Source organism: Myxine glutinosa, chromosome 3 (genome assembly GCF_964187855.1).
Source record: "Myxine glutinosa chromosome 3, kmMyxGlut1.1, whole genome shotgun sequence".
Classification (NCBI taxonomy): Eukaryota; Metazoa; Chordata; class Myxini; order Myxiniformes; family Myxinidae; genus Myxine; species Myxine glutinosa.
Genome location: NC_136263.1, coordinates 178159898 through 178304076, shown reverse-complemented (window position 1 = coordinate 178304076; position 144179 = coordinate 178159898). Strand labels below are relative to the sequence as shown.

Sequence of the window (144179 nt, the reverse complement as noted above, 5' to 3'; positions counted from 1 at the left end):
ACTCCCCCCAGTCCTCTAAACTATGACCCCCCATCTATGGAGGTACAGGGTCCTGCCTCGGCCTCGAAGGCCAAGGCGATCCATGAGGGCGCCTGCTCGCCCGTGTAGGGTCTCAATCGGTCGGCATGGACGATCCGAGGGAGAGCTCGTGGTCCCATCTTGATCTTAATGACCATGTCACAAATTTGTGCCAGCATGACCCCCGGGCCTTGCCAAGGCGACGTGAGCTTGAGGCATCTGCCCTTCCGTCTCCGGGGATTGAAGAACCAAATATTCAACCCCGGAGAATACTGGCTCCCCTGGCTCCAGTGGTCGTACCTGCGCTTCATCTTGGCACCCGCCAGCTGAAGCTGGCGACGTGCGAAGGCATGGACCCTTTCCATTCCTTCCTCTAGGTGACGTGCATAGCCCTCCCTCGGTGGTGTATCAGGGATTTTGGGCACGGGTCCGCATAGCAGCTCGGCGGGAGCCCGCAACTCCTGCCCGTACATGAGCAGCGCTGGACTGCATGCGGTGGCCCCATGCTGACCAGTGCGGTAGGCCATTAACAAATACGGGAGATGTTCGTCCCAGTCGTCCTGACGGGTGGTGGTGAATAAAGCCAATTGCTGGACCAGGGTTCGATTGAACCTTTCCACCATCCCATCAGATTGAGGTCTCAAGGGCGTTGTCCTTGTTTTCCGAATTGCCAGGAGCCTGCACACATCTTTCAACAATTGACTCTCAAAATTTTGCCCCTGGTCGGTGTGCAGCTCCTCCAGAATCCCATGCCGATATACAAATCCTTCCACGAAGGCCTGTGCTACCACCCCGGCTTCTTGGTTGGGGAGGGCATAGGCCTCCGGCCACTTGGTGAAGTAGTCCATAACCACGAGGATGTACTTATTACCTTGGCGGGTGCGGGGTAGTGGTCCTAATATGTCCATGGCCACCGGCGCAAGGGGGGCCCCCACCTGGTGTAATTGAAGGGGGGCTCTCATCCTCCGTGCTGGTCCCTTTTTCGCAGTACAGGCGTCGCATCTCCGACACCAATCCTGTAAAGCGCGCCCCATATTCACCCAATAGAACCTCCGGCGGACCCAAGATGTTGTCTTTGTTCTGCCCAAATGGCCGCCGGGGCGGGTACCATGCACCTGCTGCAAAATGGTGGTCTTAAATTGCTCTGGGACTATCACCAGCCAGTAAGTTCTCTCAGAGGGAATATCTCCCCACTTGCAGTACAAGATGTTGTCTTTCAATTCCAGGGTTTGCCATTGAGCCCAATATGCCTTTGTTGGTGCCCCGAGGGGGGTGACCTCTTCCCCACTAGGACTTCTCCCCAATCTAACCCATTCATGCACCGGTCCCAGTACGGGATCCTCCCGCTGGGCCGTGCTCCAAGCCAAAGTTCCAAATTCCTCATCAGCGGTTAGTGGCAAAATTGGCCCTCTCACCCGGGTTGCACGGACTACGAGGGTAGGGGTTGAGTCTGCCAATTGTTCCCTGTCCTCGTGTCTCACACAAAATTTACAGTTTTCCCCCAAACAGGAACATCGAGAGAGTGCGTCGGCATTCCCATGGGCCTTTCCGGCCTTATGGGTCACACTGAAATCGTACTGCTGCAACTTTTCCAACCACCTTGCAATTTGGCCCTCCGGCTCCTTGAACCGGAGGAGCCATTGCAGGGAGGAATGGTCAGTTCGAACCAGAAATTTCCGCCCGTACAAGTACGGGTGGAAATGGCTCATGGCAGCCAGCATAGCCAATAACTCTTTACGAGTGACGCAATAATTTCGCTCGGGCCTACTTATGGCCCGACTATAATACACGATCACTCTCTCCACGCCCCCCTGTGTCTGGGACAAGACCGCGCCCAATCCCTCCTGGCTTGCATCTGTGTCCAGGGTAAACATCCCATCACTGGTGGGGTAAGCTAGAATGGGTGCGTATGTCAAACACCCCTTCAATGCTAGGAAGGCCTTATTGCACTCCCTTGTCCAATTAAACCTCGTCCCCTTCTCTGTAAGCCGGTGAAGGGGCCTGGCTATCTCTGCAAATTTTGCCACAAAACGCCTGTAATAGGAGCAGAGTCCCAAAAACCCCCGCACCTCTTTGACGTTACGAGGTGCGGGCCACTCCTCTACCGCTGTAATTTTTACCCCCTCACGACCGATGACATGGCCTAGATAGGCCACTTCTTTAGCAAACAAAGTGCACTTACTTGGACTCAACTTCAACCCTGCCTGTCTGAGGCACCCAAACACCTGGTCCAAATTAGTTATGGCTTGGGGAAATGTTTTAGCATGCACCAGGACGTCATCCAGGTACACCAGGCATGACTGCCATGGCATGCCGCCCAGCACATGCTCCATCAATCGCTCAAAGGTGGCGGGGGCGTTACACAAACAAAACGGCATCACAGTGAACTGATACAGCCCCATACCTGTGGAAAATGCCGTTTTCTCCTTCCCTGCCTTATCCATCTCCACCTGCCAATACCCACTCTTGAGGTCCAAGGTTGAGAACCAATTTGAGCCCATAACGGCATCGAGGGTATCATCAATTGTAGGCAGGGGATACGAGTCCTTGAGTGTCACGTTGTTCAGTTGGCGATAGTCCACGCAAAAACGCGTGGTTTCATCTTTCTTTTTAACAAACACAACTGGTGACATCCAAGGACTTCCTGAGGACTCAATGATACCTGCATTGAGCATCTTTTCTACCTGCTAATCAGCTTCTTCCCTCTTGCTCCAAGGGAGCCGTCGGGCGGGCTGACGATAGGCCGGGCCTCACCGGTGTGGATCTGATGTTTCACCAGGCCCGTACGTCCAATATGGCTGAGGCCACGCCCACCTCGTGAAGGATTGGTCGAAGGGTTTGAAGGGGAGATCACACCATTGGGCAAGACACCAATAGGGAGACGAAGCAGGATGAAGCTCATGATTGGTCAAGGCAGGAGCAGGAAGCTGGCCACTGATTGGTGGAAGGAAGGCACAAGGCAGGACGAAGGCTGCCAATTGGCAGAGTAAGGAAGGAGTGGTGATTGGCTAAGGGAGGGGCAAGAAGAAGAAGCTTCCCTCAGATTGGAGGACCTGAGAGGCGAGCAAGAAGCGACGCGCTGATTGCAGAAGCGCTGGTGACGTCAAGAGCTGACGTTAAAGGTTCGAGGAGACCGACATTCTCTTGGCCTCTCGTGTTGGACCCCTTCTCGTGCTGGACCCCTTCTCGCTCTTCTTCCCTTCTTGTGTTGGATCCCTTCTTGTTTTGGATCGTCTCTTGGTTGGACTGCCTTCCCTTGCGTTCTTGATTCTGGAGAGACGGTGGAGCGCTGACGATTCTCCTCCGATTTTCACGTGTGAGCGACGGGTGTACGGGCGAGCCTTGCCGCTCTGCAGCGTACGCTGGCCTAGCGGCACGCGAGCAAGGGCGTGTCGAGGCCTGGTTCGTGCCAAAGACCGGTCGGCCTTCCTCCCGCTAACACCAGAGCTGCGTCCAGACTGCGCTCGGCGTCTGATGATCCCTGACACACCTCAGCCGAGTGAAGATAAGCCCGCATAGTCCAATCAAAATATGAAAAAAAAGGGGTCAACCCAAAACAAAGTGCAACAGAATCCATTTTACCTGCATTTAATTTGGAATAGCTCACAAAACAACATATTAAAAGTATAGGAAAATCGAAGTTGTGGAACAGTGCCTAATTTGCAGAAATTCAAAATGGCCACCATTCAAACTACTTTTGCCTATATCTCGGGAGCTGAGACTCATGGAGACTTAATTCTGGTGTCTATACCCATGTTTTCAGGGTCAAGGAACATGTTTATAACAGTATTTATAACATTGGGTCATTTGTTCGCACCTAATTTGCATAAATCCAAAATGGCCACTGTGACAAATTAGCTTAACCCATATCCTGTAACTAATAATGGTTTAATTCTGGGTTTGCACTTGCTTTTGGGTCAAGGAACACAATGAGAACAATGTCAATAATCAAAATTTGTTGTCATTAAGCATCAGCACAGGCCCAATTAGCATAATATCAAAATAGCCTCCATTCATAACAATCAATCAACTATATTTCAGGTCAATGAACACATTATGAATAACTTAAGATGCTGCCAATATCATTGTCGTGATTGGTGGTGGATTTTTTCTTGTCTCTTGATTTCAGATTAAACAACGATGGATGAACCCCAATGTACCCTCTGCCATCAACCCATATCCAAAGACCAAGAAAGTTCTACTCTCACTCAAAAAGGGTGTGACGGGATCAAAAGAGCAAGTGAAGAGAGAGGCGTGGACACGAGTACCATACCTGGACAGAAGGTTCACAAGAAATGCCGACGAATACACTGCAACGCAAACTGTATAGGTCTATCATAATCGAGAGTTTGCAGGACTCACAGGTCCTCCAAGACATAAATCAAAAACTGAAAGTACAGAATCATAATTAATGTAATTTCATACCTGTGTACAGAATCGTCGGTTAGTTCGTGTCGCGTATTCTGAGGCCTAGTGTAGTAGGCTACCGTGTCCGACCTTGGCTTGAGGCATTGTTTTTGTCTCAGCGGTTCTTCGATTGCGCTGCAATTACTTTCGGTCTCTGTTTTTCCCGGTCTTTTCACCCCATACTTCCTTGTTTTAAAACCTCAACTCAAAAAAAAAAAAAAAAATCAAAAAAAATATTTCCTTCTCTGTTCTTATCCGTTTGTTCGTTCTTATTTGTTCGTTCGTTCTTCGACCACGTTGTTCGTGATCACGTGATCACGTTGTTAAAAAATGTTTCAACTGTCCCCTGAAGAACTGTATTCTGTAGTATACTATAACACGTTTTTCTTCTTCTTCTTCTATAAAAGGATGCTTTCGACTTGCTCACCAAATCTATTCATTCCAAAAAAAATTCCATCTCTTACAGTGCCTCTTTCATACATTCCCTAAACTCTCCAGCACTCCACCCATCCTTCAGCGTCCTCAAACGTATTTTTGACTCGAAGGTCTCAAGAAACTCATTTTGCAATAAATGTTCGTTTCCCATTAATCGTACACTTTTCAAAATCCAATCTCACCCCTCCCCTCCAAAACGTCCCCATCACCCCTTCCCTCCAAAACTTCCCCATCACCCCTTCCCTCCAAAACTTCCCCATCACCCCTTCCCTCCAAATCTACCCCCTTGCCCCTCCCCTCCAAATCTTCCCCATCACCCATCTCTTTCAAATATTCCCCCTTGCCCCTCCTCTCCAAATCTTCCCCATCACCCATCCCTTTCAAATCTTCCCCCTCCCCTCCAAATCTTCCCCATCACCCCATCCCTCCAAAACTTCCCCATCACCCCTTCCCTCCAAAACTTCCCCATCACCCCTTCCCTCCAAAACTTCCCCATCACTCCTCCCCTTCAAAACTTCCCCATCACCCCTCCCCTCCAAATATACCCCCTTGCCCTTCCCCTCCAAATCTTCCCAATCACACATCACTTTCAAATATTCCCCCTTGCCCCTCCCCTCCAAATCTTCCCCATCACCCATCCCTTTCAAATCTTCCCCCTTGCCCCTCCCCTCCAAATCTTCCCCATCACCCCTTCCCTCCAAAACTTCCCCATCACCCCTCCCCTCCAAAACTTCCCCATCACCCCTCCCCTCTAAATCTACCCCGTTGCCCCTCCCCTCCAAATCATCCCCATCACCCATCTCTTTCAAATCTTCCCCCTTGCCCCTCCCCTCCAAATCTTCCCCATTAACCATCCCTTTCAAATCTCCGCCCTTGCCCCTCCCCTCCGAAACTCCCCCCACACCCCTCCCCTCCGAGACTCTACATCGCTCCTCCCCTCCTAGACTCCCCTCTCACCCCTCCTCCTCAAAGTGTCCTCCCCGCTTCTTCCCCCTTCCAACTTTCACCTTCATCTCCCTCAACCTTCTGCCTCACTCTTCCCCCTCCTCAAATAACACCTCACTGCGCCTCACCCAATCACCATCAAACCTTTTGTCCGCCCCATTCTTCCCTTTATCCAAGCTATTTTGAAATCTCCGACACACCTTCAACAGCTCTCCCTACCTCTTCCTCCTCTTCCACATCTTACCCCACCGCTCCCCACCGTGTTCTGTATCCGATGCTCCCCCTTCCTCTTCTTTAACAGTATGGACCTCAAACATCCAGGGCCTTCGCTCAAACTTGACTGATCTCTCCATACAGGTTGCTTCTGACAAACCAGACGTGATCTGCTTAACAGAAACTTTCCTCCTTCTTGATGTCTCTGATTCCTTGGTATCTCTCCCAGGTTACTCCCTCCTCCGGTATGATAGACCTGAGCCTCGCCCTGGAGGTGGGGTTGCTATCTTTATAAAAAAAACTCTCTTCCTCACTCGTCCTGCACCGCCCTCTCTCCACCTCACCCCCAGGAATACCTTTGGCTACGGCTTCCCCTTCGCTCCCACCTTTTGTTCATATGTGTGTTGTACCGTCCACCAAACAGTGATGACTCCATCTACATCTCGCTGTCTGAGAATATGGACCAACTTCTATCGACCCATCCCAACTCTCTCTTCCTCATATGTCGTGATTTCAATTGTCACCATGCCAGTTGGCTGGGTGTGGGTACCTCTCTCACCAGCCATGGCTCTTCAGCAAAGGACTTCTGTGACTCACTGGGACTGACACAATCTGTCAATTTCCTGACCCGGATCTCAGTCAACGGAGCATCTTCTCTTCTGGACTTTGTTACATATTTATGTGAATGTATGTGGATTACCATTCAGGTCTTTGCTTATCCATGTGTAGTATATTAAGGGTTGTTGTGATTGGAGGGTCAGGAGCCCTTCTGAACAAGTGGCCGGAAACGGAAGTGACCGGAAACGGAAGAGGAAAAGACACGAGGAAAAAAAGGACGAGTATTCTTCTTCCTCGCCCGATCCGACGAAAGTGGGGATTGATTGAGCCGTGTGGAAAAGCGGCGTTCCCGAGCCTGTCTGGCGAGAGGAGTTACCGGGACGGATACCTGCCCGGTGGACGTCAAACTGTCGTGTGGCCGTGCACCGACCCAGCGTTGGGCGCCGTTCGCGACACCGTCTAAAAAGACGCGTACGGGTCGCCCGTTGGGGCCTAACACGCCTTGCAAGCGGTGTGGGGTTTGGCTTGCTTTCCCGTACCCGCTTCGCGTGGCCACGAGGGGCTGCAGCCGGGGTGCCTGGTAGTGGTACGATACCTGCCCGGTGGAAACACGTCCACCCGGGGTTCGTTCAACCGCCCGAGTGCGGCGACGCCGACCATCATCTTGGTCAGGAGGGGCCCAGAGACATTGTGCGGGACCGAGACCAAAAGGGGGTCGTGAGTACTCACCGGGACACACATATATAAGATGGCCATCTTAATCATAGGGAATTGATTGTGGATAGGGAATTGTTGATGGTTGTGTATTGTTGATTGCTCGGGGAAAATCTCCGTGGTTGTGTCATTGAAATTGTATGGTATCCTTCGCATTGAAATATATCCTTGAACATCAGTTGTCTCTTGGGTGAAATTCATATGGATTGCGTGGCGAAAGCGCATATATAATACAGCTTTCTGGCGAAGTTCCGCTCACGGTCCGGGGGTCACCGAGACCAGGTATTCACCGAGGGGACCACGTAACAGAATTGGGGGCTCGTCCAAATTACGATTTGCGGTTTCGCAATTGGGTCTACGTCCGGGATTTAAAATTGTATAACATAATAAAATAATAGTTTTTTATTAATTAAAATTAATTAATTAATTATTAATTGGTAAAAAATTTTTGAGAAATTGGGGTAAAGTCTTGGGTGAAGGTTAACAGGTGTTAACGATAGGCACCATGGCGTTTGTGGCACAGAACTTTGAGGTAACCCCGAGTGAGGCACAGTTCCGAGCGTTGCTAAAGTCGGACCTCTTGAAATTGGCCAAACATTTTAACTTGGAGTTCCGAACTAATTTGAGGAAGGCAGAGTTGCAGGCCACGGTGATACAATCTATGGTGGGATTAGGAACATGGGACGAGTTAGCCTGGGAGTGGCTACCCGAAGAACCAGAAGATGTTGAGCTCCGGAAACTGGAGTTGCAATTACGGAGCCAGGAACGGATTAAAGAAGAAGAAAGGAAAGCAGAAAAGGAAAGAGCAGAAGAAGAAAGGAAAGCAGAAAAGGAAAGATCAGAAGAGGAAAGGAAAGCAGAAGAGAGGAGAGAAGAGAAGCAAGCAGAGGAAAGGAGAGTGGAACGAGAACTCCAGGAAAGGTTAAAAGAAGAAGAAAGGAAAGCAGAAGCGAGGAGAGAAGAGAAACAAGCAGAGGAAAGGAGAGTGGAACGAGAACTCCAGGAAAGGTTAAAAGAAGAAGAAAGGAAAGCAGAAGCGAGGAGAGAAGAGAAACAAGCAGAGGAAAGGAGAGTGGTACGAGAACTCCAGGAAAGGTTAGAAGGGAGAAAAGCAGAGGAGAGGAGAGCTGCAAGGGACCTCGAAGCAGAGGAGAGAAAAGCGGAAAGGGAATTAAAGGAACGTGACATGGAGCTTCAGCAAGAAATCAAATTCAAGGAGCTGGAGTTAATGAGAGAACGGGGAGAGGCACCACCCTTGCTGACGGGGTCGACACCTAACCAGAAAACCTGGGATGTGGGCAGACATGTGAGGCTGGTTCCACCGTTCAGTGAAAAGGAAGTCGCGAAATTTTTCCCACACTTTGAGAAAGTGGCTCGACAATTAAACTGGCCGGAGGAGGCCTGGACCATACTCGTGCAAAGTGTGCTGGTGGGGAAAGCTCAGGAAATTTATTCGGCGCTACCAATGGACCAATGTGCAGATTATGAGGTACTGAAGACGCACATCCTCAAAGCCTATGAGTCGGAAGCTTACAGGCAAAAATTCAGGAATGCCAGGAAGAGGGAGAGTGAGACCCATGTGGAGTTTGCCAGAGTGAAAGAAAACATGTTTGATCGGTGGTGTGAGTCAAAAGGAGTCGGGAAAGACTTCGAAACATTGCGGGACTTGATCCTGGTGGAGGAATTCCAGCAGTGTGTCCACGAGGACATCAAAGTGTACCTGCAGGAAAAGAAAGTACCAAAGTTGTGGGACGCAGCCACCATGGCAGATGATTATGCCTTAACCCACCGAATAGGGGTCCACAAACCTAACTCCTCGCCTAGACTTCAGCAGGGGAGTTATGGAACACCCGGTGCGGAGAACGACCTTACATGGCGGCGGCCTCGAGATGATTATGGGGACAACTATGATACCCCAACGGTTAGAAATCCGAGGGCTACGGGCCCAAGACAAACTTATTTTTCGGGGGGCTCAAGGCCGACCCCGAGGTTCTCCCCCGGGCCTACTTGTGCTTTTTGCCATAAAACTGGACACTTGATGTCCCAATGTTACCTCCGGAAAAGGGAGAACCCGGAACGGAATCAGTCTAGTGCGACTCCGAATGCACTGGCAAGTGTGAGAAATCATTCTTGGAGAGCAGTGCTGGGGGAAGATTCCCCTGTCAAAGGTACGGCGTCCCGGGAGAACCTTGTTCAGGAGGGCTACAAACATTTCATTTCAGAGGGGTTCGTGTCGCTGGATGGCGACCCGAGTAACCAGAAGCCAGTTAGGGTATTGAGGGACACAGGAGCCCACCAATCGTTGATGCTGGAGGGCATTTTGCCATTGTCGGAGAAGACGGCAACTGGGGTTAGTGTGCTTTTACAGGGGGTCGGGGGCTATGTTAAAGCTCCGCTTCATGTCATCCAGTTGAGTTCTGAGTTGGTATCCGGGCCGGTCACCGTAGGCTTACAAGCCACCCTTCCTGTGGAGGGAATCTCTTTTATTATCGGGAATGATTTGGCCGGGGGGCAAGTTTCGGGTAATCCAATAATGGTGGACAAGCCCAGTAAGGAAAATAACACCACTCGGTTAGAGATGGAGATTCCGGGTATCTTTCCATCCTGTGCAGTGACTCGGGCTATGGGTAGAAAGCACGCGGAAGAGAAGGAGGAAGAAAGAGAGGGGGAGTTGGAACCCTTAGAGGTACGGGAAGACAACTCGGAAAAGGGAAATAACCAGGGGAGGGATTCCCAGGAATTTCGAGAAATGGTAGCGTCTGGAACGCAAGGGGACGTGGAGTGTCCGTCGGAGACCGCGGAGAACGAAGTGGAGCAAACCGCGCTGGTCCGAAGGAGACTAGTGGAAGAACAACACGAAGACTCGGAGATCCAGAGGTTAATTGAGAAAGCCGTTACGGAAGAAGAGGCTACGAAGATACCTGTGGGGTATTTCATGAAGGGGGAAACCCTAATGAGGAAATGGAGGCCCCCGGAGGTGCCCGCAGACGATGAGTGGAAAGTTCACTATCAGATTGTGGTGCCACCGCTGTACCGGAAGGAGATCTTGAGTTTGGCACATGAGACACCTTGGGCCGGGCACCTGGGAGTGAACAAGACCTGTGACAGGATATTGGTACATTTTTTCTGGCCGGGACTGCGACGGGATGTGGCGGAGTTCTGCAAGTCCTGCCATTCTTGTCAGCTGGTGGGAAAGCCGAATCAAAAAATCCCACCCGCCCCGTTAAAGCCAATTCCAGCTTTTGAAGAGCCATTCAGCCGAGTCATTGTGGACTGTGTGGGCCCTTTACCCAAAACCAAAGCTGGACATCAATACTTACTGACCATCATGTGCGCGTCCACCAGGTTCCCCGAGGCAGTGCCTCTGAGGAAAATAACGGCGGCAGTTATTGCAAAGGCCTTGATTAAATTTTTCACTTGGGTTGGTCTACCTAAGATCATCCAATCGGATCAGGGGTCCAATTTCATGTCCACACTGTTCCAGCAAGTGGTACACCTGTTGGGGGTGGAACAAGTAAGATCCAGCGCCTACCATCCCGAGAGCCAAGGGGCCCTGGAAAGGTTTCACCAGACTTTAAAGAATATGATCCGAACGTATTGTTTTGAATGTGCCAAGGATTGGGATGAAGGGATACCCCTATTGTTGTTTGCGGCGAGGGAGTCCGTGCAGGATTCCTTGGGATTCAGTCCGTTTGAACTGGTGTTTGGACACGCAGTGCGAGGACCGTTGAAATTGGTGAAAGAACAGTGGTTACTACAGGAGTCCCGGACACCGATGGTGGAGTATGTGTCCACAGTAAAAAACCGATTGGCAAAGGCGTGTGAGGTGGCACGACGGAACTTGAGAAGGGCCCAGGGGAAAATGAAGGAGAGACATGACAAGACCTCGCAGATAAGGAATTTCAGTCCTCAGGACCGGGTGTTAGTATTGCTGCCCGTTCCAGGTCAGCCGCTCCAGGCTAGATATTTCGGTCCTTATGCAGTGGAGGAGAGGGTGAATGAGACAGACTACGTGGTGACCACTCCCGACCGACGAAAAAAGCGACAGTTGTGTCATGTCAACCGACTGAAGAAATATCATGAGAGGGAACCGGTGGAAGACGTAGTTCCTGTCTCACCGGTCGTACCGGTGAAAATGGATGGAAACGCCGGTGTGAAGTTTGATAACTTGGATGACCAGGCCTGCCCCAAATTGACGAACACCGAAGTGTTGAGTCATTTGGATGAGAAGTTAGGTCATTTAACAAGGGAACAGCAAGGACAACTGTCCAGCCTAATGTTCGAATTTAAACATTTGTTCACAGATGTACCTGGTCGTACGGACTTAGTATATCATGATATCGAGGTGGGGGAGGCCACTCCAGTGAAACAACACCCCTATCGGATGAACCCGGTGAAGATGGAGTATCTTCGGAAGGAGATGCAATATATGTTGGACAATGACATCATCGAACCAAGCAACAGTGAATGGAGCTCCCCATGTGTGTTGGTTCCGAAACCCGATGGCAGCTTCCGGTGTTGTACAGATTTAAAACGGGTGAATGCAGTGACCAAGACCGACTCCTATCCGCTCCCGAGGATTGACGACTGTATTGATCGAATAGGCCCAGCTAAATTTGTTACCAAATTTGACTTGCTGAAAGGGTATTGGCAGATCCCTCTTACCGATAGAGCCAAAGAAATCTCAGCTTTGGTCACTCCGAATGGGTTATATCAGTACAAGGTCCTCCCTTTTGGGTTGAAGAACGGGCCGGCTACATTTCAACGACTGATTAATAGGCTCATTGCAGACCTGGAGGGGGTGGAGGCATATCTGGATGATGTAATCATCCACACCATGACCATGGAAGACCACATTAAGCAAATCCATGCATTTTTTCAGACGATGTCCGAGGCAGGTCTGACCATCAACTTAGCCAAGAGTGAATTTGTAAGAGCACAGGTAGTGTTCCTCGGCCATGTAGTAGGGCAGGGTCAAGTACAACCAGTGACCGCCAAGGTAGAAGCTATCGATCACTTCCAAGTCCCAAAGGGGAAGAAAGAGCTGATGAGATTCTTAGGTATGGCGGGGTGGTACCGGCGGTTCTGTAAGAATTTTTCGGATGTGGTAGCCCCTTTAACGAGTTTGTTGAGAAAGGAGACCCCATTCGTTTGGGATGGCAAATGTCAGGCGGCCTTTGCCCATGTCAAAGCGATACTAATGAGCTCTCCGGTCCTAACCGCTCCGGACTTTCAGGCACCTTTCAAGTTGGCCGTAGATGCAAGCGATGTGGGGGCTGGAGCGGTCTTGTTACAGGAAGATGAGGATGGGGTGGACCACCCCGTGTGCTACTACTCCAAAAAGTTCAATAAACATCAGGCAAATTATGCCACCGTGGAGAAAGAGACCCTGGCTCTCCTGCTAGGGCTTCAACATTATGAGGTGTATTTAGGAATCACGTCCTTTCCCATAAAGGTCTTTACGGATCACAACCCCTTAACCTTCATTCAAAGAATGAAAAATAAAAATCAGAGGTTGATGAGATGGAGTTTGGCTTTGCAGGGGTTCAACTTGGAAATTGAACATGTACGGGGCCGGGACAATGTCGTGGCGGACGCTTTGTCCAGATTGAGTTAATCTGGGGGGGGGGGGGGGGGTTGAGTTATCTGGTTTGTTTCTCCAAATTGGCCGGCAAAGAAAGTTTTCGCTGGGTTCAAACTTTCTTTCTTGAAGGGGGGGAGTGTTACATATTTATGTGAATGTATGTGGATTACCATTCAGGTCTTTGCTTATCCGTGTGTAGTATATTAAGGGTTGTTGTGATTGGAGGGTCAGGAGCCCTTCTGAACAAGTGGCCGGAAACGGAAGTGACCGGAAACGGAAGAAGAAAAGACACGAGGAAAAAAAGGACGAGTATTCTTCTTCCTCGCCCGATCCGACGAAAGTGGGGATTGATTGAGCCGTGTGGAAAAGCGGCGTTCCCGAGCCTGTCTGGCGAGAGGAGTTACCGGGACGGATACCTGCCCGGTGGACGTCAAACTGTCGTGTGGCCGTGCACCGACCCAGCGTTGGGCGCCGTTCGCGACACCGTCTAAAAAGACGCGTACGGGTCGCCCGTTGAGGCCTAACACGCCTTGCAAGCGGCGTGGGGTTTGGCTTGCTTTCCCGTACCCGCTTCGCGTGGCCACGAGGGGCTGCAGCCGGGGTGCCTGGTAGTGGTACGATACCTGCCCGGTGGAAACACGTCCACCCGGGGTTCGTTCAACCGCCCGAGTGCGGCGACGCCGACCATCATCTTGGTCAGGAGGGGCCCAGAGACATTGTGCGGGACCGAGACCAAAAGGGGGTCGTGAGTACTCACCGGGACACACATATATAAGATGGCCATCTTAATCATAGGGAATTGATTGTGGATAGGGAATTGTTGATGGTTGTGTATTGTTGATTGCTCGGGGAAAATCTCCGTGGTTGTGTCATTGAAATTGTATGGTATCCTTACCATTGAAATATATCCTTGAACATCAGTTGTCTCTTGCGTGAAATTCATATGGATTGCGTGGCGAAAGCGCATATATAATACAGCTTTCTGGCGAAGTTCCGCTCACGGTCCGGGGGTCACCGAGACCAGGTATTCACCGAGGGGACCACGTAACAACTTGGTTATGACTAACTTCCCTGAAAATGTCTGCTGCTCTTCTTCTGCTCCAATCGGCTCTTCTGGTCATGTGCTCGTTAAAGTGGACATCTCTCTGACCATTCTCAGAGAGCCTCCTCAGCGTCGACGAGTCTGGCATTTCACTCAGGCCAACTGGCACGGTCTTCAAGCAGCCATCAATCATCTGGACTGGTCTCCCATCTCTGCCGCCTCTGACATCAACTCATCCTGGGAATTCTTCCAAAGTAAATTGCTCTCTCTCATGCACAGATTTATCCCATCTCGTCTTCAGTTGTCATACCCTTCCTCCTGTCCATGGTACATGGAATCTTGTGGTGAGGCTATTGCCCAGAAACAACTTGCTTTTGTCTCCTGGAAAGCAAATCCAACGGAAGGAAATCTCATTTCCTTTCACAAAGCCTGAAACAAGTGTGTGTCCACCCTCAGGAGAGCCAGGAAACAATATCACTCCGTTCTCAGGACCGAACTCTCTTATCTGTCTCCCTCTTCCAAATCCTGGTGGCGTCTGGTCAAATCTGTTTCTGGTGTTTGTTCCCCCTCCATCCCCTCCCTCACCTCCCTCACCTCAAACGGCCACACGGCTGACTCCGCACGTGAAAAAGCTGAATGCCTCAACTCTGTGTTTGCCTCTAAATCTTGTGTCCCAAACCCATCCCTCTCTGTACCCACCGTACCCATTCGTACCCAGCTGCTCCTGGACTCTGTGTCCTTTCCTCCTGACAAGGTGGAAAAGTTCCTGTCAACCCTCAACTCTGATTCTGCAACTGGACCTGACGGCATCAGCCCACGGGTCCTAAAATCCTGTTCTTCCGCTCTTTCACTCCATCTCTCTGTTCTCTTCACCCTCTCTTTTGCTCAAGGTCATCTGCCATCTGCTTGGAAATCTGCCAACATCACCGCTTTGCACAAAAAGGTGCAAACACAGATCCCAACAACTACAGACCAATCAGCCTTCTCCAAATTATCAGCAAAGTCATGGATTCCATCATTGCTTCAGATATGAAATCTTTCTTCTTCTCCAATGGCTTGATCTCTGATCATCAATTTGGTTTCAGACCTGGTCACTCTACTCTGGACATGCTGCTTCTGCTTTCTCAACAATGGATGGAGGTCCTCAATGCCAAACAGGAAATCAGAGCTGTCTCCCTTGACATATCACGTGCCTTCGATACGGTCTGGCACCCGCTCTGCTCACCAAACTCTCCTCTTTTGGTATCCATGGAAATCTCCACGCATGGCTGGCGGACTTCCTCTCTAGTCGTAGTCAATGGGTGGCCCTGAATGGGTTTCTCTCATCTCCTCTTCCTGTTCAGGCTGGAGTTCCCCAAGGCAGTGTTCTGGGCCCTGTGCTTTTTCTGGTCTTCATCAATGATCTCTCTGACTCTCTTGAAAATCCCCTCTATCTCTTTGCTGATGACTCTACTCTCTGTCGCTCCATTCTTCATCCCTCAGATCGGCAGTCTGCAGCCTCCTCACTCTCTGCAGGCCTGGACAAAATCACAGACTGGGCAAATAAGTGGAACATGTCTTTCAATCCTGACAAATCTCACACTCTTACGATGTCTCTCTGAAAAGACCGACTGGACAACCCTCCCATCAATTTTCTGAATAATCCTCTCCAAGAAGTTCTGTCACTCAAGCTTTTGGGTCTCACTATCTGCTGTGATCTTTCCTGGGAAAACCCCATTTCAAATCTGGCCTCCAAAGCCAGTCGCCGACTGGGCATCCTCCGTCGTGCGAAGTCCTTCCTTGGCACACCTGAGCTCCTCACCACATACAAGGCTTTCATCCGCAGCTCAAAGGAATACTGCTCTCCCCTCTGGGCTGGTGCTCCTGCCTCACACCTAGCTCGTCTTCACGCTGTTGAAACCAAAGCATTCAGAATCATTGGAATCTCCCGCGATGAAGCTAACTCCAAGGGCCTCTCACTCACTCACTGCAGGCAGGTTGGTGGTCTTTCGTCTTCTACCGACTCCTCTCTGGCCTTGCCCCCCCAGCTCTCTCTGGGCTCTGTCCCGCAAATATTCCTACAGGTCGCACAAGATCTGCCTGCAACCCTCTTATGGTTAAACTGCCAAAATCAAGACTCTCTGCTCACCTTCACTCCTTCAATCCTCTATTCTCCCGCCTCTGGAACAAACTCCCTCACTCTCTTCAATCCCACTCTACCTTCCAGGTCTTTAAAACAGCTGTTCACCACCATGTCTTATCTTCCCCCATCCAAAACCTTGATCTTTTCTACCCCCGCTAATTTCACCCCAATTCCACTTTTTTGAAATACCAACTTCTGTCCTGGAAGTCCTTGGTGTCCTTGTGTTTTATACTTCTCCCACCCCCACCCGCCTTCCTACGCCTCCTCCCCCCAAGCCCTCTCCCTCCCACACATCTCCCTGCTCTCAAATGTTGTGTTTGTGTGCTTCCCCTTCTCTCCCCATCTTGTCTTCCGCTCCTTCTTTTTATATATTTTGTTTGTCTGGTTGATTTGTTTGTGAAGTAAATGTTAGCTCTTTCACGAGCCTCGATTTAGTATACAAAAAAAAAAAAAAAAAAAGCAGCAAAAGATACAATGCAGAACAAGCGCACTGCTGATTTGGGGTTCAGCATATGGAAATAGTAGCAATTTTGCAAGTGTTCATCAAAGCTGAACGTACTGGTAATTGAGACCTACATCTGAAGTCAATGCAAGCGATGTTACCGTATTTGGCAGCAGCAGGCCACACCAACTCCACAAAATCTCTTCACATCTACTTGAACAAGATGGAAACCCTAGAGAAAGAACATCAAGAAGTTTATCAACACTTCCAAAACGGCTTCATGTAGGTCGAAGGTCAGATCGATGCTGGGCTGGGCTCTCTGAAGACTTGCTCATCGAAAAAGTCTTGATGAGAAGTCTAAAAACTACTGGTGGACTAACACGAGGCCGCGGTATGACAGAAACACAACGACTAGTTTGGCTGTTGTCTTTTAAGGCCTGCTCAGAGGTCAACTTGGCTATGCAGGACTTAACATCAGTGAACTACATGACCAGTGAACAGCATAATGAGATGTCAGAGGAAAAACAGAAGAAGAAGGCCCAGCACAAGGATATGTCAGAGGCAAGGCAGAAGAAGGACATGGCAGACATAAGAGAGCTCCTCAACTTCCTGACCCCAAGAGATGCCTTTCATGAGAATCCAACACTGCACAATATTGTGACTGGTGTAACGGCTGATGACACTGTCAATGTGGACTCTGCAAGAGAGGTAGGAGAGAAGATCTTGAATGGTATGGTTGGGAAAGGTGTTGCAGAATACACATTCAGGAAAAAAGATGAAGCTGTTACCTTGAGTGATAGCAGTGCAGTGAAGACGAAAGAGGGAATGATCCAAATAGATCCTCAGCTGCTCTTTCAGAGACTTATAACGTTGGGAACGCGTCAAGACAACCTGTTAGAGGCATTCCAATATGAGTTATGCAGCTATCCTCCGGCGCTCTTTGAGAATAAGTACACTCCGCGACTGGCAAATAAAGCTCAACTGGCTGACGCACTTTGGTGTCTGATGCCTCCAGGAATGTCCGTACCACCAGGGGACATCCAGTATGTCCTAGATGGGGGAGCATTACTTCACAAGATCATATGGAACCGAGGTTCAACATATGACGAGATATGTCAGCAGTATGTCACATATGTGAAAAGACACTATGGTGAACCAGTCGTGGTATTTGATGGCTATCTCAATGGCCCAAGCACAAAAGATACAACACAGCAACGAAGAGCAGGATTGCGTGTTGGAGCACATGTGCAAGTCTCTGGGTCTATGGTTCTCCGGGTCTATATGGTCTCCTATGCAAGGTTTTCGCGGCACGTGCAGGGAGCTCAGGCAAGGAGATCATTGGCGTCTGTGGCCCCGGGAGAGTTCGTCCTCGCAAGCGCTATTAACAGGCAGCAGAGCGCAGGACAGGGAGAGTTCGTGCACGGAGAGCCTCGATCACAGAGAGAGTTCCAACCACACCTCTTCTCCTCTCACCTCTCGACTCTCTTGTTCAGGGGGGCCCAGGGCAGGATTTTATAGCCCCTCCCCAGAGTCTTACCAGAATGTTCCAAGCCCCTCCCTTGGCTGCCGTTGTTAGCCACTCCCCTGAGCTTCCATTGGCTGCTTGCCACTTACCGGTCACTCCCCTTCAGCTCCTCCCTCGGGCCTTCCAGACTTGTTCTGGGCGTAGCACATGGTATTCAGCCCAAAGAGCACATGGTATTCCAGCCCAAAGAACACTGAAGCCTACACTTACTGGCCTGTCTCAACGCATACTAACACAGGGAAGGAGACTATGCTTACATTTAATCGGAAATAACTGAACTAAAGCGAGGCTACATGTTGTGGTGGAACTAACTAAGAGGGGGGGTTATCTTTATTCCCGAAACTGCAACAATATGTATATATTGTTACGGTTTTGCGCGCGACCCCCTTTCCCTTACCAAGGGGAGATTAAGCCCCTTGTTCTGCTTGGGTCGTCGCAACCGCGAGACTTGAGTCGCCACTTCCGGTCAGACGCGGGACAGGGTTTCGGGACAATGTTCGCACGTACCTAAGTACCCACGCCGCCGCTGAAGCGTGGATCAAGTCTCGCACGAACCACGCATAATTTGAGTGCACCCGAGAGGATGGCGCACCACGTGGTCCGTGCTATTACTTTTGTATTGGAACCCAATTAGAGCGATATAATTCGTACCACGCTCAGTCAATAATGGAAGGGACGAGACGGTCGAATCAAAGAAATAACAGGTTTAATTATTATTTACAATGATCGGTAGAAGAACAGAGACACAGGGCAGATGTTATACAGTCTTAACTTATCGCCCAGACAATGGGCCCATTCACACTCATAGGGGGATGAAGGAAGGATTGTTCATGTGCTGAACGCGCCGGCTTTGTCATTCAGGAACAGCTCACCCGGCGTGTCCCTCTGCCGGTCACAGCACGTCCCTCGACGAAGGCAGGCAGGCAGGCGGGAGGGATCCTCACGGCGCGTATCTCGAACAAAGGCAGGCAGGAAGATATGCGCATCTCTCGCCTGGCACGGCGGTCCTTCACAGCGCGATTAATACAACAGCGCGCTTTCGCTCTCGTAATTCAACGGAGAATCTGACTCAAGCTCAACCGCAAACCCAACTTGTAACTTAATTCAACACCGCGCACTCACAGAACTCTTAACTCAAGCTCATCACTCAGTGCATGTCCTTCTCGCATGGGCTTGCCTCATAACTGAGGTGGGGGCTTCGGGCACAGGGTTATATTGCCATGCCCTGGCCCGTCTCGAATGTTCCAAACCACGCCTTTTGACGCAGTGGCAAGCCACTCCCTTCGAGCCCTGATTGGCGGCTCGTGCTTACCGGTCACTCCCCCACTCGTTCTGTCCCGCCTTCCTTCAGCCTGGATCGACTTGTCAGGCCGGCCTCGTGGTGATTTGCGCCAAAACTCAAAGTATCGAGGCAGCATAAGCATTGGAAGGAGACCTAACACTCATTATTCTACTCAACGCAAAACTAACACAGGAAAAGGACCATGCTTAGATTTACTATGAAATAACTGAACTATCGCGAGGCTACGTGTTATAGTGTGACTAAACTATGAGGGAAAATTAACCTTTATTGGTAAAAACACAAAACTGCAACAATATGTATGTTGTTATATATGAATATATATGTATAATTTTATATGTATACAGTCACGTGAAAAAGTAAGTACATACACCCCATGTAAAGTTTTGACTTTTTCAACATATTTCAACATACAGCTATTTGATCTTCATTTCAACAATATTGATAGATAAACGTGATATAATATAACAAATATCATGAAACAATTACATTTTGTAGTCCATTGTATAATTTAAATAAACATGAATGCAAATTTCACATGTGGAAAAAGTAAGTATACCCCTACATTTATCACTACTTCAAATAACTAAAATTAGAATCAGGTGCACCAGCTCAGGTGCAAATGATTAGACCATCGTTGGAGAGGTTATTGGAGGAACTTGTCTTATTTAAACCTCAGACATTTAGTTTGGTTTGCTCTTTGTTGTTGAAATGTGCGGTGTCACCACGCCTAGATCAAAAGAGCTCTCTGAGGCCTTCAGAAATAAGGTTATAGATGCCTACGAGTCTGGGAAGGGATTTAAAAAGATCTCCAAACAATTTGAAATCAATCATTCGACTGTCCGATACATCATCTACAAGTGGAGAAGATTCCAAACAACTGCCCACTTGTTCAGGCCAGGCTGCCCCAGCAAGTTCAGCCCGAGAGCAGATCACAAGATGCTGAAAGAAGTCTCTAAGAACCCCAGAATGTCATCACGGGACCTACAGGTAGCTCTTGCCACTGTTGATGTCAAAGTGCACAAGTCTACCATTAGAAAGAGGCTGCACAAATTTGATCTACATGGGAGGTGTGCCAGGAGGAAACCTTTGCTGTCCAGAAAGAACATCAGGGCAAGACTAAAGTTTGCCAATGAACACCTCGGCAAAGACCAGCACTTCTGGAACAATGTGCTCTGGACAGATGAGTCAAAGGTAGAGCTATTTGGCCACAGTACCAGAAGACATGTTTGGCGAAAACCAAAGACATCATTTGACCACAATTACCTGATACCAACTGCAGAGCATGGTGGTGGAAATATTATGGTTTGGGGCAGCTTTGCTGCATCAGGGCCTGGGCAGCTCACCATCATATAATCCACTATGAATTATTCATTGTTGCAGAGGGTGCTTGCGGATAATGTGAGGCCATCTGTTGGAAAGTTGAAGCTCAACCGAAGGTGGACCTTGCAACAAGACAATGACCCTAAACATACCAGTAAATCCACCAAGGAATGGCTGAAAAGAAAGAAATGGAGGGTTCTGGAATGGCCAAGTCAAAGCCCGGATCTAAATCCCATCGAGATGTTGTGGGGGGATTTGAAACGAGCTGTGCATGCAAGAAACCCCTCAAACATCGCACAGCTGAAAGAATTCTGCATGGAGAAGTGGGCAAAAATTTCTCCCAGTCGATGTCAGAGACTGGTAGACAGTTATAAGAAACGCCTACTTGAGGTTGTTTCTGACAAAGGGGGCAATACCACCTATTAAAGCCAAGGGTGTACTTACTTTTTCCACATGCGAAATTTGCATTTATGTTTATTTAAATTATACAATGGACTACAAAATGTAAATGTTTCATGATATTTGTTATATTATATCACCTTTATCTCTCAATATTGTTGAAATGAAGATCAAATAGCTGTATGTTGAAATATGTTGAAAAAGTCAAAACTTTACATTGAGTGTACTTACTTTTTCACGTGACTGTATACTGTAAATATGTCACACACTCTCTTCAATCCCACTCCTCCTTCCAGGTCTTCAAAACAGCTGTTCACCACCATCTCATATCTTCCCCAATTCAAAACCTCAGTATTTTGTACCCCCATTAATCCAACCTAAACCAACCTCCTTCAAATTCCCTGTTTTATTTCCCGAAAGCCCTTGCAGTGTCCATCTTGTTTATCCCGTGTACCCCACCCCAGCCCTCTCTCTTCCATAGATCTCCTGATGTCCCTGTTCTCCACTGTTTTTGTACCCCCTTCTCACTCCCCCTCTTTTCTCACACTCCCTTTATTATATGTTATATGTGTTTGTTCCGGTGTAGGAGGATAGAATCACTCCCCCTCGGATTTAACACTCCCCCTTGCAGGATCAAATGACTCCCCAGGATTATAACACTCCCCCTATATATTTTGGGATTTAAACAATATTTATTGCATGGTAATGACATACAACCATGACAAAGTTAATGAATATGAACATAAAATGATCAATGAATTGATAAACAGGGCAGAATGACGTCCTTTGTAAAGGGCTCTCCCTAAAAATAAAAATACAATGTTTTTCGCATCCCCGCATTAAACTGGGTAAATCAAATAAAGAAAAGTATAAATTTAACATTCAAATAACTATATATTTTGATATTAGAGCATTCGCAGTAATCATTACGATACATTTACGATGTTTTATACTGAAAGGATATTTTCATTTCAACATATAATATGTCATTTTAAGTTACGTTCTATAACTTTACTTTGCTATAACTTTACTAACCCTAACCCTAACCCTATACATATAGACATGAAATGAAGTACACTGCATGATATTTTTAAAACCATAACAAAGTATAATTGTTGGAACCCATCTGTGGATCGGTCCCATCGGCCGATGGGTCTGACCCGTTTGCGGATCCGCAAACGGGTCAGACCCATCGCTGAGGGCCTCATCATACAATCACATAGGGCCTCATAGAATCACACTGAGGGCCTCATAGAATCACATAATGCGTTATTGTGTTTATATAATTGACAATGCCCCGATTACGAAGCCACACCTTCATCTTTAGCTTTGGGGTGATTAAGGCATGCCAGGAATTGCTATATAAACAATGGAGAGCTGAGTCTGCCAGTGCCACCAGCGAAGTAGACCAGCGTTTTTAAATGGAGCGACATTATCTTATTTTTATCTTATCGACAAACGGTTATCGACAAACCACATGTCACGGACTGCTTTATAAACATTTATGACATCAATTGCTTATTTTTAGGTTCAAATAAACATACTCATCCACCATTGATGCATACACATTCCTTCAAGGTGAACAACACATCCGCAGATGGCGCAGACCCATCGGCCGATGGATCTGCATTGTCATTTCTCGTGCATCCACAGATGGGTCGCCCATCTGCGGATCCGCAAACGGGTCAGACCCATCGGCCGATGGGACCGATCCACAGATGGGTTCCAACATAATAACTCTTATATGTGAATATAAATGAACGGGAGTATTGATTAAATATACGGGGAAAACGGGACTCATGTCTTCTTTTGTATTAAAATAATGATGGGCTCAAATATAGTACATGTATTCAACATGGGCTCAAATATAGTACATGTATTCAACATGGGCTCAAATATAGTACATGTATTCAACATGGGCTCAAATATAGTACATGTATTCAACATGGGCTCAAATATAGTACATGTATTCAACATGGGCTCAAATATAGTACATGTATTCAACATGGGCTCAAATATAGTACATGTATTCAACATGGGCTCAAATATAGTACATGTATTCAACATGGGCTCAAATATAGTACATGTATTCAACATGGGCTCAAATATAGTACATGTATTCAACATGGGCTCAAATATAGTACATGTATTCAACGTGGGCTCAAATATAGTACATGTATTCAACATGGGCTCAAATATAGTACATGTATTCAACATGGGCTCAAATATAGTACATGTATTCAACATGGGCTCAAATATAGTACATGTATTCAACATGGGCTCAAATATAGTACATGTATTCAACATGGGCTCAAATATAGTACATGTATTCAACATGGGCTCAAATATAGTACATGTATTCAACATGGGCTCAAATATAGTACATGTATTCAACATGGGCTCAAATATAGTACATGTATTCAACATGGGCTCAAATATAGTACATGTATTCAACATGGGCTCAAATATAGTACATGTATTCAACATGGGCTCAAATATAGTACATGTATTCAACATGGGCTCAAATATAGTACATGTATTCAACATGGGCTCAAATATAGTACATGTATTCAACATGGGCTCAAATATAGTACATGTATTCAACATGGGCTCAAATATAGTACATGTATTCAACATGGGCTCAAATATAGTACATGTATTCAACATGGGCTCAAATATAGTACATGTATTCAACATGGGCTCAAATATAGTACATGTATTCAACATGGGCTCAAATATAGTACATGTATTCAACATGGGCTCAAATATAGTACATGTATTCAACATGGGCTCAAATATAGTACATGTATTCAACATGGGCTCAAATATAGTACATGTATTCAACATGGGCTCAAATATAGTACATGTATTCAACATGGGCTCAAATATAGTACATGTATTCAACATGGGCTCAAATATAGTACATGTATTCAACATGGGCTCAAATATAGTACATGTATTCAACATGGGCTCAAATATAGTACATGTATTCAACATGGGCTCAAATATAGTACATGTATTCAACATGGGCTCAAATATAGTACATGTATTCAACATGGGCTCAAATATAGTACATGTATTCAACAATTGAATATTAAGATCCGACAATATGATGCACGTGCTCACACGGTGTACACTAAAACACATAGTAAAAGCTCTGTTGATCATTGCAACGATATCTAACATCCTGTGAGTTATATTTCCAACGTAACTAAATATATCTTTCCATTCTTTCTGGGGGATTGACTTTATCCGAAAGGGGAGTGGGAGATCCAGTGATCCTGGAGGGAGTGTGTTGATCCTGACAGGGGGAGTGATTCTGTCCTCGGATAATTACACTCTAGAGTGTGCCAGTCCTAGGATTAGTTCACTCCAGAGTGATTTTATCCTAGGACAGAATCACTCTCGAGTGAGATTTTAGGGGAGTGAGAGAATCCTGCTACACCGGGTTGTAGAGCTCCCTGGGCTGTCGCCACATGTGCACACCTCAATTTGTGAAGAACATTGTGAAGGATGAATCACACCATATCACATTCCTCCGATACTCTGCAGTCCATTGCTTATGCTCCTTGCCTAACTGAACCCGCAAACAGGCGTTGCCAGGTGTCTGGTGGTTTTGTGCAAAGCACCCAGGTTATGGTATCCCTCCCTGTGAAGTTACCTTCTGACCATTTTTGATGATACAGAATGCTTACGATCCATGTTGAACTCCATACACAGTTTGCCCTTTAACCCCGTGTTCCGGATAGGTCTATATATGGGTTTGTAGGATGGCCTAGACTCTAGAAGTACGCATATTCGTCTCTAAGCTGTCTAGCTTAAAATGGCAGGTTAAATCCTTTTCTCGGATGTTTCATTTGAATGGTCTTTTATGACAAGGTAGGCTTGGTCACACGAGATTATCACGTGAAAGTATCCCTTCATCTTTCGTTGAATAAAGGTTGTTGCCTGTCCATCCCAGCAGCCATAGGCAATGATAGTGCATATTGACTTCTTCCCTTCATAAATGTGACCAGTGAAATATTAAAACATTAACACACACACCCAGGCACGCCCAGGCACACACACACACCCAGGCACACACACACACACACACACACACACACACACACACACACACACACACACACACACACACGAAGGTGGATACCTTCAAACCTGGGAGGGCTCCGTTCGACCTTCTGAAACCTGCATATGAAGATAAACAACCAACAACTCCAACACCACACACATCTCGTTTTTTCATTTCTGTTACACACACACACACACACACACACACACACACACACACACACACACACACACACACACACACACACACACACACACACACACACACACACACACACACACACACACGAAGGTGGATACCTTCAAACCTGGGAGGGCTCCGTTCGACCTTCTGAAACCTGCATATGAAGATAAACAACCAACAACTCCAACACCACACACATCTCGTTTTTTCATTTCTGTTACACACACACACACACACACACACACACACACACACACACACACACACACACACACACACACACACACACACACACACACACACACACACACACACACACACACACACACACACACACCTTGTTTTTTTATTTTTGTTTCTCACAATTCTATCTCATGATTTTCAATTCTTATTGATATTTCAACTATGTCAAATTTTCAATTCTTTCGGTTTTAGGTAAGGTTAACATTGTTTATTTTTAGGTTTTAGGTAAGGTTAAATTGTTTATTTTCTAGTTTTTTTTTTTAGGTTTGAGGTAAGGTTAACATTGTTTATTTTTAGGTTTTAGGTGAGGTTAAAATTGTTTATTTTCTAGTTTTTTTTTAGGTTTTAGGTAGGGTTAACATTATTTATGTTTAGGTTTTAGTAAGGTTAAATTGTTTATTTTCTAGTTTTTTTTTTAGGTTTTAGTTAAGGTTAACATTGTTTATTTTTAGGTTTTAGGTAAGGTTAAAATCGTTTTTTTTTTTTTTTTTTTTTTTAGGTTTTAGGTAAGGTTAACATTGTTTCTTTTTTAGGTTTTAGGTAGGGTAAAAATTATTTATTTTCTATTTTTTTTTTTTAGGTTTGAGGTAACGTTAACATTGTTTATTTTTAGGTTTTAGGTGAGGTTAAAATTGTTTATTTTCTATTTTTTTTTCTTTACGTTTTAGGTAAGGTTAACATTGTTTATTTTTTTTTAGGTTTTAGGTAAGGTTAACATTGTTTATTTTCTAGTTTTTTTTTCAGTTTTAGGTAAGGTTAACATTGTTTAATTTTATGTTTTAGGTAAGGTTAAAATTGTTTATTTTCTAGTTTTTTGGGGGTTTTAGGTAAGGTTAACATTGTTTATTTTTTAGGTTTTAGGTAGGGTTAAAAAAAATTATTTTCTCGGTTTTTTTTTAGGTTTTAGGTAAGGTTAACATTGTTTATTTTGGGGTTTTAGGTAAGGTTAACCTTGTTTATTTTTTAGGTTTTAGGTAGGGTTAAAATTGTTTATTTTCTAGTTTTTTTTTAGGTTTTAGGTAAGGTTAACATTGTTTATTTTTAGGATTTAGGTAAGGTTAAAATTGTTAATTTTTAGCTTTTTTTAGGTTTTCGGTCAGGTTGACATTGTTGTTTTCTAGTTTTTTTTTTAGGTTTTAGGTAAGGTGACTGTTTATTTTTTAGGTTTTAGGTAGGGTTAAAATTGTTTATTTTCGAGTTTTTTTTTAGGTTTTAAGTAAGGTTAAGATTGTTTACTTTATGGTGGGGCGGCTTAGCCCAAATATTCAAAAGAATTGTGCATTTTGTGATACAAGCACCAAATTTGGCACAAATGTACATTAATATGTTGCGAACATTTTCAGATATTGGGCCACTTGAAATTCCGTAATTTTTTTTTTCAAATTTCGTAATTTCAAATTTTTCGGGTGACACCGTCACAATTTCGGTCTTCGAGGCCGGCCGATAGGCAAAGTGTGACCGGAAGGGACGAGGTTCTCCTGACCACGTGGCCCTCGATCTGGGAAGCGAGAGGCGTTCCATTAGTGGACGCGCCCCTCACGCCCGACTTTTGGGCGACCCCGGCAGGCCGTTTGTTTTGACGTTCCGTGACAGGCCCCGCACCCCCACCTCCGGGCCGACCGGAAGCTTGTGCTGAGTACATCATACCTGAACAACTCAGTGAGGCAGAACACAGCAGTGCACACCAGGGTGACCCCTTCAGTGCATAAACCAATTAACCTGTCCACTGCAGGGCATATAGAAATGAAGTTATTTTCTGCATATAATTAATAATATAAGTTCAGTTCTATATAACAATTTCTGTTATCACCACTACCACTACAACTACCACTACTACAAGCTTTGTCTGGAATTTTGTGGACTAACAGACAAACAGACATACAGACAAGCTGGGATCAAAACATTACCTCCTTCCACCATTGAGTGTAGAGGTAAACATCATGGAAATTATATCATGCCCTAGATTTAATTCATGCTTACCCGTGTATTTGCTTCACTGGTTCACAAGGTCTTTTGCATACATGTAATTCAGACTCTCGTCTTCATTGCTGACCACACAATGTTCGCAACATATTAATGTACATTTGTGCCAAATTTGGTGCTTGTATCCCAAAATGCACAATTCTTTTGAATATTTGGGCTAAGCCGCCCCACTATATCGGCCGGCCTCGAAGACCGAAATTGTGACGGTGTCATCCGAAAAATTTGAAATTACGAAATTTGAAAAAATTTGAAAAAAAAAATTACGGAATTTCAAGTGGCCCAATATCTGAAAATGTTCGCAACATATTAATGTACATTTGTGCCAAATTTGGTGCTTGTATCACAAAATGCACAACAGGTTTGCTATGCTGCTACACTATTAAGGTTTTAGGTAAGGTTAAAATTGTTAATTTTTAGTTTTTTTTAGGTTTTAGGTAAGGTTAAAATTATTAATTTTTTAGGTTTTAGGTAAGGTTAAAATTGTTTATTTTCTAGTTTTTTTAGGTTTTAGGTGAGGTTAAAATTCTTAATGTTTTAGGTAAGGTTAAAATTGTTAATTTTTAGTTTTTTAAAAAGGTTTTAGGTAAGGTTAAAATTGTTAATTTTTGAGGTTTTAGGTAAGGTTAAAATTGTTAATTTTTCGGGTTTAAAAAAAAGGTTTTAGGTAAGGTTAAAATTGTTAATTTTTCGTTTTTTTTAGGTTTTAGTTAAGGTTAACATTGTTAATTTTTTAGGTTTTAGGTAAGGTTAAAATTGTTTATTTTCAATTTTTTTTTTTTTAGGTTTTAGCTTGGGTTAAAATTGTTAATTTTTTAGGTTTTATGTAAGGTTAAAATTGTTTATTTTCTAGTTTTTTTTTAGATTTTAGGTAAGGTTAACATTGTTTATTTTTAGGTTTTAGGTAAGGTTAAAATTGTCAATTTTTAGTTTTTTTTAGGTTTTAGGTCAGGTTGACATTGTTTATTTTCTAGTTTTTTTTTTAGGTTTTAGGTAAGGTGACATTTTTTTTTTTTTAGGTTTTAGGTAGGGTTAAAATTGTTTATTTTCTAGCTTTTATTAGGTTTTAGGTAAGGTTAACATTGTTTATTTTTTAGGTTTTAGGTAAGGTTAAAATTGTTTATTTTCGAGTTTTTTTTAGGTTTTAGGTAAGGTTAAAATTCTTAATGTTTTAGGTAAGGTTAAAATTGTTAATTTTTAGTTTTTTAAAGGTTTTAGGTAAGGTTAAAATTGTTAATTTTTGAGGTTTTAGGTAAGGTTAAAATTGTTAATTTTTTTTTTTTTTTTTTAGGTTTTAGGTAAGGTTAAAATTGTTAATTTTTCGTTTTTTTTAGGTTTTAGGTAAGGTTAACATTGTTAATTTTTTAGGTTTCATGTAAGGTTAAAATTGTTTATTTTCAATTTTTTTTTTTTAGGTTTTAGCTCGGGTTAAAATTGTTAATTTTTAGTTTTTTTTAGATTTTAGGTAAGGTTAACATTGTTTATTTTCTAGTTTTTTTTAGATTTTAGGTAAGGTTAACATTGTTAATTTTTTAGGTTTTATGTAAGGTTAAAATTGTTTATTTTCTAGTTTTTTAAAAAAGTTTTAGGTAAGGTTAAAATTGTTAATTTTTTAGGTTTAGGTAAAGTTAAAATTGTTTATTTTCTAGTTTTATTTAGGTTTTTAGGTGCGGTTAAAATTGTTAATTTTTTAGGTTTTAGGTGCGGTTAAAATTGTTAATTTTTCGTTTTTTTTTTTAGGTTTTAGGTGCGGTTAAAATTGTAAATTTTTCGTTTTTTTTAGGTTTTAGGTAAGGTTAACATTGTTAATTTTTTAGGTGTTATGTAAGGTTAAAATTGTTTATTTTCTAGTTTTTTTTTTAGGTTTTAGGTAAGGTTAAAATTGTTAATTTTTTAGGTTTTAGGTAAGGTTAACATTGTGTTGGATGAACATTTTACAAGAAATCCCATCTGTAATTATCAGGGGATTTCCTCACCGGGGTGAGCTGGCCGGAAAAAGACGTCAGACAGGTTGAAAGTTTACTTGATAAAGCGACTGTTCACAACCCACGTGACATGTTAACCGCACGAGGATGTATAAGTTGTTGACAGTGCACCGGTCTGACCCGTTGGCATCCCCAGACATCAGACAAAGCGGTTCATTGAGGAACCCACTCGAGCCACCTCCTCTTGGCGGAATGGAGGGAAAAGGAAGGAGGGAGGGATGGACTCCATTTAGGGTGGATAGGCCCAAGACGTTTGTAGCCAGGAAGCGGAAAAGAGTTTAACAGCCTTTTCCTAAGTCGTTACTATTCCAGCACTCCCACCTGCTAGGCCTCTTCCCACATCCTAATCCTAGCCTGGGCATCCATCGCCTCTCCGATTCACAGTCTCCTCGTGACCATCCGCCGGGTCCATCTCGTTCTCCGAAGGTCGATCGAGCCCTCCCGTCCGCCAATGGACGACACGCACCCGGGCCACTCGTCCACGGGGTCAGAGGGGTTGCCCACCGGCCGGCGCTACGCGTGCGGCGTGCGGGGCGTGCTGCGTGCGCTGCAATGCGCGAGTACGGGCGCCGCGTGGCTGTGCGTGGCCCACACCCGGTACCGAGGCGCCGCACATTGCGCGGTCCTCGTCGCGGTGCTCGCCTGGCTCTTCACGCTCGTCGTCTACGTGCTTTCGGTGCTGGGCAAGTACGAGAGGTTGCCCGTCGTCGGCGGTGGGGGCTGCGGTCACCGGAGTCGGAACGGCGGAGGCGGGGACGACCCGGAGGGGGTGACGCGCCGCTGGTTAACCGCCAACGTGCTGCTGGACGCAGTGCTGGCTCCGCTGCTCGTGCTCGGCACGGGCCTCGCCGCCAGGGAAGCGCACGCAGCCTCCTGGTGCCACGTGCCCGAGTACGGATCCTCGTGCCCGTTTGCCTTGTTCGTGGCGGCGGCCGTTCTCATGGCTCTCGGCGTCGTCCTCTCCGTCGTGTCCGCCTTGCTGCACTGGCGCCTGCGCTCGTCGGCGTGAACCCGGCCCGCGTGTGCTTGCGCCATGAGCCCACGACAGGGTTTCATGTGGTGCATTTTAGGGACCTTGTCGGGAGCTGTTAGTGGTGAACGAGGTGCAGTTATATATGTGTGCACGACCATTTTGGATCAATGATCACATCGAGAGCCGAGGAGGATTGCTGGAGACTTTGTTGTTGTTGTTGATTTTCTCTCATTGACATTACAGTAAATCACTTGTTTTGTAATACATTACTGTAGAGATTACAATCTCATTGTTTATATTACACCGTATTTGGGACTTTAGTGTTTTGGAAAAAAACAAAACAACTAAGACTTTTTAATTTATTTTATTTTTGAATAACCGTTTTTAATTCACCTCCAATGACTGACATTTGTGTCGTTGTGCAATTATATACCAAAAGGTGCTTTGTCGTGGTGACATTCCATTAGCGAGTTGGTGCTAATTACCTTCGCCACCAAAGGTGGATGGAGGTTGTCTTTTATCCCCTGTCTGTTTGTCCGTTTGTCTGTGAATAAAATATCTAAAAAAGTTGTGGACGGATTCGGACAAAATTTGGCAGAGATGTAGTCTATGTCACAAGGACGAAATGATTAGAGTTTGGTGAAGATCTGAATTTGGATTCAGATATGAGAATTATTTAATTTTTAAGTGATTCTTCACCATTGGGAAATTGGGCCAAAAACGATACATAGCGGGATATCTCAAAAAGTTATGGATGGATTTGGACGAAACTTGGTGGACAGGTTGTGTGTGTGACGAGGAAGAATCGATTAAATTTTGGTGAAGATCCGGATCCAGCTAGTATAATTTTTTAGTGATTCTTCACCATTCAGTGATATGGCCAACCAGGTGGAGGTGTGCTCTCTACTGAGTGCCGTTCTAGTTTGGAGATGCAAAAATACCTCAATCGTAATATGCACATAACTATCGATATATTACGGACGCTAAAGGAGGGGTTGGGTCGGGCAGGTGTACTGGAGGTATTGCTTGTTTATTAAAGACAGCAGGACATTTCTTCTGCCATTTTCAGAATGAAATATTTTCCCAATAACTTTAGCAGTTCCATCATAAATGCAGTGAGGATGTAAACTGAACAAAGGGAACAAGAGTGAGAGAGAGTGAGAGAGAGAGAGAGAAAGAGAAAGAGAGAAAGAGAAAGAAAAAGAAAAACCTAAAAGAAAAAGCAAGAAAACGAGAACGAGAACACACCAACAACAGGGACGAGGGACAAAATAGGGAGAGACTTGGACAAATAAGAAATGCGGGGAGGAATCGGACACATGGGCTGGACAATATGGAAAACTGGAATAAGTGGGCCTAAGTTTCCAATTCTACATGGAACTTTCAATGAAGGAGGCCGATGAAGACTGCGCAAACTTGCCGATAGCCATGTTACACTACCCCTCTATCCCCATTGTTTCTATCTCTAGCAAACCATCTAATTCCAGTTTAAAGCCATCCACCATCTCTGTTGCCACCACCTTCCGGAGGAGAGCATTCAAGATTGCCCCTTCCATCGTGAAATCTCCATTTTCATTTTTCTTACCCATCCCCAGCACGTTACTTTTCGTTATGTTAAACTGAATCTGCCATCTTTTGCACAACCACTCTCTGAGTGAAAGACCTCTGCCTTAAATGTCTTCCTAACTCTTCACTTCTTTTACTCTCAACCTGTGGCTCCTGGTTCTTTCACAATTCTCTGAGACTGAAGGCGAGTGGTGCAAAAACTGTATTTTAAAAATAAAAATGAATATCTTTTGATATAATATACATATATATATAATTATATATTTTCAATAACAGTTATATTTTATAACACTTTTGTATTAATTTTGCAACAACTGGGCTTGCTGATGTGTACTGAACAAATATTCTGTTTAGTTATCCTGCTTTTTGCCATTGTTTTCAAATAACTTGAAATAAACCTCTATGCTGTTTTACTTTGAACTGAATGCAGTAACACCATATCTTCAAGGCATGGAACATTTTACCCCGCACATGTGCGAAGCGAAAAACGGGGTTAAGCAATCGGTTCGTGTCCGTCCGTCTTTCTGCATACGTCAGTTTATGATCGAGGAAATAATAATAAAAATATTGTTGTATTTTCAACACTAGCAACGGTACCCGCCCTATGGGCGGAGCTTCAATTGGGAGGCCCAAATGAAAAGGCAAAATATCAGAAATAGAAGGCTTTTTATTTTATGTTAAACGATTTATATAAACATCCGTTAAATCATATCACATGCAAATCATCAAAATCTAAACAGTATTTGTAGAATTTCAATAAAAGTCACATCACTGTTCATATCGGTAAATATTATTAGTCCCCTACCGGTGTACACCGGTGTACACCGTTTTGCACTCCGTCCCTCCGTCTGTCAGTCTGTCGGTCCGTCACGCAAAGAACAGTTTTCCGGACTTTTTTTTCTAAACTCTTGATGCTAATGATTTCAAACTTGGTACATTGTTTCCTCATGATAAGTTACAGATCAAGTTCGAACTTCACGACGTTTCGATCATTTTTGACAAAGTTATGGCACTTTGAACTTTGGTAATTTCCCCAACAGTTTTCCGGACAACAGACTGCCGGGAGGGGACATCTATTGCAGCGTAATACTCAGAATGCTTGTTCCATTGTGTTTGGAAAAATTGGAAAAACAATAAAGCCTATTTTACTCCAGGGGGTCCCAGGATTACCCACACAAAATTTCGTTGCGATTGGTTCAGCCGTTTTTGCAGTACCTGGGAACAGACGGACAGACGGACATTCGGTGAATTATAGTAGGATAAATCGGAAAGTGAATCGGAAAACAAGTCTTCCGTTTTATGGTACTTTGTCCTGCTCGCACATGTGCAGAGGAGTGAGAATATATTTTTTACTCTGTATGCATGTCTGGAAGGCAGACAAAATTAAAAATCATTCCAAACAGGAAAATTGCTGTTTATAAAGGAGTCATAAAGGACACAGACAACAGGCACGCAGAACGAATGTAGTGTTCAATAAGGTGGTGTATAAGACACTGCGTCAACGGCAGTGAAATGGCGGTAAATTCCGCAATTAATTTATTTGTACGACTTTTACAATCCTTATTTTATTTAAATTGATTATATGCTTGAAGACTGTAGAACATGAATAGCCTTCTTATCACTTCCAACAATCTCCAGTTTAACAGTATTTGGACTTGTTGTTGTATAGTCCCGGACAGTTCTCTCGAACAAACCCGCGGCACGGAGACAGTCGATCGATCTTGCAGGAGTGACCTAGAGATCCCCCACATCCAGGATGGTGTAAGCATCGCCTTCACAAAGTTAGAGCAATGACGGAGTTAGAGAGAGTGAGAGAGAGAGACAAGAGGGAAAGGGCCTGTCCACGGCCATGGGCACCAATCGGAACTCTGACCTTGACCCCGCTGTCCTGACGAATCTGGGCAGCAGGGAAGAATGGGAAGATTTGGCTCCCGACCTACGTTGGAGGTGCAACCACCACGAAGAGGCGTCCCCGATAGTTAAAATTTGACATTTTAAATAGGGTGGTGTATAAGACTGCTTCAATAGCGCTAAACTTCTGGAATGTTTTAATCCATCCATAATATCATTATTTTATTAAAGGTGAAGTACAGTATAGACATAAACACTGTGCGAGTGTGAGGTATGGTGTTCTATGAACTCTCTAGTCGAAATGTTTATTGGTTGGTTTGATTCCCGACTCGACTATAAAACTGTCGCCGTGATGTTTCACAAACGGGGCGCTGCATGAGTGAGTACACCATCGATCGGGCGTTGAGCCGGCTGTCCCGTCTGACCAACATTTGCTGGATGTAAAATATTCTATAGTATATTCTGAAGGCCCGTGTGGCAGCACCATACAAGGGTTCTAAAGGGTAAATTCCAAAATCCTGTTCGGACTACTACTGGGAAAGCAATGGCAAACAACCTGGTGTAGTCCTTGCCACGAGACCACTTCACCTGCACCAACGCCCTGGAAAGGGCGTGTGAACTCAACAACCAATCAAGGTAATATTTCATGGATGACTATTCAGATGTGTAAATTTGAGGGTAGAACATGTTACATCTACAAACCACAAATAAAAACGAGCTGAGGCAAATAACCTGAACAAAATCACTTTGCAGAACATCATCTAAGTGCTCAGATGGGAACGCCAAAGAAAACGGGGTTGAGCGCTGGTAATGAACACATTTTATGCATGACGAGCAAAGAAACCCATCCTTAGGATGGGAGGAAGAGGAAGCGGGACTTGTATGTGTTTATTATAACACCTCTGTAAAACACACGACTCGGATAGTGTGAGGTACTTGGTTAGGGGTTAAAGGAGGCACATTAATTTATGGGATAGATAGGGCTTGATAGGGATAACAAGACACAGATTGAGAGAAAACATTGGAAACTAGACCGCCACTCAGTAGAGAGCATACCTCCACCTGGTTGGCCATATCACTCAATGGGGAAGAATCACTTAAATAATTATACTAGCCGGATCCGGATCTTCACCGAAATTGAATCGATTCTTCCTTGTCACACACCCAACATGTCCACCAAGTTTCGTCCAAATCCATCTATAACTTCCTGAGATATCCTGCTATGCCTCGTTTTTGGCTTTAGTTCTCAATGGTGAAGAATCACTTGAAAAATTAAATAATTCTCATTTCTGAATCCATATTCAGATCTTCACCAAAATCGAATCGATTCTTCCTTGTCACACACCAAACATGTCCACCAAGTTTCGTACAAATCCATCCATAAATTTTTGAGATATCCTGCTATGTATAGTTTTTGGCCCAATCTCCCAGTGGTGAAGAATCACTTGAAAAATTAAATAATTCTCATTTCTGAATCCATATTCAGATCTTCACCAAACTTTAATCGATTCTTCCTTGTCACACACACAACCTGTCCACCAAGTTTCGTCCAAATCTATCCATAACTTTTTGAGATATCCTGCTATTCATCGTTTTTGGCCCAATCTCCCAGTGGTGAAGATTCACTTAAAAAATTAAATAATTGTCATATCCCAATCCATATTCAGATCTTCACCAAAATCGAATCGTCCTAGTCAGACACCCAACCGGTCCACCAAGTTTCATCCAAATCCGTCCACAACTTTTTGAGATATCCTGCTATTTATCGTTTTTGGCCCTCTCTCCCAATGGTGAAGAATCACTTTAAAAATTAAATAATTATCATATACGAATCCATATTCAGATCTTCACCAAAATCGAATCGAATCGTCCAAGTCAGACACCCAACCGGTCCACCAAGTTTCATCCAAATCCGTTCACAACTTTTTGAGATATCCTGCTATTTATCGTTTTTGGCCCTCTCTCCCAATGGTGAAGAATCACTTTAAAAATTAAATAATTATCATATACGAATCCATATTCAGATCTTCACCAAAATCGAATCGAATCGTCCAAGTCAGACACCCAACCGGTCCACCAAGTTTCATCCAAATCCGTCCACAACTTTTTGAGATATCCTGCTATTTATCGTTTTTGGCCCTCTCTCCCAATGGTGAAGAATCACTTTAAAAAATAAATAATTATCATATACGAATCCATATTCAGATCTTCACCAAAATCGAATCGAATCGTCCAAGTCAGACACCCAACCGGTCCACCAAGTTTCATCCAAATCCGTGCACAACTTTTTGAGATATCCTGCTATTTATCGTTTTTGGCCCTCTCTCCCAATGGTGAAGAATCACTTTAAAAATTAAATAATTATCATATACGAATCCATATTCAGATTTTCACCAAAATCGAATCGAATCGTCCAAGTCAGACACCCAACCGGTCCACCAAGTTTCATCCAAATCCGTCCACAACTTTTTGAGATATCCTGCTATTTATCGTTTTTGGCCCGACCTCCCAATGGTGAAGAATCACTTTAAAAGTTATAGTTGCCGGATCCGAATCCAGATCGTCATCAAAATCTAATCATTTCGTCCTTGTCACATACGCTACCTCTCTGCCAAATTTCGTCCGAATTCGTCCACAACGTTTTGAGATATTTTGTTCACAAACAAACGGACAAATAAACGGACAGACGGGTGAAAACATAAACTCCATCCACCTTTGGTGGCGAAGGTAATTATTGCACGAACAGGAAGAAGAAGAATTACACACTTCACATCTTCAGACATATGGGGCTGCAAAGGCAGTTTTTTCATTGGCGAGGAGGTACAATCCTGGACGGGTCGCCACTCTGATGCAGGATACTAGAATTGCTCATTCTTCTCAATAAGTTGGTACTCATTTTGCCGACGTCAGAATGAAGACAGCCCGAGTCAACCCACCTGGTGTTATGTTATCATCACGATAGGGACTACAAGATCATAAGCCAGTCACGGTAACCATGAACTCAACACCAAGTGTCCACAGACATCGTCATCTGCAACCTTTTAAGTGGTGCAGCAGCTTCAACATTTGGCTATGTCCTTCTGTCCATCTGTTCGTCAAAGAACATTAAGAAACCTTTGTAGCCCACTGGGTTTAATTCTAGAGGGTTCTAAAGGGTAATTCTAATGTGTTCTAAAGGGAAATTCTAATGGGTTCTAAAGTGAAATTCTAATGTGTTCTAAAGGGTAATTCTAATGTGTTCTAAAGGGTAATTCTAATAAGTTCGAAAGGGTAGTTCTAGAGGGTTCTAAAGGGTAATTATAAACGGATTTAAAGTTCTAAAGGGTTTTATCCGTTTCTAGGCTTTGCCTATTTAATATGAAAAATGTCAACCTGAACCGCTTCCTTCGGACACGGTGAGATGTTTTGTTATTGTTCAGTAAACAATAACTATTGTCATGTTATACTCGAGATCGAATAACATTTTTCAACCTGTGCACTGAAACCGTTGAAATCAATTTGTAGTCCATGCACAGTAGGTAATGAGATGGGATGCCAGTTTTCTAATTGACAAAGATCTTTTTTAGCTGACCTGGAACGAAGTTCAGGGGAGATTATGCGATGGCGTGTCGTCCGTCAGTCCGTCAGTCCGTCAGTCCGTCAGTCCGTCAGTCCGTCAGTCCGTCAATCCGTCAATCCGTCAGTCTGTCAGTCCGTCAATCCATTAGTCCATCAGTCAGTCCACCAGTCCGTCAGTCCGTCAGTCCGTCAGTCTGTCAGTCAGTCAGTCAGTCAGTCCGTCAGTCCGTCAATCCGTCAATCCGTCAATCCGTCAATCCATTAGTCCATCAGTCAGTCCACCAGTCCGTCAGTCCGTCAGTCCGTCAGTCCGTCAATCCGTCAATCCATTAGTCCATCAGTCAGTCCACCAGTCCGTCAGTCCGTCAGTCCGTCAGTCTGTCAGTCAGTCTGTCAGTCCGTCAGTCCGTCAATCCGTCAGTCCGTCAGTCCGTCAGTTCGTCAATCAGTCAGTCCGTCAGTCCATCAGTCCGTCAGTCCGTCAGTCCGTCAATCCGTCAGTCCGTCAGTCTGTCAGTCCGTCAATCCATCAGTCAGTCCGTAAGTCCGTCAATCCGTCAGTCAGTCTGTAAGTCCATCAATCCGTCAGTCAGTCCGTCAATCCGTCCGTCCGTCAGTCCGTCAGTCCGTCAGTCCGTCCGTCAGTCTGTAAACACTTGAAACTTCTTCTCTGAAACCGCTGATGGGATTGCGACCAAATTTAGCACAAATGATATTTGTTGTGTTGTGACTAAAGTTTGTTCACGGCGTTAAAAAAATCAGGGTCTAAGGGGGTTTACCGGGGTCAAAGTGGATCTAGGTTTGACCCCCCAAAATAGGTATTTGCTTTCTTCTCAGAAACTACACACACTATTTCGATGAAACTTCACCACGACCTTCACCACCCATGATATACCAAAGTTTGTTCACGGCATTAAAAAAATCTGCCAATGTGGGGACATACGGGGGGTTGCCCCTGAAAATCGGTGTTTGCTTCCTTCTCAGAAACTACACATGCAATTCCGATGCAACTTAACTACAACCTTAATCACCCGTGGTGTACCAACATTTGTTCACGACATTAAAAAAAATCTGCTCCTTTGGGGATCTAAGGGGGGTAGTTGCCCCCCAGAATAGGTATTTGCTTTCTTCTCAGAAACTACACACACACTTTTGATGAAACTTCACCACAACCTTCATTATCCGTGATGTATCAATGTTTGTCTCTTGGCATTGGAAAAATTTGGGTTTGAGGAGGTACACGGGGTTGGAGGTGGGGGGGGGGGGGGGGGGGGGTTCCCCCAAAATAGGTATTTTTTTGTTTGTTTGTTTAACGTCTTATGATTATGTTGGTATGATTCTACATGCTGCCCTGTCTTCTAGCAACCATTGAAATTCGTTTAAAATACCTTTATTCAGTGCGTTATACTGTTTATTTTACCAGGTGAGCGCCAGGGGTATTGCCCCAATGTTTACATTTTGTTGAGAGTTAACACCGCCCACCCCCCGCCTCCCCCTCAAATTTGATAAACAGCACAATATATTTATACACAAAAAAATAAATATATAAAAGATAAACAGTAGGATTTGATATAGCATGGTTGCCCATGGTTGCCCTCCTCCCCCACCCCCCACCCCCCCCCCCCCTCACACTTCTCGGTGTCCCGGTATCACTCCAATGAGTTCGAGGTTCGACGTCATGAGCTTTCCTTCACCGAAGGCTACGTCACCACCCTTTGGGATTCCCCGCGCAATATCACCACACCATTGGATCACGTCGAATATATTAATTAATTACCCATTTTTGATTCCGCCCAACACGGGGCGTGGACGGTTACCAAGCAACTAGCTAGCGCTTGCCAAGCCGGCCGTTCCTTGTCAACGGTTTTGAATCGAGTGCTTGCTTGAGTGCTTAAGCCGCTTGGCGAGCGCTCTGTAAGTGTAAGAAACTTTTTTATTTCTGTTAAGAACTATGAGATTTATAAACCAAAAACCTGAAAGATCATATCCTTACTTGCAGGTCACTTTGCAATCGTACAGGTACACTGAACCAGTGATCTCGTGTAATTTAGTCTCTTCAGATATTACGTGTGCAGAGGCGGGGGGAGTTTAAAAGGGGAGGGCAGAAGGAAGGGGGGGGGGGGGGGGCAACGTTGTCAAAATATTGGGTGCCGTACGTAATAAATAGATGGCGTCGATTATGCATGAACTTCGTTCCCCGATTCCTCCAGACATGCCTTTTCTGTTCTCTATCTTTCAATTTTCCAACGACCATATCTCTCAACATAATCACAGTCACCATTCTGTTTGTTTAAACGAGTCAGGTTAATAAAATAAAAAATTCAGTTCTCCGAGCGGTGTAATGGCGGCGGTTTCTGTAGGCGGTGTAACACGACTGGTTGTTTACTTTTTTATTGATATTTTTCCTTCCACAACAAAATGTTTTAATTTTATTATATAACGATCCCATTGCAATACTAAGTTTAACTGCTTACAATAGATTGGTTTTGCTTCTAAACTACCCAAAAAATAACATAACCAAGTTTGCTATTCTAAAATGAAATTCCCCGAGGTGGCGAGGTGAGAGGCAAGCTATGGCGACTGGTGGAGCACTAGTCGAGCGGGCTCGTTCGGCTCATACGGCCGCACGTTTGCGTTGAATTTTGTGTGAGCTCGGCCGAAAGAGTAGGTAACGTTGTTACATGTGTGACATGATGCGTTAACGTCCTGCTAGGTAAACAGTGCGTCAGAAGCACAGACGCGGATTCTAGACCGCGCTAGGCCCGAAGTTACACTTCCCTTGTTACCCAAGATGTCCGTTACTTTTGTGTTTTATGACATGTTCATTTTTTTCGAATCCCTGCACGGCAGGAGTTTTGTATGTTAGCCGATTGTGCTTTTTATGACACTAAATTATGTCATGACCGGGACGTGGTTTTGACTATACACCGCCTGAAACGGTGTTTGCCCTATATAATAATGCCATCTCCTCCTTTGGGAAAGTAACAAGTACGCAAACGATAGCAAAAAGACAAGATAATGTTCGAAAAAGGTCTGTTTTTTTTTTTTTAAATGGAGAGACAACCACACTTTGGGTCTGTTAGTGTTATGCCGTGAAAGGTTATACAGGCCTTATTTGGGTTTGCTCAATGTCTCGGATGCATTAACGTTTAGTCATACTCATCGTGTTGTTAATTTTGTTTATTTTTGCAAATTGTAATCGTTACAACGACAATGTTAAAAAATTTGTTTCTTGATTTACAGCAAACTGTCTGATATATCATTTTCTCAGAGTCCTTGTCATTTTGATATACTATACAGAAGTATCAACAGCTGTAAACCCGACTGGGTGGTGTAGTGGTTAGAGCGTCCGCTCTGTGTATGGTTAAACTCGACTGGGTGGTGTAGTGGTGAGAGCGTCCGCTCTGTGTATGGTTAACCCGACTGGGTGGTGTAGTGGTTGGAGCGTCCGCTCTATCTGGGAGATCGATGGTTAAAACCCCATCAGTCATACCAGACTTAAACTATAATGGCACTCTTCAACGTGACATCGACCGATATGCCTCCTCCCTCATTAGAACATCATTATACATACTTGTACCAAGTTTGATTTAAATCACTTAAGCTGTTCTCAAGTTTCACGTGTTTACCTGACATGACCTCTGACCTTTGACATCTTGATGCTGAAATCTAATCGGTTCATCTTTTCATCATAATATATACTTAGGCCTATACAAAGTTTGGTCAAAATCTCTGGCCTTTGACCTCTTGATCCCAAAATTAAATCGGTTCATCTTTGCATAATAATAATAATAATAATACAGCAATACCCCGTTTTACGCCATTTCGACCAAAGTCAAATCCGACTTTACGCCACTCTTCCAGAGTAAATTTCAGTTCAGCGAACGTCATTATGTGCGACTTTGTTTCTCCTACATCATAGCCGAACTCCTACATCATCTATCTATAATTCCAGTAATCTCTGTGTGTATGTGTGTGTGTATGTATGCGACAACGATTTCTCGACAACTACCGGTCCGATATACTTGAAACTTGCCAGGTATATTGCTGGGGACCCGAGGATGTGCCTTTTCAAGGTTTGAAATTAATCGGACAAGTACTTACCGAGCTATGGCGATTTAGCCGTTCGCCGTTCGCTTTGGCGTTGCGAATGGACCAAACCATTGCATGTAAATAGAGGGGGGGGGGTTCTGTGGTCGTTGCGAATGGACCAAACCATTCATGTAAATAGAGGGGGGGGTTCTGTGGTCGTTACTGCCACGTGGTTTCAAAGTTTTTTTTTGTTGTTGTTGTTTGCACGCATGATTTTTTGCACCCACGTACGGGCACGCCCTAGGATGTTTACACACACACACCCCTACACAAATTTTTTTTTTTTGGCAAGGAACGGGCACCCACGTACGGGCACGTCCTAGCTTATATATAGTACGGGCATGCCCTAGTAATACTAATAGGAGGACGTGAAAAAAAAAAAAAATTCCTTAAAAATATATTTAAAATAAATAAAATAGTACATAAAAATTAACAATAAAAGAAGCTAAAAAACAATTACAAATACAATAAAAAGCACATTAAAAAAAAAAAATTTACGTACAGTATACGTACGCATAGCTGCTGGTTCTCATTCAAAACAAAGGCGACGCCATATGCATTTTGTCCTGTGCTGCGGTCGAGTGCTTGCTTTGCCTTTCGCTGTTATTTTTGTGATTATTCCTTTACTGTGTCTGTGTTAGCCATGGGTCCTAAGAAGGATAGTGCTAGTGTTTCCAAGCGTAATGTGGTTACAATGGAAGATAAGTTCGATCATGGCGAGGTCACGTCTTTTCGAAGCTGCTCCATGCGCTCACGCTTTCGAAGCTAAGTGATATTTCTCAATTGTGTTTTTGTCGAGACTGTATCTATCTTTCGGTGTATGTACCTATAGCATATCTTTTGGAAAATTTTCGGTGCTAATTTTTCGTACATGTATACACAATCGTCGGTTAATGGTATCGAGTATTCTGCGGCCTAGTACTCGTAGGCTTAGACTACCGTACCGTCTCCGACCTTGTGGTTTGTTTTTCTCGCAGCGATTCGTCGAATGTGCTGAAATTATTTTCGTTCTCTGTTTCGTACCAGTCGTTCACCCGGTACCTCCTTGTTTAATATCTGTACTCACAAAAAAAAAATCCCAAAAAAAAATTTCCTTCCCAGGTCTTATTAGTTTATTTGTTGTTCTTTTTGTTCGTTCGTTCTTCGTTCGCGATCACGCGGTTAGAAATGTATAATCTCTCCCCTGAACAACTATTTTCTCTCATATATTATAACACCCTTTTCTTCTTTTCCTACAAAAGGATGCTTTCGTCTTGCTCACCAAATCTATTCATTCCAAAAAATATATATAATACCATCTCTTGCAGTTCCTCCTTTCTACATTCCCTAAACTATCCAGAACTCCATCCCTCCTCCAGTTTCCTCAAACGTATTTTTGACTCGAAGGTCTCAAACTCATTTTGCAAAAAATGTTCGTTTCCCATGAATCGTACACTTTTCAAAATCCAATCTTACCCCTCCCCTCCAAATCCTCCCCATCACCCATCCCTTTCAAATCTCCCCCCTTGCCCCTTCCCTCCCCTCCCTCCTAAACTCCCCCCACACCCCTCCCCGCCGAGATTCTCCCTCGCTCCTCCCCTCCTAGACTCCCCTCTCACCCCTCCTCCTCAAAGCATCCTCCCTGCTTCTTCCTCCTTCCAACTTTCACCTTCATCTCCCCCAAACCTTCTGCCTTGCTCTTCCCCCTCCTCAAATAACACCTCACTGTGCCTCACCCAATCTCCATCAAACCTTTTGTCCACCCCATTCTTCCCTTTCTCCAAGCTATTCTGAAATCTCTGACACACCTTCAACAGCTCTCCCTACCTCTTCCTCCTCTTCCACATCTTACCCTACCCCTCCCCCCCCTGTTCTGGACCCGATGCTCCCCCTTCCTCTTCATTAACGGTATGGACCTCAAACATCCGGGGCCTTCGCTCAAACTTGACTGACCTCTCCATACAGGTTGCTTCTGACAAACCAGATGTGATCTGCTTAACAGAAACTTTCCTCCTTCATGATGTCTCTGATGCCTTGGTATCTCTCCCAGGTTACTCCCTCCGGTATGATAGACCTGAGCCTCGTCCTGGAGGTGGGGTTGCTATCTTTATAAAAAACTCTCTTCCTCACTCGCCCTCCACTGCCCTCTCTCCACCTCACCCCCAGGAATACCTTTGGCTACGGCTTCCCCTTTGCTCCCACCTTTTGTTCATATGTGTGTTGTACCGTCCACCAATCAGCGATGACTCCATCTACATCTCACTGTCTGATAATATGGACCAACTTCTATCTACCCATCCCAACTCTCTCTTCCTCATATGTGGTGATTTCAATTGTCACCATGCCAGTTGGCTGGGTGTGGGTACCTCTCTCACCAGCCATGGCTCTTCAGCAAAGGACTTCTGCGACTCACTGGGACTGACACAATCTGTCAATTTCCTGACCTGGATCTCAGTCAACGGAGCATCTTCTCTTCTGGATTTGGTTATGACAAACTTCCCTGAAAATGTCTGCTGCTCTTCTTCTGCTCCATTCGGCTCATCTGATCATGTGCTTGTCAAAGTGGACATCTCTCTGACCATTCTCAGAGAGCCTCCTCAGCGTCGACGAGTCTGGCATTTCACTCAGGCCAACTGGCACGGTCTTCAAGCAGCCATCAATCATCTGGACTGGTCTCCCATCTCTACCGCCTCTGACATCAACTCATCCTGGGAATTCTTTCAAAGTAAATTGCTCTCTCTCATGCACAGATTTATACCATCTCGTCTTCAGTTGTCATACCCTTCCTCCCGTCCATGGTACACGGAATCTTGTGGTGAGGCTGTTGCCCTGAAACAACTTGCTTTCGTCTCCTGGAAAGCAAATCCAACAGAAAGAAATCTCATTTCCTTTCACAAAGCCCGAAACAAGTGTGTGTCCACCCTCAGGAGAGCCAGGAAACAATATCTCACCATTCTCAAGACCGAACTCTCTTATCTGTCTCCCTCTTCCAAATCCTGGTGGCGTCTGGTAAAATCTGTTTCTGGTGTTTGTTCCCCCTCCATCCCCTCCCTCACCTCAAACGGCTTAACGGCTGACTCCGCACGTGAAAAAGCTGAATGCCTCAACTCTGTGTTTGCCTCTAAATCTTGTGTCCCAAACCCATCCCTCTCTGTACCCACCGTACCCAGTCGTACCCAGCTGCTCCTGGACTCTGTGTCCTTTCCTCCTGACAAGGTGGAAAAGTTTCTGTCAACCCTCGACTCTGATTCTGCAACTGGTCCTGACGGCATCAGCCCACGGGTCCTAAAATCATGTTCTTCTGCTCTTTCACTCCCTCTTTCTGTTCTCTTCACCCTCTCTTTTGCTCAAGGTCATCTGCCATCTGCTTGGAAATCAGCCAACATCACCGCTTTGCACAAAAAAGGTGCAAAAACAGATCCCAGCAACTACAGACCAATCAGCCTTCTCCCAATTATCAGCAAAGTCATGGAATCCATCATTGCTTCAGATATTAAATCTTTCCTCTTCTCCAATGGCTTGATCTCTGATCATCAATTTGGTTTCAGACCTGGTCACTCTACTCTGGACATGCTGCTTCTGCTTTCTCAACAATGGATGGAGGTCCTCAACGCCAAACAGGAAATTAGAGCTGTCTCCCTTGACATTTCACGTGCCTTCGATACGGTCTGGCACCCTGCTCTGCTCTCCAAACTCTCCTCCTTTGGTATCCATGGAAATCTCCACGCATGGCCGGCGGACTTCCTCTCTGGTCGTAGTCAACGTGTGGCCCTGAATGGGTTTCTCTCATCTCCTCTTCCTGTTCAGGCTGGAGTTCCCCAAGGCAGTGTTCTGGGCCCTGTGCTTTTTCTGGTCTTCATCAATGATCTCTCTGACTCTCTTGAAAATCCTCTCTATCTCTTTGCTGACGACTCTACTCTCTGTCGCTCCATTCCTCATCCCTCAGATCGGCAGTCTGCAGCCTCCTCACTCTCTGCAGACCTGGACAAAATCACAGACTGGTCAAACAAGTGGAACATGTCTTTCAATCCTGACAAATCTCACACTCTTACAATGTCTCTCCGAAAGGACCGACTGGACAACCCTCCCATCTACTTTCTCAACAATCCTCTCCAAGAAGTTCTGTCGGTCAAGCTTTTGGGTCTCAGTATCTGCCATGATCTTTCTTGGGAAAACCACATTTCCAAGCTGGCCTCCAAAGCCAGTCGCCGACTGGGCATCCTCCGTCGTGCGAAGTCCTTCCTTGGCACACCTGAGCTCCTCACCACATACAAGGCTTTCATCCGCAGCTCAATGGAATACTGTTCCCCCCTCTGGGCTGGTGCTCCTGCCTCACACCTTGCTCGGCTTCACGCTGTTGAGGCCAAAGCTTTCAGAATCATTGGAATCTCCTGCGATGTAGTCAACGCCGAGGGCCTTTCACTCACTCACCGCAGGCAGGTTGGTGGTCTTTCTGTCTTCTACCGACTCCTCTCCGGCCTTGCTCCCCCAGCTCTCTCTGTGCTCTGTCCCCCCAATATTCCTTCAGGTCGCACAAGATCTGCCTGCAACCCCCTTATGGTTAAACTGCCAAAGTCTAGGCTCTCTGCTCACCTTCATTCTTTCATTCCCCTTTTCTCCCGCCTCTGGAACAAACTCCCCCACTCCCTTCAATCCCACTCCTCCCTCCAGGTCTTTAAAACAGCTGTTCACCACCATCTCTTATCTTCCCCCATCGAAAACCTTGATCTTTTCTACCCCCGGTAATTCACCCCAGAGTCCTTGCAGTGTTCATATGTTTTAATCCTCTCCCACCTCCCCCCAAGTCCTCCCGATGTCCCTGCTCTCAAATGTTGTGTTTGTGTCCTTCCCCCACTTCCCCCTCTCTTTTGTGTCCTTCCCCCTCATCCCCCTCTCTTTTGTGTCCTTCCCCCTCTCTCCCCATCTTGTCTGCCGCTCCCCTTGTTTTTTGTGTTTTGTGTGTCGGTTTGTCTTTTTGTGTGATTAATGTTAGCTCTTTCACGAGCCTCGATCTTGTATCCAAAAAAACAAAAAAAAGTTAAATCTGAATAAAAGGTATGAAAAAGGTGAAAAAGTGTCGGTGATAGCGCATGCCTTAGGGCTGCCACGGTGGACGGTATCGACCATCATTCATGATAGGGAACGTATTCTCGCATACGTCACTGAAAAAGCGCCGTCGGTGAAGACGGTGTTTGTCTTCATTTTAAGGCATTTTTAAGGCATTACGCCCGGTTTACGTCAAAAACCGAGTTACGTCATGGCTTATGGAACTAATTAATGATGTAGGCCGGGGTATTGCTGTATATACTTATACCAACTTTGGTCAAAATTCCATCACTGGTTCACAAGTTATCGTGGTAACAGGATTTTTTTTTAAACTGAAAATGACCTTTGACCTCGACCCCAAAATCAAATCAGTTCATCTGTACATCATTACGCATACCTGCCCCAAGTTTGATTGATATCCCTTCAGCCGTTCTGAAGTTATCGCAGAAACGAAAACCTATCACGGACTGACGGTCGGACAGCCCACCCAAAAACATATAATGCCTCCGGCTACTTTGTCGGCGGGGGCATAACAATTGTATGAGCTGCTTCCTCGCTTGATGCCCAGCATTGAAAAGAAATGAGAATGGACGAACAACGCTGGGAAGGCAATGGCAAACCACCTCGTATAATCTTGCCAATGAACTGCTTTGGCACCACTGACGTTCTGTAGCGTATCGTCTACCAACATCACCAGTTATCTTGCTAGCTAGCAGAATGACACCATTTATTGGGATTTGGTTACAAGGTGCATCAGCGTCATGCTAATATTATTATAATCGATACAGTATTTATTAAGTAGCGGCAGTTTTCTGTCTGTCTGTTTCTCTCTCCGCCCATTGGTTGAACAGCTGGCTGACTTCACCCACAACAGCGTCATTAGTAGGAAGGTTGACTCCACCCACCGGCATTTTGATTTTCATGCAGTTCAGGTCGAACACATGGTTGAATTTTTTATTTTTTATTTTTTTTTGTATACTGAATCGACGCTCGTAAAAGAGCTAACATTTATTTCACATAACAAATCAACCAGACAAACAAAATATATAAAAAGAGGGAGCGGAAGACAAGATGGGGAGAGAAGGGGAAGCACACAAACACTACATTTGAGAGCAGGGAGATGTGTGGCAGGGAGAGGGCTTGGGGGAAGGAGGCGTGGGAAGGGGGGTGGGAGAAGTATAAAACACGAGGACACCAAGGACTTCCAGGACAGAAGTTGGTATTTCAAAAAAGTGGAATTGGGGTGAAATTAGCGGGGGTAGAAAAGATCAAGGTTTTGGATGGGGGAAGATAAGAGATGGTGGTGAACAGCTGTTTTAAAGACATGGAGGGTGGAGTGGGATAGAAGAGAGTGCGGGAGTTTGTTCCAGAGGTGGGAGAAAAGAGGAATGAAGGAGTGAAGGTGAGCAGAGAGTCTTGATTTTGGCAGTTTAACCATAAGAGGGATTCAGGCAGATCTTGTGCGACCTGTAGGAATATTTGGGGGACAGAGCCCAGAGAGAGCTGGGGGAGCAAGGCCGGAGAGGAGGCGGTAGAAGACGGAAAGACCACCAACCTGCCTGCGGTGAGTAAGTGAAAGGCCCTTGGAGATAGCTTCATCGCGGGAGATTCCAATGATTCTGAACGCTTTGGTTTCAACAGCGTGAAGACGAGCTAGGTGTGAGGCAGGAGCACCAGCCCAGAGGGGAGAGCAGTACTCCATTGAGCTGCGGATGAAAGCCTTTTATGTGGTGAGGAGCTCAGGTGTGCCAAGGTGGGACCGCACGACTGAGGATGCCCAGTCGGCGACTGGCTTTGGAGGCCAGCTTGGAAATGTGGTTTTCCCAGGAAAGATCATGGCAGACAGTGAGACCCAAAAGCTTGAGTGACCGAACTTCTTGGAGAGGATTATTCAGAAAGTGGATGGGAGGGTTGTCCAGTCGGCCTTTTCGGAGCGACATCGTAAGAGTGTGAGATTTGTCAGGATTGAAAGACATGTTCCACTTGTTTGCCCAGTCTGTGATTTTTCTTGTCTGTTTGCCCAGACTTCCTGGATATGATGTCTCCTTTGATATCAACCTCACCTCCAAGCTTTGTTGAATCTGTCATATTCACAATTGCCATGCCCTAACTTTAAATTGCTAAAACATAAACCTCTGGGAGCATGCAAGGCAGCACTTCATTGCCTATACACCACCCCAAAAAAGGGTTTTCGGTTCCGTGGGTACCCGCTAGTTATTATTTTTGTGTACAAAGTCGAGGCTCATGCAGACTTGGAAAAATATGGGATGTGGGGAAGGATGAGGGGTAGGGGAGGACACACATGGTGGACAAGATGGATACAGAAGCAATCTCTCAGGAAGGATAACTGGAAACTTGAGAAGAGCTCATCTTGGAGAGGGTTAAAGGGGATAGATAAGATCATGGTTTTGAATGGGGGATGATATGAGATGATGGTGGTCTTCTTTCTTATGCAGTGCAAGTCTGTGGGGTAGCATCATTGACTGAGGTTGTGAATATGCCGCCGGGGGCTGACGCAGTGGCCCTTGTAGGTCAGGATGCCGGCGATAGCTCGCCAAAACTTCGCGAAGGACGCCATGGGATATTTAACGTCCCCAAACGAATGCCGACAGACGGGACACCAGTTTAGAATTTACCCGAGGGACGGCACACTCATTGATGGCTCGGTCTGCATGCAAAATACCAGGGCCGTAGTTTATAGCTGGGTCGGGATTCAAACCCAGACTCGACAGGTCAGCTCGGAGACACGTGTGCACACCTTTAGGTTGTCCTACCAGTCACAGTATATTGAAGAGATTAACGTTTTTACTTGTTGATACATGAGATTTCAAACTGTGTTTGCAGCATTAGAAACATGTGCTCGAACAAGATAAACAAACGGGTAACGCGTGTGGTGCACATGAGTATAGCCAAGAAAAGAAAACTCGAATCTGCAGGAAGTGGAAAAGATGTTTATTGTGAGCCAATCCGTGAAAGATTTCCAAGAATCTCATGGCGTCTACGCAGGATGCTCCGTGATGTGTTGTTTGTTATTTCTTTGAACCTCTAATACCTGTGCATCATTGTTCTGCGTCGCCACGATGGTGAAGCAGGTTCATCACTCCTCCAACAAAAAAGTCAGTTAAACCACTTCCTTTGTCGTGTTTCCACTGTCCTCGACGGAACAAATTGTTCTCCATTCTCCTGGCAGCGTTCCTGTTCATCTGAATTTTTTTCCCATAAACGGTGTTCTGCACTTTCCAGAATAAAATGGCAGTCAGTCAAGGGTGGATTTGTTTATTCTTGAACAAAAATACGTCTATGTATTTATCTATCTATTTATTTATTTTTACTTTTATTACTTGCAAAATCGAAGATTTTTCAAGTATATTGGTCGGTTGTGTTTGTGGTTCTGTCTGTCTGTTTGTTTGTTTGTCACCAGCCTACAGGTCACACTTTTGAACCGATCTTCACGAAACGACACCAAATGGTAGAGTTGGTCAAAAGCCAGAAGCCTATTGTTTTGGGGTCAATAGGTCAAAAGGTCAACATAGGCCAAAGGTCACCAAATTTGCTAAATTTCTAAAATCCTCAATTTTCATCCGATTGACTTGAAATTTGAAGAACACTTGCATATCTGGTTACTGAATTCAACCACAAATTATATTTTAGGTGAACATGGGCCAAAAGGTCAACATAGGCCAAAAGGTCAACATAGGCCAAATTTCTAATATCCTCATTTTTCATCCAATTGACTTGAAATGTGAAGAGGACTTGCATATCTGGTCATTGAATTCAACCACCAAGTATATTTGAGGTCAACATAGGCCAAAATGTCAACATGGGCCACATTTCTAAAATCTTCAATTTTCATCTGATTGACTTGAAATTTGAAGAGGACTTGCATATCTGGTCATTGAATTCAACCACAAAGTATATTTTAGGTGAACATAGGCCAAAAGGTCAACATAGGCCAAATTTCTAAAATCCTCATTTTTCATCTGAAAAATCGTCACTTTTCATCCTGTTAACCCGAGCTTTGATGAAGATTGTACATTTTAATCTTCATGAAATGGACAATTTGCTGTATCAATGGAAAACTTTGGGGGGGGGGGGGGGGGTGGATTTTGCAAGTATCGTGCTCCGCATGACGTCTTCTTGTTTTATTTATTTATTTATTTTAAAGATCCCCCTGCTGTATTTTCAGAGAACCATTGATACTTCAACATCAATTTTTGGCTAGAAGCCCTTCAAAAACAAATGTTATAATTGACATCAAAACTCTCCTCTAAGCTGTCGTGCCTGGGTTTAAATCCTGACCCGGCTATAAAGTGTCATCCTAGTGTTTCACAGGCTATGGTGATCATCAATGTGTGTTCCGTCTCTTGGATGATTGTTAAATTGGGTGTCCTGTCTGCCGGCATTTGTTGATTTGTGAAGAGTGGGCGAGCTATCGCCGGCACCCTGAACAAAATTCCAAATTCCTGCCCTGACTTTAGCTGAACGTTAGGCTAGGCCAGCCTGTTCGTGAAAGACTTGGACCAAGTCCTCCGGCGAACCCCACAATAACGTTGGAATGATTGTGGCTGTTAAAGAAGAAGAAGGAGAAAGATTAACATCAACGGTAAACATTGCAAAAATGATTTACAAGTTGTATATTGATACCGTAGTGAATACGTGAATTATTTAATTTTGCATTCTGATTACATCACGTGACCTCACCCCTAACCCTCCAATGCACACTTGCACATGCCTGAGGGATAATGTTCTCATCGTCATTCTCTCCATATTCCAACCATTTGAATGTTTTGAGCCTGCTGTGGTCGAACTAGTCTTCACCGTGTTTACTGAATAAATAAAAGAAAAAGACGTTCCTTAATCCTGGAGATGGAGTCTGTGGTGCTTTTGTTGGAGATGGCAGGTGTGTTTCCAAACAGAGATTCCCTTCATTGTTGGCGATTTGTAAAATCGCTTTTGCTATGAGCGTGGTTCACTGATGCAGACGCTCCAAAAGGATTTAACATTGATCGGCTTCTTGTATACGTTGTTGCAAAACAACAAAACACTGATGTATCTTGTGGGGATAGGGTGCTGTTCAGATTACAAAACGATGTAAAGTTTGTGGTAATGTGAGGAATTAATAAAATTATCACATTCTGAAGTTTTATTTTATCTCAAATGAACTGATTAGATTTTGGGGTCACGAGTTCAAAGGTCAGAGGTCATGTTAGGTCAAATCCTGTTGCTGCGATAACTTGTGAACCAGTCATGGGATTTTGACCAAAGTTGGTAAAAGTATGTATTATGATACAAACATGAATGGATTAGATTTTGGGGTCACAAGGTCTAAGGTCAGAGGTCATGTTAAGTTTCAATTATTTCATTACTGTGATAACTTAAGAATGGGTGAAGGGATCAATGTCAAACTTGGTACACGTATGTATAATGATGTAAATATATATGGATTGCATTAGGGGGTCAAACGGTCAACGGTCAGAGGTCATGTTAAGTAATAAAATATTTTGTTTCTATGATCACTTAATAATGGCTGAAGGGAACTAAGTCAAACTTGGTACAAGTATTTATAATGATGAAAAGATATATGAACTAGAACAGCACTCAGTGGAGAGCATACCTCCGCCTGGTTAGCCATACATATCACTCAATGGTGAAGAATCACTTAAAAATGACACTAGCTGGATCCGGATCCGAATATTCACCAAAATTGAATTGATTCTTCCTTGTCAAAAACCCAACCGGTCCACCAAGTTTCGTCGAAATCCATCCATAACTTTTTGAGATATCCTGCTATGTATCGTTTTTGGCCCTATCTCCCAATGGTGAAGAATCACTTTAAAAATTCTACTAGCCGGATCCGAATCCGTATCTTCACCTAAATTGAATTGATCTTCACCAAAAAAAACCCAAAATCTGTTATTGTGCTAACTTGTGAAGCAGTGATGGGATTTTGACTAAACTTGGTACAGGTATATATTATGATGAAAAGATGAACTGATTAGATTTTGGCATCAAAGGTCAGAGGTCATGTCAGGTAAATATGTGATAACTGAGAACAGCTGCAGGAATTTAAATCAAACTTGCTACCAGTATGTATAATGCTGTAATAATGTGGGTGGAGGCATATCGTCCGATGTCGTGACGTCAAAAAGTGCCGTTCTAGATTCTTATAAAACTCGGCTATAACATCTGTACATAGTGATATCCGATGCCCAACAAAGCCTTCCAATAGTGTTCATACTTCATATATACAGTCATGTGAAAAAGTAAATACACCTCATGTAAAGTTTTGACTTTTTCAACATATTTCAACATACAGCTATTTGATCTTCATTTCAACAATATTGATAGACTAGCCGAAACCCATGGAACATCCACGGAAGGGAGGATGTGGTGTATGGATAGAGTGTACCATTATGGATGGCATAGGGGATTTGCTTGTCCGAGTAAGAGTTAGGAAGAAAGATGAGAATGAAGAGTGCGTATATGAACAACGATCGCCGACACCGGCACAAATGCATGCTCAGGATTGTCCACTCAGTGGACGGCTTGCTTTCGCCTTCGCCTGTTCAATCAGCGGACGGCTTGCTTCGCCTTCGCCCAGCAGACGCCAATACGATGGCGTCGTAAGATGGCGTCGTATCGGCAGTTAATCAGATGCTTTTGGGCCCCAACGTCGGCTAATTCAGATTTTTCGAGTATTTCTGTACGTCATAAACAGAGTGCGGTTCGTAGATCGTAAATCCATTTGTGCCGTGGGCATCGGGTCACTGGGTGCGGCATAAAAGGGATAACAAAGTCGAGTCCTTACGCTATTTCAACAATATTGATAGATAAAGGTGATATAATCTATCTATAATTCCAGTAATCTCTGTACGTCTGTACGTCTGTACGTTTGTCTGTGACCGCTGTTTCTCGACAACCACGGGTCCGATATACTTTTAACTTGCCAGGTATATTGCTGGGGACCCGAGGATGTGCCTTTTCAAGGTTTCATATTAATCGGACAATTACTTACCGAGCTATGTCCAAAAAACGATTCAACCAATCAGAGAGCAGCGAACGATCGCGTGTGCCGAACGTGGCGGGCACACTCTGCCTCGGATGGCACATTTGAGAGCGTATTCATTTATTTCACGTTTGCAAACTATGTTTTTTTTTTTTTTTTTTTTTTTTTTTTTTTTTTTCTGTATACAAGATCGAGGCTCGTGAAAGAGCGAAAATTAATCACACAGAAAGACAAACAGACACATAAAACAAATAACATCGGGAGCGGTAGACAAGATGGGGAGAGAGGGGGAAGGACACAAACACAACATTTGAGAGCAGGGACCGAGAGACATGGAGACATCGAGAGATCTGTGGGAGGGAGAGGGCTTTGGGGGGGAGGCATGTGAAGGGGGGAGGCATGTGAAGCGGGGGAGGCATGTGGAGGGGGGGGGGGGGGGTGGGAGAGGTATAAACATATGGACACTGCCAGGATTTCCAGGAAATAAGTTGGAATTTCAAACTATTGGCGTTAAACTATGTTTTACAACTAATAAAAACGAATTTGCGATTCATTCGCTTTCCTGCGCGTTTGTGCACGCGATGGCGATTTCTTTACCAAACTCCGGAAGCCGTTCGCTTTGGACCAAACCATTGCATGTAAATAGAGGGGGGGGGATTGTCACCACTCGCAAGCCGTTCGCTTTGGACCAAACCATTTCATGTAAATAGAGGGGGGGGGGATATAATTTTAGATATAGATATAGTACGGGCATGCCCTAGTATAACAAATATCATGAAACATTTACATTTTGTAGTCCATTGTATAATTTAAATAAACATAAATGCAAATTTCACATGTGGAAAAAGTAAGTACACCCTTGGCTCTAATAGGTGGTATTGCCCCCTTTGGCAGAAACAACCAAGTAGGCGTTTCTTATAACTGTCTACCAGTCTCTGACATCGACTGGGAGAAATTTTTGCCCACTCCTCCATGCAGAATTCTTTCAGCTGTGCAATGTTTGAGGGGTTTCTTGCATGCACAGCTCGTTTCAAATCCCCCCACAACATCTCGATGGGATTTAGATCCGGGCTTTGACTTTGCCATTCCAGAACCTTCCATTTCTTTCTTTTCAGCCATTCCTTGGTGGATTTACTGGTATGTTTAGGGTCATTGTCATGTTGCAAGGTACACCTTCGGTTGAGCTTCAACTTTCTGACAGATGGCCTCACATTATCCTCAAGCACCCTCTGGTACAATGAATAATTAATAGTGGATTCTATGATGGTGAGCTGCCCAGGCCCTGATGCAGCAAAGCTGCCCCAAACCATAATATTTCCACCACCATGCTTTACAGTTGGTATCAGGTTCTTGTGGTCAAATGCTGTCTTTGGTTTTCGCCAAACATGTCTTCTGGTACTGTGGCGAAATAGCTCCACCTTTGACTCATCTGTCCAGAGCACATTGTTCCAGAAGTGCTGGTCTTTGCCTAGGTGTTCATTGGCAAACTTTAGTCTTGCCCTGATGTTCTTTCTGGACAGTAAAGGTTTCCTCCTGGCACACCTCCCATGTAGATCAAATTGGTGCAGCCTCTTTCTAATGGTAGACTCGTGCACTTTGACATCAACAGTGGCAAGAGCTACCTGTAGGTCCCGTGATGACATTCTGGGGTTCTTAGAGACTTCTTTCAGCATCTTGCGGTCTGCTCTCGGGCTGAACTTGCTGGGGCGGCCTGGCCTGAACAAGTTGGCAGTTGTTTGGAATCTTCTCCACTTGCAGATGATCTTCCGGACAGTCGAATGATTGAATTCAAATTGTTTGGAGATCGATTTAAATCCCTTCCCAGACTTGTAGGCATCTATAACCTTCTTTCTGAAGGCCTCAGAGGGCTCTTTTGATCTAGGCATGGTGACGCCGCACACTTCAACAACAAAGAGCAAACCAAACTAAATGTCTCAGGTTTAAATAAGACAGGTTCCTCCAAGATCCTCTGTAACGATGTTCTAATCATTTGCAAACGAGCTGGTGCACCTGATTCTAATTTTAGGTATTTGAAGTAGTGATAAATGTAGGGGTGTACTTACTTTTTCCACATGCGAAATTTGCATTGATGTTTATTTAAATTATACAATGGACTACAAAATGTAAATGTTTCATGATATTTGTTATATTATATCACCTTTATCTATCAATATTGTTGAAATGAAGATCAAATAGCTGTATCTTGAAATATGTTGAAAAAGTCAAAACTTTACATGGGGTGTACTTACTTTTTCACGTGACTGTATATGCTCTCGAAGAACCCATCTCCATTGGCACAATGTCATAACGACCTCTCCTCAGGCTATTTTCACATAGCGCTCACTCCTCTGGAACACATCCTGAGCGTTTTAAGAAGTATGGTAGTAAATTAACTTTTTCTGGTGCATATAAAGCTCAGAAAGATGATGTCCTCCCTTTCAGTATTTAAGTATTTCATTATTTCAGTATTGTCATATGTGCAATCAAATATGGTCAGGTGTTCTAATCTTATCTCGTACCAATGTAATAATACATGACATCATGATTATAGCATATGTTTTGTAGATGTATCTTGAGGCTTGCGTGTTGCTCTCTGAATCGTTTATTTTCACGTTTTTACCGTCTTCTCAAATATCCTATTAACTTGGGAAGTAAGATATCTGCCTAGGTGTATACATTTGGCCAGAGTTGATATTGGTTCATTCCTGGTGGAACTTTTAAACATGGGGATTTGCGATGGCACGCCTTTAACTTCACTCTAGGTTCATTAATTTGATATGACAGGCTGAAATATTGAATCGATTTTCCACTCCAATGCACAAATTAATTTTCTACAAGAGAAATGGAGTGCAGCCTTGCATAAGGCTCGAAAGTCTCTTCGATACATTTGGCCAGTTTCCCCACTGAGCTGGTGGAGTTTAAAATGTGGGCTGAAAATTTGCGGAGGACTCAGTTCTTTTGCTAATTTATGTATTTCCATCACGTTTTGAGTTTGAGGATGTTGGCTACAAAATTGTATGCCGTACACAGTTTTTCCTGTCTGCCTGAGAGTGGCGTGTTCATTCCAAGGCCAATCCTGTTTTCTCCTCTGGAGATACAGGTGCCAGCGACAAATAATGGATGCATTCAGCATAAAATATGTGAATTACCGTTTCAGCTTTCACTATACGAAGACTCAAAGTCGAAATAAAAAAATAAATAAAAAACAGTGCTCACCTGAAAAATGCACTGCTTTGATTCCTGTAGACATGTGGCACCTGAAGGAGCTGAGATTCCAAAATTTGCACTTTGCAGCACATTTAAATTTTAAAAAATTGCTTCCCAACCCAAGTGCCACAATTTTGATGTCACGACTATTCTGCGATAATTCTATTCACACCTTTATGTGTAAGAATAATAATAATAATAAAAGCCTTTGGGGTCTTGGGCTTGCCAAGCATTTTTTTTATTTTTTTTCCAATACGAGATCAAGGCTCGTTTAAGAGCGAGCACATCAAACACATATTAGCACATAAAACACAAAAACATAAACGGACACGTAAAACAATAAAGGGAGAGGGAGACAAGATGGGGAGAGAGAGAGGGAAGCACACCAGCACAACAGTAGAGAACAGTGACATCGGGAGATCTGTTCGAAGGGAGAGGGCTGGGATGGGGGGGGGGGGGTGGGGGGAGGAGGGGGAGGGAAGTGGTACACGGAACAAAACAAATTGACACTACAAGGAATTTCAGGAATGAAGTCGGGGATTGAAAGATGTGGATATGGGGTGTATTAATGGGGGTAGAAAAGATCAAGATTTTGGATGGGGGAAGATAAGAGACGGTGGTGAACAGCTGTTCTAAAGACCTGGAGGGAGGAGTGGGATTGAAGAGAGTGTGGGAGTTTGTTCCAGAGGCGGGGAAAAAAAGGAATGAAAGAGTGAAGGTGAGCAGAGAGTCTTGATTTTGGCAGTTTCACCAGAAGAGGGTTGCTGGCAGTTCTTGTGCGTCCTGCAGGAATATTTGGGGGACACAGCACAGACAGAGCTGGGGGAGCTAGGCCAGAGAGGAGTCGGTATAAGACAGACCACCAACCTGCCTGCGGTGAGAGAGTGAAAGGCCCTCAAAATCACCTTCATCGCGGGAGATACCAATGATCCTGAAAGCTTTGGTTTCTACAGCGTGAAGCCGAGCTAGGTGTGAGGCAGGAGCACCAGCCCAGAGTGGAGAGCAGTATTCCATTGAGCTATGGATGAAATCCTTGTATGTGGTGAGGAGCTCATGTGTGCCGAGGAAGGACTTCGCACGACAGAGGATGTCCAGTCGGCGACTGGCTTTGGAGGCCAGCTTGGAAATGTGGTTTTCCCAGAAAGATAATGGCAGATAGTGAGACCCAAAAGCTTGAGTGACAGAACTTCTTGGAGAGGATTGTTGAGAAAGTAGATGGGTGGGTTTTCCAGACGGTCTTTTTGGAGAGACATTGTGAGAGTGTGAGATATGTCAGGATTGAAAGACATGTTCCACTTGTTTGACCTGTTTGTGATTTTGTCCAGGTCTGCAGAGAGTGAAGAGGCTGCTGCCTGCTGATCTGAGGGTTGCGATATGGAGCGGCAGAGAATGGAGTCATCAGCAAAGAGATAGGATTTTCCAGAGAGTCGGAGAGATCATTGATAAAAACCACCTTTAGAGGCCATTTTTCCCCGCAAGCGGGGGTAAAAGTCCTTAAAATAATTTAAATTGATAGATTAACTTCAACTTTTCCCATCACTGGGGGCGGATACTTTTACTTGCAGCATATAAACACGAGATGCTTGCTTGCTCGTGGAAAGCACCGCCCCCATTCTTCCTCAGCACAAAAGTGCGGAAAGCTCCACCTTCTCCTCAGCAAGATGTGGTGCAGGAAAAGATCATTGATGAAGAACAAAAAAAGCACAGGGCCCAGAACACGGCATTGAGGAACTCCAGCCTGCACAGAAAGGGGAGATGAGAGAAATCCATTTAGGGCCACACTTTGACTGCCACCGGAAAGGAAGTCCGCAAGCCATGCGTCGAGATTTGTATGGATACCATAGGAGGAGAGTTTGGTGAGCTGAGCGGGGTGCCAGACCGTATTGAAGGCGCGAGATATGTCAAGGGAGACTGCTCTGATTTCCTGTTTGGTGTTGAGGACCTCCATCCATTGTTGAGACAGCAGAAGCAGCATGGCCAGAGTAGAGTGACCTGGTCTGAATCCAAATTGATAGTCTGAGATCAGGCCATTGGAGAAGAGGAAGGATTCAATATCAGAAGTGATGATGGATTCCATGAACTTGCTGATGATTGGGAGCAGGCTGATTGGTCTGCAGTTGCAAGAATCTATTTTTACATCTTTTTTATGGAAAGCGGTAATGTTGGCTGATTTCCAAGCAGATGGTAGATGACCTTGAGAAAAAGAGAGGGTGACGAGAACAGATAGAGGGTGAGATAGAGTGGCAGAACAGGATTTTAGGACCCGTGGGTTGATGCCGTCTGGTCCAGTTGCAGAATCAGAGTCGAAGTTTGACAGAAACTTCTCCACCTTGTCAGGAGAGAAGGAGACAGAGTCCAGGAGCAGCTGGGTTCGACTGGGTAAGGTAGGAACAGAGAGAGATGGGACACAATATTTTGAGGCAAACACAAAGTTGAGGCATTCAGCTTTTTCACGTGCAGAGTCAGCTGTGTAGCTGTTTGAGGTAAGGGAGGGGATGGAGGGGGAAAAACACCAGAAACAGATTTGACCAGATGCCACCAGGATTTGGAGGAGTGAGACAGGTTTGAGAGTTCCGTCTTGAGAGTAGAGAGGTATTGTTCCTAGCTCTCCTGATGGTATGCGAATGGTTCGATGGATGTGCGGAGTATCGTTGAGAGAGAGGAAGACAAATGATGAATTGCGAAAGATGATGGGAATCGAGCCTGTGATTGATGCTGTGAAGAGGAACAGGTTGAGATGGTTTGGTCATGTGTTGAGGAAGGATGAAAGTGACTGGTTGAGAAGAGTGATGGAAATGAATGTAGAAGGAAGTAGAGGACTGGGAAGACCGAGAAAGACTTGGCTAAAGATGGTGGAAGAAGAAATGCGGGCAAGGGGGTTAACAAGGAGAGATGCAGAAAATAGGGCAAAATGTAGAAGATTGTCATGGGGACCGCAAGGCTAACTTCCGCTCTAGCAGGGAAAATGGCCTTTAAAATGCATGTTGTTGTTTGTTGTCTCCTGATGGTAGAGACACGTGTTCCGAGCTTTGTGAAAGGAACTGAGATTGCCTTCAGTTGGATTAGCCTTCCAAGAGGCAAAGGCAAGTTGTTTCAGGGGAACTGCCCCACCACAATATTCTATTTACCATGGATGGGAGGAAGGGTATGACAACTGAAGACGAGATGGGATAAATATGTGCATGAGAGAGAGCAGTTTACTTTGGAAGAATTCCCAGGAAGAGTTGATGTCAGAGGCAGTGGAGATGGGAGACCAGTCCAGATGATTGATGGCTGCCTGAAGACCGTGCCAGTCGGCCTGAGTGAAATGCCAGACTCGTCGACGCTGAGGAGGCTCCCTGAGAGTGGCCAGAGAGATGTCCACTTTAACAAGCACATGATCAGCCGAACCGATTGGAGCAGAAGAAGAACAGCAGACATTTGCAGGGAAGTTAGTCATAACCAAGTCTGGAAGATATAAGTGATCGTTATCAATGATTTGTATTCGTGATCAATATAAAGACACATTCTTTTTCTCATTTTCAATTTTTAAACCTATTTTGGCCTTTAATATTACGTATCCAAAGCTGGAATTTTGGTAAAGGGGTGAGTGTGGAGTGCTGCAATTTGCAAGCCGGCTTCATTTGATGCTGAGTTTCTTGATGAAACGACCATAATCGAAACATGAAAAGTGCAGAAGTTTTTTGGAGGAGGAAGAATAAGAGCTACCTGAAACAGGTTTAACCGTCGTGATCAATGATCGTGATTTTGATTGATCGTGATGTGATTGATCTTGATCAATGATCGTGATCAGTGATTTTTATCATGATCAATATAAAGACACTTATTCTTTTTCTCATTTTCAAATTTTAATCCTATTTTGGCCTTCAATATTTCGTTTCTGAAGCTGGAATTGTGGTAAAGGGGTGAGTGTGGAGTGCTACAACTTGCAAGCCGGCTTCATTTGATACAGAGTGAAAATACACATGAAAGCCCGCTTGAAGTTTGCAAAAAAGCACCTAAAGGACTCTCAGACTGTGAGAAACAAGATTCTGTGGGCTTTCATGTGTCTTTCACTGAGGAGAGGCTTCCGTCTGGCCACTCTGCCATAAAGCCCAGATCGGTGGAGTGGTGCAGTGATCGTTGTCCATCTGGAAGTTTCTCCCATCTCCACACAGGATCTCTGGAGCTCAGTCAGAATGACCATCAGGTTCTTGGTCACCTCTTACCAAGGCCCTTCTCCCCCGATTGCTCAGTTTGTCTCAGTTTGATATACTATACATACTATATATATTGTTGTGGATCTGCCGCCGGCCTTCTCCCCTTACCAAGGGGGGATTAGTCCCCTTGTCTTTGACTGACCTGGCGTGACCTGGGACCTATGACGTCCCTTCCGGACAGCGCGAAATAGGGTATCAGGACCAAATTCGCTATTACCTAAATACTCGCGCTGCCCTGAAGCGAGGAGATAAGCCCTGCACGAACCACGTGTGTTGATACGCCGAGCGATTGCGTACACGCAATCCGCGCCGTTATCACTTACTAGACCCCGATTCAAGCGGTTCTTATTCGTACCACGCTTAGTCAATGGTGAAATCACAAAGATGATCGAATTGGGAAGAAAGGAAGAACAAATGGTTTAATTACTATTGCACGTATTTACAGTACAGGATGCAGAGACACAGCGCAGCTTATACAGTCTTATTCTTAATCCCAAGGACACAGGCCCGTCTCACACACACACTCACACGGGGATTGCAGATGGCAGGACGATGTTCACCAGCGCGTCCAGGGATGGCTTCCGTGCAGCTCTCTCTCTCCGGTCCCCGGAACGTCCCTTGGAGGTGAAGGCAGGAGCTCTCCGCGTGTCGTCTGAACGGAGCGAGTTATAACGAGGCGAATTGGTACGGAGCAGACTTTGACGCAGCTGGCGGTTATTCACTTGCGGCTATGGCTGCGCTTACTCGCGTGGCTGGAAAGCGCAATATGCGTTACCGGCGCGCCTGGCTGCGCCCGCGTACTTTGTACAGTTCAACGCCTCTTCTTCTCTCTCTCTGCGCAAGTCCTCCAACAACACGCGTATCCTCCGCAAGTTCTCAAAACAACGCGCTTATCTTGCGAGTCCGAATCCTTTCGCCACCGCCGTTCAAGTCCTCGTCCTGCTGGTAAGTCCTCTATCTCTCTCTCTCCTCTGCGAGTCCTGGCGTGCGAGTCCTGGCGTGCGAGTCCTTTCGAGGGCTTTGCACAGCGACTTATATAGGCACGCCCCGCGAAACTTCTCGAACTCACCAGACACGCCTCACCACGCCCTCTCACGCCATGCCGCTAGAGCCCTGATTGGTTTGTGGCTCTTACCATCATCGCCTCCGCCGCTCCCGCTCTCAACGCCGCTCACCCCGACCCCGCACTCCTCCTTCTCAGGCCTACCTCATGTTACTCGACTAGTGGGCAGCCAATGCTTAACAAACTGGATCGAGGCTAGGGTGGCTGGGAAATCGGTGGCAAGTAGAGCCTATTTTCCTGTCTTTACACAACGCAGGCACTAAGAGGGGAAATTACCTATTCTTACACATACTAAGACATAACTATACTACAAATGGGCCTTTATGTTGCTCGTGTGACTAACTATGGGGGGGGGCAACCCTTTAACCGTTAATGACTTCAATGTGCCAATCTCAAAACCGCAGCAATATATATTGGAAGAGGCCCGTGAGGCCCATCAAAGCCTGCACAATGGTTGCGAAGCTATGGTTTTTTTTTTTTTTGTCTGTGCTCTATTCTTTTTAAAATGTGGAGCATCGAGCAAGGAAGCAGCATGTATCATTTTTTAAATCTTCGGTATGACACGGCCAGGTTTCAAACCGTTGACTTCCCAGACACGGAGCGGATGTTCTAATCATTACACCGAGTGTTGTGCAATGATGGTCTCCACAGAGTAAAATGCATCAACATTGGTCAAAGTATTATGGGCGAAAAACAAAGCTAGTTGCCATCATCTGTCCTGCAGAACGGAGGTGTCTTATCAAATTCCTTTTAATGGAGAGAACATCAAACGAGCTGACATTCATCGGAGACTGCACAATTTGGTGATGCTCGTCTCTCATGTAGTTGTGTGGTCATTGCAACAGGGCTTCTGAAAAGCTACCAGCGGGAGGATAACTTTTCTAAAAGACTGACATATGATGACACCTGGATCTATCATTTTGCACCAGATTTAAAGTGAGCCGACATCGAGTGGAGATATGTTCGGTCCCAATCGCCAACATTAAAATTCAAGTTTCGGCCATCAACCAATAGCTTATTACAGTGATATTTTTGGAAATTAACTTTTAATTTGTGTGCAATTACTTGAACGTGGGGAAACCATTAATGTATAGTATTGCAGTGACACCCAGGCATCCTGTTTCATGTCACCTTGTCATTTTCATCCCTTTAGGCCATTCAAAGAACATCTTGGTGCCATAAAGTTTCCGAATAACAGACGTTGAAGCCAGGTGTCCTGAAATGACCAAGTACCCGTCCAAAAGATTTCTCCTCGGATGGCTCTAAGGTGTGTTGTGGAACAGATGGGATAAGTGTGTGCATGTAATGGGGAAATACCTTGAGAAACCGCTGAAGTTTGCTTGCCTGTACCTTTTTGATATATACAGTGCCCTCCATAAGTATTGGAACAGTGAAGTCAAATTTGTTATTGTATTTGGATTTGAGATCACAAGATGAATACGAGGCAAGAGGTGTGTGTGTGTGTGTGTGTGTGTGTGTGTGTGTGTGTGTGTGTGTGTGTGTGTGTGTGTGTGTGTGTGTGTGTGTGTGTGTGTGTGTGTGTGTGTGTGTGTGTGTGTGTGTGTGTGTGTGTGTGTGTGTGTGTGTGTGTGGGTGTGTGTGTGGTGTGTGTGTGGTGTGTGTAAAACGCCTGATGTTGGCTTAGCGATTAGGGTGCTGGCTTTGGATCATCGGATCCTGAGTTTGAATCCAGGTCGATCGTTGAATTAACGCCAAGGGGGGGTGGGGGGAGGGGGGTGGTGGGCGGAGCTGGCAAATTGAGTACCAGCTTGTGCTTGCTGGGATGAATGAGCTGTTTGGGTATGCTGCGTCAAAGTGGCGACCCGTCCAGGATTGCGCCCAATAGCCAAGGAAACTGCTTCGGCAGCCCTATGCATCGTCACGGTGCAAAAAGGAATGGTCATTGTGTGTATGTATATAATATATCTCGATATATATTACCATTGTGGAACAATAGCATTTTTTTATGTTCAGTTCCCCCATTTCATTTAGCATAAGTATTTCAGGTAAGCATTTAAGTATAAATATGTTGGTTATCACTTGGTTATCCAATTTTTATTCACATTTTGGAAGATGGTTAAAGTTATGTTCCTGTCATTTTGCACATACGCGAGATGATTATTGATTATGTCATGAACGTGATAGGACATTTATTGTTTTGGGGGATCTCCATCGCAGCGTCAAATTTTGGTTTGGAGAGTAAGGGTAATTTTCCTTTCTTTCCTGTGCTCCAGTGATGTTGGAATGATTATTCTGTTACTTTAACCTCAGTTTAAGTGAGAACGGCACTCGGTAGAGCACATACCTCCACCAGGCTGACCATTTCATGTTTTGCATGCCACTGACAGGCTAGAATTTGAACGAAAATAGAATTTGCTTGTTCTTGTCACCTAACCAACTCATCCTCCTAGTTTTGTCATAACTCGTCCACAACATTTTGAAATGTCATTTTGAAATGAAATGGCTAATTCCATATTTGTGGGGTCCAACATGTGACATTAGGTCCGAAATTTCAAATCAATTAAATATGCATAAACATGTGATTTAGTTATAGTAAAATACTTGTATTTTCAGAAATTTGAAAAACTATTCCACACACAACGCTCCCGATTGAGGAGAAAATAATTTGAATCGTCATGGGTCAGGCTTTTAATATATTAACTATATATTAACTTAATACAATAACCATATTAACCACTGCCCTTCGTCTTTCAAGAATCAATTTCAATTTGTAACCTAGCCGCGAAGGCCGGCTTCTGGATTATCAAGACACTCGCAGCGTAAACACGGGACACGACACGACCATGAGGAGAGAGAGAGCGAGAGACCACGCCCCCTTTGAGAATGAGCAGCGACTTCGATCAGACACCGCCCACTTGATATTATTGTCAGCCAATCAGGCGTAAACTCCCTGCCTTGTTAGCAGCTTCGGAAGAGATGAATCCGCCCCTACGATGAATCCGGATGAAGATTTAATGAAGAAGATGACGATTAAATGATGAAGATGAAGATGAATCTCACAACATTCATTGGCGGTGTATCTTTTGTGAAATAGAATAAAACTTTAATTATTAAAGTGACACGCCAAGATAAGGTGACACCCAGCTTTTGGGGCCTGAGGGACTCGTTGGCCAACACGTCAAGGCATATCACACACCGCTGTGGTCGATGAACATTGTGCTTATCGATATTCAAGATGAACCCACAGTTCAGGAACACAGGCCGATACTTTCTAGCCATGGCGAGTACCTTACGCTCACAGCTCAATCTTTCGAATGAAAAGCAATGGACATTCGCGTGTCGGAAACTAAACGTATGATCTGACTGACCGGATGCACGCGTGGTACATCACGGTGCATCGGTACAGCGCGGTAGAAGAGTCCACACTATAAAGTTTGTGTCGGCGTTCGTTTGATCTCTGTTCTGTTCAGTCGGGAGAAGTAAATCGTCGATAAAGTTTTTTTTCCCGTGATTTCTGAAACGATCGTGCGACCCATTGAAAATTCTTCGCGACCCAAACATTGGATCACGACCCACAGGTTGCGGAACGTCAGTTTAAAGAGTAGCTAACAGTATTGCCATCACATAACAATCCCTACATCACTGCTTCATTTACACTTCATCAATTACTGCACTCCACTGGTTACAAACACTCCACTGGTTTCAAGTTTCTACAAACACTCCACTGGTTACAACAGTACTTGATTACTCTTGTAGTATAGCCATACTGAGACTCTACAAATTAGCAGCCCAAGTACAATGTTATAATATCAGTCCATGATCATCAACCTCTTACAAAATGCAATGGACATCTCTAATAGCAGCATTCTATAATTATCTGCATTTGTGATTGTTTACTCTAAGTTGATAAAAAAAAGTAGGAAACACAACTGAAGCTGCAAGAAGTCCCTGTAATTATATAGGAGCTTCTTATACTTATGCAGAAATGAAATATAGGAGCTTCTAATACTTTTAGGTAGGCCTATCCCTAGACAATAGTCTGGAGGCAGTGATGTAGGGGTTGTTATGTGATGACAATACTGTTGGCTACTCTGTAAACCAACATCGTCCCTATCTTGTTTAGGACCTTTTTTAGACTAGTTTGTCATCCCGAAATTGCCTTTTTAATTTAGCATACATTTTTTTCTTCACTTGTTTCTGTAATGTTTTACAATGTAGAATAACACAATGGTATATGGTACTTAGAGGATACCCAATCTTGGAGCAAAAGTGGCAAGATATCTTAGTCAGCAATGTCAAACACTGCACTTGTGTTCCTATATTGTTTTACGTAACCCTGACTGTATCTTGCAGCTCTGTCTTATTGCTCGTTTCTCAAAGAGTAATGTCTTCATCCAGCTTTATACCACACAATGACCTGCACTTAGAAACGGCCAAAATAGTTAATGTGGATTTACAGTAGAGAGAACAACATCAAAGTGATCATGCTGCAGCCTGATGTACATAGCCATCTGCGTGACATTTTCATGCAAATTTTCGTCAACATGCATAGGGGAGTACCTTACCCAATCCATACTCTTGCTGTTGTACACATACACTGGGGTAATGGGGTATTCAGCAAATGTGTGAGAGTAAGAATTTCGTTTTCTGTACCCCAAGTACCTGCACTGTCCATACGAGAAGCTCTTATGTAGGCTTCAACACTGGATACACCAGTGGAAAGTATGAATGGCTCAATATCATACATGTGTGTGACAATTGCAGAACGCACAGCTCCGTGTTGTTGTTGCGAACCTGTGATGATATGTGCAAATGAGCGAAATAAACAGTTACCGTCGCCTTTGATTTTTTTTTTTGAAATCTGTGATGGTCTGAACATGTAAGAATCACATCTGGACCACCACAACTCATACCATTGGACCTGATGAAAACGAGACCGAGCATATTGCATGCTGAGCGCTGCCATTCCTCAGTGATGGAATAGTACCTATGATCAGGCCATTCCTGTATATTGGCTGTCTGGGGGTTACTGTTATTAACAGGTTTATTTATCTTGTCTGACTTTCCATCATTGACTTTCTGCTGTGAATTGGTGCGTTTGTTTTTCCCAGGTGGGTTAGCACTTGAACTGCGAACCTCTTTAGTTGAGATGACCACATCATAATAACTGCCCATGTGTCTCAGGTAGATGGACTTAGCTGCAACAGTATTACCTTCCACATTAAACAGGTAGGCTGCCTCATAAAAGAATGGCTCATTATGAGCACAGTGCAAACCTTCACCAAAGTCTCCCCTTTCTTTTATCTCAAGGCTACATATTGACCTGATAGCCTGAAGCAAGACCCCAGCATACTGCTTACGCATCTGAAGGGCCTTGTTTACCAATCCCTAAGCTGCTAGAGATGACACGGCTTTCTTACAAGAGTAACTAGTCATTGTTTTGGATATATTTGGGTGCTTCTTTTTGAAAGCTATGACTAAAGCTTCAGCATTGCAGAGTAGTTTCTTGCTCACCTCAAGAACATACTGATGCTTTGCATAAGGCTTAGGTGCTGCACAACGCTGGGCTCTGTTCTTCGTGTGACATGTCCGAGCACACTTTAGAATAGACTTGGCCTTCTTTAGATAGTGTGCACGACGAGCAGCTAGTTCTTTATGTCTGTGAGTACTGTAGTACACATGACGAACAGCTTTTATTATATTGCTGTGAGCAATGTAGTGTCTTTTAAAAGCAGCGTTGAGCTCGTCTCTGTGAGCACTATTGTACTCGCTACAAGTAGCTTTGAGCTCGTCTCTGTGAGCACTATTGTACTCACTACAAGCAGCTTTGAGCTCGTCTCTGTGAGCACTATTGTACTCACTACAAGCAGATTTGAGCTCGTCTCTGTGAGCACTATCATACTCACTACAAGCAGCTTTGAGCTCATCTCTGTGAGCCTCTCTGGAGGAATTTATGCACGGCCGGACGTGAAAGACACTCGTGGTTTTTACTGTTTTGCTTACTTGAAGTGTCAATAAAACATATTATACAGTCGAGACAGTTGAGAGAGTCGAGAGTGCCAGCACACTCTCTGATAATAGTTTTGTAAAATTAACTTCAATGAAGAACTTTATCAAAATAAGATAAAAGTACTTATCTGTAGTATCCAAATCCTGTTTCTGAGAAATCAGAAGACCTCGGTAATAGTTGAGTAGATTTTCGCCAGACAAAAATAGTCACTATAAATCATCAGAAAGACGTTAGTCAAACACTGTACACGTGACACGCTTTCTTATCTGCGCATGCGCATAGCAAGGTTCAGGGTTGAGCGAGTAGGGAAACTAGGATCTTTATATTTAAGTATCAATTAATTGACCATTGCCCACTGCAGTCGAGGCAGTATGCCAAAACAAAGATGAAATTGTTCTCTACGAAGGCCTCAGTGATACGCTGACGTAGCGAATCTGCCGCCGAGAACCCATGACTGGAGGGTTTGTGATCACGTGTCCCATGTGTGGTGTATAGCACTGGTCCCTCGCTATTATTTTATTTTCATAAATGTAACAATGAAAAACAAGGCATTTCCCGAGACATGATATTTCTGCTGATATTATTTGATGGCACTGTAGTGTCCCTGGTGTTGGGCTAGCGGCTAGGGTGCCGGCTTAGGATCCTAGGATCCTGGGTTCGAATCCCGGTCGATCGCTGAATTAACGCCAGGGGGGTTGACTCAGCCTGTCATCCTTCCGAGGTCGGCAAATTGAGTACCAGTACACTGGTAATTCCCTGCTTGTCGTTAAAGGTGGCAAAAAGGGTTGGCGTCAGGAAGGGCATCCGGCCGTAAAACACTGCTTCAAAAAGGGGACCGAAAAACAACAACAACCACGGTCCCCGAAAAAGGCCAACCCCTGCTTTGCGGGGAAAAATGGCCTCTAAAGGTGGTTATATATATATATATTTTATATTATTTGATGGCACGTAACATTATCACGCATAACGCCGACACTGAGGCAAATGTGTCTAGCGGCCCCGCCCCCATCAAGTTGATTGACAGTCATAGCCACGCCTATCCTGGTCCTATTCTTTCACAAAGGAATGTAGTTTTCCGTAATTTTTGTGGAATCCTTTCAAGCTATGGGAATTATAATACCAAAGGATGTTGCAGGAAGTAAAACTCTATCGAATGGTAGCAGAATCATTGCCATTAATAGAGGCAGCTCAGAAATATGCCGTCTGAAGAAGATTATTATTATTATTATTATTATTATTATTATTATTATTATTATTATTATTATTATGAACAAGGAGATGAATTCCTGGGTTTGACCGATCTCGTTTTTTTTTGCTTTATTTTGCTTTTGCCTTGGTCTGGAGAACTGAAAAGGGATCCCAACCTCAACAATCAGCTGAACAGACCAGGTAGGCTCTTGTATGTAGCCTGAGCGAGGTTTTAAAGAAGATAATCCAACTTTAGTTTTGTATGTAGCAGATGGGAGCGCAAATTTTTTCCCACGCCATCCCTACATAGAGAGTACTAGCGTACTCTCTGATACAATTATACAAAAATTGTTGTTAATTATTAATATTTTTATTCGCAATGAAAAATACATGAATTCAAGAACAGTAGTGAAGTTGCATTTCAAAATAATATATTTATACTGTAAGTCAAAAAAAAAATGAAAAAAAAAAAATACGGGGACACCAACACTTCTTTTAAGATTATGGTAAAATCTTAGTATTAATAATGCTTTTCCATTTACACATTGGAACACCCAATTGCTGCTCTACTAGAATAATGATATGAAACTCATGTGAGATTATATGGGATATTAGGAAAATCATGCAAATTTCAGTCACTTCCTCATTCACTGTTGGACTACACAAATATGGAATTAGCCATATATAGTTTTTGGCCCCATCTCTCAATGGTGAAGAATCACTTTATAAATTAACGTATCTGGATCCGGATTCGGATCTTCACCAAAATCGAATCAATTCGTCCTCGTCATACACCCAACCTGTCCACCAAGCTTTGTCTGAATCCGTCCACAACTTCTTGATGTACCCTCCTCACAAACAAGCAGAGATGAATACATTAAACCTCCATACACCTTAGGTGGTGGTGGTAACAAGTTTCAATATTAAAAGGCAAGATTTGAAATAACAGTGCACAGTGTGTTTTTGTAATTGTATGTAATGTTTTAAATGACCTTGGAACCCTGCATTCTGCTGTCGACTGTCATTTTCGGTACTTGTATTCTGTTGTTTTGTTCTACACTGCAGTGCTGTGAAGAAATGAGGTTCAAGGTAAGGTTTCTTTTCATGTACTGCTGCAGAAGGATGAGTCAACCCAAGTCAAGTTGACAAAAAGGTCTAGTTTGAATAACAACCAACGAACTTTGTTTCTGGTTGCGAAAGATGCGTCCACATTGTGATGAGCTGTTGTTGTACTCTGAAGTCAACATGCTGGGTGCGTGCATTTTATTTATAGTTTAGACTTTAGATTGTAGAGGAAGGCTTGTTTGAATTTGGGTGGGGGGGTGTGAGGGTGGCAGGGGGAGGGGAGGGGGTATTTGTGTTGTAAAATCTCACCCGTTTATTGGTTGTTCTTGGAAGTCGAGAAAAAGCAGCTCTGTTTGATTAGCATGAACTCTGTGAACCCCCAGTGGAGAGATAATGATCGTGTTTGAGTAATGCAATTACTTCGGAAGCACGACGAGGAACTTCAATGCGGGAGGATGCCATTAGGCCCATCAAACTTGTGCAATAATGCCAACATATTGGTACTCCCCCATCCCCACAACTTCCAGATACCTATCCAACTCGATTTTAAAACAGTCCATTGATTTTACTGTCACTACCATTGCAGGGAAACCATTCCTTGCATTCACCACTGTGAGTGAAAACCTTGCCTTAGCACCGTGCTAAACCTCCTCTTTACTTTTAAACTGTGACACCTTGTCTTGTCAGTGTCCATTCTGCTGAAAACTCTTTCTACACATATTACAACAAGAAAGAGCAATCGGAGATTGCCGACCCTCGCCAGGACGTGTTTTTAGTGGTTTATAAGGCACTTGTGTTGAAACAAATATGGTGGCCAAACCACATGACAGATGACGTCATCATTTTAAATTTTTTCTCCCCCAATTTAGACCGAGATGACGCTCAAGAAATTTCATCCTGATCGGATGAAGTTTTGTACTTGTCGAATTATGACCTCTTCATTAACATATGTTATTCCCAATGGAGAGTTCTTTACAACGAGCCATGTCTCAATTTTTTCTATGCAGCACCTTCAGAGATATAGATGTGTAAAGCTTTTCGGTTTTTCCAAGATGGCACCTATACCACGTGACCTATGACGTCATAATTATCATTATAAAAATCTGCAGGAGAAGGTGCACCTATGGTGAAAATTTCCTGTCAATCGGACCAACGGTTGCAGACAAAATCATATTTATTCTGTGCGGACAAACAAACAGGCAGACAGACAGAAAGAAACAGACAAACGGACTCAAATGCAATACCCTCTCCTCTGGCGAGGGTAATAAAAATATAATAACAATAATAATATAACTGTTATTTGATAGTGTGTTACACTTTATGCGGAACCTCAATGTGCTTTACAAGAGACGGAATGGTTTAGAATTGGAAAAAGGGTTAGACGGGTGCATTCTCCCGTTACTCGTTCAATCTGCATCGTCGGTACATCATGAGAAATTCAAACATTGATGAGATGGAGGCTGGAGTCATGATTGGAGGAAGATGCATTAACGTGTGTGCGTGCGTGCGTGCATATGTGTGTGTGCATATGTGTGTGTGCATATGTGTGTGTATATTGGTTGGATGGGATAAAGGCTGCAACCAAGCTGTTTTTTGACAGAGCTTTGGGAAACAGTGCAGCATCGGAATGTTTGGAGAAATCTGACCATGAATGTCTGCAGAAGTCACACACGACTTGACGGAATTAGATAACTTGATAATTTTACAAGAAAGGATACATACAAAAGACACTAATGTCTTTAAGTGTGCAGTTACTGCAGCTTAGACACTGTAATTCCATACCGTAATTGTAAAATCTACTATTGCTCCCAAACTCCACACATCACTGGTTTCGAATAACAGACCTGCTAGAAATACTTTTTAGAGGATATTTGGGTCTTTGGAGAGCTCAACACATCATTAAATTCACCTCCTGACCAGCTAAGAACCTCTGCTTGGGTTCCATCTTGTATAAGGACCACAGCGGGACAAGATTCCCGGTGCCTAGGACACTATTAACGTCACAACAATCGTGCCGGCCAAATAGCCGAAAGCTCCGAACCGGATTATGGGCCTTTCTTCGTTTAAACCTGGTTCAATTGGAATGCTGGGCGACTGATCAGGCAGCTCACCGGGCACCTCGCCTCGCTGGCGTCCTTATCCAAGATGGAATCTGAGTGGGGGTTGTCAGCTGTCGTGACCCAGTGAATAACTCAAAAACGAGGCCCAGTAAATTTAACATGTGTTTTGAAATGGGCAGGGGTGAGAAAGGGAGTACAAACAATAATTGTAATATCAGCTAATGCGTGCAGGAACAGTTACCTTAATCGAGCACTGCAGCTCACATTGAGGCCATGCATCCTCCATGCTATTGCCTTGCATATGCTTGATGCAATGCAAGCTTATCTGAATTCCGAGCTGATCAGGGACCCGGCAAATATTTTGCCAGCCAGATCCGAACCGACTTTTTGCTACCGGGTCACAGCCCTAGGTCATTTCCTAAAGAGGAAAAAACAGTTTGTTGTGGATATGTGATATATGTGTGAGTGTGACGTGTGGTAAATTGAGAGTTTGTGTGTGAGCGGTTCATGTAGAAGATGAGAGGGAGTAGGCCGGTCCATGGGGCCTGATCGGCACTCTGAACGTGACCGCGCCGCCCTGACAAATCCGGCAGTAGGGGAGAAGACTTGGCCCGCATCTTGTGTGAGGAGGTACAAAATTATTAACTACCTGCGAAAAGGCATTCCCGATAGTCGCATCCCCGATGTTAGCAACTCCAGTATTTATTTTTAATCTCTCTATGAAACTTACAACATTTGAGTGAAGACCAAATATTTTATTTAATTTCTATACGCAAACATGGCTTCATGATGATACATCGTGAGAAGGAAGGGTAAAGTGATATCCTTCAGAAGGACAGACAGTCCTGGATAAAGTGATAAGTGAAATGCCTCAAGCCGAGTCGCCTGCTATCGGAGCAGATCGTGACACATGTTGCAGAACACGGCAAGGAGCACAACAAATGTTGCGGAGGATGAGGCTTTGAACCAGAAGTGAATATGGTGAGGATATCTTTGGAGTTCGACTGAGCCCATGGCTGGATTGTTGCGAATTGATATTTAGAATGATGGAGGAGTATTTTCTTTTTGAAAACGATCCGGAACCAGCTGCCTCCTGCTAATCCACCGTTTTCAACTGTCAGCAGGTCATGGCCTAGATCAACATTGTCTCCCTGTCTTAACCCTACAATTTTCTACCTCCATTTCTTTGTTATAAGAGGTTATTCTAATGTCTACAAACCTATCCTTTATATAATTTTCTATATAAAAAGAAAAAAAAACATACAAAAATGATGTCAAGAGGCCCCAAAGTGACTTTCTTTACATGAAGTAAAGGTATAAAAAAATAGTACGACTCTAATGATTCCATGGACTGTTTGGATTGCTTGTAATGGACTTTTGGGTGAATTGACTACTGGGGGTACAAAAGATGAGTCGCAGATGAAAGGAAAAAAATGTGTTGAGGCTCGAAAGTCACACGTAAAGATGTCTGTCTGAGATTTCAGGATTTGGGTCTCTGCAGGCAAGGCATTGACTAAACGGCCTTCGATGACACAAATTGGGTTTGGGGAAAGATATCCAAACATAGTTATGTGTAAGGCATGGGTTATATAGGACTTCTATTTATGGAGCAATTGCTAACATGTATGCTTTATGCATTGCATCATATGTAAGCTGATGAAATGAAAGTCATTCGTATTAGTTTAGTGCCATTGGCAACATACAAGGTTTCAGTTTCTGAATGGCAGGGCCAGCTGTGCAGGTGAGGTGTGTCCACCCAATCAAACCTGACTGGCTAATGGGGGTGCATTTTCTGCTTCCATTTTCCCCTGTTTCTGTGTCTTTTGACCTCATCCCCCCCTCACCTCCACCTCTGAAGCCTCTGACAACCTTCTGAGGCCAGGACCTTGCAGAGTTAGAACCACCCTGATCGGACCATGGCAGCTTCCCGATGGATGAACTGACAGACGTGGCTGCGGGTTTGGAGATCTAAACCAGCACCTTTTTTTTCTTTTTTTTTTCTATACAAGATCGAGGCTCGTGTAAGAGCTAACATTAATGACAAAAAAACAAACGGACACATAAGACGAAATAAAGGGAGCGGGAGACAAGATGGGAAGAGAGGGGGAAGCACACAAGTACAGCATTTGAGAGCAGGGACATCGGGAGATCTGTGGGAGGTAGAGGACTTGGGAGAGGGGGGGGGGGGTAGGGAGGAGTAGTGTGAAGGGGGGTGGGGGTGGGAGAGGTAAAAACACATGGACACTGCTCGGACTTCCAGGAAAGAAGTCTGTATTTCAGAAAAGTGGATCTGGGGTGAATTAACAGGGGTAGAAAAGATCAAGGTTTTGGATGGGGGAAGATAAGAGATGGTGGTGAACAGCTGTTTTATAGACCTGGAGGGATGAGTGGGATTGAAGAGAGTGAGGGAGTTTGCTCCAGAGGTGGGAGAAAAGAGGAATGAAAGGGTGAAGGTGAGCAGAGAGTCTTGATTTTGGCAGTTTCACCAGAAGAGGGTTGCAGGTGGATCTTGTGCAACCTGTCGGAGTATTTGGGGGACAGAGCACAGACAGGGCTGGGGGGGGGGGGGGGGGGCTAGGCCGGAGAGGAGTCGGTAGAAGACAGAAAGACCACCAACCTGCCTGTGGTGAGTGAGTGAGTGAAAGGCCCTCAGGGTTAGCTTCATCGCAGCAGATTCCAATGATTCTGAAAGCTTTGGTTTCAACAGCGTGAAGCCGAGCTAGGTGTGAGGCAGGAGCACCAGCCCAGAGGGGAGAGCAGTATTCCATTGAGCTACGGCTGAAAGCCTTGTAATTGGTGAGGAACTCAGGTTTGCCAAGGAAGGACTTCGCACGACGGAGAATGCCCAGTCGGCGACTGGCTTTGGAAGCAGCTTGGAAATGTGTTTTTCCCAGGAAAGATCATGGCAGATTGTGAGACCCAATAGATTGAGTGACAGAACTTATTGGAGAGGATTATTCAGAAAGTAGATGGGAGGGTTGTCCAGACGGTCTTTTCGGAGAGACGTAGTAAGAGTGTGAGATTTGTCAGGATTGAAAGACATGTTCCACTTGTTTGACCAGTCTGTAATTTTGTCCAGGTCTGCAGAGAGTGAGTAGGCTGCAGACTGCCGATCTGAGGGATGAGGTATGGAGCGGCAGAGAGTGGAGTCATCAGCAAAGAGATAGAGAGGAATTTCCAGAGAGTCGGAGAGATCATTGATGAAGACCAGAAAAAGCACAGGGCCCAGAACACTGCCTTGGGGAACTCCAGCCTGAACAGGAAGGGGAGATGAGAGAAATCCATTCAGGGCCACACGTTGACTATGACCAGAGAGGAAGCCTGAAGCCTGTGTGTGGTCGTCTTGGGGTTCGTGGTGTCGTCTTTGGCGAGATAGTCGTGGAAGGTTTAGTTGAGTAGTCGACGTTGGCCCTGGAGATTTTCAGTGACCTGGAATTATCATCATCATCTTCATTATCGTCATCATCATCGTCATCATCATCGGTGTCATTATGGCAAAGTTTTACCCAAGAAGTCAACCTGAGCGGAGTCAAGTCGAAGCTGGTGCTGGAGAAGTACTAAGTTGGTGTCTGGAGGTTCGTGCCATAGGTTTTTTGTGGGTTGATGTTGCTGTGAGGTGGGGGAGGGGAATGAGGACCACAATCTCTCATGTGTGTTCATCACCTCTGCTGTAGTTTGGTGTAGGATTATCCAAGGCTGAGGAATATGGGGTGGGTGTTTCTCCCCTATATCGATTTAGACTCATTTGCCATAATTTCCGGTGCCTACTTTTGTCCCTTTTCTTTTCCCCTTTGTATGCCTGTGCTGGTTGAAGAGCCTGACCTTCCAGCCTAAGGGTTAAGTTTGACGTTGATAAGAATACGTAAAATTTCATTTGGCCATTTCCTCAGGTTTTTATGGCCTTTGATTTCACCTGGGGTTCTTCCGTGTTTAGGATTTTTCTTTGTAAAATACCTATTTGTGCATCATGTTTTGAGCCATCCTCTGTTAACCCATGCTCGTGAAGCGAAAAGCAATATTGAGGTAATAAGCAATATTAAGCAATATTATTTCACTTTGTCTGCATGTATGTCTGTCTACAATCATCGGTTTATGATCGAGGAACTATTCAACTTCAAATTAATTTTATATTTTGAAAAATCTAGAGTATAAATCGGAACCTGAATTGGAACATGAACCTGCAGTTTAACAGTACTTTCGTTCTGAATTTGGAAAATTGTACGGAATCTTGTACCAATCAGAGAGGAGTGAGATATTTTTTAAAGCAGTGAAGCCACTTCAGTGTTTGGCTACGTCCTTCCTTCTATCCATCCGTCAAACATGAAGAAGAACCCTTCTAATCCACCATGTTTAATTCAAATGGGTTCATAAAGGGTAATTATAAAGGGTAATTCTAAGGGGTTCTATCGGGTGCTAAAGTGTAATTATAGAGGGTTCTAAAGGGTAATTCTAAAGGGTGCTAAAGGGTAAGTAATTCTAAGGGTTCCAAAAGGTAATTCTAAAGGGTTCTAAAAGGTACTTCTAAGGTTTTCTAAAGGGTAATTCCAAGGAGTTCTACTAAAGGGTAATTTTAAAGTGTAATTCTGGAGGGTTATAAAGGGTTCTAAAGAGTAATTCTAAGGTGGTCTAAAAGGTAATTCTAAAAGGGTTTTGTTCGTTTCTCGGCTTAGCCTATTTCATATTAAAAATGCCAGACTGAACCGCTTCCTTTGGACACGGGTACGATTTTTTTTTTTTTAGTCTGTCTGCCAATTTGGCAATCAAACAAAATTTAAAATCATTCCAAAAAGGAGACTTACTGTTTTTAAGGTTGTCATCAAGGACAAGCAACAGGCATGAAGAATTAAAGTAATGAGTTGAATAAGGTGGTGTAAAAGATGCTGCATCGACGGCGGTAAACTTCTGAAAAAAAGTTTTTTTTCTTACAACCTTTAAAACTTTTGTTTTATTACAATTTAATTATATACTTGAACACTGTGGAACAAATCGCCTTCTTGGCACTTTCAAAACCCTTCCGTTTAGCAGTATTTGTACATAATATTACGTCATTTTACGTCAGCTCAACCAATCAAATTTGCCGCTCGTAGACCGCGTCCATGTCCTTTTTTTCTGAAGACTATGCGAGGTAAGGTATTCTATGAACCCGTTGGTTAATATTTGTTTGTTTGTTTATTTATTTATTAACCTGACCACTATGTTCTATATCTGCAGGGTGAGAACCATACACACACGTACAGTACACACCTTGTACTATTAGGAAAATGTTTTCATGAAATGATGGCAAAAAGTATCAATTTTATTTCAGACAATGACATTGTAACCACTCAAGTACTCCTTTGGAATAGATTTGCGTGAAACAAATGGTGTATTGAAGTTCAAATGAGAATGTTTTTCCTCTCCCCCCACCACCCCCTCACTCCCTGGAATCACGTGATAGCAGCAGACAGCATGGCGACAAACTGCTATGTACCGCACAATGTTATGGCCTGGGAATGCAACAAGAAGGGCCCGGCGTGGCTTTGATTTCCAAAGAACACGCCGTTTCTAAATCCTTTTGTTGTCTCGTCGTCATGTCTTTTCAGGCTGAGGCTCGCAGTGTCGAGGTTTAAGGTAGAGTTTCACAAACTCACCTTAAACCAGGATCACAAATTGTAGTTCTTCGTACACACTTGGAATGTTTTCTGCCTCGCTGGTTACAAACTCCAATTTATTTATTTTTTTGTCCTTTGAGGGTTAAAATCTGAAATTTCTTATTTTCTTCCTTGATGCTGTGGCATAGCCGTACGAAAAAGCCAGTTTATTTTAACGGTTTCATTTGGAGGGGTTATTATTGTTATTATTGGGTGGGTTTCGTTTTTGGATTGTTGTTTACTTGACATGTAAAGACCTTAGTTAGCTCCTCGAAGGACTGATTTGTCTTTTCTCTTCAAATTGGGGATCCTTTGATAATCATGTTTTCCTTTTCACTTGATACATGTAATAATCTTAATTTCATCCTTCTGCAGCATAGTGTTAATTAATTTATTTATTTATTGCATCTTCTTCTTTAACGGCCACAATTATTCCCACGTTCTTGTGGGTTTGGCCGGGAATGAGGGAGCAGAATTTTTTGGCCAAGTCTTTCACGAACTGGCTGGCCAGGCCTGACGCCTGACTCAGTAGTTAGGGCAGGAATTTGGAATTTGTTCATGGTGCCTGCGATCGGTCGACTACTCTTCGCGAAGGTAACCGTGGGATCGTTGACGTCCACTGACTAATTCCGGCAGATTAGATGCCCAGTTTAACGTCCTTCCAAGGAACGGCACGCACATTGATGAATCATCCTGCCTGTGAAACACCAGGACAACAGTCTATAGCTGGCCGAGATTCAAACCCAGGCTTGACGTCTCTGAGGCGAGTGTGTGTACGTCCAGGCCATCCTGCTAATCCGTCCTTATTTATATTTTGCATGATCCCCCAAAAAGGTGGATGTCAGAAAAAAAAAAAACAATCCACCATTGTTTTACTATTTGCCCAGAGGATGTACAATAAGGGGGTTTTTAGAGAGGTAGCACAGAATAATTCAGACTACTTGCCCCGAGGATTGCTATAGTTGAGGTTGTTCAGAGTGCATTATTATCCCAACAGGGTTGGCTCAAAATGACGCACATCCTGCCACAGCATGCTTTCCATTTACTTTCTGTGCCTTGTTCTTTCTGTGACTTTTTTAAGCCGCCAGTCAGTGTTCCCACCCTATGGCTGGTGGAGAACGAGGATTTCTTTTTTCTTTGCCCAAGACGTTGCAACTTCTGGTAGAACAACGAGTTTGATGATTTCGAGTTTGAACAACCTGGTCACCTGAGTAATTTTGTGAAGTGCTTGTAATGTTGTAATTGGAGGAATTTCTCACTCACATTTGAATGGATTTCATTACAGCCTGTGTGTAGAAGAGGAGACAGAGACAGAGACAGACAGAGAGACATGGATGTAGCATTTTAAATGTTTTCCTTTCTTTGGAATCCTTGATGCATCTTCTTCTTTTTTAATGCGTTATGTCAGAACCTATACCGTTTTGTAAGGAAAATAAATAATTGTATTCATGCAGTTGATATCGGATGATATATGTGTGCATCCAGTACTGAAAAATATAATGCAAAGAGGATAAACTGGGTATTAAATGCAAATAACACTCGTTAGGAATGGCATCTCATGTGTAACCCTGAAATGCTCCATGCTACAGTCATCTATATAATAAAGCAGGAGTGTCTGTGTCTGTTTGTCTGTCTGTCCCCGAATTACTCCCTCCGTTTTGGAGCTAGCCATGACAAATTTTCTGTGGAACCTTTTGGGGTCCCAGTGAGTGTCTTAAGGTGGATGGGAGGTTTCATAAATTTCTCAATACAATTATGATTTTGAGTTTCCATGGGGAAAATACTCCCTCTCCACATGTAAACGCATTCATGGGTTCGGCATTCTCAGTTTCACCATTTACTGCATGGGGAAACATTCGCTGGTTCGATAATATCTCGATATAATCGAGATTTTGAGTTTCCACCTGAACGAAGTGTTACGTATCCACCCTTCCTCACCGGCAGATTTGTCTGTATTGGCTATCATGTCAGAATGGCGTCTATATTTGTTTACATCACGAGTGTTTGTGACATTGTATTTTGGTACATTAACGGTGTATTATTAATTTGTGAATGGAATGATGCTGTTTGGAATGAAAATTTGGAGAGAATGAGTTTAAAGGAAATGATGAGGAATATATCTATTCCTTATAGGTTTCCACCCGTGACATTCGCGGATTCGCCATTTGCAGTTTCGCCATTTGCAGTTTTGTCATTTCACAGGCATGTGGAATTTATTGGTTCATGGTTTCAGATTCAACATTTCCGCATTATCTGTTTGCATTTGGCCTCCCATCTGTGCGTAGCATGGGTGCCTTATTAGTGTGTTGATATAGTTTAGTGTGATTAGTTGTTATGCACATAATCTGAAAGCATCACACCTTCAGTTTGAGAACACAAATTGACGTATTAACATCACATGGAGAGTTTGGGTTTTTTGCCACGACTTCCTGTTACCCCGTGTGCACGAAGCGAAAAGCGGGGTTAAGCATTTGGTTCACTATGTCTGTCCATCCGTCCATATACAAAAGTCAGTGTATGATTGAGGAACAACTTAATTTCAATTGAATGTTATATTTTGAACACTTAATTGGAATGTGAATCGGAAACTAACCTGTAGTTCAGCAGTACTTTGTCTCTGAATTTGTCCCGATAGCGAAAGCGCAGAGAGGAGTGTGATATTTTCTTACTCTGTCTACATGTCTGGCAGACAAACAGCATTGAAAATCATTCCAAGCAGGAAACTTACTGTTTTAGCGACGTCATAAAGAACACACAGCCATGAATAATTATTGTGATGTGTTAAATAAATAAATAAGGTGGTGTAAAAGACAAATCAACGGAGGTAAACTTCCAAAAAATGTTTTCTCCAACCTTTAATTTATTATTATTTTTTTCAAATGAATTGTATGCTTGAACGCTGTAGAACACCAATCGCCTTCTTAGCACTTTCAAAACCTTCCACTTAGCGGTACTTGGGCAAAATATTATGCCATTTTACATCATCTCGACCAATCAAATTTGTCGCTCGCAGATGCCGCCCACGTCATTTTTTAAATTTTTCTCAAGACTGTATGGCGTATTCGCGTAAGGTGTTACATGAACTCTTCAGTATTGTTTACAGTACCCGTTTCACATTTCCTCCTCAGAGTCGTGCATAAAGCTTCATGGCTCCAATCTGCCACATGAGGTTGCCTTCACAAGGCAAGTCTTTGATTTATATTTGTTAACCTGCGCTTCTGAAGCCAAAAGCAGGGTTAGGCATTTGGCTAAGTATGTGTGGAGTACGTGCATCTGCATTTTAAAAATACATTTTCTCGGCAACCGTTGGTCCGATTGACACAAAATTATACCATAGGAGCGCTTCCCCCGGTCGACATTAAAAAAATTCATAATTATGATATCATAGGTCACGTGGTACGGACGCCATCTTGGAAAAACGTTACACCTCGATATGTCCAAAACCACTCAATGGAAAAAATTGTAACCAGGCTCATTGTCAAGTAACCCCCATGGGGAATAAGATATGTTAATGATGGTGCCTTCAGTGCCTTCATTACGACATCATACTTCTACAATTACAACGCTTTGATCACATGGTACAGGCGCCATCTTGGAAAAACCGAAAAACGTTGCACCTCTATATCTCCAACACCGCTGCATGGAAAAATTTGAAACGTGGCTCATTGTAAAGAACTCAGCATGGGGAATAAGTGTTGTTAACGATGACGTCATTTGGTGCATTAATTATGATGTCATAATTTGACAGGGACAATGCTTAATCTGATCAGTTTGAAATTTATTGAGCATGATCTACACATGTGTTGATCTACTACGTGTTGATTGCAGAAAGTATGGATGGACTGAAGGAAAAGATGAACAAGTGGAAGGAATGTATGGAGACAAAAGGTCTGAAGGTGAATATCGGAAAGACGAAAGTGATGGCAAGTGGTAAAGCATGTGGTGAGGTGGAAAGAACTGGGAAGTGTCCGTGTGCTGTGTGCAGGAAGGGTGTATGAGTGAATTCCATTCAATGTACAATGTGCGCTGAGTGGGTTCATCGAAAATGTAGTGGTTTGAGAGGGTCATTAACCAGTGTGTCGGCAACATTCAAGTGTAAGGTGTGCACAGAGGGAGCTACAAATGGAGTAAATGTTGAGTTGGATCTTGGAGACGGCATGAAGCTGGAAGGTGTGAAAACATTTTGTTACCTAGGAGATATGCTGAATGGAGAAGGTGGATCAAACTCGGCAACGGTTGCTTGAGTGAGATGTGCATGGAAGAAGTTTCGGGAACTGAGTGGCGTGCTGACGAGGAGGGGAGTGTCGTTGAAGCTGAAGGGAAATGTTTATGCTGCATGTGTGAGAAGTGTGATTATTTATGGGAGCGAGACATGGGTAATGAACGTGGAGCAGCAACGAAGGCTGGAAAGGGTGGAAATGCGAATGGTTCAGTGGATGTGTAGAGTATCGTTGAGAGAGAGGAAGACAAATGATGAATTGCGAAAGATGATGGGAATAGAGCCTGTGATGGATGCTGTGAAGAGAAACAGTTTGAGATGGTTTGGTCATGTGTTGAGGAAGGATGAAAGTGACTGATTGAGAAGAGTGATGGAAATGAATGTAGAAGGAAGTAGAGGACGGGGAAGACCGAGAAAGACTTGGCTAAAGATGGTCGAAGAAGAAATGCGGGCAAGGGGTTAACAAGGGGAGATGCAGAAAATAGGGCAAAATGGAGAAGATTGTCATGGGGACCACAAGGCTAACCCCTGCTCTTGCAGGGAAAATGGCCTTAAAATGCCTGTTCTGTTGTTGTTGATCTGCACAACAATTATATTAGAGAATATAAATGTATGTTGTCATTGCTGACGTGGTCTGGCAGCCCTATTGGATAAAAAACAAACAAAAAAAACTGTTCAAAAACTGAAGAGTTACCGAGTTGACTGCGCAGGGTAAGTATTCTATAAATACCACCTAGTTTGTCATGTTATTTATTATTTTGTTTCCAAGCAACCGCTCAGTCACCACACAACAATGACATCACCACCTATACCTGTATGTAAATTCTGCTCGTGTCACTTTCTAATTATATTGCTTGCATGACTGTATTATAGAGCATTTCATGGTTACACATGAGAAGGGATGATATTGCATGTTATATGCCTTTTATATGAAGTTTTTCCTATTTCCAATTCCATAATTATTTCTAATACTGTAGAATAAAATAAAAAATCCATGGAAACCAAAGTTGGGCGAGTTCGAATGGAGGGGTGTGTGTGTTGTAAGCTCATGGTTATTGGGTTTATATTTAACCTTCCAATACATATTTGTGCCATCGATGGAGGATACCTTTGCAAACAGTGATATTTTAGAGCCGATGGCATGTGAGATAGTCGTGTCGCTGCAGATAGTGGGGAGAGTGCCTTTTCAGCTTCGAGGAAGCAACTGACTGTCACTAGCCGGAAAACATATGTTGGAAAGCTCTGCGACGCTATGTTTGTTCATATGGCTTGTGCCTTTTTTTTCCAAGTCAAGGCTCATGGAAAAGCTCAAACACAGAATGGATTTCATCTGAGATGGTGGTTAACAGCTGTCTTGAAGACCCAGAGGGAAGAATGAGATTGAAGACAATGTGGAAGTTTGTAACACAGGTGGGGAGAAAGAGGAAAGAATGAGTGGAGGTGGGCAGTGGTTAAGGATTTTATCAGTTGTGGCCAATTTTCAGAGGGAAGTCCCTCGCAATTTTTCCTCCATGAGTCACTTGACTTTGGGATGGCAATGACAGGCCCATTTGCCACTTCCATGCTGTGCAGGCCATCCTTTAATTACAAGAGCGCAAGCAACGCACGCGCACAACACGCTGGTTGACACAGCTCGGACATAACGATGTGGTCACCTTGAGTCGCTCTGTGAAATCCAAATGTTAAATTAGTTTATTGTTTGAAATGATTATTTGCAAGTTGAAGTTGAACGACAATTTACAAACTGCAAACCTAGAGAAGGCCATGGAAGAAGCTGAGGTAGACCAAGATCCCTGAGGTATCATCTGTCTGTCTCTCAATCACCTGCAGGTCGCGTTTTTACTCCGATCTTCAGGAAACTTAACCACCTGGTTGAGGTAGCCTCGAGCAAGAAGCCTATTGTTTTAGGTCAAAGGTCAAGGTCACATAAATCGTTAATTTCATCTGATTCACTTGATATATACTTCATATAAAACCGAGAAACACAGGCAGATACTGAACCCTCGAGTTGAAGCCTCGGTTGACCCTTGTGAATATGTCTATAAATTATGTACGGTTTGAACATGAGTACGTCTATACATGTTGGACCTTGACTATCTCTTAATTACGAACTATTGGAACATACCATTTCGACCTTTAGACCCCTTTTGAGCATTTTAGATCCGATGAACTTTTTATAACGCTTTACTTTTAGACCTTTGACCCTTTAGACTGTTTTGACCCTTCGACTCCTGAAGACCTTTCACACTTTAGACTGTTTAACCCACTTGTTCCTTAGACCTTTTTGGCAATTAGCCCCACTGTAGACCCCATTTAGACTCCTTAAACCCTTCGACCCCTCAGACCCGTAACTACTGCTGGAACATACCCTTTAGAGTTTAGACCTTTTAGATGCCATATACCTCTTAGACCGCTTTGGACCATTTTTGACCTTTAAAGATCTTTCAGACCACTTAGACCCCACCCCTTGAGCCCTTAGACCTTTTAGGTCCCTTTAGACCTTTGATATATTTTAAGACACTTTTGACCCCATTGACTATGAAAGATCTTTATACCATTTAGAAATCCTTAGACCCTAACTACTATTGGAAAATATCCTTTCGACCTACCCAGCAATTAGACCCGTTCGACCCCTTTTGACACACACCACTCAAACATCTGTAGTCTTCTAGAAATACACTGACTATGCTTTTTTTCAGCAAGTAATGCGCAATGTCCACCCACCTGGGTACTCCGCTAGTTTGAACAGAATTTGTATATTGGGTCACTGAATTGATTCACCCATCAAACAAAACCTAGAAACATATTGTTTATTTGGATTTCGCAAGCATCATGCTATGCACAACATCTTTCTTTTGTCTGTCTGATTGTGAGCAGGATATCTCAAAACGTTATGGGACAAACTTCAGACAAACTCAGACATTCAGACAAAACTTGGTGGACAGGTTGGTTAGGTGTGTGACTAGGATGAATTCATTAGATTTTGTTGAAGATCAGAGAGAGAGAGAGAGAAAGAGAAAGAGAAAGAAAAACGATATACAGCACAATATTTCAAAAAGATGGGGACGGGTTACGATAAACATGTTCAGCCTGTTGGAGATATGCGCCCTACCAAGTGCTATTGTTGTAGTATTGTAATGTTATGCCAGATGTTATCATTGGAGAGGCTTACCCTTGTCTTCACTCGCCTCTGTAGCTTAGCTGTGTGTTTCTAAGCATCGATTGCAATTAAAACTGAACAACCAAATAAACATCACTGATGTTGTTTCGGTTGATGATACGACCTGATTAGTCTTTGTAAACTGACCGTCTGGGAGCACATGGTAAACACAGACTTTATTGTCACAATTAACAATCTGCTGTCTGGTACGGATAACAATATCTAGCATATTCGGTGGTGTAATGGTTAGGGCATCTGCTCTGTCTGGGAGGATGGCGGTGTGAACCCTGGCCCAGTAGTAAAAAGGATAGAGCATGGACTAACGACCATAGGTTGGCAAACATTGCACGTGCCTCCTCCTGCGCTGAAGTTCCTTGCAAGTGTACTCGTTGTTTATCACTCCCGGACAGTGCCAACTGCTGCATGCATTGATGTCTAAATTTTATTTATATATTATTTTGCGAATTTTTAACGTTGCATTTGCCACCTGCGTCACATTGATCTGGCATTTTGTTTATAAATTCCAGCGCACGTTGGTTGCTCAAAGCAGGACTCGTTGTTTCCCGACATCACGACGATGCCGGCAAGGAAGCGGAACGAGCCGCATCTGTTCCCCAAAGTGGTTTAACTGTATGATAAATCCTCCTTGTCCCTGTTCCCAATTTCCAAATCAGAGTTTCGAAAAAACTTGTGCCAAGCTCATCCTGATATTGCTGGCACACATGATTTTAAACGGAATTTTGTGTCTCAGCAATACAAAGAGCTGGTATTCTTTTACAAATTGTTTAATGCTGGAACTCGTGCCATTAGGTGGTAATTGCGGATCATCTGGTTTGTTTTATTTATCTTTGGGGTTTTTTTTTTGTATTTCTGGAATTGCCCAATCACTTGGGAAATGCCATTGTGCATTGGGGGGAAACAAAGCCTTGTAACGGTTGGAGCGCTCGCTATAACGACAGCTGGGAATCTCAGGTTAAAAGGGAGAATCCACCATCTGCTATATAAATAGGAAAGTGTTGCATCCATTTGACTGTCATGTTATTTATTTATTTCTTGCTAGGTAATGGCTGGGCTATAATAAGGCAATGTGCCACTTTAGAGGCAGGCCGTTGTGGTGATGCAGAGCTCAAATTACTGTTATAAGATTGATCCATCATTGTGCAAGTCATTGTCATCCAAGCCGTGTGCCGTGTAATTTTGGGTACGGCACGAGGCACGTGCTTCTGAATGCTGTTCTCCAGCTCGATGGTACAAGAGGCTATTGTTGTCCGGACGACGCTTGAATAATGATTATTTTACAATCGTAAGAACATTAGTCCAATGGAAGGTTATTGTATGCGAACAATGCTTCGGCGGTAATTATTATTTATTGCTGTTTGAGGACACGGTCCTCAAAATCTGAAATCCTGGTGATGGTATTTTAGCGCTGACATGTCCCTCTTTCCTGCGTACAGGGTCGTTTCGGCAGACCACCGCATGCCATGGCTGAAGCAATGGGTGTTACCGTGAAAATGGAAGAGGATCGAGACCTCGTGGATCCAGCGCGTGACCCTGCAGACTTTGTGAAGGACTTTCAGGAGTATCTGACACGGCAGACGAATCAGGTCAACCTCATCTCTGGCTCGGTGGCCTCGGAGCGGGAGCCAGAGGCCCTCAAAGGAGGTGAGCTCTTGGCATCTGTTATACATTTCAAACCGAAAATGTCTGGGAACGACAGTCTGATGACAAAGGCCGTGTTCTTCCGTGGCTTTCTGGTGCAATTATTGCGGCGACCGAAATGTCGCTTTTCCTGATGGATAGCCCATAAAAGCTCCGCACGTCTCTTCGGCATAGATGTCGGTCACAAGGATTTTGGGGTCTTGCAGGAGAATGGGCGTTTGCAATTCAACACGACTTACCCTGTAATAATTTCTGTAAGCTAATAATACACCGTCGACGAGTACCAGTGAAACTGCTATTAACCAGAAGCTGTCGATGTCATTTGCGTGGTCACGTGCCGCATGTTTTGGATAAATAGTTTCCCTGTTCTATCACGTTGTGCTGTCCTCGATGTTAATAACACGATTGAGCAAACTTGCAAAGAGCACACCCTTCGGCATTTTGTTCTTCACACGTGACACTAATTGTCTGTAATTATGAGCTATTTGTCCCCCTTCCCTCCCCTCATCATTTATATAAACTGAGGATAACGTGTAACCTAACGTGTAATCTAACGTGTAACCTAACGTGTAACCTGCTATTGCAATGTCGTGCACCCCATAATTTTGCCCCTTTCATGGGCTTTCATATCTGTGTACTTGATGGGATGTGCCAATTCTTTTAGATGAGCTTGATACTCGGTATATTGACCTTACTGCTTGCAAAGTTGAAGATTCACGAGTATATGGGTTGGTCTGGTCTCTTATTAGTCCCCTACTGGTTTCACCAGAGGGGACTATAGGTTTGCTCTCCGTCCGTCTGTCCCGTCCCATCCCGTCCCGTCCCACCAGTGGTTTTTCAGACTTTTTCCCCATACCCTTCAACATATTCAACTGAAACATGGGACATGGCTTTATTATGATCAAGTTACAGAACAAGTTCGAGTTTCAGGGTGTTTCATCAATGTTTCAGAGTTATGACCTCTTTGGATTTAGAAAATATCACATTGGTAGGGGACATGCATTGCAAAGCAATTCTCGCTCTTGTACTGTGTTTGTCTCTCTGTCTGTCAATCCCCAACAGGTCACAATTTCAAAAATGATCTTCGTGAAACTTCACCAAATGGTTGGTCATAAAGAATAAGCTTATTGATTTTGAGATCAAAAGGTCAACAGAGGCCAAAGGTCAATGAATTTGTTAATTTTCAAAAATCCTCAATTTTCGTCAGATTGACCTGAAATTTGAAGAGTATTTGCACATCAGGTCACTGATTTCAACCACCAATTATTTTTGAGGCCAACATATGCCAAAAGGTCAACATAGGCCTAAGGTCAATAACTTAGGTGGACTTTCTACAATCATCAATTTTCTTTCATCTGATTGACTTGAATTTTGAACAGGATTTGCATATTTGTCACTGAATCGAACAACAGATTTTAAAAATATTTTTGAGGTAAAGATGTCAATACAGTTTAATCCCTAAGACCCTCGAAGACCATTAGGACCCCCAATAACTTTTAGACCCCTAAGACCCATTATCACCCTTAGACCCCTTGGACCCCTTGGACCTCTAGGTCCCTTAAGACCCATTAGGACCCCATATACTCCATTATAACCCTTAGTCTCCAAAGACCCTATAGACCCCATTGGACCTACTGTCTGAGGGCCTTTTGAAATCATACTTGAGGTTCACTAGTCATAATCAAAAGGCAAACTGGCAAACCACCTCATTACCAAGCTAAGAGGGTGAAAAATAGAATCAATTGATTAAATTACTTTCTTTTTTTTCAGGTTCTGTGCGTGTTGGTGAGTGGCATCAGGAAAAGTCCCACGTGGCATCGGGAAAAGTCCCACCTGGCATCGGGAAGAGTCCCACGTGGCAAAGGGAAGAGTCCCACGTGGCATAGGGAAGAGTCCCACGTGGCATAGGGAAGAGTCCCACGTGGCATCGGGAAAAGTCCCACGTGGCATCGGGAAGAGTCCCACCTGGCATCGGGAAGAGTCCCACCTGGCATCGGGAAGAGTCCCACCTGGCATCGGGAAGAGTCCCACGTGGCAAAGGGAAGAGTCCCACGTGGCATAGGGAAGAGTCCCACGTGGCATAGGGAAGAGTCCCACGTGGCATAGGGAAGAGTCCCACGTGGCATAGGGAAGAGTCCCACGTGGCATAGGGAAGAGTCCCACGTGGCATAGGGAAGAGTCCCACGTGGCATAGGGAAGAGTCCCACGTGGCATAGGGAAGAGTCCCACGTGGCATAGGGAAGAGTCCCACGTGGCATAGGGAAGAGTCCCACGTGGCATAGGGAAGAGTCCCACGTGGCATAGGGAAGAGTCCCACGTGGCATAGGGAAGAGTCCCACGTGGCATAGGGAAGAGTCCCACGTGGCATAGGGAAGAGTCCCACGTGGCATAGGGAAGAGTCCCACGTGGCATAGGGAAGAGTCCCACGTGGCATAGGGAAGAGTCCCACGTGGCATAGGGAAGAGTCCCACGTGGCATAGGGAAGAGTCCCACGTGGCATAGGGAAGAGTCCCACGTGGCATAGGGAAGAGTCCCACGTGGCATAGGGAAGAGTCCCACGTGGCATAGGGAAGAGGCCCACGTGGCATAGGGAAGAGTCCCACGTGGCATAGGGAAGAGTCCCACGTGGCATAGGGAAGAGTCCCACGTGGCATAGGGAAGAGTCCCACGTGGCATAGGGAAGAGTCCCACGTGGCATAGGGAAGAGTCCCACGTGGCATAGGGAAGAGTCCCACGTGGCATAGGGAAGAGTCCCACGTGGCATAGGGAAGAGTCCCACGTGGCATAGGGAAGAGTCCCACGTGGCATAGGGAAGAGTCCCACGTGGCATAGGGAAGAGTCCCACGTGGCATAGAAAAAACGGAGTCCATGACAACGATTTCACCCCATTATAATCACATGGGATCGTTTTGTGATTTTATTATTGCCAAACCTGAGGAATTTTTCAAGTTATCACATTGAAACTTATTTTGACAAGTCCATAACCTCTTCGCAGATGAACGTTTTATTTTCACCTGGAGTTTTTGTTCGCGTTGGTTCCACGTACATTTTAAAGAATTTTGGGTGAAAAGTAGAAGTAACAATAAAAGTATAAAGTACATGTTTCAATATCGTCCTCTTATCATAGTAGGATTGAAGAAATAGCCACTGAGTTGTTTTGAATCCGAGTACGGCGGCCATTTTGCTATTATGCATCCCGTTGTGAAGCGGCTTGCTTACCGCTTGCTAAGAACCTCCCTTGATCGGCAAGCTGCTTGGTAAGCGGCTTGCAAAGCTGTTGATACGGAACGGCTGGTTTGGCAAGCGATAGCAAGCCGCTTGCTAACGGAACACACCCCAGAGGCCTGAGGACGATTCATGCTATCACCCTCACAAGGCCCATGACGCCTATTGGCTCCAACCTTTCGATATTTAATGATCATTTTAACAGTTAGGACACCGTTTCAAATGGAATAGCCTTTAATCATTCATGGGCAAGTGCAGAAATTTTGAAATTAAGTTGCTCCTCCACCTCCTCGCACCCCACCCCCCAAAAAAACTTCACCAAGTTTTGTTCAGAAGCAGCAGTGTGTGCAGTAGCATCTAACGAGTAGGCGAGCTATCGCCGGCATCCTGGGCAAATGACAAATTCCTGCACGCACAGTCGAGTATCCTGCATCGGAGTGGCGACCTGTCCAGGATTGTAACCCGAGTCAAGAAACTGCTTTGGCAGAAATAGACTGTATTGAGCATGGCACATGATGATGATGATTGTAGTAAAATGAACCAATGTACAGTGAGTACTTGTGCTTTCCAGGTGAGGTGGACCGTGGGCTGGTTCATTCGGACATCGAGGTGAATTTGGAGGACGGAGGCACTCTTCCCCTGGATGGTTACGAGCGTACAGCGGATGGCAAGCTGAAGTGCAAGTTCTGTGAATATGCGTGCAAGGGCACAGCTCGACTGGAAGAGCATATGCGGACACACACAGGTGTGAGAGGTAGATTAATGATTTGGTAAAGGTATAATGTTTTACATTTTCTAACATTGGCGTACTTCAAGGTGCTAAATTACTACTACCTTTAGAGGCCATTTTCCCCGCAGAGCAGGGGTTGGCCTTTTTTGGGCACCGTGGTCCCCTTTTTGAAGCGATGTTTTATGGCCGGATGCTCTTCCTGCCACCAACCCTGTGAGTCGCCCCTTGTGACACACAGGGAATTACCAGTGAACTGGTACTCAATTTGCCGACCTCAGAAGGATGACAGGCTGCGTCAACCCCCCTGGCGTTAATTCAGCGATCGACCGGGATTCAAACCCAGGATCCTAGGATCCCAAGCCGGCACCCCAACCGCTAAGCCAACACCAGGCTCGTGCTAAATTTGCTAAATTAAAGAAACAAAATCGCTGTATCGTTTACGTTCGCTAGCTTGCTCGCGTAGTGCCTACGGCCTTTCCACCTGTCGTTATGAGTGTCAATATTTGAGGTTCGGCTGCAGCTTTGGCCTTGCGAGCGGTTCATTGGTCTCGTGGGTAAAGTCTTGTTTAATTGCATTTGGCAGTGTGGGTTCGAGCTCCTCAGCAGAACTTTTCCACACACGTGTGACGCAGAATCCACGATTAATTTGAGCCTTGGAATTGTTCATGACTTGTTGTGAACACCTGGAGTAGAGTCTTTTATTACGAGGCATAAATGGCATTCCATTGTTGCCCTAGCTTTGGGGGCCATCCTAACTTTCTCTGTTTAATCTGCATTGTGGATTTCATACAAGGTACATGAAATGTACATTTTATTTGGCTTTCATATTTATTAGCCTCCGCCCGCGTAGCGAAATCAGGGTTAGGCATTCGGGTGCGTCCGTATGTGTGGCATGCCTGTCTGCATTTTTTAAAATTCATTTTCTCGGCAACGGTTGGTCCGATTGACAAAATAAATTTCACCATAGGAGCGCCTCCTCCTGTACAATTGTTTTATTCATAATTATTTCATAGGTCACGTGGTACGGACGCCATCTTGGAGAAACGTTATACCTCTTTCTCTCCAAAACGGCTCGATGTTTAAAAATAAATAAATAAAATAAATAATTGAAACTGCTCATTGTCAACTACTCCCCATGGGGAATAAGATGTGTTAATGATGCTATCATTGGTGCCTTCATTATGACGTCATAATTTGACAAGAATTTGATTTTTTTTCTTCTCTTCTCTAACTGTTGGTGCCTGTACCACGTGATGGACACAAAATTTTCACCATTTGAGCGCATCCCCCTGTAGAATATTTTAATGATAATTATGATGTCATAGGTCACGTGGCACAGGCACCATCTTGGAAAAACCGAAAAAGGTTGAACCTCTTTATCTCCTAAACCGCTCCATGGAAGAAATTGAAACGTGGCTCATTGTAAAGAACTCCATATAGGGAATAAGTGCTGTTAACGATGTTGTCATTGGTGCCTTAATTATGACGTCATAATGTGACAGGGACAACGCTTCGTCTGATCAGTTTGAAATTTCTTGAGCATAATCTATGCAACAATTATATTAGAGAATATAAATTTATGATGTCATCGCTCACGTGGTCTGGCAGCCATATTGGATCAAAAAAACCGTTCAAAAACAGAAGAGTTGGCTCGCACCAAGTTGATTGAGCAGGGTAAGTATTCTATGAATACCATCTCGTTTATTACCTCCGCCACTAAAGGTGGAAGGAGGTTATGTTTTCACTCCTTTCTGTTTGGCTGTCCATTTGTTTGTTTGTGAACAAAATATCTCAAAAAGTTGTGGACTGATTCAGAAAACGGATTGTGGAAAACGAAATTTGGCATAGATGTAGCGTGTCACAAGGACGAAATGATTCGATTTTTGTGAATATCTGGATTCGGATCTGGCTGCTAGAATTTTTAAAGTGATCTTCACCATTGGGAGATGGGGCCAAAAATTATACATGGCAGGATATCTCAAAAAGTTGTGGACGGATTTGGACGAAACTTGGTGGACCGGTTGGGTGTCTGACAACGACAAATAGATTCGATTTTGGTGAAGATCTGAATATGGATTCGGATATGAGAATTATTTAATTTTCAAGTGATTCTTCACCATTGTGAGACAGGGCCAAAAACTATACATTGCGGGATATCTCAAGAAGTTATGGATGGATTTGGACGAAACTTGGTGGACACGTTGTGTGTGTGTGTGTGTGTGTGTGTGTGTGTGTGTGTGTGTGTGTGTGTGTGTGTGTGTGTGTGTGTGTGTGTGTGTGTGTGACAAGGAAGAATGGATTCGATTTTGGTGAAGATCTGAATATGGATTCAGATATGAGAATTATTTAATTTTCAAGTGATTCTTCACCATTGGGAGATAGGGCCAAAAACTATGCATTGCGGGATATCTCAAGAAGTTATAGATGGATTTGGACGAAACTTGGTGGACAGGTTGTGTGTGTGACAAGGAAGAATGGATTCGATTTTGGTCAAGATCTGAATATGGATTAGGATATGAGAATTATTTAATTTTATAAGTGATTCTTCACCATTCAGTGATGGGGCTAAAATCGATATAAAGCAGGATATCTCAAAAAGTTGACGGATGATTTTGATTGAATGTGATTCTGTATTGTGATTTTCTGGTCTACTCTGGGATACAAAACGTAAACTGTTCACCTGGCGGAGGTATGCTCTCTACTGAGTGCCGTTCTAGTTAATGAATGAAGAAGAAACGTTTCAAACATGTTGTAGGCTTTCTTTTTCTTTCATTATGCTCAGCGTCCAAAAACAGACAGCTCAAAGGAGAGTGCACTCTAACCTACCCCACCTGTCCCAACAATATCAGTGGCCCAGTGTCAAAAATGTAAACATGAATTTTAGATATTTTTTATTAACCATTGCAGTGGTCAGGGATAACCTGACTGTTGTGATTACCATCTGCTGCTATCCTGCAAATGGCCCAGTGTAAGGAGGCAGTAGTGATTGTTAGGGAATGCACGTTAGACTGGGATTCGATTCTCAATCGGGCCTACAAGTCGCATCATTTACCGAGGCGTGGCTGTACTGCTGATGCAACACCTCTAATCCTGGTGTTTTCTTGACGGTTAAAGTGGCTTACGTTCTTGGAGTCGAGTTTAAGTTTTTGTCGTGCCGTTGAATAACACCAGGTGGGTCGATGAAACCCGTCATCCTTCCGAGGTTGGCAAAATGAGTACCGGCTTACCGAAAGCAGGGGGCACCGCATCATCGGCACAGCCGCACTCCCAGCAATGATGCCACCAGCAGACACGGGTTGTATTAAAAAAAAAAAAGAAGTATCCCCGTGCATTGGTGTGGAATTTTGTCACAGATCTTCAACGTCCACCGACTAATGCCAGCAGATGGGACGAGCGTTTAATGTCCGTTGGAGGGACGGCACACACATCGATGAATCGCCCTGCCTGTGAAACACCGTGATTGACGGTTTATAGCTGGGTCGGCATTCAAACCCAGGCTAGATGGCTTCGAGGCGAGTGCAGCAGTAGTGAAACATTTTGACACAGAAATGTTTATCTTTACATAACTTTGGATGAAAGAAAAAGGAAAGTCTTGCTGCAAAACACCAGGATTACAAGAGGATTTAAAATGGCAGCTGCTTCTTTGTGGACTTCGTCTGCGGTGCTGGAATGATGGCTGTTTGTTTGTCTGTGGTCCATGTTGGGTTTTGAAAAACAAGACAGATGCAAAGGAAAATGGGCAGAGAAGAGGAAGAGGACTCGTGTGATAGGGAGAGGGGGTGAAGGAACTCTGATTGTGGGAAAGTGGAAAGGAAAGCTCGAGTTGTGCAGGCTTACCAACCTCCACGCAAACTGCGTATTTCGTACGCAAAACCTTGCTGATGCACAATCGGCGAATTTTTTTTCTCCAAAAAAAAATATATTAAAATACCTACAACTCATACAATACCGACAAATACCTACAAAATATATATTAAAATACTTACAACTCATACAATACCTACAAAATATATATAAAAATACCTATAACTCATACAATACCTACAAATACCTACAAAATATATATTAAAATACCTACAACTCATACAATACCGACAAATACCTACAAAATATATATTAAAATACTTACAACTCATACAATACCTACAAAATATATATAAAAATACCTATAACTCATACAATACCTACAAATACCTACAAAATATATATTAAAATACCTATAACTCATACAATACCGACAAATACCTACAAAATATATATTAAAATACTTACAACTCATACAATACCTACAAAATATATATAAAAATACCTATAACTCATACAATACCTACAAATACCTACAAAATATATATTAAAATACCTATAACTCATACAATACCGACAAATACCTACAAAATATATATTAAAATACTTACAACTCATACAATACCTACAAATACCTACAAAATATATATTAAAATACTTACAACTCATACAATACCTACAAAATATATATAAAAATACCTATAACTCATACAATACCTACAAATACCTACAAAATATATATTAAAATACCTACAACTCATACAATACCTACAAAATATATATTAAAATACCTATAACTCATACAATACCTACAAATACCTACAAAATATATATTAAAATACCTACAACTCGTACAATACCTACAAATACCTACAAAATATATATTAAAATACCTATAACTCATACAATACCGACAAAATATATATTAAAATACCTACAACTCATACAATACCTACAAAATATATATTAAAATACCTACAACTCGTACAATACCTACAAAATATATATTAAAATACTTACAACTCGTACAATACCTACAAAATATATATTAGAATACCTATAACTCATACAATACCTACAAAATATATATTAAAATACCTACAACTCATACAATACCTACAAAATATATATTAAAATACCTACAACTCATACAATTCTGACAAATACCTACAAAATATATATTAAAATACCTACAACTCATACAATACCTACAAAATATATATTAAAATACCTACAACTCATACAATACCTACAAAATATGTATATTAAAATACCTACAACTCATACAATTCCTACAAATACCTACAAAATATATATTAAAATACCTACAACTCATACAATTCCTACAAATACCTACAAAATATATATTAAAATACCTACAACTCATACAATACCGACAACTACCTACAAAAAATATATATTAAAATACCTACAAAATATATTTTAAAATACCTACAACTCATACAATACCTACAAATACCGACAAAATATATATTAAAATACCTGCAACTCACAATACCTACAAAATATATATTAAAATACCTACAACTCGTACAATACCGACAAAATATATATTAAAATACTTACAACTCGTACAATACCTACAAAATATATATTAAAATACCTATAACTCATACAATACCTACAAATACCTACAAAATATATATTAAAATACCTACAACTCATACAATACCTACAAAATATATATTAAAATACCTACAATTCTGACATACCTACAAAATATATATTAAAATACCTACAACTCATACAATACCTACAAAATATATATTAAAATACCTACAACTCATACAATACCTACAAATACCGACAAAATATATATATTAAAATACCTACAACTCGTACAATACCTACAAATAAATATATATTAAAATACCTACAACTCAAATAATACCTACAAATATTTAGAAAATATATATTAAAATACCTACAACTCATACAATACCTACAAAATATATATTAAAATACCTACAAAATATATATTAAAATACCTACAACTCATACAATACCTACAAAATATATATTAAAATACCTACAACTCATACAATACCTACAAATACGTACAAAAAATATATATTAAAATACCTACAGCTCATCTTGATTGTACCACGTGTATCAAAATGACTGCAGGTGGAAAAAAAAGGACTTCCCACTTGAGAAGGTTGCTGTCGAGGTTTGACGAGCGTTTTTTTTTACATTGTTATGGCTTTATTTATTTATTTAAAGTATGTACAGTTTACCAATGGCTTTTTTTGTCTAATCAACGTTTTTTTGAAGAAAAAAAAAAAACCTAAACAAAATGAAATTTAATTGTTTCCAACTGTGCAGATTGGGGCAGGCCACGAGTTGTTTTGAGTCAGGGTTTGACGATGGGGTGCAGCTCCACGCGTCTGTCATACGCAGAAGCTGTTTACTGGAGGCAAACATTTCACTTGAGGACAAGTTTGTTCTAGGAATTCCGGATTTATTCCACTGAGTAACCAGCACCAAAGCCATTCTTTGACTTTTCTTCCTGTTTACTGCTCGAGTCACCCTTTGCATTCATTGTCATCGGATCTGATCTACAACTGATCAGTTAACCTTGAAGTTATGGATTATGAAAGGTGAAACTTTTAAAGTGTAATTCGCACGAGGAGTGTTTGTGTGCACATTCGGGTCGTTTTCAGGAATAGGTGTGGAGGCGAGAGGTTTTCTTTCTTTTTTATAGTCATCATCGGACGCATATTGACAGGTGCGGAGGCGTTGCAGTGTTCAGGACAAGCTGTGGACTCGACTAATGCAGCATGGTGCTGCCGAGTATGACATGGCAGGTTGCTGCTGAAATAGCCGTTACCTACGACTGGAGTTTGCCTAGGGTACCCCCAAACAGCAGATGTGGTGGCATAATGGTTGGAACGTCTGCTCTGAGTCTGGGAGGTCAGCGGTTTGAACCCGACCCAGGCCGAGTCATACCAAATACTTTAAAATGGCACGTGCTCTTTCCTTGGTGGTACGTACCATAGGCTGGTAGCCATTACACAGGTTTGATGAGCTTCATGCCCTCCTCCTGCGTTGAACTTGTGAAGGAACTCGTATTTTGGTGTACCATACTCCGTTAGAATGTTCGTGCTGCCGGAGTAGTTTCTTGGTAAGGGTTATACTGGGTGGTTTGCCATTGCCTTCCAAGCTGCAGTTAGGGCAAGAATTTGGAATTTGTTCAGGGAGCCGGCGATAAGTCGCCTCCTCTTCGCGAAGCTTCAGGTTGGGATCTGCAACGTCCACCAACTAATTTGCCCAGTTTAACGCCCAGTTTAACGTCCATCCGAGGGACACACCGATGAACCACCTTTTGCCTGTGAAACACCAGGATGACAAATTATACCTGGGTCAGGATTCGAACCCAGGCTAGACAGCTTAGAGGGGAGTGGGTGGGCATACCTCTAGGCCATCCTGAACTTGTATTAATGTATTATTATTATCTTTATTACGACTGGCACACAATGGCTACATTAATTGTCTTATTACTTCTCAAAAGGCCACGTAGGATCTTTACATTCACAAGCGAATGATGGCAGATGGGGGGGCAGGCTCTATTACTTTGGCAAAACAACCAATATGGCGTACATTCTGATGCGATTCATTGTCTGGCAAAATAGCAGCACTCATGAAATGCATTTCTATTCGAGAAGGTATTGAAGTCGCAATGGGGAACGCCAAGTGTGCCGCCCTCGCCTACCCCAGTCGTGGCTGTCGACTCCACAACATACCATGCTCCCTGAACAATGAGGAAGGGCGGTGAGGAATGTTCAATCGAAGCGGCAAGATGAGGCGACGACAATAAAGGAGGCAGTTTTGAGGCCAAAAAAAGGGGGTGGGATCAAAAATGGTAGGTGGTGAAGGCAGTTTGGGGATGATCGAGGTAGGTTTGTAGGTTTGTCAATAAAAGAAAAAGCATGGTGCGGCTGTTTTTGAGAGTTTAATGGGAATTCACCAGAACGTGTGAGGATGTTCCGGAGGTGCTTGGCTTGACGTCTCGATAGAGCGGCACTGAAATGGGGGATTTAGCAACCATAACCATGGCGACGGATACTTTGTACCAGATGGTTACCCCTAATATATGTATATATATCACACACACACACACACACACACACACACACACACACACACACACACACACACACACACACACACACACACACACACACACACACACACACACACACACACACACCTCTCCATCTCATTTTTCATACGTGGTGGGTACCCAGGGTCAGGTCGTGGGCATCCTCTCCACACCCCACCCCATGGTAAGGCAATTGTCTGTATCCGTGTTTGTAAGTATGAAAATGGAGAAGCTGACCACAAACAAGGAAATTAGGCCATTTGGACCATCATTGGTGCGGTGCACTCTCAGGTTAACCTTTTCTTCAACTTTAAACATCAATCTTGGTGATGGTTTACTTCAGTCTAAATAACCCGATCTCGTGTGTGTGTGTGTGTGTGTGTGTGTGTGTGTGTGTGTGTGTGTGTGTGTGTGTGTGTGTGTGTGTGTGTGTGTGTGTGTGTGTGTGTGTGTATGTGTATACGTGTGTTTTTGTGTGTATACGTGTATCTGTGTGTTTGTGTGTGAATATGTGTGTTTGTGTGTGTATACGTGTTTGTGTGTGTATACGTGTATACGTGTATCTGTGTGTATACGTGTGTTTGTGTGTCTATACGTGTGTTTGTGTGTGTATACGTGTTTGTGTGTGTATACGTGTGTTTCTGTGTGTATACGTGTGTTTCTGTGTGTATACGTGTGTTTGTGTGTGTATACGTGTGTCTGTGTGTGTATACGTGTGTCTGTGTGTGTATACGTGTGTTTCTGTGTGTATACGTGTGTTTCTGTGTATACGTGTGTTTGTGTGTGTATACGTGTGTTTCTGTGTATACGTGTGTTTCTGTGTATACGTGTGTTTGTGTGTGTATACGTGTGTTTCTGTGTATACGTGTGTTTCTGTGTATACGTGTGTTTGTGTGTGTATACGTGTGTTTCTGTGTGTATACGTGTGTGTATACGTGTGTCTGTGTGTGTATACGTGTAGACACGGAAGCTACAGACACTGTGTGTGTGTATACGTGTTTGTGTGTGTGTATACGTGTGTTTGTGTGTGTGTATACGTGTGTTTGTGTGTGTATACGTGTGTCTGTGTGTGTATACGTGTAGACACGGAAGCTGTGCGTGTGTATTTATTATTAAGCGACATTTATTAAGTGATCATTCTGATTTCCGAGTATAAAACCACATCGTTCGCAGTTTTCTTTGCTCTGTGGAAATTTGACTCATCGTGCCGACCGACGTTGTCGTGGAGAAATTGTTTTGGCCGAGTCGATTGGAATTCCACGCATCACGTGTTAAGACCCATGAACGCATCGTGAGGGAAGGACAGAGAGCGCAGGGTGCCCATGAAGTGCTCGTTTGGGCCTCGTTCAGGCTCCAGATACCAGATATACATTAGATGTAGAACCGCAAGCAGAATTCGATGCTGATGTTTTTATTTCTTTATCGGCAATGTTGTCCTGTTCCTGTGCACAGACAAGAATACAAACGCCTCCTCGCTTCGACAAAAACCATGATTTAAAGTTAAACGAACGAGGAAATCATTGTGGCATTTCGGCAACAACCGGGAATGGCTTTCTTTTGTGACGTGCATGAGGGTGGTGACGACAATGATTGAAACTCGCCGGTGGGCGCCCACGATGGCGGAAATAGTCCGTGCCGTTTTTATCCAAACGTTCACGAGGATTCTGGTGCTCAGCATCGACCGTGAATGCGGCGCGTAAACGAGGCCAGGCATCCGATCCGAGGTCGGGCACCAGCCCCACAGCTCGGTTCTTGCCCGAAATGACCCCATCTCTGTTACCGGTTTGTAATGTGGATTGTGCGATCACCCAAGGTACCCTTCACCGTTCCCTATGGAGCTTTGCCAGAAAACGACTCCATATAACACGAGGCCTCCAACCGCCCCGACCGGCTGGGTTTGCGAGCTCTAATGCGATTATCTTCATGTGGAGGAGAGAGAGGTTGTGGTGGGGAGTAGGGAGGGGCGAGTCGCTTCTGTTTGTGGTGCGGTTTGCGTGCCAGCTGTACGGGGCGAGCGGCTCCCATCCGGCGCAATCTGGTTCTGGCTGGCGCGTTCTTGTCCTCAACTGCCTTTCGGTGCATTTCGAGGGAGTGCTGCTCGTTTCGAGCGACAACTGGGCCGTGCCTGTTTTTTCTCATTTTATTGATGTGACTTGCTTGTGCCTCCAGCCCCGAACAAAAAGAGAATGGCACGTACCAGGGGCACGCACCAGGGGCACGTACCAGGGGCACGTACCAGGGGCACGCACCAGGGGCACGAACCAGGGGCACGAACCAGGGGCACGAACCAGGGGCACGTACGAGGGGCACGCACCCAGGGGCACGTACGAGGGGCACGCACCAGGGGCACGTACCAGGGGCACGCACCAGGGGCACGCACCAGGGGCACGAACCAGGGGCACGCACCAGGGGCACGAACCAGGGGCACGCACCAGGGGCACGAACCAGGGGCACGCACCAGGGGCACGCACCAGGGGCACGAACCAGGGGCACGTACCAGGGGCACGCACCAGGGGCACGCACCAGGGGCACGTACCAGGGAAACGCACCAGGGGCACGCACCAGGGCACGCACCAGGCAGCCTCTCGTGCCACGTTTCTATTCAGATCCATTGAATATTTTGCGAGTATGTAACCAAACTAGGTGGTGTAATGGTCAGAGTGTCCCAACTGACTCGGGGAGGTCGGCGGTGCGAACCCAAGGAGTACAATGAACACTTAAAAAGTGGCAAATGCTGATTCTTCACTTGGCATTGATATGGCAGAGACAACAACCGTAGGTTGGCAACCTTTGCACATAATTGTGTTTGCCTCCTCCTGCGTTGAACTTCCTTGTAAGGGTCTTCATATTTATATACGTAAATTATTTCATAAACTTATTTGTAATTTATGGACATATTTCTTCCATAATTTCTTGATATTTGCATGCTCATTGCTCATGATAGATTTTGAAATGTTATATATTGGTATTTATTTGCCTTTTCATTAATTGTCAATCGATTTTCTCATTTGAATGTGACCATGACCGTTTTCGTATTCGGACTATGGTATTGTTAATAAACCGAATTTATTATTATGATTATTATACGTGCGTGAACACACAAGGACGTTCTTGGCTCCTTCCATGAGTACGTTCACACCCTCTTCGCAGCACACTCCTTGCCGCCCTCGCTTTGCCTTGTTTTCCACTTTCTTAAACGGATGAACCTCTAATTCTCCTGTCATCTAAAAATAAAGGTCTACACAATGCCTGACATTCTTGCTGATGCTTTTCTGCACAAAATGTCGACGTTTTCCAGTCCTGATGTCATATATCGTCACCCTCATAACAAAAGTGCCTGTCATTTTTTACAGTTTGGAGAAAAAGGCAAAAAACTGCTGCAATTGAAGTGCAAGAAATCACACCGTGGACTTATTAGGCAGATTAACAAAAAGTGGTTCAGGAAGTTAACAATGACTTGGGCATTTTTACAGGTGTCACAAATGAGAGAACAAGTGAGTTAGGCAGAAAATCTAAAAAAGGCCAAAAAAATGACAGGCACTTTTGTTATGAGGCATTCATAACATTATATATGCACTTACATATATAATATAATACATACTTTTATATATATATATATACATAGATGCATACATACATACCTATATATGTATACATATACATACATATACACATACATACGTATAAACATATACACATATAAATACATACGTATACATATACACATACGTGCGCATACATATACACATACGTACGTATACATATAAACATGTGCACACATACATATACCGTACACATACAAATACATACGTATACACCTACGCATACGTACGCACACATATACGCATACATATACACATACATATACATATAAACATGTGCACACATACATATACATATATGCATACACATATGCATACACACATCATTTCAAAGCCAGCTGCAGTGAAACAACTTTTCTGTGGTTCTGAATGTAGGCCTGGATGACAGGTGCTGCAAATACTGAACCTCTGTTGCAAGATTGTTTGTTTTGGGTTTAGGGTTGTTGCCCTTGATGCAAAAGAGCAATCTTGATTGCTTATCCTGGAGGTGGTTGGTGCTCGCCCCTAAAGATAGATCAGTAATATTGCGTGCGTGTTTTCTAAATTGAACGAATGCTTCATGTGGTGAAGAAAGGAAACTTAAAATTAATTTATGAGATGGCAGCAAGTCTGAATAACCACAGCCCTTCCCTTTCTTGTTTCCCACATGACAAAGGGATGAGGTCTGCTGCTTTTGAACGAGCGACTTGGTGTCATTAGGAGCCTCGGTGCCTCGATTATAAACCCTCTGTTATTATTAATCTTATAAATAGCTTGGGTGGTAGCATGCTGCCATCTTTCACTGCGTAAGCGTGTGGGTGTCATGTCAGGCCTTCTTTAGAAATTGCTTTACTGACTGAACAGAGATAAATGGAGCAGGCCCGGAGGTTAATGTCACACTGACATTGATACTATTTTCAACTCTGGTGAAGCAGATTAACTTGGGCGGAATGTGGGTTCACCTGGAGAGAATCGAGAAAAATTGGGGGAAATGTTGGAGGAGGGAGGGAGCTGGAACGGCCTGATTACAAGAGATTTCGGTCACGCATCACATGCTCAATGTTTAAAATGTTGTCATTTTTAACTCAACTGGACTATGTCCAGCTGAGTTTTTGTCGACACCCAGTGTCCGTCGTCCGTCTGTAAACAATTCGACGTCTACCCTCTAAAAGTCACAAATATTGATAAAATTTGATGAAACTTGTTATGCAGCATCTTTAAGACATAAACTAGTTTGGGATTGCATTTGGGCGTTGCACGCCCAAAAATGGGCGTGGCAGGGCTGCCATATTGAAAAAGCAATTTTTTAGTTTCATGCCTCACTTAAAACTCAATTTTTTCTAGTTTCCTGTTTAAACACGAGATACCTTCAACGTTACTGTACCTCTTTAGCACATATAAACTATATAGTTTGTAGTTCTATTATGCATATTCTAACCATATTGATATGGACCAGTTGAGTTCAGGTTCCCTGGAACCTCTAGTTTATCTTTTCGATTACCGACATGGTGCAATGCCTGCTCAAACAAACTCAAATAATGTCTTATTTTTATCATAAATATACGGTATCGTTTCAACTTTTTTGTAGGACTATGATTTCAAAGCTGATTGGTGTCCCAATGAGTAATTCTGTACGGTATCGGCTTCCAGGTGACTGCTGTGTTGTGAATCAAAGTATTTCCCAACAGCTTTGGGCCCATGTTTTGCCAGTTTTGAAATGGTGACCTGACCCAAAATCACTTCTTCTTTTTTTTTCGTTTCCAGGTGAAAAGCCCTACCGCTGCCATCTTTGTTCATTCGCTTCGGCTTACGAGCGCCACCTCGAGGCGCACATGCGGTCCCACACGGGAGAAAAACCATACAAGTGTGACCTCTGTGCTTTCCGTTGCAGTGATCGAAGCAACTTGTCTCACCACCGACGGCGTCGGCACAAAGCAGCCGGGCTACCCACCCTTGCCGGACTATCGAATCTGAGTCCGCGTGGCCTTTTGGCCAGTCGACGCAGTATGCTGGGCTCCCTGGCCAGTCTAGGTCGACGCCCGCATTTATACCATCATGGACCACCAAGTCTCTCGGCAGTTTCTGGCTATCACCAAGCACACCAGCAACAGCACAGGGAAATGCAACGCTTCACTGGAGATGCCATCACAAGTGGCCATGGAGAGGAAAGGGGATACAAAGCACTTTCTGATGGGGGGTCTCCTGGAGATACCCCGCTAAGTCAACTGTCAGCCTTAGCCGGCCATATTAATAGTATGGTGGCTACGCAATCGTGTGGTGGAGAACAGCGAGGAAGTGGGAGGTTGTTGTCCGAGGGGCACGATAGTGGTGAGGGCTTGGAATGTGATAGTGTTTCAGCCCGACCACCCGATAACGATTCCGCCAGTTCGGTCCCAAACGGTGGACTCGTCGTTGGCTCCGCTGTAAGCCTAGCTTTGGGACCGTGTCCAGTTCTGCCAAGCCCAGAGCCAGCATCCCGGGGTCAGCAGACGACACAGCGCGGCAGCTGCAGCCCATATCGTCCTGCCGTGGAAAGCGGCCCAGCAGTGCAGGCGACGAGTCCGGCCAGTAGCACTGGGAGTCAGCGAAGCACGCCTTTGCCTTTGGCTGCAGCCACCTTGCACGCCTCTCCGCGAGACCCCTTGCTTTGCTGTCCCTACTGTGACATCGTTTTCCCAGACAATGTTTTGTATACCATCCACATGGGATGCCACGGCTGTGAAAATCCATTTCAGTGCAACTTGTGCGGACATCGCTGTCGGGACCGATACGATTTCAGTTGCCATTTTGCCCGTGGGCAACACAAGAGGTAGACATGAAAGCCGAGCTCTGAGTAGTTAGGATAGCAGGTTGGATGATTGGTAAGGGCTGCCGCAGCCCAATGTAAGGGGAGGTTATGCTCATCTTAAACCCAACATAAGGAATTTACAAATAATTGTTTTGTCACATTTCCTTCCCTTTCTGATGATTGATTCATGAAGATGCAATTTTGTTCAGTTTTGTGCCATGATCCCTCATACACTTTGAATGCCGTTATAAACCACTCTTCTTTCGCACCATCGGTATATTACGTTAAACAAAGAGCTACCAGACAGCAATGCAGTTTTGGACACAAGTTAATTAAAAAAAACACAATTATTTGGCTTTCCAGCATTCTTGAAATGCTGTTTTGAAGACGGAGCTCGCGTGGGGCTTCCAGTACAGTACGGACAATTCACAGGAAGTTTTCAGGAAGTAGCTTGGCATCGATGTCCAGGTGGCAGAGCGGAATTTGATTGAGAACAATCCAGCATAAAAGTGCTTTGTGGAATAGTCAACGGGCCATGCACATTATTTCGTATGTGCAGTGGAAGATGATGATGATGATGATGCAAAGGAGGAGATAGGTCAAGAACTGCAACAAGCACACACCTTTTTGGTACCCAAATCAATGTCTGAAGTGGATTTGGATAGCGTTGCTATTCCGCTTGACAAATGTTGATTTGTGCGTATTGAGGTGTCCAAGATCCCTCCCCATCCCCTGAGGAGACTTCTTTCTGAATAATGATCCGAGTAGCGATCGAGGGCAACGAATGGTCATCAGATGATCAAGATGAGATTATCTAGAGCAGGGGTCGCCAAATTTTTTTTTCAATGTGAGCTACTTTTGATTCATGAATTATTTCAAGAGCTATTAAAACATAAATTAATTAGAACGGCACGCGGTAGAGCGCATACCTCCACCAGGCTGAACAGTTTATGGTTTCTATCCCACTGATAGGCCAGATCTTCATCTGGACCTGAACCAAAATCTAATCGGCTTCTTATTGTAACTTAACCAACTGATCCACGAAGTTTAGTCATAACTCGTCCAAAACTTTTTGAAATATGTTATATATCGCTTTTCGCCCGATCTCTCAATGGTGAAGAATCACTTAAAAATTTAAATAAATCTCGTATCCGAATCCATATTCAGATCTTCACCAAAATCGAATCAATTCTTCCTTGTCACACACCCAACCTGTCCACCGAGTTTTGTCCAAATCCGTCCACAACTTTTTGAGATATCTTGTTGGGGTGACAAACAGGGGTGAAAACCTTTGGTGGCGGAAGTGAAAATACATGAATTGATAAAGGTACAAATTTAGTTGTTACAGATAAATTACAAAAATACATATTTAAAGTAAAGGAAAATTGATCTTTACCTTCACTTCAGTGTGAACCTCGACACTGCAATGTGTCCACCAGTACTGCGCAATCTGGTGTGTATCCTGAGAGGGCAATGGTGATGGAGGCCTTCAGATGCTCATCTGTCAGATGGGTTCGAAATTTAGATTTGATGCAGTTCATGTCGGAAAAGGCAGATTTGCAAAGTTAGACAGGGCCAATTAGGGAAGCCCCTTTCATTGCTACTTCATGGATGTGACTGTACTTTTCAGGATCCACAAGTTTCCAGAAATTTGTGGCAGATTGTCTTGATTTCAACTGAATGCCATTTTGAATGCAGATCATTTCCATTCCCAAAGGGACACAATGAAGGTGAAACAGCAAAACAATTTGTTCAGAAGTGTCACCAACATCAACTTCCATGAAGGAGTTTGGAGTGACCGTCACACAGGGCTCCATCTCCTCAAAATCATTATAATCTGTTGTTGAACTCTCGGCTAAGCCTGGTCAGGAAATCACTGTACTTGGCCATGTCCAGGATTCCGACAGCAACATCATTTCCTGTTCAGGCTTGGAGCGTAGGAGGAAAATGTTGCATTTTACTTTTCTGGACTTGTATACGAGAAGGTTCAGTTTCGACTTGAAAAGCTTTCACTGCTTTGCAGTTATTGTGGGGAAGAGGAGTGAACAGCAACATGGCAATCATGTCAGCAATTGTCTTCTGCTTCCCTCGCAATCCACAGTTCATGGAGTTCAATTGTTCTGTCGTATGTGTTAGAAATGCCAAATCGAGCAGCCACGCAGCATTTGATAATTGCGTGGAATCTTCGTTTCTTGACTCCATGAAATCTTTAGTATCTGGTAAAGTTTTTGAGCGATGATCTGCACGAATGACACAAGACGTTCAATTCCGATTTGAAACAGTATTCTTCAAACCGTAACCTGTACATACAATAACATTCTCCCCTCACAGCATTGATGCCGGCAGTTTTCATTGGCTGCGCGTTACCTGTTATGTTGAGGGAAAGAACAGCAACATGGCACGTTTTGGTGAGATGAACCATAATCGCACACCTTGTGGTGGCCTTGTCCCCCAGGTAAGCTCCATCGCAGGACCTTTGTCCCAAATTTGACACAAAACGTGGTGTCGTATAGAAATGGAGAAGATTGCCTCGGAGTGAAAAAGTCCGTCGCCAAAGTTGACTAGATCCCATCGTCGTCAACTTCATCACTGCTTTCTAAGGATTAATTTTGCAGGTGAATGCAAAATGTAATTGACATTAAATTATTTTCCATAGTTTTCTTTTTATCTGGATTTTAGGTACTTTTATATAAATAAATAAATATAAATATTAGTCAATGGTCAGGGTTCACTCACTACCATTGTACAATGTTATATAAATGTACAACAGTATAATAAATGCACGGTATTTTGAGTCACGTTGTCTTTGCTAGAATGCCAAACGACCTGGCTGAGAAGGGTTAACAAGCATTAACCTTCTGCAAGCCAACATTGACACCGACACATCACGGAATTCTAATGTACTTCCCTGGTGAGTAGCCATACTGGTATGCATATTGTGTTTGTGAAAGTTTGTTCAACATGACGGACTCGCTGGTGTAATGGTGAGTGTCCGCTCAGAACCTGGGAGATCGGTGGTTTGAACCCCGGTCAAGTCAAACTAAAGACCAACTATAACGGCACTCAGGAGAGCACACCACCGCCAGGCTGAACACCACGTTTTGTATCCACTGATAGGCCAGATTTGGATTCGGACCTGAACCAAAATCTAATCAGCTTGTTATTGTCACCTAACCAACTCATCCACCAAGTTTTGTCATAACTCGTGCACAACTTTTTTAAATATCATGATATACGGTATATCGGTTTTGACCCCATCTCTCAATTGTGGTCATTTTTTAAAATTCTCGGATCAATATCTTCACAAAAGTCGAATCACTTCGTCCTTGCCACACAACCAATCTGCCCACCAAGTTTCTTCCAAATCCATCCATAAGTTTTTGAGATATCCTGCTCACAGGGACAGCCAGACAGGGGTGAATAAATAACCTCTGTTTAATTTTGGTGGCAGAGGTAAAAATGGTGTGTGCTGCTTCCTTGCTTCATGCTCAGCATATAAAAAGGATAAAGCATGGACAAACAATCAAAGTGCAGGCTTCGATTGACCTAAATGGAATTCTATCATCTCCTCTTCCTGTCCAGGCTGGAGTTCCTCAAGGTAGTGTTCTGGGCCTTGTGCCTTTTCTGGTCTTCATCAATGATCTCTCTGACTCTGGAAAATCCTATCTCTTTGCTGATGACTCCACTCTCTGCCACTCCATACCTCATCCCTCAGATCGGCAGTCTGCAGCCTCCTCACTCTCTGCAGACCTGGACAAAATCACAGACTGGTCAAACAAGAGGAACATGTCTTTCAATCCTGACAAATCTCACACTCTCACGTCTCCCTGAAAAGACCGTCTGGACAACCCTCCCATCTACTTTCTCAACAATCCTCTCCAAGAAGGTTTGTCACTCAAGCTTTTGGGTTTCACTATCTGCCATGATCTTTCCTGGGAAAAACACATTTCCAAGTTGGCCTCCAAAGCCAGTCCCCGACTGAGCATCCTCCGTCGTGCGAAGTCCTTTCTTGGCACACCTGAGCTCCTCACCACATACAGTACAAAGCTTTCATCCACAGCTCAATGGAATACTGTTCTCCCCTCTCGGCCGGTGCTCCTGCTTCACACCTAGCTCGGCTTCACGCTGTAGAAACCAAAGCTTTCAGAATCATTGGTATTTCTCGCCATAAAGTTGATTCTGAGGGCCTTTCACTCGCTCACCACAGGCAGGTTGGTGGTCTTTGTCTTCTACCGACTCCTCTCCGGCCTTGCACCTCCAGCTCTATCTGTGCTCTGTCCCCCAAACATTTCTGCAGGACGCACAAGATGTCAGCAACCCTCTTCTGGTGAAACTTCCAAAATCAAGACTCTCTATTCACCTTCACTTTTTCATTCCTCTTTTTTCCCGCCTCTTGAACAAAATTCCACATTCTCTTAAATCCCACTCCTCCCTCCAGGTCTTTAAAACAGCTGTTCACCACCATCTCTTATCTTCCCCCATCCAAAACCTTGATCTTTTCTACCCCCATTAATACACCCCAAATCCACCTTTTTCAAATGCTTTCTATCCTGAAAGCCCCAGTACTGCCCATTTGTTTTATCCCGTGTAAGCGGCCCAGCCCTCTCCCTTCCACAGATCTCCCGATGTCTCTGGTCTCTACTGTTGTCGTGCTCCCCTCTTATCTCCCGCTGCCATTATTATATGTTTCATGTGTGTTTGTTTTTTGTGTGTTAGCTCTTACACGAGCCTTGACTTTGTATACAAAAAAAAAAGGCATCGTCCTGCATTCAGTTTCCTTGTAAAGGAGCTCGTATTATTAAATTGGCTCCATTGTACAATTATGCCTTGCTATGTATTAGGCCATGTCAGGGTTCCATGCACGTACACGTTTTTGGAGAGCTGCACATTTATTCGCAAAATATATCTCGTTTGATGTTGCTTGCCGTGAGAAGTGGGAGCAAGCACTCAAATGCCTGACCATACTGTATGTCTATCTCATGACTCCGTTGGGTGTTCTACAATGGGAAAAACTTCTGCTGATTGGTGGTGGGGGGAGGGTGAGGGGAGAGGACGTGACATAACATCATGGTGTTACATACCTCTCTTGGGTGAGCAGTTATGTCTACATGGGTGGAGGTGAAAGGGGGTTAACTGCTTCTCCGTAGCCTCGCTTTAATAAACCCTCAAGACACGTCACATGGTAACCTCAGGACATTGTTGCTGATATCCAATTTAATATTCTCAGGAAGTGTTTTCATTACCCAGATTCCCTTCGGACCACCTTGAATCGCAATCCATTTATAAAAGGTTATTAACTGCTCACGGCTCGTAATGACGGTGGTGTGGGTGTATTACGTAGTTCAAGCAGAAATGACCTTATTTCCACTTTACAAGAAAGATCCACCCTCCCGTCCAGACCCGATTTACCACCAACCGCTCTTATGTCAGCCGTCTGACCAATGTACACATCGCTCGTCAATTTCCTACATGTCAGAATCGGCTCTGAACCACTCGAGCACTTCCGTTAAACCTTTCCAGATATCAGATATCTGGATTGAAAAACTTTCATTATCCATAAAATATACAAATCTTAATACGAAACTCTCCATCAAAGCTTTCTGAACTATCCCGTTCTCTGTGGCCCCTTCCTTCATTTCCTCAAATCCAATTTGATCCTCTCCAATATGTAATCTCCTCATTTCGTATGAAGCACATGACTGCTGCCTGAGATTGCGGATACATGGTTGTACCGCTAATGCAGTTCCCCCTGTGGGTTACAGAAGGAATTTGGCCAGGGAAGTTTGATGATAGCTCGCCTCCTCTTCTCGAAGGACACAGTGGGATCATTGACGTCCACCAATTGATACCGGCAGACAGGACGCCCAGTTTAACGTCTAGCACGACAGTTTATAGCTGGGTACAATACCGTGCTTGAAATGTGCTGCCTTGAAATGCTTAAAGTGAGTTCGCTTCTCCAACATTCTCAAGCAGGATTACAAATAGTTTCATCCAACATCTTCACAACAGTGTTTCGATAATAAGATCGAGTCACGCTTTACTCGTGGCTTTGTAACAATTTAAGATTCTCTGCTTCTTTGCTTCAAAATGCTGCACAGCCATATCCACAGCCTCTTGCATGTGTGCTGCAGACGCAACGGCCAGCTGATCGTGCCGCAGGTTGTCGAGCACATGCCCTTTTGTAGTTGCCAGTTCCTGAGATAGACCCCGCAACCTTGCGGGCGTAAACGTCCCGCTACCTGGGCGAGGGTTCCATGCCATGGGGCAAGGAAGGAAGGCGAAAAAGTGTGAATGATGAAAATCTCAAATTGTATATATCGACATGACGAAATACTATGACTTCTAATACCATCACCTTAACGACCACAATTATTCCTGTCGTCTCAAAGGGATCAATCGAGGAAACATTTTGTCCCAAGTCATTCATGCATTGGCTAGGTTATTTGTCTGACTTTTTTTTTTTGTTTTTTTTGTATACAGAGTCGAGGCTCGTGAAAAAGCTAACATTTATCAAACAAACAAATCAAACAAACAAGCAAACAAAGTATATAAAAAGTGGAACGGTCTACAAGATGGGGAGAGAAGGGGAGGAAGCACACAAACACAACATTTGAGAGCAGGGACATCGGGAGATGTGTGGGAGGGAGAGGGCCTGGGGGGAGGCAGGATAGGTAGAAAACGCAAGGACACTAAGGACTTCCAGGAAAGAAGTCAAAAGTCACCTCAAAAAAATGGATTTGGGGTGAAATTAGCAGGGGTAGAAAAGATTAAGGTTTTGGATTGGGGAAGATAAGAGATGGTGGTGAACAGCCGTTTTAAAGACCTGGAGGGAGGAGTGGGATTGAAGAGAGCGAGGGAGTTTGTTCCAGAGGCGGGAGAAAAGAGGAATGAAGGAGTGAAGGTGAGCAGAGAGTCTTGATTTTGGCAGTTTAACCATAAGAGGGTTGCAGGCAGATCTTGTGCGACCTGTAGGAATATTTGGGGGACAGAGCCCAGAGAGAGCTGGGGGAGCAAGGCCGGAGAGGAGTCGGTAGAAGACGGAAAGACCACCAACCTGCCTGCGGTGACTAAGTGAAAGGCCCTCGGAGATAGCGTCATCGCGGGAGATTCCAATGATTCTGAACGCTTTGGTTTCAACAGCGTGAAGACGAGCTAGGTGTGAGGCAGGAGCACCAGCCCAGAGGGGAGAGCAGTACTCCATTGAGCTGCGGATGAAAGCCTTGTATGTGGTGAGGAGCTCAGGTGTGCCAAGGAAGGACTTCGCACGACGGAGGATGCCCAGTCGGCGACTGGCTTTGGAGGCCAGCTTGGAAATGTGGTTTTCCCAGGAAAGATCATGGCAGATAGTGAGACCCAAAAGCTTGAGTGACAGAACTTCCTGGAGAGGATTATTCAGAAAGTAGATGGGAGGGTTGTCCAGTCGGTCTTTTCGGAGAGACATCGTAAGAGTGTGAGATTTGTCAGGATTGAAAGACATGTTCCACTTGTTTGCCCAGTCTGATTTTGTCCAGGTCTGCAGAGAGTGAGGAGGCTGTAGACTGCCGATCTGAGGGATGAGGAATGGAGCGGCAGAGAGTGGAGTCATCAGCAAAGAGATAGAGAGGATTTTCAAGAGAGTCAGAGAGATCATTGATGAAGACCAGAAAAACATGACATTTGATTGAAGGTGGCAGGAAGTTGTTATTTGTCCAGGGTCCAGGGTGCTATCTCACTTGATTCACATGAAATACACAGTGGGGTCTTTGGCCACCAACTAAAGATGGGCAGATGGAACACCCAGCTTAATGTACATCCTTGAGACGGAACACTTTGTAATGCAACGCGCTGTCCGTGCAGCTCCAATCGAAACGTCTTTAGCCAGGTTGGGACTCGTATGGATGTTAAGCTGGGAGTCAATTATGAGTTGGCCCACATGTACGTAGCAACCTTTTTTGGGGGCGAACGACACTGCTGATGCAGTGCCCCCTATAGGTTAGGGCAGCAATTTGTTTGACAGGCTGGAGACAACTCATCTACTCCATAAAAAGACACCGTAGCATCTTTAACCTGGTTCGCACCACAAACCCTGCCATGCTAAAGGTTGGAACCTTTGAGCTGTTCTGAACAGCCAGACTTGCCTTTTTTTGTCCGCACCTCCATCACACCCAGCACAGGCTGTGGTATACATGACTATGGAGCTGTTTGTACGCATGACAAAAAGCGTCAGGTTTACTGCAACAAAATAGTGGATATAAAGCTCGTTACAAGTGCGGAATTGGTGTTTTCCTGCATAACCAAGGATGTCTTCATGGCCCATAACATGACCAACATGAAACTCCAGACATTGGGTATTTTTGAGCATTTTTTTATGCTCAGAGAATCGTGGGTCATAAAGTCATCAACTGTGAACTTCTCAACACCTTCCGCAATGTTTAGAATATAATGGCATGGCATGGTTCTCAAATAGTCTAAGTGTTGAAGATTATTACAATTATGCCATCCCAGAGCATCGCAGGTATATTTCAATTGCTCATGTGTTGTGATCGGAATAATCGTATCTCTTTGCACATTGGCACATGTGTGAACACAGACATTGAAAGCCATTGATCACGTTTTTTGCGTATCCGTGTGGATGTGAATACAGCTCAAGTCAAGTATCCTGCTTCAGAGTAGCGACCCTTCAAAGCTTGTAAACCCGAGTCAATGAAATCTCGGTGGCATTACGTACCTAATGGTGCGAGGAGGACAGACCAACAAATGGCATGCAAGTAACAAAGTAAACAAGAAGAAAAAGACGAAATTATGTCTTTAATTAATTTGTCTTTAAAAAAGTAATTTTGCTGTACGAGTTAAAGGCTGTCAGTCGGCAATCCTTGGTTGGATTGCAAAACAAACTAGAAAGAGCAATCAGATTGCAGACCCCCGCCAGGACGTGTTTTCAGTTAGGTTTTAAGGCTTTTGTGTTAAAATAAATATGGCGGCCAAACCACGAGACCGATAACGTCATTTTGTTTTTCTCCACCAATTTATCCATAGATGATGCTCAATTAATTTCATCTTTATCGGATGAAGTTTTGTACTTGTCGAATTATGACGTCATAATGGAGGCACCTATGACATCATCATGAACATACGTTATTCCACATGGAGAGTTCTTTACAATGAGCCATGTCTCCATTTTTTCTATGCAGCACTTTTGGAGATATAGAGGTGCAAAGTTTTTCGTTTTTTCCAAGATGGTGGGCGAACCACGTGACCGATAACGTCATCATTATTATTTTTTTCTCCACCAATTTATCCCTAGGTGACGCTCAAGAAATTTCATCTTGATCAGATGAGGTTTTGTACTTGTCCGAATTATGACGTCATAATGGAGGCACCTATGACATCATCATTAACATACGTTATTCCACATGGAGAGTTCTTTACAATGAGCCATGTCTCAATTTTTTCTTTGCAGCACTTTCGGAGATATCGAGGTGCAAATTTTTTCGGTTTTTCCAAGATGGCGCCCATACCACATGATCTATGACGTCATAATTATCATAAAAAAATTATACAGGTGGAGTTGCAACTCTGGTGAAAATTTCCTGTCAATCGGACCAACGGTTGCAGAGAAAATCATATTTATTCTGTGCGGACAAACAAACGGACACAAATGCAATACCCTCTCCTCAATCGAGGGTAAAAATTCTGCATATGTATGCTCTCAGGTATTGTCTTTGTGCCAAAATAAAGTGAGGTGTACGTGTATGCCATCATGTACTGTGCTTAAGTTTGAACAAAATCGGGAAAAATGGTTGGGGACACGTTTATGTAACAAAATGGCCACCAGTCGGCCATCTTGGACCTTATCTCAAAAAAACGAGGTGCATATGTAAGGCATCATTCATTATCTGTGTGCCACGTTTGAGCAACATCGTTAAATGCATGACCGAGAAATGTTTGAGGACTCGTTCAGCATCAGGTTTTTTTTATTTTACAAAATGGCCGCCAGTCAGCCATCTTTGATGGCATTACAAAACAAAATTATGTGCATACCATCATGTATGTTCTTTGTGTCAAGTATGAACAAAATCAGTCCATACATCTTCGAGATATGGTTGCGGATGCACGGATGGACGGACGAGACCCAATCCATAAGCCCCCGTTTCGGACCAAGTCCAATGGGGGCTAATTTTACAAAATGTGAATAAATCTCTCGGTGAGTGGTTAGAATAACCTGGAGGTTTTCAAAGCCAATGTTTGAAGAAAAGGTGGTTGAAAACCTACAGAATCTACTGAAATCTGGAAGTGAAGAAAACCCTGGAGTCGTTGAGAAATCGGGTCGTCAGGTTAGTGGGAACATTTTTCCACTCGGCCCCAATATTCTAACTACATATATTGGAGAGAAGTCCTTTTGGCCTGTACTTATTTCTATGTCAATTCTCAAGACGTGATATCCACCAAGCATTAATATTGAGGTTTTGCCGTTAAAATAATCAGTTCATCATTAACAAAAATTAGAAATGTCATTTACACAAATTGGCCCAAAATGATCCCCACCCTCACAACTGGCGAGATTTGCATAGACGTAATATAATATGTAGGATGTTGTTCACGAGCTGCCACTTATTTCAGGCTCTTGTACTGTGAGGTGCAATCTAAATGACTGGGAAACTGCCAAAAACAAAAACAAACATGCGATTGGGAAGTGGTGTGTCGCTGTGGGACACGGTTCACCGCTGTCGGTTGGCCATGGAGAGCGTGGCCTGAAAGATCCCAAGTTAGCGGCTACCTTGGCTCGCGAGGACCGCCCACGGATGTCATGGATAATGATGCCAGTGTCCCTATTAGATGTGCTGCAGTTGTTCGTATTCTTAGCAGCAGCCTGTTGGGAAATAACAGCACTTTGGGAGTGGTAGACGAATCTTTACTGCGCTCTTGTCTGGACCAGGTGATGCATGTGCAAAACGGAAACCCTTTCACGAAGCCTAAATGCTGAACCTTCGGAAAGCACGCTAAATAATATGGTCATTTGCTCATAAGAAAATAATAATAATAATAATAATTCATTTATTTTGTATAGCGCTTTTCCAGAAGCCCAAAGGCGCTTTGACAGAGTGGAAAACATAATGCATAACAATACATGAAAACAACAATTGCAAAAAGACAAGAATCAATAGGGAAATATTTAAAGCAAAAGGAGGGAGAAGGAGAAGAGATAGTCAGGGGTTAAATGCTGTGGGTTGAATGTTGAATGCAGTGTTGAACAGGTGGGTCTTTAGTGATGTTTTGAATGTGGTGAGTGAGGAGGAGTCTCTGATGGTGTGAGGTAGTGAGTTCCAGAGGGTGGGAGCAGCGATGGAGAAGGCCCTGTCCCCCCAGGATCTGAATTTGGTCCGGATGGAGGGGGTCAGGAGGTTGGTACCAGCAGAGCGGAGGTTGCGGGTGGGAGTGTGTCTGGAGAGGAGGTCAGCCAGGTAGGATGGGGCCAGGTTATGGAGAGCTTTGTATGTCAAGAGGAGGATTTTGTACTGGATTGTGTCCCAGCCTGTGTGTGGCCTGTGTCCCAGCGATACACCTTGACGAGCCTGGAGGACCTTACAATCGGATTTCTCAGAATTGGATGGTCATTGGCCTCTGGTTTGCAGCAGTATGGTGGAATTACGAACTCATCATCATGATGATCTGATCGCTCACTGTCACTCTCACTCAGCAAGTCACAAAGACATCAAGCAGCATTCAAAGCTGTGAGGTACCCACTCACTTGCGAGTTGTTTCAGTGTGTCGGACACGCAGCGTCTCAATGCCACGTCCACCTGGTGCACAAGACTCGCTCCGCATTCTGCTCGAGACTGGGCCTGCGCATGAAAATTGTTTGAAAAGAAAATTCAAAGATTGACCGCTCATCGGATTTGATAAAGTAATAATTACAATAAGATGTAGAGTTAAAAAATGACGCCATAAAACGGTAAAAGGGAAAAAAAAAATACACCACCAAACTGTCCATAAACAAAAGTCGGCCCGTGTCGCATCGCTCTTGTTCAGGGATGGTCATGTGACCAAAGACAATGGCAGGTCACGTGATCTGAGACAATGGCAGGTCACTCGATCTTTCATGGGCACGATCACACCCCAAAGGGATCTAGTGGCTCTTCTTTTTATGGCACCATGATTAGGGAAGTGTCTGTGGATTTATGTTGTTTTCAGACGTACAGCGAGAGGAAGTTGTAAACATTTATAGTTTGTAGACGATGTACAGTGGCAAGTGTTACAGTGCATATTTTTAGTTATTACATTTACATATACAGCCAGACCTCTGTATCAGACACCCTGGTTAAAACAAACATCAAGGACATGTTTTCATCAATGCATATCGGCACTTTTTTTCACAATCTACATTGATGGAAAACTTGAATATAAAGAAAGATTGCTTTGTCCCGCTGGCAAGCTAAATGGATACACGAAGTCCTACATTTAAACATAGGGGCAATACCCCTGGTTGCTCACCGGGTAGAATAAACAGTATACTGCACTGACTAAGGGTATTTTAAACCAATTTCAATGGTTGCTAGAAGACAGGGCAGCACATAGAAGAATCATACTAACATAATCATAACACTTTAAACAAACAAAGAAGAAAAAAAACCCTATTTTTGGGGGTAACCCCCTCCATTTTTTTTTAAAGCCATGAACAAACTTTAGTCACAACATAACAAATGTCTTTTGTGCCAAATTTGGTTGCAATCCCATCAGCGGTTTCGGAGAAGAAGTTTCAAGTGTTTATGGACTGATGGACGGACGGACTGACTGACTGACGACGCGGCATCGCATAAGCTCCCATGAACTTCGTTCCAGGTGAGCTAAAAATCGTCGAAATGCAGATGGGATTTCCAAAACGTAAAGGTCCAAAACATCTAAAGAAACAATTTATTATTCCCTCGTTTTTAAGTCGCCCTGGTGGTGAAATACACTGCCCACTACAAATACATCTCCACCGCCGAGGAAGGACAGATACACCCCGGTACTTGCTTGCAGTCTGCAAGCATTGCCCGACTAGTCTATAATATAACTGTTGCAGTGAGAAAAAATAAAATTAAACCGGAATTTGAAAGATTTGCCTTTGTTGACGCTGTGTGTTACCTTTTCCAGAGAATCTGAGTCTTCGATTGCAGGCACTGGATTTTCCATTGCTCTGGCTATTCGTGCCATAATCATATCTCTTAAACACAACACGGGAGGGGGGAGAATAGATTAGTACAATGCTAGACAATAGTAATTTGTGCATTCTCCAATCAAATTTGAGAGCATTTTACAATCACTGGTAACAAAGCAGGTATTATTAGTTTGGTTGTACAAAAAGTAGTCGGCTCGTCGGACAGCTTTTAACCAGAGAACTAACTTAGACCAAGGTTAACTAAGCAAAATAAATGTATTGCAAATGTAGAAGAGTGCAACGCAACATTAATTGTCTGTAAACCACCATTGACAGATTTCTCGAAATTCTCAATCATACACTGGTGTGCACCCCTACTGATATTTAGATCATTAATTTGTTGTGAAGTTCAATTTTTTATGCCTCCGCCATCGAAGTCGCCAGAGGTATGTTTTCAGGTTGTCCATCCGGCTATTCTTTGGTCCGTGATAGGTTTCGTTGCCGTGATATCTTGAGAATGGCTGAAGGGATCCAAATCAAACTTGGTACATTTATGTATAATGATGCAAAGATGAACGGATTTGATTTTGGGGTCAAGAGGTCAAAGGTCAGAGTCTGTAATAGGTTTTTGTTACCACGATAACTTAAGAACAACTGAAAGGCTCCAGAGAACTGAGAAGACCAACCACCACTGTACTCAAGATGTTGCATAAAAGACTGAAGCTTTATGCCTATATAGGTGCAGATTCTGCACGAACTCAAACCAAATGACAGTCAGTCATTGAACACATACACAGCAGTCCAAAGGTCAATGTGTGGTGTTGACTTCTCCATGACCACTTGGTGGGTCCGTTTTTCTTTGCAGAGGATACAGTGACCAACATTTTACATGAACATGTTGGAAGGATTCGCCTTCCCACAGATTAAAGACCTGCAACCCGATATCATTTAACTCCTTGCGGCATATCATGTATTGCGTGCATCATTACGAGTTCAAGCAATAAGTTGAAGAAGAGCTGTGGTGATATCACACATCCCTAACGGACCCAAACTGTCATGTTTACCCAGACAGTCAGATCTCCATTCACTGTTACTGTGCTCTATGACTTGCCATTGAGTGCTCGGAGAAGCTTGGTGATTTTAATAGGGAAGCCAGAGTTGAAGTGCCCTCCATAAGCCATCTTGCCACACACAGTCAAATGTTTTTTCAAAGTCTATATAACAACATTATACGAGGGTTGCCCAAAAAGTTTTGCAACACTTTCTATACTTCAGCCACAATCAACAGGAAATATCTAACTTATTCTGTAGTTCATTTTGAATGTCCCGTTTACTACTGCAGTGCCGCGGAACAATAAATTTTCTAGCGCATGTGCAGGGGGTCGTCAAAATGGCGCTGTGTGGTGATGAGCATTTTAAACAACGGCCTGTTGTTGAATTTCTTGTGGCGGAGAAGGAATCAGTAACAAACATTCACAGGCAGTTTAAAAATGTACACTTAAATCGTTGGGCTTAATGAATTGCGGGTTCTGAGAAAGGCCAAGCGGAGCTCAGTGACGCGCCTCGCTCTGGCCGGCCAACAACAGCAGTCACTCCGGCGTTGCTTCAACGTGCTGGTGAACTCATTCAAAAGGACCAACGGATTACAACCAGAAGGTTTGCAACTGAGCTCTCAGTATCCATGGGAAGTGTGAACAACATTATTGATGCCTTAGGTCATCATCTAAGGATCTAAGGATCTAAGGATCATCATCTAAGGATCTAAGGATATTCAAAAGTGTGTGCACGTTGGGTTCCACGAAGCCGAACCGACGATCACAAAACTTTGCAGAAAGAGGTGTGTTCAGATTTGCTCTCCCGTTACGAGGCTGATGGTGAAAGATTTTTGTCACGGATCATCACTGGGGAGGAAACATGGATCCATCATTTTGAACATGAGACTAAAACACAGTCAATGGAATGGCATAATCCAACTTTTCCTTGGAAGAAGAAGTTTAAGGTTACCCCTTCAGCAGAGAAAGTCATGGCCACTGTTTTTTTTTTGGGATGCAGAGGGGTGATTTTATGCCAAGGTCGACATTATGCCAAGTGGTCAAACCATTAACTCAGATCTGTACATTCAAATTCTTAGCGGGGTTAGCGGGGGCTAACCCCCGCTCTTGCAGGGAAAATGGCCTTAAAATGCCTGTTGTGTTGTTGTACATTCAAATTCTTAAAAAATTGCAGAAGCGTTTTTGGAGAGTTCAACCTCACAAAAATGTTGTTGAAATCCCCCTTCAACACGACAACGCACAACCACACACAAGTTTGAAAACACAGGAAACGATCACAAAACTCAGATGGACTGTTCTTCCCCACCCACCCTACAGCCCAGATCTTGCTCCCTCAGATTTCCACCTCCTTGGAGCCCTCAAAGATGCCATCCTTGGGAAAACTTCTTCTGGTAAACTTCTTTCCTGGAAGTCCTTGCAGTGTCCATATGTTTTATACCTCTCCCACCTCCCCCCAAGCCCTCTCCCTCCCACATTTCTCTCGATGTCCCTGCTCTCAAATGTTGTGTTTGTGTCCTTCCTCCTCTCTCCCCATCTTGTCTACCGCTCCCCTTATTTTGTGTTTTATGTGTCGGTTTGACTTTTTGTGTGATTAATGTTAGCTCTTTCACGAGCCTCGATCTTGTATACAAAAAAAGAAAGAAAAAAAAAAGAGGTTTTGGGAGCGATGATGAGGTTATTGAAGGAGTGAAGATGTGGCTGCGAGTGCAGGATTCAGACTGGTACAAGAAGGGGATACATGCTCTTGTTTCTCGTTGGCGCAAGGCTGTTGAAGTTGACGGAGACTATGTAGAAAAATGAGTGTAATAAATACATCTAGTTATCCTATGAGTCTGTTCAAAGAATTCTATAATAAATTACTAGCAATAAAAAAATTGTGTTGCAAAACTTTTTGGGCAACCCTCGTACATAATCATGGTTCTGTTTCGCTCATAGCGTGGTGGTTGAGATTTTCTTCTCCTGGTGACTGATCCATTTGTAATTTGTAACCAACTGAATTTAAACGTCTTTGGTATGACTCGGCCAGGGAAATGTCTGGTATATTTTGGCTCGGAACGGATACTCTATCCATTACACCACCAGGTTTCGTATACAGATATTCAATAGGTTTTTATTGAATTGCATACCATGTGCTCGTTTAGAAAGTGTGGCAGATGTATGTCAACTTTTGTGTGTGCTTTTCCTGAATATTCACCGTTTACTGGATGTGTATGATATTTCCGTTATGACCTTGCCACTTTCTATAGGTTCTGAACATGATGGGCTGAAACCTACTTTAAGGAATTCAGCTCAAAAAAGTTAATCACAGGATGTGGTCACACTAGCCTTGGCCTGTATCCAGCACATGTCAATATATAATCATTGGCTATTAAAACTGACATATTTTAAGTCAAAGACAGAAGAGTGCTTACATCTGTACATCAGGTACCACAATGGAAGTGTCCAGATGCAGACTTTCTCGTTCCCAATCTCGTTGCTCCACATCAGGTACTTCCAACCGTTCTGCCATGGTTTGCAATACCATCACAGGAACAGGGACAATCCGGCTGGCATTCCGCTGGAGGCACAGCTCCAGAGGACAGTTCAGGAAAATCTGAATGAAACCAGCAGAGACTGGGGCCAGAAGGATGAAGGAAGAATGGACATTATAAAGCTCAAACATTATGAAAATAATTTCATTTTCCATGCATTTAGGAACTGAGATGGATTTGGAGTGTCGTAAAGGAGAGCATCACTGTGGAATGCTTATCAAATTTCATCTGGTATGAGAAAGAATAACCAATATTCATACATTTGGTAGTGGCTTTAAGGAGGGCGTTTTCTGGCTTTGATGCCGCTTGAACTACTTCTGCACAAAAGACCAAATATCTTGAATCCGTTGATACTACCATTGGTTGGTGATAAACTTGCATAACAAGGTGATAACATTTGGTGCTTAACTTCTCATTAGGTGATGGGCATGCATCCATTAGGACTTAGGTGATGAAATTGTGGCCGTTATGTGATCGACTTGAATAGCTAGGGAATAAATTTGAAGAGCTTGGGGGACAAACTTGAAGAGCTAAGGGACAAACTTGAAGAGCTAGGGGACAAACTTGAATAACGAGGGGACAAACCTGAAGAGCCTGGCGATAACCTTGCATTGCTTGGTGGTAGCCTCACTTTGCTCAGCATTATCCTTGCATTGTTTGGCAATTATAGCATTGCATTGTTTAGCGGTATTCTCGCATTGTTTGGTGGCATTATAGCATTGCATTGTAATGCATTGCTTGCATTATTCAGAGAGTCTTACATTGTTTGGTGATATAGCATTGCATTGTGTGGCGGTATTCTTGCATTGCTCAATGATAGCCTTGCATTGTTTGGTGATATAGCATTGCATTGTGTGACGGTATTCTCGCATTTATCAATGAGAGTCTTGCATTGTTTGGTGATATAGCATTGCATTGTTTGGCGGTATTCTTGCATTGCTCAATGAGTCTTGCATCGTTTGGTGATATAGCATTGCATTGTTTGGCGGTATTCTCGCATTGCTCAATGAGTCTTGCATTGTTTGGTGATATAGCATTGCATTGTTTGGAGGTATTCTTGCATTGCTCAATGATAACCTTGCATCGTTTGGTGATATAACATTGCATTGTTTGGCGGTATTCTCGCATTGCTCAATGAGAGTCTTGCATTGTTTGGTGATATAGTATTGCATTGTTTGGTGGTATTCTTGCATTGTTCAATGATAGCCTTGCATCGTTTGGTGATATAGCATTGCATTGTGTGACGGTATTCTCGCATTGCTCAATGATAGCCTTGCATTGTTTGGCGGTATTCTTGCATTGCTCAATGAGAGCCTTGCATCGTTTGGTGATATAGCATTGCATTGTGTGGCGGTATTCTCGCATTGCTCAATGATAGCCTTGCATTGTTTGGTGATATAGCATTGCATTGTGTGGTGGTATTCTCGCATTGTTCAATGAGAGCCTTGCATTGTTTGGTGATATAGCATTGCATTGTGTGGCGGTATTCTCGCATTGCTCAATGATAGCCTTGCAGTGTTTGGTGATATAGCATTGCATTGTGTGACGGTATTCTCGCATTGTTCAATGAGAGTCTTGCATTGTTTGACGGTATTCTCGCATTGCTCAATGAGAGTCTTGCATTGTTTGGCGATATAGCATTGCATTGTTTGGTGGTATTCTTGCATTTTTCAATGATAGCCTTGCATTGTTTGGTGATATAGCATTGCATTGTGTGGCGGTATTCTCGCATTGTTCAATGAGAGCCTTGCATCGTTTGGTGATATAGCATTGCATTGTGTGACGGTATTCTAGCAGAGTCTTGCATTGTTTGGTGATATTGCATTGCATTGTTTGGTGGTATTCTTGCATTGTTCAATGATAGCCTTGCATCGTTTGGTGATATAGCATTGCATTGTGTGACGGTATTCTAGCAGAGTCTTGCATCGTTTGGTGATATAGCATTGCTCAATGAGAGTGAGTGTGACGGTATTCTCGCATTGCTCAATGAGAGTCTTGCATTGTTTGGTGGTATTCTTGCATTGTTCAATGATAGCCTTGCATTGTTTGGTGATATAGCATTGCATTGTTTGGCGGTATTCTCGCATTGTTCAATGAGAGTTTTGCATTGTTTGGTGATATAGCATTGCATTGTGTGGCGGTATTCTCGCATTGTTCAATGAGAGCCTTGCATCGTTTGGTGATATAGCATTGCATTGTGTGACGGTATTCTCGCATTGTTCAATGAGAGCCTTGCATTGTTTGGCGATATAGCATTGCATTGTGTGGCGGTATTCTCGCATTGTTCAATGAGAGCCTTGCATTGTTTGGCGATAGAGCATTGCATTGTGTGGTGGTATTCTCGCATTGTTCAATGAGAGCCTTGCATCGTTTGGTGATATAGCATTGCATTGTGTGGCGGTATTCTCGCATTGTTCAATGAGAGCCTTGCATTGTTTGGCGATATAGCATTGCATTGTTTGGCGGTATTCTTGCATTGTTCAATGAGAGTCTTGCATCGTTTGGTGATATAGCATTGCATCGTTTGGTGATATAGCATTGCATCGTTTGGTGATATAGCATTGCATTGTTCGGCAATCAGAACCTTGCATTGTTCGGCAATAGAGCCTTCCTGCATTGTTCGGCAATGGAGCCTTCCTGCATTGTTCGGCAATGGAGCCTTCCTGCCTTGTTCGGCAATATTGCCTTCCTGCATTGTTCGGCAATAGAGCCTGCCTTGCATCGTTTCGGCAATAGAGCCTGCCTTGCATCGTTTCGGCAATAGAGCCTGCCTTGCATCGTTTGGGCAATCGGAGCCATGCATCGTTTGGGCAATCGGAGCCATGCATCGTTTGGGCAATCGGAGCCATGCATCGTTTGGGCAATCGGAGCCATGCATCGTTTGGGCAATCGGAGCCATGCATCGTTTGGGCAATCGGAGCCATGCATCGTTTGGGCAATCGGAGCCATGCATCGTTTGGGCAATCGGAGCCATGCACCGTTTGGGCAATCGGAGCCTTGCGTCCTTTGGGCAATCGGAGCCTTGCGTCCTTTGGGCAATCGGAGCCTTGCGTCCTTTGGGCAATCGGAGCCTTGCGTCCTTTGGGCAATCGGAGCCTTGCGTCCTTTGGGCAATCGGAGCCTTGCGTCCTTTGGGCAATCGGAGCCTTGCGTCCTTTGGGCAATCGGAGCCTTGCGTCCTTTGGGCAATCGGAGCCTTGCGTCCTTTGGGCAATCGGAGCCTTGCGTCCTTTGGGCAATCGGAGCCTTGCGTCCTTTGGGCAATCGGAGCCTTGCGTCCTTTGGGCAATCGGAGCCTTGCGTCCTTTGGGCAATCGGAGCCTTGCGTCCTTTGGGCAATCGGAGCCTTGCGTCCTTTGGGCAATCGGAGCCTTGCGTCCTTTGGGCAATCGGAGCCTTGCGTCCTTTGGGCAATCGGAGCCTTGCGTCCTTTGGGCAATCGGAGCCTTGCGTCCTTTGGGCAATCGGAGCCTTGCGTCCTTTGGGCAATCGGAGCCTTGCGTCCTTTGGGCAATCGGAGCCTTGCGTCCTTTGGGCAATCGGAGCCTTGCGTCCTTTGGGCAATCGGAGCCTTGCGTCCTTTGGGCAATCGGAGCCTTGCGTCCTTTGGGCAATCGGAGCCTTGCGTCCTTTGGGCAATCGGAGCCTTGCGTCCTTTGGGCAATCGGAGCCTTGCGTCCTTTGGGCAATCGGAGCCTTGCGTCCTTTGGGCAATCGGAGCCTTGCGTCCTTTGGGCAATCGGAGCCTTGCGTCCTTTGGGCAATCGGAGCCTTGCGTCCTTTGGGCAATCGGAGCCTTGCGTCCTTTGGGCAATCGGAGCCTTGCGTCCTTTGGGCAATCGGAGCCTTGCGTCCTTTGGGCAATCGGAGCCTTGCGTCCTTTGGGCAATCGGAGCCTTGCGTCCTTTGGGCAATCGGAGCCTTGCGTCCTTTGGGCAATCGGAGCCTTGCGTCCTTTGGGCAATCGGAGCCTTGCGTCCTTTGGGCAATCGGAGCCTTGCGTCCTTTGGGCAATCGGAGCCTTGCGTCCTTTGGGCAATCGGAGCCTTGCGTCCTTTGGGCAATCGGAGCCTTGCGTCCTTTGGGCAATCGGAGCCTTGCGTCCTTTGGGCAATCGGAGCCTTGCGTCCTTTGGGCAATCGGAGCCTTGCGTCCTTTGGGCAATCGGAGCCTTGCGTCCTTTGGGCAATCGGAGCCTTGCGTCCTTTGGGCAATCGGAGCCTTGCGTCCTTTGGGCAATCGGAGCCTTGCGTCCTTTGGGCAATCGGAGCCTTGCGTCCTTTGGGCAATCGGAGCCTTGCGTCCTTTGGGCAATCGGAGCCTTGCGTCCTTTGGGCAATCGGAGCCTTGCGTCCTTTGGGCAATCGGAGCCTTGCGTCCTTTGGGCAATCGGAGCCTTGCGTCCTTTGGGCAATCGGAGCCTTGCGTCCTTTGGGCAATCGGAGCCTTGCGTCCTTTGGGCAATCGGAGCCTTGCGTCCTTTGGGCAATCGGAGCCTTGCGTCCTTTGGGCAATCGGAGCCTTGCGTCCTTTGGGCAATCGGAGCCTTGCGTCCTTTGGGCAATCGGAGCCTTGCGTCCTTTGGGCAATCGGAGCCTTGCGTCCTTTGGGCAATCGGAGCCTTGCGTCCTTTGGGCAATCGGAGCCTTGCGTCCTTTGGGCAATCGGAGCCTTGCGTCCTTTGGGCAATCGGAGCCTTGCGTCCTTTGGGCAATCGGAGCCTTGCGTCCTTTGGGCAATCGGAGCCTTGCGTCCTTTGGGCAATCGGAGCCTTGCGTCCTTTGGGCAATCGGAGCCTTGCGTCCTTTGGGCAATCGGAGCCTTGCGTCCTTTGGGCAATCGGAGCCTTGCGTCCTTTGGGCAATCGGAGCCTTGCGTCCTTTGGGCAATCGGAGCCTTGCGTCCTTTGGGCAATCGGAGCCTTGCGTCCTTTGGGCAATCGGAGCCTTGCGTCCTTTGGGCAATCGGAGCCTTGCGTCCTTTGGGCAATCGGAGCCTTGCGTCCTTTGGGCAATCGGAGCCTTGCGTCCTTTGGGCAATCGGAGCCTTGCGTCCTTTGGGCAATCGGAGCCTTGCGTCCTTTGGGCAATCGGAGCCTTGCGTCCTTTGGGCAATCGGAGCCTTGCGTCCTTTGGGCAATCGGAGCCTTGCGTCCTTTGGGCAATCGGAGCCTTGCGTCCTTTGGGCAATCGGAGCCTTGCGTCCTTTGGGCAATCGGAGCCTTGCGTCCTTTGGGCAATCGGAGCCTTGCGTCCTTTGGGCAATCGGAGCCTTGCGTCCTTTGGGCAATCGGAGCCTTGCGTCCTTTGGGCAATCGGAGCCTTGCGTCCTTTGGGCAATCGGAGCCTTGCGTCCTTTGGGCAATCGGAGCCTTGCGTCCTTTGGGCAATCGGAGCCTTGCGTCCTTTGGGCAATCGGAGCCTTGCGTCCTTTGGGCAATCGGAGCCTTGCGTCCTTTGGGCAATCGGAGCCTTGCGTCCTTTGGGCAATCGGAGCCTTGCGTCCTTTGGGCAATCGGAGCCTTGCGTCCTTTGGGCAATCGGAGCCTTGCGTCCTTTGGGCAATCGGAGCCTTGCGTCCTTTGGGCAATCGGAGCCTTGCGTCCTTTGGGCAATCGGAGCCTTGCGTCCTTTGGGCAATCGGAGCCTTGCGTCCTTTGGGCAATCGGAGCCTTGCGTCCTTTGGGCAATCGGAGCCTTGCGTCGTTTGGGCAATCGGAGCCTTGCGTCGTTTGGGCAATCGGAGCCTTGCGTCGTTTGGGCAATCGGAGCCTTGCGTCGTTTGGGCAATCGGAGCCTTGCGTCGTTTGGGCAATCGGAGCCTTGCGTCGTTTGGGCAATCGGAGCCTTGCGTCGTTTGGGCAATCGGAGCCTTGCGTCGTTTGGGCAATCGGAGCCTTGCGTCGTTTGGGCAATCGGAGCCTTGCGTCGTTTGGGCAATCGGAGCCTTGCGTCGTTTGGGCAATCGGAGCCTTGCGTCGTTTGGGCAATCGGAGCCTTGCGTCGTTTGGGCAATCGGAGCCTTGCGTCGTTTGGGCAATCGGAGCCTTGCGTCGTTTGGGCAATCGGAGCCTTGCGTCGTTTGGGCAATCGGAGCCTTGCGTCGTTTGGGCAATCGGAGCCTTGCGTCGTTTGGGCAATCGGAGCCTTGCGTCGTTTGGGCAATCGGAGCCTTGCGTCGTTTGGGCAATCGGAGCCTTGCGTCGTTTAGGCAATCGGAGCCTTGCGTCGTTTGGGCAATCGGAGCCTTGCGTCGTTTGGGCAATCGGAGCCTTGCGTCCTTTGGGCAATCGGAGCCTTGCGTCCTTTGGGCAATCGGAGCCTTGCGTCCTTTGGGCAATCGGAGCCTTGCGTCCTTTGGGCAATCGGAGCCTTGCGTCCTTTGGGCAATCGGAGCCTTGCGTCCTTTGGGCAATCGGAGCCTTGCGTCCTTTGGGCAATCGGAGCCTTGCGTCCTTTGGGCAATCGGAGCCTTGCGTCCTTTGGGCAATCGGAGCCTTGCGTCCTTTGGGCAATCGGAGCCTTGCGTCCTTTGGGCAATCGGAGCCTTGCGTCCTTTGGGCAATCGGAGCCTTGCGTCCTTTGGGCAATCGGAGCCTTGCGTCCTTTGGGCAATCGGAGCCTTGCGTCCTTTGGGCAATCGGAGCCTTGCGTCCTTTGGGCAATCGGAGCCTTGCGTCCTTTGGGCAATCGGAGCCTTGCGTCGTTTGGGCAATCGGAGCCTTGCGTCGTTTGGGCAATCGGAGCCTTGCGTCCTTTGGGCAATCGGAGCCTTGCATTGTTGACAATAGAGCCTTGCATTGTTACCTCCGCCATCAAAGGTGGATGGTGGTTATGTTTTCTCGCCTGTCTGTGAACAAGATAAACTAAAAAGTTGTGGACGGATTTGGACGAAACTTGGTGGAGAGGTTGCGTATGTGACAAGGGAGACTTGATTCAATTTTGGTGAAGATTTGAATCCGGATCAAAGACGTTATGGACGGATTTGGACGAAACCTGGTGGACAGGTTGGGTTTTTGACAAGAATGAATCGTTTCAATTTTGGTGAAGATCTGAATATGGATTCGGATACGAGAATTATTACATTTTAAAAGTGATTCTTCACCATCGAGAGATCGGGCAAAAAACTATATATAGCATTGAAGGAACTGCGCTCCAACGCGAGTCGAAAGAATTGACGCGACCAAAGACGGAATTCGTCCGAGTTGCTTTATTGTAACAAAACAGCTCAGGTATTCCAACAAGCCCGTTTATCGGGCAGCAATATATATACACATTTATGTCGGGAAGTTTGCCCGGCAAAAGCTATACCGGGCATGCCCGGGTGTCAAGGGCGAGCCTTGGAAAGGCGAGTCTGGACCTGCCCGGGCGTGTTTGGCTGCGGCCTGGCAAGTCGAGGCTGGGCGTGCCCGGGCGCTCTGGACGAGCACTGGAAAGGCGATAGCGGGCGTGCCCGGGCGCTCTGGGCGAGCCCTGGAAAGGCGATAGCGGGCATGCCCGGACGCTCTGGGCGAGCCCTGAAAAGGCGATAGCGGGCATGCCCGGACGCTCTGGGCGAGCCCTGGAAAGGCGAGAGCGGGCATGCCCGGGAAAGACGAGACCGGGCGTGCCCGGGAGGTTCGGGCGTGCCCGGGAACAGTGAGTCCGGGCATGCCCGGGAGAGGCGCGTCTGGCCGTGTTCTGGCTGGTGCAAGGCGATTGTGTGCATCCAGCGGTAACCGCTACACACGCCCCTCCAGAATCGACCTGCACCGGCAGGGTCAATTTAAGGGGGGTCTGGATGACCCGGTCGAAGCGACCCCTGGAGGGTCGTGGGGAGGGGTCCGACATGGTGGTGGGTGGTCGAGCGGGGGGAACTGTGGACGGGGGGCGGCCTCGCCGCGGAGGAAGGGCCAACCGTGGTGGTCGGTCGACGTCCATGTGCGCCGGTTTGAGGCGGTCCACAGAAATCCGGTCCGGCCGGCCGCCAAAGTCGACGATGAAAGACTTGTCGCCCCGTCGCAGGACCCGGAAGGGCCCGTCGTACGGCGGCCGGAGTGGCCCCTGGTGCGTGTCATGACGCACAAAGACGTACTCCGCTGTGCGAAGCGCCGGGGGGACGTAGGACTGGGGGCCACCGTGGCGGGACGTCGGCACGGGGGCAAATCGTCGGGCGGCCTCCTGGAGGTCCGAGCGCTGGCGAGCGGCGGACCAGGGACTGGTAGCGTCGGGCACGAATTCGCCCGGGACGCGGAGCGGCTGGCCGTAGACGAGCTCGGCGGTGGACGCCTGGAGGTCTTCCTTGGGGGCCGTGCGAAGGCCCAAAAGGACCTACGGCAGCCGGTTGGCCCAACCGTCGTCCTGAAGGCCGGCCATGAGTGCGGCCTTCATGGAGCGGTGAAACCGCTCGCACAACCCGTTGGCTTGGGGGTGGTAGGCCGTGGTGCGGTGCAGCGTGACCCCCAACGAACGGGCGACCGTGCCCCAAAGCTCAGACGTGAACTGTGGGCCGCGGTCGGACGAGATGTCCGCTGGTGCGCCGAAGCGCGCGACCCAGGTGGCGATGAACGCCTGCGCCACGTCGGCGGTGGTGGTGGAGGCGAGGGGCACGGCCTCCGGCCACCTGGTGGTCCTGTCCACCATGGTGAGCAGGTGGGTGAACCCCCGCGAGGGGGGCAGGGGACCCACCAGGTCCACGTGGACGTGGTCGAAACGCCGTTCAGGCACGGCGAAAGGTGCCAGCGGGGCCTGGATGTGGCGGTGGACCTTGACCCGCTGGCAGGCCGTGCAGGCGTTGGCCTAGTCGCGGATGTTTCGTCAAAGGCCGTGCCAGATGAAACGCGCCGACACCAGCTTCTGAGAAGCTTTCCGGCCCGGGTGAGAAAGGCCGTGGATGGAGGCGAAGATGCGGCGCTGCCAGGAAACGGGCACGATGGGGCGAGGCTGGCCCTGGGAGACGTCGCAGAGCAGGACGGTGCCCGCGAAGGGAATGTCGGCCAGGCGGAGGCCCGTGTCCGCCGCACGGAGTGCCTGCACCGAGGCGTCGGTGGTCTGGTCGGCCGCCATGAGCGCGAAGTCCACGTCGAGGTGGACCGCGTTCGCGCTGGCCCGAGAAAGACAGTCGGCCACGGCGTTGTCTTTGCCGGCGACGTGCCGGATGTCCGTGGTGAATTCCGACACGGCGGAGAGGTGGCGCTGCTGGCGGGCCGACCACGGCTCCGTGACCTTAGCCATTGCGTAGACCAAAGGCTTGTGGTCGACGAAAGCCGTGAACGGGCGGCCCTCCAGGAGGTGTCGGAAATGGCGAACGGCCAGGAATAGCCCAAGCAGCTCGCGGTCGAACGTGCTGTAGTTTAACTCGTTCGGCCGGAGTTGCCGGCTGAAAAAAGCGAGTGGCTGCCAAACCCCGTCCACCCATTGCTCATGGACGGCGCCCACCGCGTAGTTGGAGGCGTCCGTAGTGAGGGCGATGGGCGCGTTGAGCACCGGGTGAGCCAGCAGCGTTGTGTCGGCGAGGGCCCGTTTGGCGCTGGCGAAGGCCGCGTCCATGGCCGCGGACCAAACAATGTCATGCTTGGCCGGCTTGCCCCGGAGGGCCTCGTAAAGGGGCCGCATGAGCTGAGCAGTGCGGGGCACGAATCGGTGATAAATATTCACCATGTCGAGGAACTCTTGGAGGGCCTTGATGGAACGGGGACGCGGGAACGTGGTGATGGCCTCGACCTTGGTCGGCAGCGGCACGGCCCCGGTCTTGGTGATGCGGTGGCTCAAAAATTCAACGGTCGTCGCGCCGAAGTGGCATTTGACCGGGTTGACAATTAATCCGTGCTCGCTGAGGCGACCGAACAGTGTTCGGAGGTGGAGGAGGTGCTCGGCGCGGGACGTGCTGGCGACGAGGATATCGTCCAGATAGACGAAAAGAAACGGCAGGTCGCGCAGCACGCCGTCCATCAAGCGCTGGAACGCCTGGGCCGCGTTCTTGAGGCCAAACGGCATCCGCAAAAATTCGAACAGGCCGAACGGCGTGATGACGGCCGTCTTCGGGACGTCGGCCGCCCGGACAGGTACCTGGTGGTAGCCCCGTATCAGGTCAATTTTCGAAAAGATGACCCGTCCCGCCAAACGGGCGGAAAAGTCCTGAATATGCGGGATCGGGTACCTGTCGGGGGTGGTAGCGTCGTTGAGATGGCGGTAGTCGCCACACGGGCGCCATCCACCCCCTGGCTTTGGCACGATGTGCAGTGGCGAGGCGCACGCGCTATCGGAGCACCGCACGATGCCGAGGTGCTCCAATGCGTCGAACTCGGCCTTCGCCACGGCGAGCTTGGCCAGGTCGAGGCGGCGGGCCCTGGCGTAGACCGGCGGGCCCGAAGTGGGTATGTGGTGCTCGATCCCGTGCCGCACCGTGACGGCCGAAAACGTCGGCGGCGTGAGGGCCGGGAATTCCGCGAGCAGGCGAGCGAACTCGTTCGCTGCCGGGAGGGCGCACGCCAGTTCGGTCGGCGCGGAGCTGCTCATCGTGCACGCCAGGGAGCTGAAGGTCTCGGCGTTGACAAGGCGACGACGTTTGACGTCGACCAGCAGCCCGTGCGTGCAGAGGAAGTCGGCGCCCAGCAAAGTCATGGGGACGCAGGCGGTCACAAAAGTCCATTGAAAACGCTGGCTGCCGAAGCAGAGGGTGACGACGCGTGGGCCGAAAGTGCGTATGGCCGAGCCATTAGCAGCGACCAAAGAGGGGCCGCAAACGGCGTCCCGCCTGTCCTGCTCGGAGGCGGGTATGACGCTCAGTTGAGCGCCGGTGTCACACAGGAAACGCCGCCCAGACGCTTTGTCCCGAATAAACAGCAAGTTGCCCGAGTGGCCGGCGCTCATGGCTGGGAATGAACGCCGGCCCGGTCGTTTCCCGACCTGCCGAAAGTGCACGGGGGCCGGCACGTCCGAGCCTTGTGTCCGAACCTGGCGTGGTAATAACACCACGCCCGGTCAGGTGGAGGCCCCGGCCGTCGTGTCGGAAGCGGGCGGTGCGGCGTGGCGGCCGCCAGTTGCACCGGCAGTTCGGCCTCCAACCGCGCAGGGCGCTCGCGCGTCGTGGGCGTCGCCTCGGACGGCGGCGGGCTCCAGGTAACCGCACCGATGTGCTGGCCCGCCGAGGAGATCTTATCGGCATTCCTGGCGAGGGCGTGGGAATCCGTGATCAACGTGCCAGCCAGGGCGAGGCGTACCGGGTGAGGCAGCTGGCGAAGGAACAGCTCGCGGAACAGAAAATCCGGAGAGTGCTCACTGAGCAACGAGAGCATATAGTCCATGCGCTCGGACGGGCGCGTGTCGCCGAGCTCGGGCAGAGCGAGCAGGCGCCGTGCGCGTGCTGCCGGTGAGAGGGCAAAAGCGTCGAGGAGGAGTGTCTTCAGCGCGTCGTATTTGTCAGCAGCTGGCGGGTGCTCGAGGAGGCTGAAGGCGCGGGCCGCAGTGGCCGAACCGAGCGCCGCCACAACATGGTGGAAGCGGGTGTCGTCCGCGGTGATGCCTCGCAGGGCGAACTGAGAGTCCGCCTGAGCGAACCAAACAGCCGCGTGAGCCTCCCAGAAGGTAGGCAGTTTAAGCGTCACTGCCGTATCCATGTCGGTAGGTCACCAATGAAGGAACTGCGCTCCAACGCGAGTCGAAAGAATTGACGCGACCAAAGACGGAATTCGTCCGAGTTGCTTTATTGAAACAAAACAGCTCAGGTATTCCGACAAGCCCGTTTATCGGGCAGCAATATATATACACATTTATGTCGGGAAGTTTGCCCGGCAAAAGCTATACCGGGCATGCCCGGGTGTCAAGGGCGAGCCTTGGAAAGGCGAGTCTGGACCTGCCCGGGCGTGTTTGGCTGCGGCCTGGCAAGTCGAGGCTGGGCGTGCCCGGGCGCTCTGGACGAGCACTGGAAAGGCGATAGCGGGCGTGCCCGGGCGCTCTGGGCGTGCCCTGGAAAGGCGATAGCGGGCATGCCCGGACGCTCTGGGCGAGCCCTGGAAAGGCGAGAGCGGGCATGCCCGGGAAAGATGAGACCGGGCGTGCCCGGGAGGTTCGGGCGTGCCCGGGAACAGTGAGTCCGGGCATGCCCGGGAGAGGCGCGTCTGGCCGTGTTCTGGCCGGTGCAAGGCGATTGTGTGCAGCCAGCGGTAACCGCTACAGCATGATATTTTTATGTTTGTGGGGTGTAGTGATACTGTAGACCAGGTAGAATGTATAGATTAGTGTGCTCCGACTGGCCTGAAGAAGAACCATCTCGATGTACCATAAGTCGGGAATTTGTGTCGACCGGACTGTCATGTAAGCGTGTATATTTTGTCCCCATCAGAGGAGTGGGGCTTGTTAATTAGCGAGGGATTATGGGTAAATTAATCCCCTGTATGGAATTACTCCCGCCAGGGAGTAATGCATTCGATCGTGTCCGTCCGTCCGTGTGTGTGTGTTCGTGAACAAGATATCTGGAAAAGTTCTGAACTGATTTGGATGAAAGTTGGTGGGATGATTGCCCTTGAGATAAGGAAGAATTGATTAGTTTTTGGTGAAGCTCAGGATATTATTCCAGATCCATGAATTTTTTGAAGGATTTTTTACCATTGGAAGATAGGGCTCATTTTTTTTTCACATTATCTTCTATATATTCTATATTTAACATTGTGATATGAAAATAGTTTTCATATTTGTTGTAAATGTAGTTTAAACTCGTGGTTATGCGTTAGAGCGGTGTATTATTTTTAGCAGCGTCGTCTTCAATGTTCATTTTTTTTTCTTTCTAATAAACATATTCTGTCATTTTAAAACCACCAAAGTGTGCATTAGGTTTCCCCATTTCATAAAATGTATCGTTTGATACATATAATGCTTTAAAACTGTTTTTTTTCTTTGTTTTTTTTTAACCTCAGAAGAGATATCAACATTTACCTCAGCGAATCAATCGCGGTGTCAGTATTTGATGAGCTTATAAAGACTTAGGTGACTTATAAGTGTGACCAGCATGTGCACGGGATTCTTCCCAGAAGAATGAGTGGTCGCATTAGCTTGTACGACTTAAAATGAGCGAGTTTTGTTTTCACGTTTGGGCCAGTTTTACATGTTGTATCCCTAAGGAATGAAACGAACGTTTTTTCTGGCTTACAATTTTATTTGAGGTCACACATGCCTCAAAATACACTCACTTATATAGAATTGAACGCTGAATCCGAAAATGTAAGTGAAATTGCCTTTTTTTTTAATTTAAACATTATCTTCTATATATTCTAAATATATATGTATCTGTGCAGTGTCTGCCTTGTCTTGTGTTGTCTTGTCTTGTCACTTAACTACTCCCTCAAACTTTTGTGAAATCGTACTATTCCAACTTGACCCACGGCGGGAGTATGCACTCTACTGAGTGGCGTTCTAGTTGCCTCTAATTATTCCTTTGTTCCTTATGACATATGCAGCACACACAACTAGTAAGAAATCACGCATTTAAACACCCTAATTAAAAACCACAGGAAACTATGCATGAAGCACTACCGCTGATTACCCCGACTTGGTAAGAGGACACAGGACGGGCAGGCCGAGAGCCGCGCCTAAAGGGGCAGTGATTGGTCCAGGGTTTGATTGACAGAAAGGATTAGTAAAAAGGGATTAGCTGATTGGTGAAGCAGGACAGATGACGTCAGAGCCACGGGTACAAAATAGTTGGAGCGGCGGACATCTCTCCCTTCTCGTTCTGGATGCCATAGCTGACGGTTGGGTGCCGACATCTTCTAGCCCTTTTCCGATTTTGGACCAGGTCGCAAACGGCCGTGTGGCGAGATCTTGCTGGTGGTCGTGAGGAAGAGCTGCAGTTGTCCAAGCAACAACAATGACAGGGACAGGCGCTGCCTGCTCACTGCAGCGCAACGAGGGTGGAGTGAGCGGACGCGCAGTGAGGCCGAGCAGCGCGCGAACGAACGCACTTTCCCGCAAAAGACAGACGATATTTGGCGATTCCTGGTGAGACACACCAGCCGAGTTGAGCTAAGTCCCCACAATAATTCGCACACATTTATTTTCGTTCTTTTATATTTCCCTTTGTCTGTGTACAGGTCTGTGTGGAGGGTCCCTCAATTTAGGATTTTAGTTTTATCGTGCTTTCTTTGTTACCGACATGTTCTTTAATAAGCCTGTTTATTTTTGTACATTTTAAACTTGTAATAAAAGTTGTGGATGAGTTAAGACTAAACTTGGTGGACGAGTTGGTTATGTGACAAGAACAGCCGATTATATTTTGGTTCAGGTACGAATCCAGATCTGGCCTATCATTGGGATACAAAACAAACTGTTCAGCCTTGTGGAGGTGTGTGCTTTATCGAGTGCCGTTCTAGTTCGGTGAGAGCATTGCATTGTTTGGTGACAAACTTCCTTTTTTAGATGATAAAAGAAACACAAGTTCCACACCTTCACGGGCGAGCTGGTAGACTTCGTAGCGCATACTCCGGTAGTAGAAATTATCATCTAGAATAATAGCCAACCTATGTGGAGACTGCTCTGGGAAGGTTATGGGCATTTGTGCATTAGCTGACGAGGCTTTTATGCTGGACCATGGTGGGTCACGCAGATGATGTTGCTGCAGCTGCCTCAGAAACAATGTCCAAACCTCTGCAGGCACATTGGCTGGAATGTCGTCCTGTGTGGAGCAACCATGGAGAAGCCAGTGCTTAAGGCAGTCCAACACACTCTGCCTGTAGTACTTCCAATGGGTCTGCAAAGCAAAGAGCGTAAAGACAGTGTTTTCTCATTAATATGTCAACTACAACAAAGGTGCAACTGCACAGGGTATGGATAGCATGCTCAACAGCAATCTCCCAAGGGGAAAAAAAGATATCTGACTGCAGACTAACATCCTGTTGCTGCACGGGCATGGTTCTTCTGACGTTAGACTTTGCTTCATAAACACGTTTTGCAATATAAAGATCCATTTCGTATCTTCTCAATCAAAGCATTGTGTGGTCCTTTGGGAATCACTTTTTGGCTCCGTCCTTTGGTTTTTAAAATATCTAAAAATGTCTGGGATTTTGCCATTTAAAATTTGGGATACTTTTTTTTAACCTTGTTTGTTTAAACGGTTAAGCCATTTTTGTACATTTTCTTGAGGTGATAAAATGAGTTTATGTAATGTTTGGACCAGGACAGTTTGGTACAGGTCTGTACTACTCCATCATGGCGTAATGGACATGTTCAAATATCACGCATCAACTTCCTGTCCAACCTCGCAGTGAGAGTCCAGTGTCATGCTGTCCATGAATCAGTGTCTATTCTGAGTGTGTACCATTAGACTATGTACTACCTTTGTTTAATTGTCTTCTTTACAATGCCGAAACAAAAGTGTAAATTCACTGCAGAACTAAAGACAAATGTGTTTTCAAAGTGGTCGAGAAGAATGGGAAGCCGAATGCTTGTATGTATGTCGAGATGGAACGTACATCTCTGTGGCAAATAAAGGTGCTATTGATTTAGTCTCATGTGGACTCGGACAAGCACAATATTAACAGTAATAATTCAGTATGTTGACTGGAACAACGGAGGTTTGCAGTCAAAATTAATCGAGGTTCGAATAAGGACTGGTGGAAGGAAAGGACTCGCCATATGCAGAGGTACGTTGAAATTTGACTAAATACATTGCCTTCAGAAAGTTTTCACGCCCCTTGACTTTTTTCACATTTTGTTGTGTCGCAGCCTGAATTTACGAGTAAAATGGATTGAATAGAGATTTTGTTTTTTTGTCGCTGATCTACACATAATACCCTGAAATGTCAACAGGTATTTTTTATAGCATTTTTTTTACAAAATAATTAAAAATGAAAAGCTGAAATGTCTTGAGTCAATAAGTATTCAACCCCTTTGCTATGACATTCCAAAATGAGTTCAGGTGTATCTAATTTCCTTGAGATGTCTCTTCAACTTGATTGGAGTCCACCTGTGGCCAACACAAGATTTAGAAAGAAACAAACCTTTCTATACAAGGTCCCACAGTTGACATTCAATGTCAGAGCAGAAAATCGACCACAAAATCCAAGCAACTGTCCGTAGAACTCCAAGATAGAATTGTGAGGATGTATAGATCTGGGCAAGGGTATAAAACAATTTATAGAATGGTGAAAGTTCCCAACAGCACAGTGAGCTCCATGATTAGTAAATGGAAAGAATATGGAACTACCAGACTCTTCCAAGAGTTGGCCAACATATCAAACTGAGCAACCGGGCAAGAAGGACCTTGGTTAGGGAGGTGACCAAGAACCCAATGACCACTGAGAGAACTACAGAGTTCCTAGGCTGAGATGGGAGAACCTGCCAGAAGCACAACAGTATCTGCAGCATTTCACAAATCTAGGCTTCATGGGAGATTGGCCAGACAGACACCACCCCTGAGAAAAAGCCACATGACGGCAGCACGCCTGGAGTTTGCAAAAAGGCACGTAAAAGACAGAGCACGAAGGAAGATATATTGTGGTCTGATGAGATGGAAATTGAACTCTTTGGCCTGAATGCAAAGCGCTACGTCTGGCAGAAAACAAGCACAGCTCATCAGCCATCTAACACCGTCCCCACTGTGAAGCATGGTGGTGGCAGCATCTTGGAAGGATAGAGGGAACAATCAATGGAGCCAAATGCAGGTAAATCCTTGAGGAGAACCTGCTTCAGAGTGCAAAAGACCTTAGACTGTGGAAAGATTTACGTTCAAACACAACAGGCCAATGACCCCAAGCATACATCCAAAGCAACACTGAATGGCTTCAGAACAAGAATGTGAAAGTCCTTGAGTGGCCCAACCAAAGCCCAGACTTGAATCCCATTAATAATCTGTGGAAAGACTTGAAGATCGCTGTTCACCAACGCTCCCCATCCAACTTGACAGAGCTTGAGCAAATCTGCAAGGAAGCTTGGGAGAAACTCCCCAAATCCAGATGTGCAAAGCTGATACAGACATACCCAGGAAGACTCGAAGCTGTAATCGCTGCGAAATGTGCTTCTACAAAGTATTGACTCAGAGGCCTGAAGACCTATGTAAATTAGATATTTCTGTATTTCATTTTCAATAAATTTGTAAGAATTTCTAAAAACATGTTTTTACTTTGTCATTATGTAGTATTTGGTGTAGATCGGCGACAAGAAAGGTTATGGGCATTTGTGCATTAGACAGTCAATTAAACAGTCTCAAGGGGTGTGAATACTTTCTGAAGGCACTTTATAACATTGCTTTTTGAGGCCATAACATTCATCTTATTTAAATGGATAGTCAATGTAGACGACATGTAGCGCACAGTATATATAAACACATTAATACCACACAATTTGGTACATACCGATACAGATAGCATACATACACCCCCTCTTTTTACAGCGTAGCCCGTAGGGCAATGCCGTCGAGAACAGCATTTGTCTGTATACATGTATGTATCTAATGCATGTATGTATCTAATGCATTTAAGTATCTAATGCATATAAATATCTAATGCATGTATGCATGTATGTATCTAATGTATGTATGTATGTATCTCATGTATGTATGTATATAATGTATGTATGTATCTAATGTATGTATGTATTTAATGTATGTATGTATGTATCTAATGTATGTATCTAATGTATGTTTGTATCTAATGTATGTATGTATCTAATGTATGTATGTATCTAATGCATGGATGTATATAATGCATGGATGTATCTAATGCATGTATGTATCTAATGCATGTATGTATCTAATGCATGTATGTATCTAATGTATGTATGTATCTAATGTATGTATGTATCTAATGTATGTATGTATCTAATGTATGTATGTATCTAATGTATGTATGTATCTTATGTATGTATGTATCTAATGTATATGTATGTATGTATCTAATGTATATGTATATAATGTATATGTATGTATCTCATGTATATGTATGTATGTATCTAATGCATGTATGTATATAATGTATGTATGTATGTATCTAATGCATGTATGTATCTAATGTATATGTATGTATGTATCTAATGCATGTATGTATATAATGTATGTATGTATCTAATGCATGTATGTATCTCATGTATATGTATGTATGTATCTAATGCATGTATGTATATAATGTATGTATGTATGTATCTAATGCATGTATGTATCTAATGTATGTATCTAATGCATTTAAGTATCTAATGCATATAAATATCTAATGCATGTATGTATGTATGTATCTAATGTATGTATGTATGTATCTTATGTATATGTATATAATGTATGTATGTATGTATGTATCTAATGTATGTATGTATGTATGTATTTAATGTATGTATGTATGTATCTAATGTATGTTTGTATCTAATGTATATGTATCTAATGCATGGATGTATATAATGCATGTATGTATCTAATGCATGTATGTATCTAATGCATGTATGTATCTAATGCATGTATGTATCTAATGTATGTATGTATCTAATGTATGTATGTATCTAATGTATGTATGTATCTAATGTATGTATGTATCTAATGTATGTATGTATCTAATGTATGTATGTATGTATCTTATGTATGTATGTATCTTATGTATATGTATGTATGTATCTAATGTATATGTATATATGTATATAATGTATATATCTCATGTATATGTATGTATGTATCTTATGTATGTATCTTACGATAATTCACCAAATGTGTCTGTCTTTTCGAAGGTACCGTAAAAACTGCTGAAACGATCGCAAAGATATTTTGTGTGGGTAATCCTGGGATCCCCAGGAGTAAAATAGGCTATTTCGTTTTCCCAATTTCAGCTTTAGTCTCCAGCATTCTCAGGTTTGGACTCACACATAACATTCGCGTTTGCATGATGTTCATTGTGACGTCTTCTTACGTCGAGCAACGGTACCCGTCCTACGGGCGGGGCTTCAATTGGGAGGCCCAAATGAAAAGGCTAAATATCGGAAATTGAAGGCTTTTTTTCCTTTTAAACAATTTATATAAACATCCGTTAAATCTCGATCGGTGCAGTCGTTTGTGCGGCACCCGGGAAAACAACGTCATGCGGGAGTCAGCATCAGCAGGATGTGGCAGTGTGGGAGTCCACGTTTGCACCGATCGCTGCACCGTGTGCCGCACAAACGACTGCACCGATCGCTGCAATGTGTGCTGCACAAACGACTGCACCGATCGCTGCACCATGTGCCGCACAAACGACTGCACCGATCGCTGCACCATGTGCCGCACAAACGACTGCACCAATCGCTGCACAGCTGCATCAATCGGATGTGGCATGAAGGAGGATCTGCACTTCGGCATGAAGGAGGATCAAATCTAACAGATCGCTGTCTCCATCGATCTTGCCAAGGCCGTAACACCTATCGGCTCAAAATCCTTTTAACTGTTGATTTGGTACAGTTACACGTATCGGGAATTTGGTACACGTATCGGGAGTACATACGACATAGCGATTGTGAACACGATTATCGATCACGATTCACGATCACAGTGTATCGATCACGATTCACGATCACGATCATCACGATCATAGTGTATCGATCACGATTTGAAACACTATCTATATAATAATAGCGTAAGGACTCAACTTTGTTATCCCTTTTACGCCGCACCCAGTGACCCGATGCCCACGGCACTAATGGATTTACGATCTACGAACCGCGCTCTTTGTTTATCACGTACAGCCATACTCGAAAAATCTGAATTAGCCGACGTTGGGGCCCAAAAGCATCCGATTAACTGCCGATACGACGCCATCGTACGACGCCATCGTATTGGCGTCTGCTGGGCGAAGGCGAAGCAAGCCGTCCGCTGATTGGACAGGCGAAGGCGAAAGCAAGCCGTCCACTGAATGGACAATCCAGAGCATGCATTTGTGCCGGTGTCGGCGATCGTTGTTCATATACGCACTCTTCATTCTCATCTTTCTTCCTAACTCTTACTCGGACAAGCAAATCCCCTATGCCATCCATAATGGTACACTCTATCCATACACCACATCCTCCCTTCCGTGGATGTTCCACGGGTTTCGGCTAGTGGAATAATATTTACCGATATGAACAGTGATGGAGAAGATTGTCATGGGGACCGCAAGGCTAACCCCCGCTCTAGCAGGGAAAATGGCCTTAAAATGCATGTTGTTGTTGTTGTTGTTGATATGAACAGTGATGTGGCTTTTATTGAAATTCTCAAGATATTGTTTAGATTTTGATGATTTGCGTGTGATATGATTCAACGGATGTTTATATGAATCGTTTAAAATAAAAAAGCCTTCAATTTCTGATATTTTGCCATCGCCATATGCAGATTCGCCACGGACCCACGATCGATGTTTCTATACGTGAACGTACCCGTTTGTTTGCGAACGGGTACGTTTTTCATGGAAGTCCTTCACGAACTTGCTGTCCATGTCTGATGTGCGCTGAAGGTGCTGCAGGAATGTGGAATTTATTGGTTTCATGCTTTAGCATTCACCGTATCTGCATTGCCTGCTTGCTTCTGGCCTCCCACCCGTGTGTAGCACAGGTATTTCTCTAGTGTTAATAATGCATGTATGTATCTAATGTATGTATGTATGTATGTAGCTAATGCACGTATGTATCTAAATGTATATGTATGTATGTCCCTTCCACCGGCATGTTGTGGGTTTATTCCTTTTAAAATTTGCTTTCCCTGTAACTGTTGTTCCGATTGACACGAAATTTTCACAATAGGAGTGCCTCCTGTATATTTTTAAAACATAATTATGACGTAATAGGTCACGTGGTACGGGCACCATCTTGGAAACAGAAAAACTTTGCACCTCTATATCTCTGAAACCGTTCCATAGAAAAACATTGAAAGGTGGCTCATTGTAAAGTACTCCCCATGGGGAAGAACATGTTATTGATGTCATAGATGCCTTCATTATGACGTCATAAATAGACAAGTAGAACGCTTGATCCGGTGAGGATGAACTTCTTTTTTTTCTTTCTTTTTTTTCCTTAATTTATGGTAATCCTATTTCAAGGGAATGTTAATCCGGTTGCCCCATATTGGTGGGGGCACTGGATCGACATCTAAGACCAAGAGGTAGGAGGGTTCAAATCCAGGTGAAGGTATTATTCTAATCTCCAATTTGCTCACAAAAGTAGTTTATTACAGAAAGTCAATTGTCAAACTCACCTCAGGTGAGTTGCTATCAGCTATGTCACTCACGATTGCATTGTTGGTAAAGAAAAACCCAGCTGGCTCATTAACGACCTTCACCTGGTCTGACGTAGCTGTGATGCCAGTGCATTCATTCTGTATTTGTATGTTTCAGCACTCACGGTTTCCCCGGCATCTTGAGGTCGGAAAGCCACGGCCGGCAGCACCGAGTCGTACGACAGGAGCAGGAAGCGCGGGTCGGGCCGTGAGCGGAGCCGCGCGCACAGCGTGGACTTTCCGCTCGCGGGGAGACCGCACAGCACGCACAGCACGCGTGGCCCGACGATCATCGCTTTGACTTTGAAGTTTGAATCTCTCTCGTCCACACAACAAATCTCCAACGTGTTTCTCTATAAGCCTCTTCTTCTTCTTCTTTCGGAATTTATTTCTATTTTACTTTCCACTGCGTGAAGTGATTTGATAGATCACCGAAACGAATAGTGTGGAAATAAAAATAACGTTTTGTTCATTCTTTTTTTTTTACTACGCAAGGCTTACTGGGATCACGTGATAAACATCATCCGGGTCACGGAGATGTGATGCGAGGTTCTCGCGCTTCAAATCGGGTGCAGTTACTTCAACGATTTCAGCGTATTTATTTAAAAGCGGAGATGCATTATTTCGACTCATACCGTGCGGTACATGCGGCCTGTGGGGCGATTAGTGGGGAATGGGGAGGACATCTCACACTGAGCTCTATAATATGGAATAACTACCGGCCGATGAGAGTACGTTTGCTAATGACGCCACGCAGCCGCCATATTTGGACTCCAGCAAAACAAAAATTAGCAGGTTATTAAATAAACTGACTTATTTTATTTTTTATAGAACTTTTTCATGATATGAGTACCAAGAGCAGGTTTTAAAATATATGTATATTTTTTAATAGGGTTTTTTCATGTTGCGGTACCAAGATGGCGACCGCGGTGACTAGTTTTTTCAGCAAATCAGTGATTCGGTTATATTTAAATCGGTGACGTGTTAGTGCCCAAGAATACACAACTATGTTTGGCGAACTTAACTAGAGGTTCCGTGAAATGGGGTGAATAGGGACAGCAAGGTGAATAGGGACACAAAC

The 144179-nt window shown here is 44.7% G+C and overlaps 4 protein-coding genes across 10 annotated transcripts in view; 2 read left to right on the top strand and 2 right to left on the bottom strand.

Moving 5' to 3' along the window:
* The window catches only part of LOC144891384 (uncharacterized), a 40485-nt gene extending 10330 nt beyond the window's left edge, over window positions 1-30155 (bottom strand). The window contains exon 1 of the mRNA XM_078774751.1: window positions 29812-30155. The gene's annotated coding sequence lies outside the window, so the exon portion shown is untranslated. The remainder of the gene's footprint in view (window positions 1-29811) is intronic.
* Window positions 28932-30729, top strand: MARVELD1 (MARVEL domain containing 1). Its single transcript, XM_078774752.1, has one exon. It carries the CDS (start codon window positions 29942-29944, stop codon window positions 30497-30499), a length of 558 nt encoding a protein of 185 aa, XP_078630878.1. The 5' UTR covers window positions 28932-29941; the 3' UTR covers window positions 30500-30729.
* A 9219-nt stretch (window positions 30730-39948) lies between these two features.
* Window positions 39949-108027, top strand: IKZF5 (IKAROS family zinc finger 5). Of its 6 annotated transcripts, XM_078774748.1 has the most exons (7): window positions 39977-40102; window positions 63184-63297; window positions 81773-81840; window positions 86778-86985; window positions 90779-90952; window positions 92546-92611; window positions 104210-108027. In XM_078774748.1, the coding sequence occupies exons 3-7, from the start codon at window positions 81778-81780 to the stop codon at window positions 105256-105258; spliced, it is 1560 nt and encodes a 519-aa protein (XP_078630874.1). In that variant the 5' UTR covers window positions 39977-40102; window positions 63184-63297; window positions 81773-81777; the 3' UTR covers window positions 105259-108027. The 6 variants fall into 6 exon arrangements, with proteins under 6 accessions (XP_067965894.2, XP_067965892.2, XP_078630875.1 ...); XM_068109791.2 differs by lacking the exon at window positions 81773-81840 and having other exon boundaries at window positions 39967-40102; XM_078774749.1 differs by lacking the exon at window positions 92546-92611 and having other exon boundaries at window positions 39967-40102.
* A 2398-nt stretch (window positions 108028-110425) lies between these two features.
* PSTK (phosphoseryl-tRNA kinase) lies at window positions 110426-143631 on the bottom strand. Of its 2 annotated transcripts, none has more exons than XM_068109795.2 (6): window positions 143224-143631; window positions 136351-136654; window positions 121814-122015; window positions 118338-118416; window positions 116962-117055; window positions 110426-111472 (listed from the first exon to the last, which is right to left on the bottom strand). In XM_068109795.2, the coding sequence occupies exons 1-6, from the start codon at window positions 143389-143391 to the stop codon at window positions 111264-111266; spliced, it is 1056 nt and encodes a 351-aa protein (XP_067965896.2). In that variant the 5' UTR covers window positions 143392-143631; the 3' UTR covers window positions 110426-111263. The 2 variants fall into 2 exon arrangements, with proteins under 2 accessions (XP_067965896.2, XP_067965897.2); XM_068109796.2 differs by having other exon boundaries at window positions 110426-111468; window positions 143224-143478.
* Between the last annotated feature and the right edge of the window lie 548 nt (window positions 143632-144179).

Coding starts and splice junctions, on each gene's coding strand:
- MARVELD1 (XM_078774752.1), top strand. CDS start 29,942: ATGGACGACACGCACCCGGGCCACTCGTCCACGGGGTCAGAGGGGTTG.
- IKZF5 (XM_078774748.1), top strand. CDS start 81,778: ATGGATGGACTGAAGGAAAAGATGAACAAGTGGAAGGAATGTATGGAG. Junction 81,841..86,777: donor TGGAGACAAAAGGTCTGAAG/GTGAATATCGGA, acceptor TCCTGCGTACAG/GGTCGTTTCGGCAGACCACC. Junction 86,986..90,778: donor GCCAGAGGCCCTCAAAGGAG/GTGAGCTCTTGG, acceptor TGTGCTTTCCAG/GTGAGGTGGACCGTGGGCTG.
- PSTK (XM_068109795.2), bottom strand. CDS start 143,391: ATGATCGTCGGGCCACGCGTGCTGTGCGTGCTGTGCGGTCTCCCCGCG. Junction 136,655..143,223: donor CTCAAGATGCCGGGGAAACC/GTGAGTGCTGAA, acceptor TTTGCTTTGCAG/ACCCATTGGAAGTACTACAG. Junction 111,473..116,961: donor CACACTGAAACAACTCGCAA/GTGAGTGGGTAC, acceptor ACCCTCGCCCAG/GTAGCGGGACGTTTACGCCC.